We start from the raw sequence: 141,667 nt of genomic DNA, 5'->3' as shown, positions 1-141,667 counted from the left end.
AGTCCATGCCCAGAAATCACAAGGGGATGCTTCATGTGCCATGGTTGTGATGAGAGATGTTGATCAAGGGTGATGCTTCAAAATCACTTTACTAAACATAAATGCAGAAAATACCATAGCAAGTCTTGTCAGTTATTATATCCCAAGACCCCTCAAACCTGAAGAAGGAGGTTTGCTGTTTAATGACAGTAATGAGGAAGGTTACAGGGTTCAATTGTCTCTTTGCAGGACTAGGATGTGCCTCACTAGGAAAAAGTCATTTCCATCAGTGCTGCCCACACACTAATAACTAGTTTAAATATAGTTATTAACCTCATAAAATCTATCAAAATTAGAATTGTTTTGTTTAATGACCAGCCATTTCTCAACAGCTGGAGGCACCCACTGCGTGTTGTATCTTATTTCTTATTAAAAAAAAAAAAAAAAATCAAGGGAATAACATCACTTCAAAATTCAACATCTTGGCCTTATGTTGGTTTTCAATGAACTCCTTCAGTCCCCACGCAGGTGCACAGCAGCAGCAGCAGAGCCTGGCACTGTGGCAATGGGAAATTTCCTTTTTTTTTTTCTCCCAAATCTGTCCTCATCCTCTGCATCTCCAGTACCAGACCCACAGTCACAGTCCTGCGAAGGCCCTAATTAGAGAAGTGCATTAAGCTGAAAACAAGCACAGTGGTGTGTGGCACTGGAGATGGATGATGTGGAAACCCAGACTCAGAGCTCTCACTTGGGTCCCAGCAGGAATCCAGAGTGCTGCCTGCAGGCTCAACTGGGAATGAACCTCCAGTTGCTTTTGTAGGCAACATGTGGCACTTTCAAGCAACATTGCTCCATATAAACATAAGAAATAGGGATTTACAGCTTCTACTTTTCCTTCTGCTTCTCACAGAAGTCCTTTAAATAAGCCTTCCCAGCTTCCCTCTGCTTCAATTTGGGAAGCTGAGAAATATTGGATGTAAAGTATTACAGAAATGTAATGTAGTCCCACTCTACCACCAGCTTCAGAATATTTCAGCATCAAGTGCTATCCTTTCCCTGAAGATTTTTATCCAAAGAGACAACAATCCAGAAGCAGTGTTGAATAGGTGCCTCTCTAGACACAAAAAAACCCAAGTCAATTATGTGCATAAATATGAGCAATTCTAACTTTGAACAGACTTCAAATGAGAAAATATAGTGCTGAATTTACATCAAGTTAACCCCCCCCCCCCACACACACATTTCAAATTCATTTTCTTTTAGTTTTCCTCCTCCACTGCTCCAGATAAGGTTTTGTATTCCTACTGTACCCCCTCCTGTGATGGGAAACCACAGCATAATTACCCCTTTCATCAAACCACAAATCTTAAAAACAGTAAGATTTCTGCTTTCCACAATTCCAAAAGGAAAGTTGTTTCCAAACCTCATCACATCAACTATTACAAATACCCTTCTTCTTTCAAACTGGTCTATAAGCAGTGATGTGGAAATAAATACATTCTTCTTTGCACTATCATTGTTTGGACACCACATTTATTTACTCTTCTGAGAGGATTTTACCACAGGACAGCACCAGCCCATCACAGTCTCAAGATACCCGTGCTTCTCTGCAACCCTGTATGTTCATTTTCCACTCAAGCTCCATTTTCTTGCACAAATTCCCAACATTAATAACATGGATACTGACAGATAATCACTTTTCCCTCACCCTAGCTAGGAACTGGAAGCAAGGCATTGTATATGAACATAAAATGGGTATGGATTATGAAGGAAAAATCTTCAACAGTAATAAATGCACAATGATTCATCAATCAGTTTTTTGAACAGATGACAATTAATTAATTTTAACTGTGAGTAACAAGGAAAAGCGTTAATTGAAAATATTACAATATTGTTCACCAGTTTATTTTTATGGTCTATTTTTCTATTATCCAAAAGCAAATGCATGGACTTGCAGCTTCCAATTTATACATGTGAATGTTCTTAGTATATACAGATTACAGAAAATCTTCAAGTCTTACTTGTCAAATCTTACTTGTTTGGCCACATGGGTTCCCACACTGTGACGTAAGCTCTGAGTCCTGGCTCACAAAATTTGTTGTTGTTGTTGTTTTTGCAATATTCAAGTCTACTGTGTGTGCAAACAACGTGTAAAGAAAAATTAGCTCAGTTTCCAAACGTGTGGAAACACATTTCTAGAACTTTAAGTCAGCTTTCATTTGATAGGGTAACTCAGGCTTAAAGTAGCTTTTATTTGTAAGATTTATCCAAAAGCACAAACCTTTAATGAGATTTTACTAAATGCATTTTCACCTGTTATTTCTATAACATCCTAAAACCCAGATTTGACTTTATGTGTGTCATGCAGAAGATGCTGCTGTGAACATTTTCAGTGGGAGTTCGTAGAAAGAACAAATTACAAACAGCTTTTACTAAAGAAGAAGATATTTCACAACAGAAGCCTCGTGGAGCAGGAAACTGAAAGAAGAGCAGCACTTTGACCAGAGCTGGAAGACACTTATAGTGATAAAATGAACATTATTTAGCTGTTTCACCAACCTGTATTGTATTTACATAAGTTCTGAAAATGCCCAAGTGCATTGCCCTTTTCCACCACTGTTACACCACAGTGGTTTCAAAACCCTAACTTTTTGTTCCTGTCATATCCACTGTTTTATAATCTTTAAAAGAAATGGGAAAGGAACTCTTTACTAACCTGTAAAATATTATTTACTCAATAGGTGGATGGTTTCTTTCAAGCAGTCACTGCCAACTTCCCATAGCTACAAATAGAAATGATGAAGTACAAGAAACCTCCACACAGCTCTGAAAAACACTGCATTTCTGTGAACAATAACTACCACCAATATCACTTCTCTTATTCCATAAAATCTTTTATTACCTTTTCCTTCCCTAAAAAGATGGGTGACCACATGTGCCAGTGGCTGCATTGTGACCAGTACAAGAACATGGTCTGCAGTCTGTACACTCAATTTCTGACTAAACTAACAAATAAAGTCAACAAGTGACATGGGTAGGGGGGAAGACAAAAAGTTGAAAGATGGAAACTCCAAACTTAGAGGAATAACAGGAAAGATTTCCTCTTGCACATAAGAGGAAAGATTTCAAATGAAATTTTTCCCATCCATACAAATACCTATTTGGTGCTTATAGGCAAAAAAAAAAAAAAAAAAAAAAAAAAAGCCACAAACAAAACTAAAACAAAACAAAAATTAAAAAAAAAAAGTGGGGGAAGGAAATGATGTTATCAGGACAGCAGGTTCCTGTGGGTTTTTTTCTGGGGCACAGGGGGTACAGGCAGTATCTGCAGACAATCAATAAGAAGCACAGAAGAGTGACTCCTGTTTTACACCCCATCCCCTCCACCCTCTGCCTTCCCATGCTGGTCCCTCCAGAAGAGCTCAACTCCTTCATTCCTAACTGCAAAACACCAATACCCACAGATGGAAGGTTCTATCAGAGCAGAATTGCTCTATTAGTAATAAATTAGAAGTTAAACACTTATCAGGTTGGGGGATTTAGATGAGGAACATGAAGTTGTTTTATTAAACTAATTTCTTCATTGAGTGCAGATTCCTGTGCATTTGGAATCATGCTCTTACAGTTTTATCTTTGAGAAGTAAAAAAGATTATTTCAATGGGCTAAGGCAGGTTTACTTTCCTGGAGTTCTTTGGAATGGATATCTTGCATGATTGAGCAGAGCTTTGTTCAATTCTCAAAGCAATTTACTAGGATTGAGAACAAAATGTTTGGTAGAGCAAGTTGTTCAGTCCTGGATGATTACTTCTTATTCCAAAACAATTACAATAAAGGGAAAATGGGTTATGTTCCTGTAAAAATATGACTCTTTCCAAGTAGCAGCAAAGAAACACATGGAAACACAATTTACAGCCCACTAAAGAAAACAAAGTCAGTCCATATTTTGCCAAAAAGTGCCAAATTAAAACTCACTGCTTCTGCATTTTTAATAATTTCAGATGAGCTATATAAAGTAGAATACATTCCCCCAGTAATCAGTAATGTGCTTTTTCCTGTTCTGTGGTATTAGTTCCAGTTCCACGCAGGGTGGAAGTGGATGGTGCAATGGTGAACAACAACACAAGCAGAGCAAGGGTATTGCTTGGGACTGAACCTCACATTATTGGATCAAAGAAAATGAGAAGCCATTGCTTTGCTCTGCACTTGCTCCATTGACAAAGGACTTCTCCCAGCTCTGGAAATAGGAATGTTAAATTGAAAAGCTTTGGGCTGTGTTCCTCGTACCACTACATACCACTTACCCTCTGGAACTGCAAGTGGGGGAAGGAAAGCAGCCTCAATTTTCAGAGGTTTCTGCAACTGTGAGTGAAGCCTTATTTAGAAAATTGAGACCTCATCAGCTTCTGTCTGAGGAGGCAAAGCGGGGGATAAATTAATTTCAAGTCTGTGATGGGGTTATTGAATAAAATGAAATACAATAAAAATCATTTAGCAGCCAGAGAAAATGTAAAGAGAGACACAGATATTTGAATTCTCAGGCTCTTCATTCAGGCCCTCCAATAGTCAGCAGTTTTAACCTTTACATAAATAGCTTCCTTTCAAACCTTTACTAAGTCAACAGCACATCATTCAGATGTGCTTTTCATAGCAGAGCTTCAATCATCCCCACCTGCAGCTTCACCCCAAAGTGCCCCGTGCCAAACCACTGACAGGACATGGGCTGCTCTCAAGGCTTCATAAAAACAGTGACGGTTTGCAAAAATCACTTTTGCAAAAGACAAAGGGCCACATTCCTTAATCCTCACAGTGCACAGACCTAACTGACAACAAAGTACGAGAGAAAGTACAACAAATGACCAAAAAATACAGAAAATGAGCAAAATCTGAGGATAAATGGATATTTTAACATCAATGTTCCCCTCTCATTTACATCTCTGGGCAAAGACAGCACTGTGTCACAGTAAAGACAGGCAAGACACCTTTTTCATGCAGCAGTAGCCCACCTTTATTCTTCACAGCTCCTATTTATATGTTTTTCTGAAAGCTTCATGTTTAATTCTAATTGGTTAGTAACTTGTTGCTAACCAGTTCATTGGTTAGTAGTTGCTAGAGTACATGCTGGCCAAAACCTTTCCTCCCTAAAGATGTTCACATTCTTTTTCCATGGGTACAAGAATGGCTCTCACGGTTACAAATTCCTTTCTCATGGTCACTTCTCAGGCCAGCTGTTGTCCATACTTAGCAAGCCTGAACCATGATTTTACAGGAGTAGCAAGGCTCTTATTTTACAAGGCTTTACCTATATGCAACAGCACTGCAGCTAATTACTGCTAAATCTGGTAGGCAGTTTTTGGATGATGAGCATACCTGTCTATAAAGAACAAAATGAGACCACCAGCTTTGTTTGCAGACTAGAACCAGCAGCCATCAGGTGATTATTTTCTGTCCATGAACTAGAAACTGTCTCAGAGAACTAAAAATATTTGGAGTCCACCATGCCTTGCCTTACCTCCTGAGCCAGTTTTGAATTACCTGCCCTATCTTGGTTTGTCCAGCAATAAACTCATACATTGAAAATCAGAAAAACTGCAGATCAGTGCTTTGAGCAACATTCCAGCTTTACAGTGGTTTTCGTGCTCTCTCTCCAACAGATAGATCCTTTATATAAATTAATTAGGTAGAGTAGAAGTTCTGCTGGTTGAATATTAACACGTCTGCTTTGGCTGCCCGTTTGTACCAAGGAGCATGCTGAAATGCCAGGTTGCTGCAGATTTTATGCCAGCCATGTACAAAAACAATTACTTGCAAATGAAGCTGACATCATCTGCCCTCCAGTACTGGAGCCGTTCATCAGATGTCTTATCTCTGCCATGTATCACCTGATTCTCTCTGAATTATTCTGCTGGGTCACAAAACTGCTTATTTTCAGTTTTTAGAAGATTGTTACAGTTTTTTAACCCCCTTTCATACTCTTCAAATTGCTCTAGCATCTAACTCATGGCTAAATAGCAGAATATATTAATTTACTAGCTCACAATGAAAAACAAAGTTGAGGAAAATAGATTTACTTTTACAAAAATATAACTTTGCTAATCTCTTTGGGGCAGACAACATGTTTTTGCTTTGTGCTTGCCTACAGAAAAGGAGTTCTGGTCTGGGGCTGGATTTGCAGATGCCTCCTTAAATACACAGTAAAATTATACAGGGGAGATAAATTCAGGGGAGAAGCTGAAAAAGGATTTTTGTCTGTGCATACAAACAAGATAAGCCCCAAGAAAAACAGAAGAGGATGAAATCCAGCCATGGAACTGGTCCTTGAAGGGTTCTTCAGGGTCCTTCCCCCAGCTTCCCCAGCTGAGGTCCCCCACCCCTCCCTAGAATGATCCATGGCTCTTGCCCTCCCTCCTGTGTCACCATGAAAAAACGAAATTTTTCTTGAACACTGGGGAAATCTGGAGGCAGCCCTTGTTCATATATGCATGCCTTGCACTGATTTAGGGTTTTTTTTTTAAACTCTAAGTTTTGTGCCATCACCAAAACTGGTGTCAAGGGACATCACAGTGGTGTGTTTAGGGGAACAGGCTGTTCAGTCTTTTCCCCCTTTTCCAGCAGCAGCACATGAGGTTATTAAATATTTACTATTTCTAGCTCTAGTCCCAGGTTACAATTAACATCCTAAGACATAGGAGCTTTTCAAAAGCTATAAATTTTACCTGGAGTGTAGAAACCTACTCCTTGTTTTATCCCACTTGGCTTAGTTATATTAAAAAGGAAAAAGTGAGGTTGGAAAGTAATTATGGGGGGGGTGGGAATAGAATTTATCATGGTGAAAAGGCTTTAGCCCTGCAAATGAGTTCTTTGTAGCAGTTGTCAGAATCAGGAATGGCAGAGGCAGTACCCTGGGTGAGGCTGCTGGACCAGGGAACCTCAACAGCCCAATCCCACAGGAGCTGCAGATAAGAACAAAATTCTGTGACAAGGTCTAATAACTACTTCCCTCCCCACTTCCAGAAAAAAAAAAAAAAAAATATATATATATATAGTGTTTTCATTCAGTTTGCTAAAGATTTACTAGAATCTCTGCCTGAGCAGAGAAGGGGGAAAGAGGGGGGGAATGCCCCATATCAGAGTTGTGTGTTTTTACACAGTATTAGACAAGGAGAACACAATGAAGTATTTAAATTTTGATTTGAACCTCAAAGAACATCTTGTTCTCTGGGGTAGCAGAGTGCAGCACAGAGAACACTTACCCACACCAACTACTCTGCATATGGTTCTTCTGAGCACCAGAAGGCTCTTTTTATTAAAATCTTGACATGGGGGTTTTTTACAGCCGAAATTTTCCCAGCTATTTGCACATAAAATCACAATGCTCCTTTGCAGAGATAAGACAAGCTTTCTTTCTGACAAAGCAGGAGGCCTTTTTTTGTGCTTACAAAAATTCCAGTGCTCTTTTAGCTTTAGGGGAACCACATCAACAAAAATATTGCCAGAAATAATTGCACCCAGGTGCAATTCTAAACATCACAGCTCAAAGCACTCTGTGGGTGCACCAGGGTTAAAAGCAGGCTACAGGACCTCCAGGATAACTGGCTGCATGCAGAGTGACCAAATTCAACAGTTGCAGCAGCATCTCCCATGCATCCATGAAATTGAGTGACACATAAATAAATGTATACATCTGAGTTCTTTAGGGTGATCTCACTTCTACTACATGTGTGCGAGCATATACTCTGCCAATTAATGATGCTTGTAACTGCTGTGATACTACTCTGGGCAGGGACTAAACACTGAAGTCTTAAGTAATTTTGCCTAGTAAAGTTAATGAAGTATATGCTACTAGCTGGAGTATATCAATCTCTTCCCTTTCATCACAATACAAATTCGTTACCATAAAAATTTACTAAACTCAATTTTTGCATGTTTTCTCCTCTGGTCCTCCTTACCAGGCTTATCTCTGGAGGTGGCATGGCCACTTATAAAGCAAATGGTGTAAATGAGGTTGTCACATGCTTCACAGGAACATGTGCTCTTGTGTCCTTGAGAGCAAAGGATCATTTGGTATCAAAGTGCAGGAAAACTATGAAGGAGGTAAAGTACTGAAGCAATGACAAGCCCACCAGGAACATAATCTAAATGGAGAGTAGCCCCATTAAAGCCACTGGTTAACTTTGCACAGGTTTAAGGCTGTTACAAGTGCTAACAGGAATTAGGTGCCTCATATTTTTAGATTAAGGGCGTTGGTTGAGCTAGAGACTTCTCTGAGTCTGCCTGAAAGCACAGAAGAGGTTCCCAGAGGACAGACTGGGAAGAAAGGCAGAAAAAAACTTGTGAATTTGGGGATTCCTTAAAGCATCAGCCTGGAGCAGCCACAGGCCATTCTGCTTTTACTGAAACAGGAGCAGGACACACCCAGGACCATCCCAAACCTGTGGGACCAGCTGTCTACAATTTTTACAGTTTTATTCTGAATGTATAACTGAAATACTGATGCCCAGAGACACCCTGTGTCTGGAAATCTTGGCATCTATAAGCAGTAGAAGAAAAATTAGGTTTCCCCTGTCCTTGAGCATCTTCCCCACATTGAACTGCAGATTTGAGGTGCATCACTGGTGGAGCATTAACCTTCTCTTTGCCCACAGCCCTTTGCCAGTCCTTCTGCAACCTCCTTGCACAGAAAAGCATCCAAATAACATCTCCTTGCATCTGACCAGGATAAAGAAGCTGTTTTATGGCAGGAGGAACAGGACTGTGTGTCCTTGTGAGGAGTGTCTGGCTTGGCTGTCAGCAACCCTGCCCATGTAGGGCAAGAGGATCTGGGCACGGGTTCCCCTTTCTGCAGGGCCCTCCAGCAGAAACACGTTAATTACTGTGTTTGAAAGTTAGTAAAACCTTCCACAGTTGGGTAAGTGGGATAACAGAAGCCTGATCTCTTCATTAATTTGTCATATGTGCTTCACCTTCATTTGCTCTTGGCGATGTTTTGCATAAGCACACACAGGGTTCCCAGCTGAAAACATGCTGGAAAATGTTGGGGTTACTCTATGCAAATAAAATACCAAATCAGCTACACCAGCTTCAGGGTTTCACATCCTTTCAGAGCTCAAACACCCACTCATTTATTATTCTATTTGGAAAATGTTGCATCTTCCCTCTGGGGGAAATCAGCATATGGCAAAGACAGGATTAGAGCAGTAAACGTATTCAGGTGAAGTCCTGTTCCACTGGTTTAATTGCTCTGAGGTGAAGACATGATTTGATGGAGGATCTGTTTGCTGGAGGATATGTTCAAACAAATCAGTGAGTTGCCATGGCTAATTTTAAGTGCAAGTTCCAGAGGTGTTCGTTCAGCTTCTTTCCACACCGAGGTAGGAGAGTAAGGAGCACACTGCACAGCTCTGTGTGAATTGTAATGAGACATTTGTTTACTGCCACATCCCAAGCTCAGAGAAGCAATATAGCATTAATTAATTATTTTATCAATAGGTCCAAGGCTGGATGCATGCTACTGAACACATTTTTTCGAATTATTGTTTGAGTCTCACAGCCTGCAGACGTCATTGCACATGAAAATTCTTCTGGGCTTTTTTTGCCAGTTGCTGGGTGATCTTTCTACTCTCGTGTATGTCACAGCCTCTAATTATGAGACCTACCACTCAGATCACTGGAATTCACTTTTATTGTAGAGAACAATAACTCACAGTGCCATGTCCAGTCTTTTTTTAAACATGTCCAGGGATGCTGACTCCACCACCTCCCTGGGCAGATGATTCCAGCACCCAATCACTCCTTCAGCGAAGAATTTTTTCCTGACATCTAACCTGAACTTACCCTGGTGCAGCTTAGGAATGTGTCCTGTCGTTGTGTCAGTGGTTGTCTGGGAGAAGAGACCAACCCCACCTGACCACAACCACCTTTCAGGGAGTTGTAGAGAGTGATAAGGTCTTTCCCTGAGTAAACCCCAGACTGGAGTAGATTCTGTCCCTGTGGAGCAGCAAATCCTGTGCCAGGATGTGGGAGTTCTTGGAACAGACTATGGAGATCCACCTATCTAACATCACCCAGAATGTCACCTTGGAGAACCTCAGGTGAGGAGAAGATCAGGGGGGACCCCGGAGGTGCAGGAGGAGAGGTTTGGATGGGATCATCATCCCATGGTGGAAGCATCTCTCAAGGTTTGGGCCATCTCCTACTGGTCTCCCAATGTTCCCACCACCTCCCAGTAGTCCCACCATGATCTCCCATTGGTTCCAGCACCTCCCAGTGGTGAGGAGACTGTGTCCTGCTGGTTCCACCACCTACCACTTGTTCCACCACAACCTCCCAGCAGTCTCACCATCCTCCCCTGATCCAACCCCCCCCCCCCCATTTCTCCTCCCCAGCCCATCCATGCCCCTTCCTCCTCCAACACCTTTCAGTTCTCCTGCCCCCCATTCTGTGGTGGTGTGGGAGTCCTGGTCTATGAGGCCGTGACCTTCACCATGGCCATCTTCTTCTCCAACCCCCTAGAGTACAACCTGTTTCCCGTGGGGCTGGGCCTGGAGCTGATCCTGCTCAAAGCTCACCTGGGCAGGTTGGAGGATGACTTCACCCAAATGTCCCAGAGGGAGATTCCCCCACCACCAACAGGACAACCGTGTGCCACCATGTCACCCTGGACAGCTGCCAGGAGCCCATCCAGGTGAGTGTTGGCCATGTCAAGGTGACAGCCACCATGTCCATTATCAGGGTGGTTCTGCAGGAACAGAAGTGCTCAGGGAAAGAAACTGGAGAGAGACTTCCATCCTATGTGGTACCAAAAGGGTTTAAATTAATTTTTACTGTGCCTGTGAACTTTTAGCAGAGAAACAAGGCATGCAAAAATTGCTTTCCCAGCATGGACAGTTGGAAGATAAGAAGATACCTGGCTCAAGAATATAGTAATAGACAAAACAAGGACTGAATCTGGGAACTTGGAGTGGGTTTTGTGGAAATGGGTACACTGTAATACGCACTCACTTGTAAAATCATGTGTGCACAAATGGTTAGGAGTATCCTTCGTGTGAACACAGGCCTGAATAAATGTTCCCCTCTTTAAACCAAGTTAGTGTTAAGGAGTCTTATTCCGATATTTTGGACATTTCGTGACAGTAAACTGGAGAGCCAGCCAGAAGATCAGCCTAGAGCTTCAATGAACCTGTGGAACCCAGATCTCCAGCCAGCACTGAGGAATTCTCAGGGAGAAGCTCAGCTTCTGACCAGCAAGTAGTTGAGGCAAGATCCCTGGGGTAGGTAAAGGCATCATTTAAATTATTTATCTTGGGATTATTGACAAGGGATACGAATCCCCACACAGAGTTACAGGTAGGGGGGTTGGGCTCTACAAGCAGGGTTTGGGTCCCTGGCTAAGTTTATTATGGGGAGATCTTAGCTGCCAACCTCAGAGAGCCAGAGATTCCCCTGCATGGGGTTCAAGACCCCTGGAAAGTACTAGAGGTTGTCCCAGGGAGGTATCAGGAATAGTTGTATTAAGCTAAGCTCATAGTTTAAAGAAAAATCATTGTTCCACTGTCTTGTAGCACAAGCTGTCACCATCTTGACTTGGACAGAGGAATGAATAAAGAATCAAAACTGTCTCCATTTACAATTGAAGCCAGGTCCCAGCCTCATCTGGAGCAGCTTCTGTGGTGAAGTTTGGTTAATTCCTTTGCATTCTTTGCACTCTTCTTGAATTCTGAGAGTGTGTTCATGTGAGAGTGGCGTGTTGATTTGAGTTTGCTAGCATATCAACATGGGGATGCCCATGGTGTAAAAATTCGTTTGCTGAGAGAGTATTGGAGTGTGATTGAATGTTTGCTGGGGTTTTGGAGTTGCTTTAGTTTTGTGTCTGTGGCTGAGATTGCAGTTGTGGACTGGAAGCACCCCCTTGTGTCAGTTTTAGTGATTGCTGGTGTGGCAGTCTCCTCTCTCCCATTCCCCTCGTTACAAACGTGGAAATACCATTATGACTTTCAGAGGCAATGGCTAGTATATATGTAATTATTGAATATGGGACAGATTTCTTGCAAAACTAAAGTGGGAGATGATATTTCAAATTCTCCATTGAAATGTATATTGAAAAACTGGAAAGAGATAGGAGGAGACCCACCAAATAAACCTAGACTAATCCAATATTGCAATCAGTGGTGGCAAGTATGCCAGCTAAACCACCAGGCTAAGTGGCCAGCTTCTGCTTGGGACTCTATGCTAGAAAGCTTTAGCATGGAATTTAACACTCTGAACTCCTGCCTTTGAGGCTGATGTGTTTCTGCCATAAACAACTTTACAGCAACCAACATCTGCTCTTGTCTCTTTGAAGACCCAGACTCATGAAAAGCTCGACAACTGAATGTTGAGAATTCTATTATTTCATGGTCACTGTACCCCAGACAGCCTCTGAACACCACATCTCCCACCAGTTCTTCTCTGTAAACAGCAGGTCTGGGAGGGTCCCACCCCTAGTAGGCTTGCTCATCAGCCTGCAACAAGAATTTCTCCTCCAGACACTCTAAGAACCTCCTGGACTGCCTCTTCTCTGCTGTTTTGAGGTCCCAGCAGACATCTGGCAAGTTGAAATCTCCCACAAGAACAGGGGTGTGATCTTGAAACATTCTCCAGCTGCTTATAGCATCCACAGGCTCCCACCAGGATGTTGGCCTTTCCCTGAATCTTACCCATAGGCACTTATCAGTGTCTCTGCCAATAATGACTGTCATTATTGACCACGAATTCTGTGATGCCAAGAGACTCCTGATTGTATGGAGCCACCCTGCACCTCTTCATCATCACCTGTCTCTTCTGAAGAGCTTGTAGCCATCCATTGCAGCACTCCAGCCACAACAGCCATCCCACCACGCTTCCATGATGAAGACTATGTCATAGCTTTCCTGCTGTGCAGTGGCTTCCAGCTGTTCTTGTTTGTTATCCATGCTGCATGCATTAGTGTACAGGTACGGCAGCCTGTGGCAGTGATATTGGGCCTGGGCCAGCCAGGAAGTTGTGGCATAAAATAGAGATTGGAATGATGGGCTGTCTGAGAAACAAAAACCTTTAAGGTATAAAATAACAAAAATAGAAAACCAGCACGGTACAACGGGCAACCTCCAAAGACCCAGGGGTGTGGCAAACTCAATAATACATAGAGGTATCAGATAACAAGGGTCTAATTATGAACATGAACGAGGAGTATGTCCTCAAAGGTGACTGGTTTTGAACCAACCCAGAACAAAAGCCAGACATGTGACCTAATATAGAATGACCACATTAGCATGCTACCTCCCATGGCTTTAGGCTGAAGCCTCCTGCATCTGCAGACAAAGCCACTCCCCTGCCCACTCCAATTTCCACATACCTGCACTTCAGCTGGGCTGCTGATTTCACCTGACACTGGCTTACCACCCTTGGGCTTGTTTCTGGAGAGCCTGGTTTCATCCCCTTACCCCTTTAAACCTAGTTTAAAGCCCTCTCTATCAGCCCGGCCATGAACGCAGCCCTCCTCTGGGAACCTAAGTCTAAAAAACTCAACACAACAACAAACACAAAAAAGGCAGAATTTCTCCATCCCTCAAAGCTTCATGTTCAGCCCTGCTAAACAGACACACAGGGACACAGTGCAACTAAGGGCAAGAATCAGTGCTACACCAGAAGGGAAGAAAATGGAGTGAGCTTGACACTGACTCTGCAATACCTGTCAGATCTGCAAAGATCTCTGAACACCGTGGAATTATGAGATTAATTATTTAATGGGTAAACAAAGACAATGCTGTAACCTGAAGTTTGCTGCTTATGAATTGGTAACCTCAATCACTCGAGGTACTAATCGGGAAATTTTAAGCTTATTAACATTTCTCTATGAGCAACTGACCCTTGGGTGCTCGGGGAGTTGTTGTCATCCTGAATTACCATAAAATCAAGGCAGTTTCACACCATTTCAGCTTCCAACAGGAAAGAGTCCCAAGTGGTCATACTTGGAAAGAGCCTCTCACTTACTGAGAAGGAAGTTCCAGCACTATCATTAGTCCTACTCTGCCTTTAAGGTCCTGCCCTAATGGGGTACCCTGGGCCCAACTGTCCTGTCCAGAGGGGAAATTCTCTCCTGCTCTGCCTCCCACTGGACAGCAGCAGAACATTCCTTGGGAGACAAAAACCAGACTCAGAGGGCCAGTCCATATCTCACTTTTTCCCCCAAATTTCCTATAACATTCCCTGTAACTTTTAGCTCCTCTCTGAGCCCTTCTGGGAACAGCTGTGCTGCTGATGCCAATTCTTGCCCTCTGCACCTTTGGATGCTCCTTGCCCTTCCAACAGCCACTGGGTGGATCATCCCTCAACCCAAGCAAAATGTCTGGGTGACCCTGGCAAAAACCCTCCAAGAACACAACTTGTGCCTGGCCATGGGTGACCTCAGTTATCCCCTGTCTAGGTGCCTGGTGGGAATTCCACTTGACAGCAAGAGACTGCCCCTTCGTGGGTAAGGAACCCAACCTGGTGGATTCCGGGGATGAGTGGACAAGGATTCTACCACATGCACCAGAGGAACCCCAAGAACTGCATCTGTTGGGGTCCTCCAGGGCCACATTCTGCATTCAATTTTACTACAGGCAACAGTATCAGCCTCTCTCAAAATCCAACCATATTCGATCCCTTCTCAGGAACGAGTGAGTCCAGTTTGGAAAATATTCTACTTGTCCACATTTAATCCTAGGGTATTTCCCTGGGGAGTGTTTCTTAGGTGCAGGGATAGAGCCTGGGCTGGGATCCTTTCCAGCAGGAAAGGAAAAATGCCTCCAGCAGGAGGCAGGAAAGCATAAATCAGGTGGGTTTTTTTCACCTCTTGCTTTAGGGCACCATGAAGCTACAGCTGGGAAGTTGGGCTGTGCTGCAACACCAGCATCAACAGGGTATGAGGGGAAGGGGCTCCTCCAGGTAGCAAAATGCTGGTTCCAACCCAGCCTCAAGTGAACCAGGCTGATGGAAAAGCTACTGCTAAATGCACAGAGCAGAGGTCAGTTTACACAAAATTCCTGTTTCAGCACTAGAGAATGCTTCACATGCTTATTATAATTAAGACATTTAAGCACTTCTGGAAGACACCAGCTTGAGTGCCAAGCAGTAAAATCTTACTTGGGATCCTACATGAAGCATTAGAATAAGTTGAGGCAAGTTGCCTGGAAACTTACCAGGTATATTTATTTAAAACAAACAATTAAAAAACCCAACATATATTCTATTAATATTTTTTTGCTTCCATATATAAAAAAAAAAACAGCTTTGATTTTATCAGCATCCTTGTTTCTGCAGGTTACAACACCTGGGGAAAGACCAGTAGAGATAATTTTGTTAGTATTTTCCAAACACTGAGCCATCACAAAATTCTATGCAAGCTTAACATGCAGCAGTCAGAGCTGCTTCCAGTCTAAACAAGTTCACCCTGCCCTCATTAACAGCTTTTGTCAATCTACTGTATTTCTGTCAAGGCTACAAGTTTTTGTAGTTTCCCAAGAAGACATTTAAGTGCACAATAAAATCATATCTGTACACAAATTCTGCTTTAAACTTCAGTAATTCATGTAATGGGAATTTGAAATGATACAGACTTGTGGGGGCTCACAACACTCCAGAACAGGATCAGGCCCAGTCCCTGCCAGCCTGCAGCTGTTCATCAACATTGCTGAGTTTGATTTAAATATAATCAGCACAGTCTGGCTGACAGCAGTTTTTAGTTGAACTATCAACTTGCTGCATTATCAGAAAAGCTGAGAGTGACAAGGTCAGTCCTACTCCAGCCCATGAGTGACCCAGGCAGGACAGATCACACAGGGCTAAGAAATCCTTCCTGCCATCTGTAAAGAAGTGGAGGCAGCAACATGAAAATTCTGAGGCTCCTCAAGCCAACACTGTGAACAGTACTAGTGCTTTTTTCACCTCAGTTACTGGTTCATCTTCTCCTGTATCTTCTTTCAGAAGGATGAATAATGTTTTAGCCTAAAGAAAAAAAATTGAGATATTTAAAACTTCTCAGTAATCTGTTGAGGGGACAACACCAAGAAACAACAGCTCTTCAGCAGTGTCACTGAGTATCCTCAGCCAACCTGAAGTATCAATGTAGTAAAAGATAGCAAACATCCACCTGCTAGAATTACTTAAGTGCCATTATAATATGCAGTTCAAGTTCAAATAAAGGACAAATCACAAGGTTTATTCATATTTAGGAATATTTCTGTAAATTTTTCCTGTCTGTCTTGGTAAATCATTAAAATCTCATCTTAAAATTCAGCAGTTTTTCAAGCACCATGAAGCTGTGAGTTGAAAAAAAACGAATATTCCTGCTTAGAGTTAGCCCTGCTCCTCACCCTGACCATATGACCAGGGGAAGAAAATAAAAGTCTGGAAACTGAGTGTATTGCATAATCAGACAAACAAGGGTTGTTCTCCAGCAGGGAAAGCCAACTCCACACTCAGGAATCACGTTATCACTGACAGTCATCTGCCCCACCCTACAGAAAACAAACATTTTATCTGGGATTAATGGACCTAACTTAGTACCCACCTAAACAACAAAGCTTTGCCTTTGTTGTTTGCTACAGAGAAATATCCACTTCTGGGAGAGAAGTCCATAGACTGAGCAAGATAAATCTGTTTTCTTCTGAACACAGGGAAGTTTGAGAATACAGTATATGAAGGAAGGTGCACCTATTGAGAAATAGGTCAGAATTTGAAGTTAGGAAAAAAAAAATCACTAAAAATAAACTGCAGAACATTGAACTTCAGTTATAGATAAGTCCAACTATTCAGTTATATTCCTGGAATTCTATTGGAGAAAAGGAGCAGGGAACACACCACGGAACCAATTATTGCAATTCTCAGGCCTACAGATCCTCAGATTAATTTAACAGTTCCACTGTTAGCCAGAATTCTGATAAGGCTGGCAAAAAAACACCACCATAATAAGATGGTTACAGTTACCAGCTGCTGAAAACTCACATTTGTTGCTGAGCTATACTGACAGGACTGAAATAGAATCACAGACTGGTTAGGTTGGAAGGAACCCTAAAGTTTTCACAGAGTTCCAACCCCCTGCCATGGGCTGGGACACCTTCCACTAGACCAGGTTCCTCCAAGCCCTGTCCAACCATAACCTCAAACACTTCCAAACGTTTTACAAGGCTTTTTGAAAAGGTTAACTAAGCTACAAAATGTTATTTTCAGAGCAAATTTACCAAATAAAATTACATACTTGTAAATGCAGTGTCTTGGCCATGTCCTGATCTGCTTGGTCCAGTACCTGTATCTGCTTCATGAGTTTTATTATGGCACCAGCAATATTTTTAGCAAGATATAAAAGAAATATTGCAAAAAAAGAAGCTGAACATACCAATTTGACAGCCTCATCAGTGTCACGGGAAGCCACTGCCAAGATCTCTGTGGTGGGATTAAAGGTCACACAGGTGGCAGAAGTAACAAGGTTCATTATGGCTTTAACTGGCTTAGGATGGTTTTCTTTGAAGCAGGCATCAGTGGTGTATAAATTTACAACTCCAGAAGATGAACTAAAGAACAAAATGAACAAAAATTACACTCAAAAGTAACATTTCAGTACATATTGCCTTGTTACTTATAGACACTACTCCCCTGAAAATATAATTTCCAATTATTTACTGGAGTTTGTAATAATATTTTGTTTGGAGCTTCATTTTCCTTTGGAGTTTGTAACAATATTTAGTGGAGGCGTTTAGGTTTTTGCTGATTTGGATTTTCTTTTTACTTGTATAATAAGAGACTCAACTGTGGAGAGCCTTGATGAGCCCATGTGTTACCAGGATGGACTCAAAGCAAGGAGAGCTGGGTATGAAAACACTCTGAAATAACTTCAGATTTTTTATTGTGGGGCTTATTTTATAACTGTAGCATAAGCTTACTTTAAAATCCTCTTCTACAGGGAGCTAGGAATATATATATATATATATATATATACATATATATTGTATTTATTTGCTATTCTCATGTAAAAGAATCCAGACACTGGCTGAAACTGCATCTCAAATCTGGAGTAACAGTTTCAGCCTGTGCCTTTCAGTTGAGGCCCCTTTTGAAAGGCTAACATGCTGCCTTGCAGGAGCTAAATTCAGAGTACAGGGAAGAGAATTAGAAAAGGGATAAAACCCTGAAACAACATTCCTGTTACAGAATTTGTGATTTTTAGTCAGTGTGATTTCAAAATTAACTGAACCCATATATGGCAATAGTAATACCACTATCACTCCTTTGCTTTACAAGTACTATGGTATTTTATACGTACATAGAAAAAAGTAAATTATTACCATAAAATAGGGAATATTTATCTATACATGTCTTCTCTAAGCTCATTAGAGCCAAACCATGTTCCTACACTCACACCAGCCACCCCTAAGTTCACTGAAGAGCTTCAAAATAAGAGCAGAAGCAGCTGTCAAAGTTCAGTCACTTACCCACATGCCACATACTGGTTATTTTTTGAAACAGCAATGCACTTCCCTTCTAAAGAACCTTCATCTTCAAATTTGTGTAGACACTTTCTGCTTCTCACATCCCAAATGAAAACTTCACCTTCCTCTGGTTGCAGAATGAAGGATTTTAAAGAAAACACACATACATATCACTTTGCTGGTTCATTTTGCTAAAACAAGTTTAATTAGATGACAACTAGAAGCTCATTTGCAACTACCAAATACAGGGTATTTTTAAAAAACCCAACAATTAAAGGCATACTAATATAGTTAATTCCATTCTTTAATGATTGATCACTTGGTTGTATTTTTAAGAGAGATACTAGCAAACAGTGACTTCTAAGAACTCATACAATTTAAATGGAATTATGATTAGAGCTGCTGAAATACTCACTTGAATAGCTGTATATTTTACTGCTGTCTGGGGTGAAAGCAGAGGCAGTGCACCTTCCATTCACCTTCATAGTGCTGATCAGTTCTTTTGTCTGTAGGATGAAGAACAATGCTGACAGAGATTCTACCAAAAATCTACAGATAAGTTGTTTCTTGTCCCACAAAAATCTTACGTTAGCTACCCTGACATTCAGAGAACAGCACCAACATTTTCAGTACCTGCAGAGCAGAGCACAAGCTCTTGATTCCAACTGCAGCTGGATCAACAAACACTTGTTTGCCCCCTCACTGAAGAGCCTGAGTTACACAAAACTGAACTTTCTCCTTTAAAAGTATTTCCCCTGTGAAAGTTTAAAACAAATCCACCTGCCATCATAAGGCATTTTAAAATTCAGCTGAAAGATTGCTCTATGCATTATGAATCAGTGTTTGGCATGATTCATGAACAGGGTACAGCAGCATGCACTAGCATGACTCCCACAAAAGCAGTCCTGTATTTCTTCCACCCCCAGGTGCCTGTTCCCATGCTGCTTCCATTCCTTTTGCCAGCACAGTGCTTATGCAAGCAGCTGAAATACAGCACTGACACACGACTTCTTCCAGCTGAAAATCCCATGGAACTGCCCTGAGCTCCACCAGCCCATGGAGCTGCAGAACAAAGTCTCAGAGAGTCCAAAACAATTCCCTAAAGCTGCAGTGGGTTGATTCAGCAGCACGTTTTTGAGGGCTGTCACAGTACGTGTCATACGTTGGCTTCAGCTCAAAGTTAGATTGCCTTGCAGATGAAATAAAAGCAGATTCAAAAGGGCAAAGGCACCAAGGAAGTGAAGCTACATGAACCATGCAGAGAAAGTACCTTCATGGACAGCAAGTGAAGGTAACCTGAAGTTCCAGTTAGCAACATAAATGATCCATCTGGAGAGAGTTCGAAGTTTCTGAGAAATTTTTCCTCCACACCTTTAAAAAGAGATTTGAAACTTGAAATTGTCATAATTTATACTTTGGCCTCAACATTTAGAGGTAGGATGAATATGGCTAAGACCTGACTCCAGCTTTTCATTTCTGCAATGTGCTACCACAGAGAAACTGAATTCAACCTTGCTCATGTACGATAATTAATATCCCAGACAAATTAACACTAAAGGTACTTTATTTCCTTGAAGGCAAGTTAAAAATACAACCTCCAACAACCCACTGCACTTTCTTTTAAAGCAAATTCATGTGCCATTTCCATTTGGGACAGCTTCAACTGTGCCCAGACACTCAGAGCTGCAACACATACCTCTTACTTTTGGGATGGGGATGATCCTCCCAGCTATCATGTCATACACAAAGAACATGCTGTGGTGAGTACCAGTGGCTATAACTTGTTCTCCATCCACACTGAAACGAGCCTTATAAATTGGAAAGCTTTCTAAATAGATGCTCTGTATTTTTGGGTTCCTTATACCGTCCACCTTCAAAAAAGAAAGTAACAAACCAGGTTGTCATATTGAGGAATGTATCAATTACTTTTACAGAGAAAAATTATCTCAACTTCTCAGCTGAGACTTGAGTAGTAAGAGATACTGTGAAGCCTTAAACCCTTCCTCTCTCCTACAAATGATCTGGTTCTTAGCTTCTCACCTCATGTAACAGGCACTCCCTGCCTTTCTGATAGACCTCACACCTCTTTCCCTTCCTCATCTTGCCCGTGCTTTGTTCAAATAACCACTTCTATTGTGCTTTTTCTAAATGGAAACATCTGCTTGTATTTGAGTTTTCTCGCAGCTCCGTGGGAATATCACGTTCCACTTGTGTCTGAGCATTTCATTATACAGGGCCATACTAAAAGTTCCTAAGTAAAATTAGGATCTTTAGTTTCCAGAGGAGCAGGGGAGTGTCTCAAGATGAACACCTTCTTCCTGCAGCACAGCCTCTCCATCCCCAACATGATTTGACAGCAATTTTACAGTCTCAAAGCAAAGGGGGCTGCTCCCCCCACTACAGGTTCTCCAAATAACTTAGGAACAAAAAACTTTGTTAGTATTCCTCACTGTAAACCTGCAAACCAAAGATTTTGAACACAAATCTTCAGCTAAAATCTCTGAGACAAAACATTTGCCAGTATTTGCCAGCACCAACATGTGCTTGGTGTGAAGTCACAGGTGGAAATTCCTTCCAAGATGCCTTTAACCAAGGAATTTCCATTGTAAACACAGACATTACATCCAGTGTGTAGAGGAAGGGAGAAAAAGTCCACCACTCCAGGCTATTTAATGTACACGCAAAAAAAAGGTTCTATGTTAGTGACCATTAGCAAAGTACAAGTGAAGTTCCTCACCTGGAAGAGGGACACAGAGCGATCGTGCCCAGCTGTCATCACCACTTGAGCTGAAGGATGAAACTGCACTGTCACCAGTTTTCCATTGGCAAAACGTTCCTGGTTTGCAGGAAGGCAGGTGCTCATCTACAACACAGATCAGACAGTTAAAAAAACCCCAACAATCACTTATGCTGGATAAAAAGCCAATTACTCTTTATGCTACAAGACCTCAAGCCCTGTCAGGAAGTTTTGGGCAACACAAGGTGAGCAGAGCACACACAGCCCATTCAGGGAGCTGCCCCAATGAAAACACAGGCTGAACTCACTGGCCTTTTTACTTGCTTTAACAGTGAGTGTAAAACCAGCTGCATTCTGACTCATCTGAGATAGCTGTAGGAGACAGTGTGGGAAATAATAATTTAAAGCTGTCTTCCTAAAGATCCCTCCAGTAGCTTCAAAGCTGTGGGAGAATTCCATCCTCCCTCTGCAGAAATTAAAATCCTACTAGAAGATGCTATTTAGAGTGCAGAAAATTCTTATGTCAAACAATCCACCTCAGTTCATTGTTTCATGCTTTCATGTAAACTGTTCCATTTGCTTATCCTCTAGAGCTTCTAGCTGCAGAAACAAATTCACAGAATCACTAGTTTTATACACAAGAGTCAAAGCGTTCACTTAAGTCTAACTCAAGTGGAAAGATAAGGTTTACCTTTAAAATCCCACTTGGCAGAGACTCTGAGCTCCTTATGAAATTGCCAGTCCTGCGTAGCAGATCATCATCTTCATCACTATCACCTCATTAAACCAAAGCACATGGAAACAGCTAATTGGACAAACACCCACAGCAAAATCAACACATTTCTCACTGAAACAAATTAAAGCACATCTAAGGAACAAAGCTGACATACCCAGTATATTATCACACTACTGAAACTGAGAATGCATCAAATGTAATTATCTTCTAGCAAGCTGAACAGGGAATCACAGAAACACTTAGCAGAATAGTATTGGATATATTTACTGTCACTCGAAGTCCTTTTGGATTTCTTTCTGTTTTCTAGATCAGCCCAAGCAGGAACTCCTCCCATGGCTTGTTGAAACCTTATGAAAACAGAGGAAGAGGAAAAAAACATCACTTTTGTGAGACAGTAATTTCCTTCTATGAGTTAAGTACTTAGAGAAGCACAGTCAGAATTTTGCAGGATTGCACTCATGCAACACAATGCAAGTTTTGAATTTTTTCAAAAAATTTTAAGATCTCACTGTTTCTTGTATACTTCCTAGAAGACAAAGTAGATTGGCCACTTTGATACAAGTATTAAACAAGTTAGTCTAGACAATGCTAATGAATTTTTTTACTATTCTTAGTATTATTTGTGATTTAAAACCACCACAAATACTGCAGGAAGCACTGGCTTTGAAGAGGCCACATGAGCACAGTGAATAAAAAGCAAAGCGACTTTGTGTGTCAAATAAATGTATTTTAGCTCACAAAATTGTTGAGCTGGGAGATCAGCCCTCTAGAAATCATCCAGTCCAACCTCCCTTCACCAAGACAGGGTCACCTGGAGCAGGTGACACTGGAACACATCCAGGTGTATTTGGAATGTCTCCAGAGGAAGACTCCACAGCCTCCCCGGGCAGCTGTTCCAGTGCTCTGTCACCTTCCATGGAAAAAAAATCTTCCTCATATTGAGATGAAACTTTTTGTGGTTTGATTGATGGTTACTGCCCCTCATCCTGTTCTGGGTGTCACTGAAAAGTCTGGCACCCACCTTGGAGATCAATGATCTTATCTCAATATAGTCACCCACAAAAACATTAGGGAAACTCACTGTTCTTCAAGTCTTTTCTTCAGTTTTTTCTTAGTAAGCGTTGTCTCGGCATCACTTTTCATGAAATCTTTCCTGTACTTATGGGTCATATCAACACTAGAGGGGAAAAACACACAGAACACAAAGGTCGTTTAAACCAAGGCCACTTACAAGCACTCCCAAGTTTGATATTTAATTCCCATCACGCAACCTGAACTTACTTTTCCTCGGCTTCATCATCCTCATCCACCCACGCCGGCTTTTTGGGCAGTAAATCACCTTTCACTTCATTCTCCACCTCCGAATCGCTGGGCTCTTCCCGGAGGTCCTTCCCCTCTGCAGCAGTAACCTGAAAACAACCGCACGGGCCGTGTGACCGGGGACACGCTCGGAGCCCGGGGAGCGAGCGGGCGGGGCCGCAGCGAGCACCGAGCACCGAGCACCGACCCCGCCCGGGGCCACCGCTGTCGGGCCAGGCAGGGCCCGGGCCTGGGTGTGCCGTACCCGTGGGGGCCCGGCCAGGCGCCGCAGCAGATCGTCCTCCTCCACGTTGAGGCTGTCACCGAATACCAGCTCCTCCAGCTCCCGCTCGGCGCCAGACGCGCAGCTCAGCGCCTTCAGGTGGCGGGCGCGCCGCGCCGCCTCGGCAGCGGCCGTCTGATCCGCCGCGGCCAGCTTCGCCCTCCGCTTGGGTTTCGCCATTTTAGCCGCTCTGGTCACTTTAGACACTTTCGTCACCCCCTTCATTCCGGCCGCTTTTACCGCTCCGCGTTCCCGCCCCGCGGCCGCCGCCAGACCCCGCATCGCGCACCGGAACCGGAACCGGAACACGTGCACGGCTGCGACGTCACCCGGTCCAGTCCCCGCCCGCGATAGGCTCCTGCCGCCGCCCCGCCCCCGCCCTATGTGACCAAGCCCCGCCCCCGGCGGGGACGCGCGGTCACGTGATTCCTTTCTTCACCTCCCTTTGCCCCCACGCCCCCGCCCATCCCGAGTTCCACGTGACGCGGCCACGGCGAGGCCGCTCCATTGCGAGCGCGGGGGGGAACCCAGAGCTGGGAGGCGACACGCGTCCCTCACCGGCTGCTTATCGGCCCCTCACCGCGACGGCCCCTGCGCGCCGTCACTTTCTGGCGGACACGGCTGCTCTTACCCCCCCGCGGTCCCCGCCTTGGTGCGGAGCGCCCACCCCCGGTAACGAATGACTTCGCCCAGAGTGGGGGGGGATATGGCAGAGGGCCCGCCCCGCGCAGCCCGATCCCGGCGGGGGCGTGTCTGCGCCTGCGCAGCCGCGCGCCCGTGTTGTTGATGTCCCGGCGGCCGCGGTCGGTCCCGGTCGCTCCCCGGCGCTCGGAGCGGCTGAACTGCCCGGGCCGCCCCCGCCCCGCCGGGCTCGGCCCCGACCGCGGGCACCCGCGGCGCCAGAGCCCCCGGGGCGAGCGCGCAGAGGCAGCAGGCGGCTCCTGCCCATGAGGGCCTGATGGAAAACACAAAGGAACTGGTGAGTACCGGAGCCCGCGGGAGGCGCGGTCCCGCGGATGCCCCAGCGCCTGAGGGGTGAGCGGCGTGGGTAGAGCCGTGGGCGGGAGCTGGGCGACCCCCGGTGCCCGTGCGGCGAGAGGCGGCCCCGCGGTGCGTGGGAGGGAGCCGGGGACACCCCTGGGTGCTGCGGGGGCGGCCCCGCGGGGTGCGGGGTTGTGCCCGCCCGGGACGGGGGCTCCGGGGGCCGGGCCGGCGCTGCTGCTCGGGGAGGGCCCTGGGGAGCCGCGGGTGGCTCTGGCCGGGGCACGTGGGGGCGGCACGGCCGGACCCCTTTGTTGCGGCCCGGCTGTGCGGGGTCGGGTTTTGTCCTTCCTCCCTCCGAGAAAAGTTTCAGCTGCCGCGCTCGGATCCGCTTCGCCCCCTGCTCCGCTCTAGTGCGGGGTTTCAGTAACTTCCTCCTGTAGCTCCATCCTTTAAAGTTCACTTTTCCAGCGTTCTCGTGTGAAGTGCTGGAGAGTTTTCTTTAGCACCGGCGCTTCAGAAGTTTTGGATTCTTTGCGGCCACTTCCCCTCTCCCTGTGCGATTTTTATGACTTCTGATGTTGTGACTTTGTTCTCTTTGTAAGGAGTAGTAAACTTGTGAAACCAGTTTCGCTTTCAGGTTGTTGCTGGAAATGTATGAAAGTGTAGCAATTTCTGCCCCGCGTGGCTTTGAAAATTAAAAGTCCTACTACAAAGCATATGCTAATGATGGTAAAAAATCTGTGTGTGAAAAAGCAATTTATTTTAAAATGTAGCTGGCAACTGTTGTGATTTTTCAAATCTAAATCTAGTCAGAGCTGAAAGCTGCAGGGCAATCTCTTGTACTTTAATTGAAAAATTATTTTGCAGGCTTGAGGACCTGCATTTACCTATTTATTATATTCAATAGCTTGATTTTGACTTAAAAGGAATGGAATAAGGCTATGAGAGTCTAATCTGGAGCCTTTAATGAGAACTAAAGCAATGTATTTCCTTAAGAAGGCAGTAAAACTTGGCAGGTCATTTGTCTTTACTCATTTCTTCAGCCTAGGCATCATTTTGAGAAAATGTGCAATGTAGGCTATAGGAAGCTATGCAGAGGGATCTTATCTCCCAGGAATAGCTCAGGTATTGTTCTTGAGAACATGTGGACTTGTGCACGTGCAGAAAGATTGCAGACTGGAAGAATTCTCTGCATTGTTCCCTAAAGAGCGAGGTGCCTTGAGCAGCAGTGGTAACATGCACAAAAGTTCCTTCTCATTTGCTTTCATTTCTCTTACCTTCTAAAATTTGATTTAATTTTGCAAGGCTTTTCATATCTTCCGAAAACCACTACTGCATTCCTTCATTTCTCAGGTAAGTTGGTACACTCTGGGCATGTGGGATCATTTGCTGAACCTGGCTCTGAGCACGTGGAATGAATTCAGGTGTTGAACACTTTGGTTTTGGGTTGGTGGTGGTTTTGGGGATTTTTACATTTAAATTTATTTTATTTGAGTTCTTGGGTTTTTGTTTGTTTTAATGGTAACACAGTATTTAAAGTGAAGTATTTGCCTCTTCCAGATACTCCTGTAAGGGCTTTGTAGAAACATAATGGAGTTTGTAAAAGATTTTTAGTTTTATCAAAACTCAGATATTTCACATATTAATCATCACACCCCCCTCCAAAATTTCCTGCTAATGTGATATATTTTTTTATGAAAGAGTCTCCCCTCTTGTGTGAAACCCCCTGGGGAAGAGGCTATGGACAAAACCATTGGCAAACAGCAGAAACTGGCTTCAGACAAAATGCTGTCATACATAGCAAATGAAGAGACAGGAAAAAACATTTCTGTAATTTTCCAGCAGAGATTTTACTTATAATAAGAGTGGAAGGCACATTTCCAGATAGAGGTGAGTTGCTTATATAAAAAAAGTAAGTTTGGTTGGTTCTGATTTCCAAGAATCCCAAGATGTTTAGCTTTGGGGGTTTTTGTTTGTTTGTTTTTAATGAAAGCTGAAAGTGTGTTTTCTTCAAATTGGTACCATGTTTGAATTTTCTTTTTTGGTCATGTTCTGAGGCACAAGTAAGCTTCAGTTCCACATGGACAAGCTGCTATCCTACTGTAAATTATTTTGGACAACTTGCATTCAGAAGAGTTGTAATAAATTAGTTCTATTGTAGTGTTTCCCTAACTGAAAGAGCTGAAACTAAATTTGTAGCATAAAGCATCAATGAACTTTTGAAAACAAAACCTGTGCATCAAATTTAAGTCTAACTTGGAAATACCCTTGGATCCATTAAGGATATGCAATTAAAGTAAATCTGTTTAATGACAGACCCTTGGCTTGAAGGTTGTGGTGACCTCATTGTTGACTTTGGCCTCAGATCCCATCTGTCCATAGCTCTGTCCCATTTGGGGGATTGGAGCTGGATGTAGGAAACGATGCCTCTGTTCAAGTACTCTGGTGTACCTTTGCTGAGCTACAGCTCTTATACTCCAAGCTCCATATTGCTGCTATTCTGAATTCAAGCCCTAGACTGAATTCAAAAGTAACAACAACCATTTGGAGTGGTTTGAAACCTTTCTGTGGCTGTTTTGGATCATCCTCCTGTGGCCAGCTGCACTTACCTGGGGGCAAGAGGCTTGGTTCCATAATAATGGGGTGTTTTTCTTCCAAGTTTTTACCTTCAAAAGTCTTTTGCATAAATTTGCCAATGCTCGAGCACACAGTCTTCATAAAGACACTAAAGCCATTCCCTGAGTGTTTGGTGTCTAAATAGCATGAAATAGGAGTTTTTTTGCCATGGATTTCTCACCCTTTATGCCTACTTTTTTGTATTAAGAGAGTAATTACTACACTGAAAGAATGTATGTTTCAATATATTGATCAAATTCAATGTGTGTGTGTATATATATATATAAATGTATGTTAAGAATGAGAAACTGGTTATTTTCTTATTTGTTTAGAGTTGCCTTCCTGCTCTCAGGGAAACCAGTTTCCTTAACTATATTCTTTTTCATACCATTCGCCTTATGTAATGCTTAATTAAGAGTATTTCTTAAAAATACTCTGTTGTCAAGTATTCACAGGGTGGAGGGGAAGAACAGGAAAATGGGAAGTTGGGCAGAATAAGAAAGCAGTTCCTAAGAGTTCTTTTCTCCACCCATCCCTTCAAAAAAGAAAAGTATGCACGAATCCCCCCGAGCAAATAGTACAGAGTAATTTGCCAGTGCTGCTCACACTACATTTCACAAGTACTCTGACTGAAAACCTCTGTTGAGGAACCAGTAGTCTTATTAGGAAAATAAGCCTTACCTAGAATGCCTGAAAGTTTGTCTTGCTCTTTTGTTTGTGCATTACTTCTGCTTAATGTACAGATAGACTCTATTAGTGCAGTAGTTACTCAAGCTGCTGCTCTTTTGGCATCCAGCTGCCAGGTTCTGTTTTATAGCAAGCCAGGCTCCTCTCCAAGCAGTTTGTGTGGATAGACAGGAGGCTCCTCCTTGTTTTGTTAGAAGCTGAACACTGATCAGGTTGTCTTTTGAAAAAAAGTCAATCTCCTCAGCATGATTTTTGATGCTAAATCCAGCTTTGAAGAGTAAGAAACTGGTTTGATGTTGATTTGAGGGTTGGTGGGGTTTTTTGCATGCCTTTTTTGAATCTGAGACCCTGCAGCTGCTGTGGGGAGAGGCTGGTTCACAGACACAGACAAGATGTTGTCTGTGGAGCCTAAAAGGACTTGTTAAGAATTGCTTATCCTTCACATGCCTAGGGATGACTTCCAGCATTGCTTGTTCCATCACCTCACCAGGGATGAGATGAGGCTCTTTGACCTGTCATGTCCTGGGTCTTCCTTTTGCCTTTTACAAAGATAGGAAGGGTGACAACAAAGGGACAGTGCATAAGGTAGATGATTCCAGTTTCCTGGTGTCTCTGATAAAGCTCACCATAATGTATTAGAGGCCACCAGCACTTCAGGAACTGTTGATGAGATGGTTGAGAGCTTCTGGAAAAAGATTAAGGCCTTAGAAAATCAGAAAGGGGGAAATTTTGTACTTAATTTTCGGAAGAAAAACATGGAACCAGTTAGCAAGAACTCAGAAGGAACTGCAGGCTGCTGCTGTACCAAAGCTGCTGCTTTGTCTTGTTTATAATTCTGTTTGTCCTTTTTGTAAGGATGTATCTTTGACCTTTGAATTCAGAGCAATGCTCCAACTTTTTTCACTTCCAGATGTTAGAGCTCCTTTTTGTTCATCTGAATTCTGTAGGAAGGGTTATTGAAACTTCCTCATGTTCACTTATGTCTACAAATGCTGTGTTTCAACATGGGTTAAAAAGAACCTTTGTGGTGTTTATTATCAAAATAAAAGTGTTTTGATCTGCTCTAAAAAAATTGCAGCATAGGTGTTTGTATATAATCTTCCCTTGTGTGCAAAGTATTTTGTTGGTTTTTTTCCCCTGCAAACTCTGCCTTTTTGAAATCTCACAAAACATTTTCAGTAGTTTCCCCATTTGCAGTCCAGGTAATAACTGCAAATTAACATTAAGAACTTCCTGCATAAATTATCTGGCAAATATGGTCATCTGGCAAAAGCTGGGATACAAATGTTTTATAAAAGCTACAGTATTATTTTAAAATGGTAAGCAAAGCTGCTGATCTGAATTGCAGATTTGTTGTTCAATAGTTTTGAATTGGAACAATTTGGCTAAATATCAAGTAAATGGAAAGGTGATACATGAGATTTGTTTTGACAGTGTAATTAAACTCAAAAACTTGATGATTGCTACTTCTGAAATTGTATAATGCTCAAGAATGATTTATCCTAATTGAACACCCAACTTTCCATTTACAAAGAGAAACTGTTTTCCTTCCCATTTGTGGCTATTTTAGCAAAGAGAGCTTAGCAGTAATGTTGAGGTTCGAAATGGAAGTGATGCAGAAGAGCAACAAAAAGAGCCAAGTGCTCTGTTGCGGTGGTCACCTGTGCTTCAGCTTCTGGTCCTTCACCTTGCCCCCAGTTTCCCAGTTCTTCTTCCACCATCCCTGGCAGTGGGAGCAGAGCTGCCATGGGGAGTTGGAGGGACTGGGCATGGGCTGTGCTTCAGTTCCTTCTGAGCAGCAACAGCATTTCAGCCCTCTGCCAGCAGCTGAGCCAAGTTACCACCATGTAGGTGCAGGGGTCTCAAGTCTGCAGTGGGAAGGGGATATCCTGAGACTGGCTTCTACTGCAGCCTCCATAAGAGGGCTGAAGACGTAGGATCAGCCTTGGTATGGGATGAGGCCCCAGTCTCCTAGTGAAATCAGAGCAGCTGACTTAGGGGATGAGGTCATGAAGAAGGAGATCTCCCCTGGGCTCTGGAACACCAGGAGTATCTGTCAATAAACCCCTCTAAGATCATAGTGCTCTGGTAGTACTGCTGGCAACGGTTCATGTGGAATCCCACTTTACATCTTAGCAGAGACTGTGGTCAAGGGAACTTAAATACTGTGAGATATTAAGGAGCTCCTGAAATCTTGAGGAAGATGACTAGTTTTCATCTTCTGTTCTGAAAATTCCTGCCGGTGTTGGCAGGACACTGTATCCATGGCAACATTGTGCTCAGCTTCTGCCTGGAGCTGCACACGTGCACACACAAACAAGTCACTGGTCATGGATGTTCCTGGCAGGTGGGACAGGTGACACTGCTGCCAGCACGGGTCAGCTCTGGGCTTTGTCTGCCGTGGCTCAGTGTTTCCTCTAACAGCCCCTGGGCACCCTGATTGCTGGTTTCAGTGCCTTGAGGAAGTTGTCAGGTTATGCCCTATTCTAAATTTGATTTGGTTTAATTTTTATTTTTTTTTTGTTGAGGAGTATATTCATACTTAACATTACACTGACTTTTTTGTTGTTTTGTTTCAGAACTACTCTAAGTGTGTTAAAAGTGTTTGCCTTATTGCATAACCTTTTGTGCTTACTGGGTTTTTTGGAGAATTCTTTTTTTTAATAATTGCATGCTAGAATTGGGTCAGTGTGGAAATCAGTTTTCCTTTGTACCTATTAGGAAATTCTTCCATGATAGGATTTATTTAGATTGCAAAGGAGTATAAAATATAATATAATATAGGGATAGCATGTCAGAAAGGCTTGAATGAGATCTGACAATAAAGATATTCAGGCATATGCTCAAGGAAAGGGATTTGGGGAACTGTGACAAAATCCTGAAGCTATGAATTCAGATGCAATTTAGGAAGGAAAAACCCAATCACATTGCTTTTCTGTCTACGCTGACTTTTAAATAAAATTAGCTCTTGGAAAAGGAAGTTGAGCCAAAGGCTTTCTTAATTTTTCTTCTGTTTTCATGTCTGTATTTCTTTCCCCAACTTGTGCTTTTATTGTCAAATTTCTTAGTTTTCTCTTTGTTATTTCCTCTCAGACTTACTAGGTACTGTTTAAGATTATAGAAATAATAGGGAAAATAAAACACTTTTTTTTAGCTTAATGAGGGCAGCTCACATAGGAGTAGCCTTGTTTCAATAGAGCTGTGTAAGATATTAATAAAGTGAAGATTGTCACTATATCAAAATGCATGTGGTGGATCTGCTTAGAAAAAGTACATCAGTTCATCTCTTGCTTCTTTAATGTCTTTGCTGGAAATTGCTTAACTGTCATGCCTTCTTCAAAATTGTGTGGTTTTATCCTACTTCACACTTTTTGAAACTATTATGTATGTTTTTTGTGTATGACAGTGGCAAATTAGTCACCTTTCTCTCTTTCAGCATTTGTACAGACCCTATTGCCATAGTAACTGAGCTCTTCATAATGGTTAATGTATTAATCCTCAGAACAGCCCTGTGAGCTGGAGAGGTGTTCCTGCTTCACACAGGAGTCATGGATTCATAGGGGAGCTGAGTGATTTATGGATAACCCCACAAGCCAATGAGAGCAGAGCCTCTCATTCCTGTTCCTGTGGTATAAGTGCCCTCTTGATTGAACTGTCTTTTCTCTGCCCAGCTTTCTCAAATGAATGAATTTTAGTGGAATTGGCTGCAGCCATCTGGAATGTGCTCATTTGCATATAAGATTCGTGTGGCTGTCAGTGTTCAGTACATCAGGCTTAATGAACTCTAAAGATATCAAGAAAATTAAATGTATGGATGGCTCCTGTGTATTCTCAGTGGATCATGAGATAGATGTTTTTTCTTCCTGTATACTGCAACACCAAAAATTGGCCAGTTTTGATTATACCAATGCTCATGTAATTGGCAATACATGGCTCATGTCTGTGCTGATACAGCAGTGCCTTAAAATACCTGCTTTTGAAAACTGACCTGTGAAACGTTTTAAGCTTGACTTTGTAGTCTTTACATCCAGAACATTCTGCTATTCTGTGTTTTTTTGTTGTTGTTGTTGTTGTTTGGTTATTTTTAATTTTTAGACAGAACATAGTTCCCGAGTGGAAAGGAAACGCCGAGACTCGTTCGGGATGTTTGACGGTTATGATAGTTGTAGTGAGGACACCAGCAGCAGCTCCAGTTCAGATGAAAGTGAGGAGGAGGTTGCTCCTTTGCCATCCAGTCTCCCAATTATCAAGAACAATGGGCAGGTTTATACTTATCCAGATGGCAAATCTGGCATGGGTAAGTATGTGCTGTGTGAGTGCAAGGAGTTGGATATTGGTGGGTTTTGGCCTGTGCTGGGTTGTGAGGGTCACATCCCAAGTGTTGGTCCCAACTGAAAAGGGACCAAAGCAGCTGAAGGGTTGGGGTTGGTTGGTTTTGGGAGTGGGAATTGTCTGGGTTCTGTTAAACTGAAATAAGAGAAGGTTTGAATCCTGCTGACAGGGAAGAAATAGTATGGGAACATCTGCCCTTCTGTCAGATGTGTTCTCTGCACATGCATGTGTGTGTTCTCATGTGCATTGGCTTTATTCCTGGATCTTTCAGGACAATGTCAGTGTGTGCTATATGCCAGGGCATACCTTCTCTCTGCCCTTTATGTTACATATACAATCTGTTTTAATATATTTCTTCCTATACTAGTAAAACTTCATTACTGCTACTTTGTAAAACCTGTTAGTATGTACCTGTTCACTCCTCCCTAGCTGTGAGCTGGAGAATACTAGGAAAATAAATTTAAAAGGGAAGATTTCTTTTGTTATCAGGGAAAATTATTTTATGTGAAACCCTAGTGATTAGTGTAGAGCTCTCTCTGGGCAGAATTTGGTGAGATTTATGTCTCACTGGCATTAGTTGGTCTCTAAATCTTACTCATCATGGGATGCACTGTGGGTGATGCTGTCCACCTCTGAAATGTGATTATAGCCAGAAAGAAACATTGGTGGGCTGGGGTACTTGGGATATACTCATTTATGAACCAAACAAGAGATCTGGTTTTATTTCAGGTTGGAAGTATTCAATATTTAGAGGAAATCAAGATTGGCAGGCCCAGATTCAAAGCAGATGCTTCCTTAAGAACAGTGAAAAACCAAAAATCATCTTGAGCTGATTTAGCTGGGTCATTCATTTGCACTGGGGTGAAATTAATAGGGAGCAGAAAGAGGCACTGTTACACCAGTGAATTTGAGGTTCTTAGTGTTTCACTGATATCAGTGGTGGTGTTTTATACTTCTTTTTCCTGTGCGATTTTCTTTAGTGTCAAACCCTCAGAATCTATTTGATGGTACCACCTCCAGGACTTCCATTCTGTCCTTTTTGTTCTGAATCTTTTACTGTGGTTTTAACTACACTCTGAACATTTTGGGTTCTTTTTTGTCTCCTCTGCTTAGCTACATGTGAGATGTGTGGCATGGTTGGTGTCCGGGACGCTTTTTACTCTAAAACCAAGCGTTTCTGCAGCGTGTCATGCTCCAGAAGCTACTCCTCCAACTCCAAGAAGGCCAGCATTCTGGCCAGGCTTCAGGTAGCGGTACAGACACCGTTTTCTTTACATCCTTTGTCATCTGTGGTGCTGAAATTGGGTATTTGTACAGATGGCTGCATGGTTTAAGATCGGTTTCTTGGGTTTGAGGGGTTTTTCTTAATAGGGTTGCAGCATAGGTAGATGTCCGTTGACTTAAAATATTAATCAAATAATCAGCCAGGCGTGTTTGTAATAGTCAAGAAAAGACAGATGTCAAGAAATATCTTTATACCCTGTCTCAAATTCAGTGCAACAAATGCCAAGAAATTGCATTGCTGTAAGTTTAGATTAAAAGTTCTTCCTTTTGACCTGCCTTTAAGAGATATCTTCTTTTTTCAGGTAAACAACAGTGAATCTATAATTCTGTTCAAGTTGGGATAGTAGTACAAAAGTCATCTTTTGGACACTCCTTACTACTGTGTTTTAAATTTATTTTATAATATGTGTAGTTGTGTGATACTTAGTCTCTGTGTACTTCTAATTTTAGTTTAAATCTGCCAAAGATAGCTGCAGACCTGTGGAAATTTCCTGATGGGAGTTTGGAAAGATGTTATTTACTTGGGTTGGTTTTGTTGTTTTTTTTTTTTTTTTTTTAGGGTAAGCCTCCAACAAAGAAGTCTAAAGTTCTACAAAAACAGCCCTTAGTGGCTAAATTAGCAGCATATGCCCAGTACCAAGCAACTTTACAAAACCAGGCAAAGACAAAAGCAGGTAACAGCATATAAAAGGAGCTGGGAAAAAAAAAAAAAAAAACACTGAAAGATTTGTGCCTCATTAGCAGCTTCCTAACTAAAATAACTTTCCCTTTAGCAGCTGTTCCTGTGGAAGGTTTCAGCTGGGGTAACTACATCAATAGTAATAGCTTTACAGCAGCTCCTGTTACCTGCTTTAAACACGTGAGTATTTCTCAGTTTGTGCTTTCCTTCTCTGTGTGTGTATGAGTGAGTCCATGGAAGTGTGTGAATTCATTTTTCCAAAATATTCATATCCAAATATTTTTCATGCTCTATGAAATGTAACTGAGTATGACTACGTTTTAGATAATTTATTTGTCCTTTTAAACCATTCTGAACTCCACCAGTTACTTTCATCATATATTCACTCTCATAAATACAAAGGAAAGTTCTTACATACTTGAGAATTGTTTTTCTTATGTTCAAGTCACAAAATCATCCCATATACTGCAGAGTAACAAACCAACCAAGTCAAGCTGTACTGAAAACAGTTACAAAAGGCTTTTTGAGTTAAGTCAGACTTGTTCCATTGTGTTGGACTGATCTTTTGGTTACATATTTAGATTTGGGGTTTCTTTCTTAATTTTTAGGCAGATTCTCCCTGTGAGTGGTGTTGCCAGGTTGCCTAGTATGGGGGAAAATGAAGGCTGTTTGGAAATCAGAAATTTTAGAAGTTCATTGGCTTAGAGTTGAAAAAGTTTCAGACAAAAAGACGTTCTTTAATGACTGAGGAAATTAGGGATTGGGGAAAATATTTAGTGCCATCTGTCTTTATTGTGTTTGTAAGATTCCACTAATAAGACATTAGGCTGACAATTAAAATATTGTCTCTTAAGTAAAAGCTTTGACAGAAGGTGTTTTCTCAGCATATTTTTTAATTTGAGAAGTTGAAGTGTTCTGTATTATAAATTTTTTGTTTTGCTTGACATTATGTGCTGGAAGTTTAATCTAAACAAACATTTTGCTTCATGGAAGTTGTCCATGAGGGAGAAGAGGCATATTTTCTCTCCAGCTCAGGAATTCCTGCTGAGCCCTCTCAGCTCATAAAGCAGTGGGAGTTGAGGGCTCCTGGCAGTTGGCACTTTGTGAATAGTACCCTTTATGCTCAGAGGTCTCAGCTACTGCCCAGAGCAGAGCCTTGCATTAGGAGAACTTGGGGAATTTGTATCAAATTCTGCATGCTCAGGTCAGCGTGTTTGCACTTTGCTTTCACAGCTATGTACTTGTAATAAGTGATTTTGTAAGTCCATATCAAAAAGTATCATTTGATAACGTGGGCTGTACTATTCATCTACAAATGTCTCAGGGTGGCATCCTCTGTTAGAGACAGCTACAGTTGCCAGGTCACTTGTAAATGATGCTCCAACATTACATTTTATTAAAAGGAGTTGTATCTTCCTTTCTCACTGCTTCATTCATTCAGCTGCCTAGTGCCCCAGTGATGTGAACCAAGACCACATTCATGGTCACATTGTACCATGAAAATTTTCACAAGATAATGGAAATAGTGCTGCCAAGTAGCCTGAAAGTTGTTTATTTTCTGTCCTCATTTTACTTTTTCATACAAGTAAAATGTAAATCCTGCAGTTTTCTTTGGAGATTTCTACTTCTTTGGTGGATATGAGTTACTGTTATAAGGGTATGATTTGCATTAAACTTCACTGTAATTATTTCTTTGAAAAATACATTATTTAATCCAGTCAGAATCTGAAAAATACATCAATGCTTTTTGTTAGATCCTTCTCTTTGTTCCACTCTCCACTGATAATTAACCAATATTCTTTTTGTCTTTCTGGGAATTATTGCTGGGTTTTTTTGTGTACTGTATTGCTTTGATTTGTAAAAGTTTGTATTAGTTGATGTTGGTTTACCGTCCATATTATGGATTTCATCCACCTGTATGTGTGTGATGGAATACATAAAGCTTATTCTGCTCAAGAACCCAAATTTTGAATTGAAGTAAAATCATGACATATCTACCCTTAAGTTCATTATTCAATAAAATATATTGAATTTACTGGTTACTCTGGGTGTATCTGTATGGGTATTTGATAGGGAGGGAACATTAGGATCAATATTAAAGAAAATTTAAGGGAATTATGAGATGTGAGATTTGGCTTTTTAATTATTTTTTTCTGATAACCTGGCATACTTCAGTATCTCAGGTCCAAGGTAGATTTTACGCATCAGTTTTTCTGGGTTTGTTTTTTTCCTGGGAAGTTACTTCTTCAATTTAAAACAGTTACATTTTAGAATTAAAGTATCTAATCCTTGGGAAGTTCTCTCTCTTTCTCTTTATGACAGGAATTAATTTCAAAGTATTTTGATGTGCTTTTTGTGCTTCCACCTTACCTTTATTCCAGACTTGAGTGCTGAGTAACACCAGTGAAATTCAGTAGCAATAGAGTGGCCGTGCCCATGACTTCAGCATTCAGTAAACTGAAGTAGGGAGCTGCTTTGGTTGTTGTCCTACAGGAAGCCCATGATAATGCCAGAATTCCCATTTGTGCACCTTGCAGCCTCTTTTTTTTTCTTTTTTTTCTTTTTTTTTTATTTTGTCAAATTGCATTAATCAGGCACACAACAGTAGCTGCTGCAAGGAGAAAAACTCAATGTTTTTAATATTGAATTATGGCTTAGTCACATACTGTGAGCTCATTGCTGACCTGCATTCCACTTTTTCTCCTCCAAACACTTTTACTCTTTTCTATAGTTGTTTTGTTAGTTCAAACCATTGCTACAACTGAAAGCAAATTATAGTGGTTTGAGTTGTTTTTCAGTACTAACTGGACAATTTTATGCACAATTAAGAGCAATCACTTATTTTCTCTCTATTTCTAGCGAGAGGCACATTTCCTGAAGTTCTTTCTTCCAGCTGAATTTTATTCTGAGCCGGAATATTTTCATTTTCTTGATTTCTTGTGTTTTTAAGCTATATCCAGTGATTTAAGGGAGCATTTCCAGGATGCTACACTGGGTGGCAGTGCTCTGCTTTGAAGGTTTTTTTGTGTAAGCCCTTTTGCGTGTTTTCTCCTCTGGCGTTACCCGTTGTTGGGGCACTGCTCACACACGAGGTTTCAGCATTCCATGCAATTCAGGAATTGGTAGCATCACCATCAGGATTTGCCATTAAAATCCTGATTTAATTGAAAGTCTGGAATCGTGGCAGTGTTGATACCATCCAAAACCTTTGGCAACCACTTATTTAAGCTATGTGAGCTCTTTGTTCAGGTGCATATGTGGGAATACTTGGCCTTTAGGTGCTCCTGTCAAACAGGCCCTTCCTGACTGCACCTTACCTTGCAGAGGAGGCCCTTGGTGCTCACAGATAGACCCCTCCCAGGTCATGTCCCGGAGGAGAAAGCCAGGATCCAGCTCTTCCTTGTTTGGCAGTGATGTGAAGTGGATCTCTTCGTCATGAGTCCGAAAGGTAAATTTGTTCTTACCTGTAAATGATGGTTCTGCTAGTTCACACTATGCCAATCCAGACTGCAGTCACCTTCCAGCCAGCAGATAAGTAAGACTTACCACTTCTCTAGTGCATTTTGAGTTTTTAAAAGCACTTTTCAAACATTGATTAATCAGATGAGACAGAGGAGAGATGAAGATGGCTGTTACAGCCCTGCTTCAAGAATATCCCTAATGAGTGAAGGAGACTAAGATGGTGCAGTGTAGCAGGTGTGCTGTAAACCATGCCTCAGGACAGTACCATTGTCTGACATTTCAGCAGTGATGCTGCACAGGATGGCTTTCTTCTTGAAAGGGTGAGCCATATGGATTGGTGTAGGAGAACTAGCAGAACCAATGTTTTCACAGACAAGGACAAATTTAACTTTCTGCTATTTCCGTCTATACCAATCCACACTCTAGATATGAAATTTCCATTATAGGTTGATGTCAGAAGAAGTGTTTGGATATACTGTTCTCTCTGAATCAACTGAATAGATGAGCAGGCAGTAAAATGTACTTCAATTGAGTGCAGCTGGATTATTCAGCACTGTTATTTTTGATTGTTTGGCCTCATCTGTATCTCTATACAGGCAACAAGATTTGCTAAAATATGCAATTGAAAAGTTTATTTCCCAATTCAATTCAAAAATGTATACATGTCAATTTAGAGAGGGTCAATTTAGAGAGGGAAGTGAGTATGGGATGGGACTTAAGTTGTATCTGCATATTTTGTGTGTGTAAATAAGCCATCTTTTCAGTTGGATTTTTCTCTGGCTGCCAGTTGGCAGAAGAGAGCTCTGTGGTCTAGACTGGTGTAGATGGGACATAGCAGAATATGAAGAGACCAGACTTCAAGAATAAGAACTGGCCTACTTGTGTTTCCTTTAAGAGTTAAAACTAGTATTACCCCGAATACTTCAACTAGTGAAGGGATTCCCTTTTTTAAGAAAAATTCAGCTTCTAGTGCTGCTAGTGGCAATTGCTGATTGCCAGCAGAATTCCAGTATTGTCACTTCCAGTCATTCAGGATTAATCCATGTTTCTTTACTTGTAACTCTCAGCAAAAATTCTATGCAGATGCAGGCTATTCCCCCTGAGTAGTTCAGTTCTCTGGGTTTGCCAAGAGCTTTGTAAATGAGCCAGTGCAGAGCTGGAGGATCCCTCCTTCAGATCTCCCAGTGATAGCTGGGTCAACTCTGAACTGATAAGAATTAATTTTTCTCAGAATTTATGTGACTGTTGTTATAAAACAGCCAAAATTTGAATCTCTCTTTCCTGGGTAGTCTCAAGTTTAATGCAGACTGAGAAATTTTCTAGCTTGTTACCAATGTAACTTTGGTTGAGTTATTGTTAAGAATTTAGGTTCTTCAGCACTGTGCATTTCTGGTATCTGCAATACCATCTTTGACTGACATTTCATGATGCTCCATTCAAAAAAATGTTCTTCTGGAGAAAGCAAATTAAATTTAATTTGTATCACCAGCTTCTGCAAACCCTTATGAATTCATCAGGCAGATATTCCTTCTTGCTCCTAACATATTCCTCACATGGGACAGTGTGAGGGATCTTGTTGTGCCTTTCCTTCTCATGTTCATTAAAAAGGTGCCACTCAGAGCTTTCTGTTCTTTTTGCCTGCTCCATGGAGTGATTGCTTGCAGGTGATGTGCAGGCTTGTTCCTCTGAGAGGATGTGAACCAGTGGGCAATAAACCCCACCATAATAAATCATCAGAGTAGATTAAAGAAATAATTTTTAGGCATTCTTCCCGCAGCATGCCTGACTTGCAGAATTTGAAGGTTTTTACGTCTGTGCTGCGGGTACCATGATCTTCTTGCAAGCAGAATTGCACAGCAATTTCCACCATTCTTACTAACAGCAGTAGTTTCTTCCTAACTGAAACATCATAGAATAAAACTGACCTTTGAGAATGCACAATTTGTACTTGTGCTTAACTGCTGTCTAAAGTTGGAACTCTGTAGGGTTTTTTTTCAGTAAATACACAGGAGTAATTGGATACAATTACAGTATTACACATAGTCGTCAGATCAAAACCAGAGTAGGTTCTCATAGAAACAGTGCTTTCTAACCATATGTTTGTTATATGTATATTGAATGTTATGTCTTTTTAAGTTGCTTGTAGAACACTGAGATAACAAAAAAGTAATACTTTCTCATAGTGAACTGCTGACTTTTTAACCCCAACCCTGACAGGCACCCATGGGGACTTGCTGGGGGGATATTGCAGAGGGAGTGCGAGTGGAGGTTCCGAACACTGACTGCAGCCTACCTACCAAAGTCTTCTGGATAGCTGGAATTGTCAAATTAGCAGGTAAATGTTTTAGTTGAAATTAAAATAACCAAAAGAACTATGTGAAGGGATCAAATACTTTAGTCAGTGATCACCTGCTGAGTGTAGTGCTGACCCTGGTCAGGGTGGCAGAGCTGTGTCTGTAGGTTACACATTGTAGAGCTGTCACTGTTCTACACTTGCTTCTGTGATGCTTGAGAATGTCTGTTCTTGGTTTGGTTTTTGTAATACTGCCTCAACTTCAGTAAGAGCAGTGCAGAGCAGATAGGAGACTGTGTAAGAGCTGTCCAGAAGCCTCATTCTATGAATCACCTGTCTTGGTAAAAAGTTAAGAGATTCAAGGTCACAGATCTAAGACATGAAAAAGCAGATACTGTGCGTAATTAATTTTGTTCTCTTATGTATAATTTCTAAAGGATTATAGTTCAAGAATTTTAATTTTGTTTAAATTTACTTACATGATAATGCATGCACATTTATCAAAGTAATCCATTCTGTGCATTAATAGCATCCAGAAATGTGCCATTAAAAAGCTTGCTATTAAAAATTGCATTTAGAAAATGAATGTAATGTACATGTACATGAAATATTTGTACATATTTTATAATCTTGTTTCATTCTTGCATTTCTTTGAATGCTTTCTTTCAGGCTACAATGCTCTCCTGAGATATGAAGGCTTTGAAAATGACTCAAGTCTTGACTTCTGGTGCAACATTTGTGGGTCTGACATCCACCCAGTTGGTTGGTGTGCAACCAGTGGGAAGCCCTTAGTTCCTCCTCGAAGTATGTAAATAGTAACCTTACTGACTGATTTCAAAGTCTCTTTCATAAATTAAATTTGCTCACGGTCCAGATATAAAATTATTCTTTTACCATAAGAACTCTTATCAACAGTTATGAATTAATAATTTTAACTTTTGGAAAAAAGAGAGCTTGACTGATGCTGAAAGTGTTTCTTGGATTAGCCCATCTGATGCAACTCAAGGCTTTTGAGGTCAGGGTGGCAGCAGCTGGCTAATCAGTGCACTGATTTTAGTAATACTTTGTTATTAAATTCTTTACCCTGGCCCATAAATTTAATCTTGGGTAGCATTCATTCTCTAAAGAGGCTTTTTGTCATTATTGTCATCTAGGTCTTTTAATAGTCATCTGGGATTTCTTCTTTACATATTCCAGACTTTAATATTGTCTCTAACAGGCACAATTAAAAATCAGTGGCTTATTTTTTCCCCTTCATTTGCAACAGCCATCCAACACAAATACACAAACTGGAAAGCTTTTCTAGTGAAACGACTTACTGGTGCCAAAACACTTCCTCCTGACTTTTCTCAGAAGGTAAGGCTGATGCAGCATCAATGATGTTTTGTAAAGAAAACTGCAGCACAGTGTGAAGAACTGAATTATTTTACACTGGCACGTTAGCTCCTCTTGCAGTGAAGGAGATACAGTAGTTTCTTCCCTTGGAATCCCTTCTCCACTTATGTCCACACTTGTCAGTATGCATTTGGAAAACTATTTGCTCCAGAAAGAATAGATTTCTATAAAAACTAGTTAGTCCATTTTAATTTTAAATTACCCCGTTGAAAAAAATCTACAGAAAGCCCAGAAATGCTCATGATACATAAGAAAAGTGCTCATGCCCTGTGATATGTAAGAAAAGTGAAAACTGATTTTTCTGATTCAGGAGTTATTTTTATCATGCACTATTTCACAAAACTGAACAGGATATGTTAATACAGCATGGATGTAGAAGGAACAAAGAGCATACTTTCAAGTATTTTTTTCCTACTCTGGACTAGGTTTCTTTCTTAGTCATGTCTTCAGGTGTGGCAGCTGCTGCATAGTGTGCTGTAAGTTTACTTACTGATATTGTGAGATGATGGTGCATACAGTTCTTAGTAGAAGTATGAGACTTAATTTGTTGTTTTACACTGCATGTAATGTTTAAAAAACAACCAAAAAGTCTTTCTGCAGTAGTTAATTTTTATTTTAAAATTGGCTCAGTTAGAAGCCAAATAAAATTGGCAAGATCTCAGCCCTTTGGGGAACTGGTAATGAAAATGGCAAGTGGCAGATACTGGTTTTTAAACAGTCTGTTTTCACAAAGCAGATTAGCATCTGTTTCCTTTCTTTTGTGCATTTTGAAGAAATACTTTGTAAATGGCCATCTTTAATTATGTTGAAGGTTTGCTTTCCATGCCTTAAAATGAAGTATTTTAAGCCTGTTTTTAAAATACTGTATTTTGAGTGGATGACAAAGCAAGAACAAAAATTCATGAGGTTTTTCTTGTTAAAGTTGTTATTCAAGGTAACTTCACCCGTTGTTAACAACTGAACAAATTTTCATTATGTCAGTGGAAAATGTGAGAATTCTATCTCATCTTAAGGACGACCTTGAAACAATTAAAGCATTGTAGGATCTATTCTTAGTTTTCTGAAATACTTCATTACCATGATCTAGAAGAGAAATAATTTGTGTCATTTCTCATCTTGGGTTGGTTAAAAAGTCCTTCAGTTAAATGACAAGTGTATCAATACTGTGCTTTAAGGGACAGCAAATGGAAATGCATATTCTTGCAGAATGTGTGTGTGAGGATATTCTCACACAGTGTGTGTGTGTGTGTGTGTGAGGATATTCTCACACAGTGTGTGTGTGTGTGTGTGTGTGTGAGGATATTCTCACACAGTGTGTGTGTGTGTGTGTGTGTGAGGATATTCTCACACAGTGTGTGTGTGTGTGTGTGTGTGTGAGGATATTCTCACACTGTGTGTGTGTGTGTGTGTGAGGATATTCTCACACTGTGTGTGTGTGTGTGTGTGAGGATATTCTCACACTGTGTGTGTGTGTGGATATTCTCACACTGTGTGTGTGTGTGTGGATATTCTCACACTGTGTGTGTGTGTGTGAGGATATTCTCACACTGTGTGTGTGTGTGAGGATATTCTCACACAGTGTGTGTGTGTGTGTGTGTGTGAGGATATTCTCACACTGTGTGTGTGTGTGAGGATATTCTCACACTGTGTGTGTGTGTGTGTGAGGATATTCTCACACTGTGTGTGTGTGTGAGGATATTCTCACACAGTGTGTGTGTGTGTGTGAGGATATTCTCACACTGTGTGTGTGTGTGTGTGAGGATATTCTCACACTGTGTGTGTGTGTGAGGATATTCTCACACTGTGTGTGTGTGAGGATATTCTCACACTGTGTGTGTGTGAGGATATTCTCACACTGTGTGTGTGTGTGGATATTCTCACACTGTGTGTGTGTGTGAGGATATTCTCACACTGTGTGTGTGTGAGGATATTCTCACACTGTGTGTGTGTGTGAGGATATTCTCACACTGTGTGTGTGTGTGAGGATATTCTCACACTGTGTGTGTGTGAGGATATTCTCACACTGTGTGTGTGTGAGGATATTCTCACACAGCGTGTGTGTGTGTGTGAGGATATTCTCACACAGCGTGTGTGTGTGTGTGAGGATATTCTCACACAGCGTGTGTGTGTGTGTGAGGATATTCTCACACAGCGTGTGTGTGTGTGTGAGGATATTCTCACACAGCGTGTGTGTGTGTGTGAGGATATTCTCACACAGCGTGTGTGTGTGTGTGAGGATATTCTCACACAGCGTGTGTGTGTGTGTGAGGATATTCTCACACAGCGTGTGTGTGTGTGTGAGGATATTCTCACACAGCGTGTGTGTGTGTGTGAGGATATTCTCACACAGCGTGTGTGTGTGTGTGAGGATATTCTCACACAGCGTGTGTGTGTGTGTGAGGATATTCTCACACTGTGTGTGTGTGTGTGTGTGTGAGGATATTCTCACACTGTGTGTGTGTGTGTGTGTGAGGATATTCTCACACTGTGTGTGTGTGTGTGTGTGTGAGGATATTCTCACACTGTGTGTGTGTGTGTGTGTGTGGATATTCTCACACTGTGTGTGTGTGTGTGTGTGGATATTCTCACACTGTGTGTGTTTTCTGTTGCTTCAAGGTGTCTGAGAGTATGCAGTACCCATTCAAAACTTCCATGAGGGTGGAAGTAGTGGACAAGACTCACCTGTGCAGGACAAGGGTGGCAGTGGTGGAAAGTGTCATCGGGGGCCGCCTGAGGTTGGTGTATGAGGAGAGTGAGGACAAGACTGATGACTTCTGGTGCCATATGTACAGCCCACTCATTCATCACATTGGCTGGTCTCGAAGTATAGGACACAGGTTCAAAAGATCTGGTGAGTTTGGTTTGGGTTAGGGGTGTTTTGTGGGCAGTGTTGGCTGGGAGGAGTCTGGCTTAAGCAATTCTCTTGCTTCAAACAGTTAATCAAACTGCTTTGAATTATGATATTTAAAAATGTTATGTCATGTGGCCCAGGGTTTTAATTTTATTACGCTTAGGAATTTCAGTTACAATTATAGCTAACATATACAGCAGTGGAAAAACCACAATAACCTTTAGCTTGATATTTGTAGTGTTTAGAAGCTTCAATGGTTAACAGAGGTCAGCAACCTGTAGGCAGAAAAACCTTTAACTGCACAATTCAAGCATGGTAAACTTCACTTTTCATGCTGGTACCTGGAATCACAGCCCTGGTTTCTTCACATCTAACTCCTTTTTTTTTTTTTTTTTTTTTTGTACAATACAGCACAGACAAGTATCCTAGTAGATACAGAATTGCTTTTACTTGCAAGTTTAAAGTCGGTTTGTTATTTTGTATTGCAGTATTTATGTGATTTAGAGGACATAAGGGAATGAGCTGGGAAAGTGAAGTGACAGTCTGATAGAAGGGGCACAATTAAGGCCTTTGCTACCTGAAATACGAAAGAAATTGTAATTTGAAAAAGTTAAGGCTTTTAAACAAAGAAAAAAAGTCTGGGCTTTTTTATTATTTCTGTGTTCCTTTGAGCTGATATCTCTTGTCAGAGACAGAATTCCTGTAAAGCATTCCACAAGGTTTCCCTCCAGGGGAAGGCCTTCAGTCTTCCTAGTGCTTCAAATTTCACTGAAACCATTTATAAACAGAGAGATATAGTTACACGTATATATATATATGTATTTAAAGTGATTATATGTAATTAAATAAATGTATCTATAAATGTCATTTTCTGTCATAGCATAGTGCGATGTAGTTTACCTGCCAATTTTTTTGCAAAGGCTTCTATGTAATACTTGCCTCAATTTTATGACATAATAAAATGGTCTTGTAAATACGGGATATTGGGGTTTTTTCCATAAATTGTTTCTTTTATAGAGGCAGCTCAGGTTGAAGTCAGCAAGGAAAAATGGATTATGTCATTTTGATTTTTGTGGTAGTGTTCCTATGAACTGTGGGCCTCCCACACCAGTGATTGTGTAGTGTTGGTTAACATTCAGAAAAACATTGTTTGCTCTGTGAACAAAACTTCTGAACATGATGGTTGTTGTTATTATTATTATTATTACTATTATTATTCCTTATAGATATTTCAAAGAAACAGGATGGACATTTTGATGCACCCCCACACTTATTTATGAAGGTGAGTTCAGTAGCTAGAACAATCTTTGCAGAGCTAAGGACCTTTAGTTCCTCTTGTGTGTAAACCAGACCTTGAAACTCTGTTTACATCCTGGCCCAGCACAAGGGTTTCTGCTTTTATTATCCAATCTGGCCTCCTTGATATAAGCAGAGCTGGTAGAACAGATATTTCAGTCTGTTGCTTTGGCAATGTGGGGGTATGTTTTGCTCCAGGCTCATTAAATTCTTTGTTTCTGCTGCTGTTCTGTGATTCTTTCAGGTAAAAGAGGTTGATGCAGCTGGAGAGTGGTTTAAAGAAGGAATGAAATTGGAAGCTATAGACCCCCTGAACCTTTCAGCAATATGTGTGGCAACGATCAGAAAGGTAAGAAAGCAAATGTGTGAATGTGGAGGCAGTGAGGCTTTTTCCCCAACCTTTATTCAGGCTTGAAACAAAAGCTTCAAAACCAAAATTAGTGGAGCTCGTTCACACAGTGATTGGGGCATATCTGTCAATTATTTATATAAAATTGCTATGAAAATGTGTTCATGTAAATTTGACTTTAATCTCTGGAAATTCAGCCTTACCTTTAATTAGAATCTATTTGTGAGATGAATTTGCAGGAAAATATTCTGCTAATTATATCAAGTGTTTTGTAACTGTTCAAAATCAAACCTCATCTTGCTGACTTGCAGAATTTTGTGAAGATATTTTAAGGCTGTCCTTCTTTCTTAGCTTGATTGAAATGGAGCCAATCCATGTGAAATCTACTTTAAAAGAGGAAAATATAAAAAGCAGTTTAGCTGAATTGTTTAACCTTTCTAGTGAGGAGGAGAATGGTTATGATTTTGAGTAATGGTGTACTGAATATCCTTGCAAGCTGAAGAACAGACTGAGTTATAAAGTTTTAGAAGTAGAGCTGTTGTTCACAAGAAAAATAAACTGGAGATCAGAAAAAGGAGATGTTGATCACGTAACTCTGTGCTTATCAAAGGTACATGTAGCAGTTGTAGTCACAGTCCTGGAGACAGCCATGATTTGGAGGGTTTTTGTTACAATTGAATGTCTTTCTAAGCGTGGTTCCATTATTATTGAGTTGCTTTCACTCTTGAAACATGGCATGCTGTCTTTTTAGCTTTCTCACCCAGCTGAAGGTATTTAATGTGGAATTTTTTTTCTCTTTACCAAGGTGTTAGCAGATGGCTATCTTATGATTGGGATTGATGGCTCAGAAGCAGCAGATGGGTCTGATTGGTTTTGTTACCATGCCACTTCCCCTTCTATTTTCCCTGTTGGTTTCTGTGAAATTAACATGATTGAACTAACTCCACCGAGAGGTACAGGTAGCATTCTGACACCTTTTATTGTGAATATTGCTCAGTGATGGTGCATGTGCCATGTGCTTTGTTTCTTAACTCAAAATTCAGGTCACTTCTTAGGACTTTCTCAAGTCTGAAACAAATACAGCAGCTTTACTTTGAAGTAATCTAAACCAGAGGTAGCCAACTCTTCATTTAGAAGAAGTTAGATTGATTATTGGCTGAAATAATTTGCATTTGCTGTCAGAAATGGAGGATTCCACTAAGTCAGTGGGAAGTGTGTGAGTCACTAAAAGGGCTCTTCAGAAAGTGTCACTGGTTGGGAAGTCCTGGCCACCCAAACAGTTAATGAACATTGTAAAGGATCTCAAGCTAATTCACAAATATACCAGTTAGTTTTGGAAGGCTATAGACAAACTTGAGCTTCAGGACTATACACTGAATAAGCCCCTCGGTGAAGAAAAACTGTTTTCACAAGCACATGTGCCTCCAGAAGACTTTACCTCCCTTTTCCCTTTGTTTGCCTTGGTCTTGCACTTTTATTTAAGAGGATAATATTATATAACAGCAGAGGACAATGATTTTCTATGGCTTTTCCCTCCATTTGCATTCTTGTAGGCTTCTACTTTTATTTAATGAATTATTTTTCTAGGTAATAACTATAGTGTAATGCAAAATGGTGTAATTTCATGTCATTTTTGTTGTTGTGCAGTAATAACTGTCACTCTAGAGTGCAAAAAGTGCAGTTACACAGATTGTTTTATTTTTCAGTCAGCTCATTTAGTGAATTTATTGCCTAGAAATTCATGGGCACCAGCATCCCTCAACAATCTGAGGTGCAGAGACTTGCAGTAGAAGTTTTTATGGGAGGAAATGCTTGTATAGCAATCTATATCGATCACTTTAGAAATACACATATGGAACTGATGAGACAGAATAGGAGAAAAATTTGCTTTTGGTGATGAGACTAACTCTTCACTCTTGAAACACTACTTTCAGAATGGGGATTTTGTTGTTTGGACATTTATGATACTTAGTGTTTCTTGTATCATGGCAACCTAATTCTTTACCTCCACGTACATTTTCCCTTTTACTGCAGTTTTTCTTAAGTCCTGTGTCATCAGCGAGATGTGATTATAAATCACACGTGCAATAATCTAAAAGTCATTTGGAAGAGGAATTACTAGCAGTGAAAAACAGATCATAATGTGCATTAGCATTTTTAATAGGATCAAACTGATTGAAGCTCCTTAGCTCTAACAAAGAAGGTATTTTGCTTTCCAAATTATGGAGAATGGACAGTTTCTTAATTCTGCCTGCTCTGACAAGGCCCACGTGCACATTTCCTGCTTGTGATGATCTTGAGTACAGACATATTGGTGTAGCAGAGGAATGTTACATTGAGAAGAAAAGCATTAATGTGCAGAACTGACACACTGTTGCCATTGTTAATTAACTCTCCAGCTGCATCTGTTCATGGAGATGTTCCATAGCCAGTGTGAGCACTCTTATCCAAGTTGCATTTAGTGTTGTGGATAACTTGAGTTGCTGTGAAATCATTGGACTTTGCAAGGCTCATTCCCCCAAGCATCTTTATCCCATGCTGAAATGAGTAGAAGATGAAGATGCTTAGGCATTTTGAGGGATGGGGTTAAATTTTGAGCTGTGGGTATTGGTTATGGCAGCCCTGTGCCTCCACAGAGGTGAGAGCCACATCTCTCCTGTAGCTCCCATGCGCTGCCCACTGCACTGCAGATTTTCAGGATGTCCATCACTCCACACTGCTGCAGAGAAATCCTCCAGGCTGTTGTTGCTCCAGCTAGAATTAGAGAATTATTAGTAAGAGTTGTTGAAGTTGCTCAAAGGAAAAGATATTCCTGTGTTTTATGCATATTCAGTAGCAGCTATTTTGGAGAGATTTTTTTCTTCCTTTAAAATAGCTTTTAAAAAATCCTCTAATTTTCCATATTACATATTACTGCTATTTTTACCCTTATTAAGCTTTTTTAAATATCCATGTTTATTCTTACCATTCTGTTCCTGACAATTTAAGTGTTTCCATAGTGGAGCTATTTCCCCACAGGGAAGAAACTGTATATTCTCAATTCCGTTATCTGTTCTGGGTCATTTGTGTAGGGCATTTGTAGAGATAAGAAACAGTGTTGACAAAAATCTTCCAGTTTAAGTTATTTATCTTAACTTAAATGATACCTTTTATGTTACCCAGTGCTTCTTTCTTCTTGTTTGTTGCAAATGAGCAATGTCCAGGTGGCTGTTTGTCCCTTAGATCAAAGGTCAGAGGATGGAAGGTTCTGATACTAAAGTTTGACTTTTGTTTTCTTTTTAGCTGTAACACACTCCCCATGTTCTATTTTTGGTGTTGTTCTTATGCATGAGGTCTGCAGCTGATGTATGAAAATGTTGTTTAAAATTCACAGGTTATGCAAAACTCCCTTTTAAATGGTTTGACTACCTCAGGGAAACTGACTCAATAGCAGCACCAGTAAAGCTCTTCAATAAGGTAATGAAATTACACATGTCTCTACTGGAGTCAGTATTTTCTTTGCGTTTTGCATAGTGCATGGGATGGACCCATTTGTTGAATACAGTTTTGAAAAACTAAGACTTTTAGAGATAACAACCATTTGAGAAAACAAAGGTTGGTATCTCTGAAATGTTAAACAGATGCAGAGGTACAGGAAACTTCATCAATGATACTTGGGGTTTTTTTTCTATATGAAGTCGATTGAAATCCCTGCTTCAGCACTGCGCTTAAACTATCTTAATGAACATGTCTGTTTACTGCTGTTTGCCTTCTTTGCTTCCCCAGGAAGTTCCAAACCATGGGTTTCATGTTGGCATGAAACTGGAGGCTGTAGATCTGATGGAGCCTCGCCTGGTGTGTGTGGCCACAGTGACGCGCATCATCCACCGGCTCCTGAGGATCCACTTCGATGGCTGGGAGGATGATTATGATCAGTGGGTGGATTGTGAGTCCCCAGACCTGTATCCTGTGGGATGGTGTCAGCTCACTGGATACCAGCTCCAGCCTCCAGCACCACAGTGTGAGTCTTGCTTTGTCAATAATGGAAATGAGTTTCATGGGGGCTCATTTTCCAAACCTCTTCTAGTTGGGTCCCCAGGCAAACAAACAAACATGGAAACTCTTGCTAATGCCTGGAAGTTCTGATTTACAGTTCTAATCTTTCTCATTTTGATTTCTAAAGTACTTCTGAGTGTTTTTTACTATTTTACAATGCCAGAAGATGCTGATTTGATGCAGGGAAAAAGCCTCTTGTCACTTCTGGAGGAGCTTACTGAGAATTTATATTGCTTTAAGACTGCCAATGTATCTGTTTCACCTCCTGAATTTGGTGGAACTCAGCCTGTGCAGAAGCTCTATCTAATTTATCACAGCTTGTCCTGTCAGATCATGTGTTAATACTCATTAAATGCATTTCAAGAACTGTTTGTTTTTGTTTTTTAATGAGAGAGTTCATGTTAAGCAGTTTAATGCAAGGTGGTTTTCCACAGTAAAATTTCTGTCTTTGTTCAGTCACTAAGGAAAAATTCTGTAACTGTGTAGCAGCTGTGACACATTCTAAACTGGGTTTTGTTTTTTTTTTAAATAATAAGCATAGATTTTCAATTCTTCGTTTTTTGCAGCATCAAGAGATAGCCAGTCAAGTTCATCCAAACAGAAGAAAAAAGCTAAATCACAACAGTACAAAGGACATAAGAAAAGTGGGTGACAAAATAGTGTTTGCACTTTACCTGTTGTTTTAAAGTTTGTGGTCTCTACCTAAGTCCCTGTTCTATTTGCAAATGTTTGTGTCTAAACAGGTGTTATGCTTAAAGGTGCAGTATGCCACAAAAGGAACTTTTTCTTTGAGAATAACTATTTTTTATAACTTGTGGTAGGGTAAATGTTGCTAATAATAATAATAATAATCTATGAATTGTAGGTGAACAATGGTAAAAATAGTTTTGTATTCTGACATAACTTCAGTTAAATAATTTATTGGTTGTGTACTGTATTGGTAGTTGCACTGCCTTGTACAAAATACTCAGGTATCAACACAGTTTTCCCTCTGCTCTCTGTAACACAGATGAAGGAATAAGAACCAAGTTACTGGGATCAGAAAGAATGAGGTGTAGAAAATTTAAATTATCATCTAACTGGCTTTGTTTGAAACAAAAAAGCTACTTATTTGCCAGATTTTTTTATTTAGGCATGTATGTAAATTAAGCTTTTTTTATTGTTACTTTCAGAAACAAGCAGCATTGCTGTATGTGGCTGTTCTTGTCACAGTAAAACTCAGTAATGATGTTTTTAAGAATCTGCAGTGTTCAGGTAGTTTCCAGAGTAATTGATTCCCTTGGAATCAAATTGTCAAAATATAAAATTAGCTTGCCTAATTTAGTCATGTTTTCAGAATGCTTTGTTGGTGTCTGGAACTAATGTGAGGAATTAAAACCTTGTCTTCCTGGTGTGTTTGTGAATGGATCTATTAAGGCCAATTGGAACCTTCTTCCTCAGTCATTGAGAATACAAACTTTGCTGTGTTTTTTCTTTGGGCATGCAAAGAAGTTGGCTGGTGTGGGTGCCATAGATAAAACTTTCCAGGTGTCTGGGAAGTTCTTAGAACCTCTTGTTAAGTGCCTCAAACATTTCACTGGTTATCCTTTCTGCTGTTGGAGGAAATAAACAGTAAAATCCAGATCCTTTTCAGAATCTTGCAGCAGTATTTTTAAACAGAATTCAGATACTGGAAAACTCCTGATTTGAGAATATCCAGGGAAAGCTGTGAGTGCTGTTGCTTTAAGCTAGGGAAATATGGTTTTGTGGTTAATTACCTTTGTGTAGGACCTGTTTTTGTATAATTCTGCACTGTCTGAGCACAATTTGTTTACCAAACTGTTCTAGATGATCATATTCCTTACCTTATTCCCTTCCTAATGCCTCTGCTACCTGTCTTACAGTACATGTGACCCAAACCTGGAAAATTAATTCCTCTTTCTTACTGCCGTAAGAAGCTTTAGTGAAGCTTTAGAGAACTTTGTCTAGGGAAATTTGTTCTTGATTTCTCACTAACCTAAGGTAAATGTTGCCTGTAGAAGCAAGGAAAACTTCTGGACTGTTTGCTCAATACTAAGAAACCCTCTTAATCACCAGAAGATGAGAGAACAAGGTCATGAACAGTTAGTGCTGGCTGCCTCCTAGATGGGTTTTTTAAGTAGGTTATGGCTATGGAAGTGCTGAGTCACAGGAAATAACACTAAAAATATCTTCTGAAGCTTTTTCTTGTTCAGCACTTGTAAATAGAACAGACAGTTATTTTGTAAAGGATTTCAGTCACAAAACCATTTAATGCAACCACCATGTTTTTATGGTACCACGTAAAGTCACCACAGATGGTGAACAAGAAACTCTAGGTCTTAAATTAGGTTAGTTTTAGCTGGGCAGGGAAACATTCTACACATTTTTCTCATGTGCTCACAACACAGCCCAGGATGTCATTGAGTCATTCTGCTGTGTGTAATGATACAGATTTCTGCTGCAGTGCCCTCTCTTCCTGGGAGCACTGGAAGTGCACACGTTCACTGGGTAGCAGAACTGATTGCACTGTACACACTTTGGGAATGCTTTTGGGGATACTTGAGAATCTCCCCCAGTTCCTTTTCCATTAGTGTTTGTTTCAGTGAGTAGGGTTTTGTGCTGTGTGCCTGCTGTTCAGAAGTCTGTGCAGGTGACTTCTTGAAAGCTAGCATGCCAGCATGCCTGGACAGTTAATTAATAATGAAGGATGCAATATCTGCTGGTATTGTCTGCTTCCTCTTGGATGTGTATATCAGAATAAGGTTATTGAAATGATAATATGACCCATATTTTCAAGGTTGGGATTCTGTAGACACCATTCTGCCTCATTAATCTCTCTAAAAGGCTCATCCTGAAGTTGTCTTCTAAGAAGAATATGTAAGCAGGGTGGTATCTTTAGCATATGCATAATCAGTTACCTTTTCAGGGCTGGGCTTTTGTTTTTTTTGTTTGACAGTGCTGATAGGACTGAAGCATCAGCAGCCACAGTTTTGATGTAGCTGAAAGCACTGATTTGTGTTCCAGATCTTGTACCCTCAATACCACAGAGAATACAGCTTGAGCACAGAATGGAAGCATCTTAGTGATAAAGGAGAAACATGATAATTTGTATGGGAAATGTTTTAATAACATCTGTTCAAGAATATGGTGCTTAATAATTTGAGGCTATTTTGGAAGTTTTTTTCTGCGTGCTGAAATGGTTATTTGTGTTTGTAAGGCACTATAAAATGGGAACTACCATTCTAAGGGAATTAAGAGCATGTATTTTTAGAGGTGATAAACTTTTGTCTAGAGAGGATTATTTCCCCAGAAGCATCCTTCTGTCTCTTAGGCACACGCTGAAACAACTGCAGCCTGAAACTGAGCCAACATGTCTTAGGTGTCCAGGGAGGAATGTGACTGTGCAGTGTAGCTGCAGCAGGAGTAATTCACAGCATTTGTATTTCATTGATAGAGTATGAAATAAGTGGGTCATGGCATTAAGCAATGCCCTTGAAGTCCTACCCACAGCCTGTAGGATTCAGGGACCACAGTGTGGTTGTTGAGAACAATATTCCCAGTAGTAACTGAATGGTGCCATTGTATAGGCCCTGGTTTTTGAGCATGGGGTGAATCTCAGTCAGAGCCATTTCTCAGTGAACAGTCAGAGTTGCCTGATGCACTTTAACCCAAGCGTTTATTTTAGTTTGACTTGATGTTTAGAGAGGAAGATACCAGTTGGGAAGAAACCTGTCAGTTTGTCCAGCCCACCCTTGGCAGGTGAGGCACGGAGGAGCTTCTCTGGGGATGACGAGTTGGTTCCTCCTCCATACCGAGCCCTTCCAGCACAGACAGCCCCTGAGGCCTTCCAGCCTCCCAGGAATAGCCAGGAATTGAGTCCCAGCCTCCAAACAGGTAACTGCTCACAGCAGTGTGGCGCTGCAGAGTGGAAAGCTGTGCTCCAAGGTGTCATGTGCTGACTCATCCAATCTTTCTTTTTTCCCTTTTTTTTTCTTTTGAATTTTAGTTGGTTTAATTTTTTTTCTGTTAGAGAGCTTTTCATTGTCACTGATGCACCATGTCACTGAATTAATCATAGCAGAGGATTGCAGCTGGTTTAGAACTGAGGAAGAAGGTTGTGGTGTAGATTACTGAGAATCCCAGAGGGGCTCTGCAGAGTGCTAAAATACAAAAATGCACACTGTAAAACTGAGTGGTAATGTGGATCTGGGAATATTGGATGTAAGTAGGTCATTATTGTGTGTTATCCTTTGCTATATGCTGTAAATAAACATTTTTTGTCTTTCTATCACAAAAAGGCAGTTATCTGGGAAATATCTTTGGAAAGTGTTATTTAAAATTTTGTGGATTACTGAGAAAATATATTTAAAGCACTGTAGTTGTGCATCTGCAGAGAAAAACTCTTAAAAATAATCAGTAATATTGAAGTAGATTAAAATTTTGAAATTTTTTAAGTATAGTTTACATTATGTAATCAATCTTCAATTATACAAGTTCACTTCAAGGATCTGGTAGTTCTTCTCTTCTCTTCTCTTCTCTTTTCCTGGTATCTTTGGCAACCTAATACAGCAAATTACTGCTAACAAATACATTGTGGCAGTAGGAGCTGTCAGCCTGGGTGATGCTCTCCCTGCAGGGTGGTTGCCAGCTTGGTGGATTTAGCTTCAGATTTGCTTGCTTACTCCCTTAAGCTTGCCTTAGTCTGCACAGGCTGCCCTGTCAGCTCTCTCTACTGAGTCTGGAATACATCCAGAGCAGTTTCTCTTGTCCTTGTGTTATCCATTAACAGACTGGGGAAAAAGGAACCCACATGGCACCTTTAGGACCTGAGGAAAACCTTTACTCTCTTCTGCTCATCTGCCAGCACTCCTCAAGGATCCCTTTAGTTTCACTTCATGTTCCTACTGGTGTGAAAATGCTGTGTTTAATAGAGGCTTTGATGCCAAAGAGAAGCCTTGCTTAGGGGGAGAGAGTGTTCTGGAGGATTTATTTCTGCACAATTGTTCTTCTCTTATGCCAAATCTACACCTGTGGTGCCTTTCTATAGTGCAAAGACATACACAGTCTGGATTTGTGTCATTAGATCTCACAGTTCTATGAAACACCTTGGTTTCTCATACTCGGGGCTTTCTATGATCAACTGAGGGGAACTTTTCAACACTGAGTTTTGGTAAGGCTGGACAAAATTAATTTTGTTTGTGATGTACCTGGTCATTGTCCAAAGAGGTTTGTGTTTATATTGAAACCACCAAGACCATACCTTTTCAAGGCATCACCTTGATAGCATCCAGTCAGTTTAGAACATTGTTTGAGATTGGCCAGAACTCATTCATTACATGCATATTCCTCAGCATCATTCCTTGCCTTATGTTGCTGTAGCTGTAGGACACATGCAGGCACAATGCAGGGAATGTTTGCGTGGCTTTCAATGGAGTCAGTGGAACATGAGTAACAAAACAGCATCTGTTCTGAAACTTCTTGTCCATGGGAGATCTTAGTAAGGTTCAAACCCAGTTCTTTCCCCTTTTGTATTGTCATGAGCACAGGAGAAAAGGTTCAGCACTTCTTCACCTTGGTTTGTATGAAGTGGTTTTGCTCTCTAGCAAATTCCTGGAGCTGCTTTAGGGTGCAGGAGTACTTTGCATCTTTCAGTCATCTGAAATGATTTCTTAAGCACTGACATTCCCCTGTTGGACTGCTTCATTTTTAAAAAGAATGTACAGCAAGCCTGGCAGAGGAGGAGACTCTTCCCAGAGACTGACCCAACTCTGGAGCATATTGCTCCATTTCTGTTGGTTTTGGGAGGTGTGAATGTCATGGCATCAGACAGTCTGTCTCTGTGTCCTGGCAAATCACTGAGACAATGTAAAAAGGGAGTACCTGGCCCATCTGTATTCCTTTTCCTTCAGTTGAATGACTTCCATTAGTTTTCCTTTTTCTTCTTCCAACTACTTTGGTGTGTAGCTGTAACTAAGCTTTCCTAATGGAGAATTGTAGTTAAAAGCTGTATAGTAGGAACAAACAAAGTACGATATCATTAAATATCTAAATGTCAGGACTTTGGTTCAAATAATCAGAGACAATCCAAATCATGGCAACTGCTGTTATTCCTGTACCTGCAGGAGCTTCCTGCTCAGGGGAGAGAAGGGACACAAGGGGCATGGTGGGTTGGTTTGTGTCCCTGACCTCTGTGTAGCCTTTGCTTAAGGCATTGCAGCATAGCCAAGTAGCCAGTTGTGTGTCTTATCATTTAGACAGCATTTTGTTGCCCCCCAGAGACCAGGGATCTTGGTCAGAGTTGGGCATGATGCAGGGAAAATTATTTGGGATCAAAAAAATAAGGGAGGGATTGTGGGCTGGGTAGGTAGGAGGAGGAATCTATTAAAGAAAGATGAGGAGAGCTTGCATTATGCTGCAGCAACTTTTGACATCATCCAGTATTTTAATTTTCAAACTTTATTTTTATTTAGCTCAAGAGCTTGTTTCAACAGAGAATATTAATAAAAGAATAATTAAATAGCTTGTAAATCACTGCAGGGCTGTCAGTAGCAGTCTCTGGGTTGGGGTATTTTCCTTTCACTGCATATTTCTGCATTTCAAGACACACTGGCAATGTATATAAACTTTATATTCAATAATTATAAACGCTGATACTTTTCTCATTCATTTGGTCATAGAGAAGCATTTATTTTTTTATAATCAACCCTTTAATGTGGGTACTGCACCTTTAATGAACATTTACATGTTTTGTTTTTGGTGTTCTTTTCATGGTGCTCATATTTTGATAATCATCTCCATTAATAAAACTGGAAAAGTAATTGTGATATTGATACTCAAAAGATCTTTGTCTTAATCTCATTTCTATTTAACTTTGACAAAAGGAGAAGATTAAAACTACAAAAATGTTTTGCTTTAATGAAACTTACCTTCTGGGATCATTAAAATTTTAATGATGGATTGAGAAATCTTTGTCAGTATATTTTGTTGTCTCACAAACTGTTTGCAGTAACTGGGCTAAGTAATGTGAATTGTAGGTTATCTGTTGGCCATTTTCAATCTCATTTTCACTTGCATAAAGACTTAAGTGGTTTAAAATACTCAGTTCTTGAGAAAATCTGGTAGAGAATACATTATTGCAAGTAATTTGAAATCTGTTGATATTAGAGCATAACTTAAGGCTCCATCTGCACTCACAAAGTCTGTTCCCCTGTGGATCCTGAGCGTTAAAGCATTGCTAAAATGCAGACTATAAGAAAATGGGGAATCTGGGATGCTCCCAATATCAATAACATTAAGTCAATTTAAGGCAAAGTTGCACTTCAAATGATATAGATGTTTAATATGCATTTTTGATTTGTAGTGACTTCGTTACAGCTGAAGGAGGAGTTGCTGGATGGAGAGGAGTACAGCTTCCTGCAGGGAACATCTGACCATGAAAGCAACGGCTCTGCCAGCTACTACATCAAACAGGAGCCCTGAGGCAGCTCCCAGGAGTGAGGGGCACAGCACTGGTGATAGGAAAAGAACCTTTCTCCAAGACTGACTGATTTTGTTCCCACTTGGATGGTGCAGTTCAGGTGACTGTGCCTGGAGTGCTTTGCTAAATGTAGATGAATTAGACTCAGTTCAGAATTTTTTGGAAGGGCGGGGAAACTATTTTAGTGAAAAAGATTTTTCAATTTATTAAAAAGCAAAAACAAAGGACACTTTTGTGTTGTACTTGAAGCTTTTGAAAGAATTTTGTAATATTTTCAAGTTCAGATTTATTGTGCATTGTTAACAAGAACTGAAATTCTAATTTTTTTGTAAGATTAAAGTTTATTTAGCATGATTGTGGGAAGCAGTTGGAGGAAGATATAGCTGCAAATACAAACGAACTGTCATAACAAATGAACCTTTTTGGTACAAGTTGGGAGACTTTTAGACTCTTGTGAACTGCACTGGTCACGCCTCTGTTTTTTTAATTGTGAAAATAAGGCTTTAAAGCCCTGGTTTAGAGGCATAAATTATATGTGGAAGATAGTCCTGTAAAGCTCTACTCAGTGAGTAGCCCCAAGTGCAACAGAGCCATCGCCTGAGGAAGATTTTAACTTTTCAAGGTGTTTTTATTTAGTTTAAAATGTCCTTTTTTATATAAGGTTTTGTTTTTTAACGTTCCTTAGGGTCTGATTCAGTGCCCATTAAAATCAGTAGCCTTGTCTCCATCGACTGCAGTGGGCATTGGATTGGATCTGCAAAGCTCTTGTCTGTATGTGAATGTCTGTAGTCTTGGGATGCTTCAGCAAATGTTTACAGAGCCCTATGCCAAACTGGAACTTCGGAACATTCTCTCATTGGAAGGTTAGTTGTAGCTCTGAATTTTGACTGAAGAAGCAGCTTAGATGGACAGTCACTAAGGACTCCCTTGGTAGTGGGAAGGAACTTGTGAGTATTCTTGTGATTGTTTTATTTTTTTTTTCCCCCTCCACCCATTCAGAATGTCCTAAATGTTTCCTTACCATCTTAAATATTGATCTGTGACCATTCCAAACTGATGTGCCACATGGTTTCAGGTGAGCTGAAAGGAGCCCGACATTATGGATTAAAAATGAGTTCAGTCCTGCATAGCCTGCAATATTCATGTCTTGCTGCAATGTGTGACAGGCGTTGAGACTTGAGAGCAGTATCAAAATCACATGGTTTTAGTCTATAATTCAAAAACTGGATTTGCCTGTTGCCTGGAATTGTCTCATGTCAAGCATCCCATTAGCCCCACCTAGTCAACTTCCAGATTTTTGCAAGGTAAAAGTCATTTATAAAAGGGTGAAAATGATGGCCCCTTAAACACAAGGTATTTTTGCAGGAGGTCTTAATTTGGATTTTATCTTTCTGTATTTTTAACCTCTGTACATTTTTGTAAATGGTGTTGATGAGTGAGGTGGTTGGTCAGCCCTGCAGAGCTGTGACTGGAAGAATGTGCATCAAGAGCTTTAGCTTTTACAATTAAGGTTCATTAACTAAACTCTCAGGAATTATCTCATAAGTTCTGTAAGTGCTTCTGGGTCTTTACAGGTCCCCTTCAGAGCAGTACAGTGATCATCTGACTCTCGACCATAAATTAGGGCTTTAAAAAAAATTTTGATCAAAAATTATTAACATCTGTATTCCTACAGCATAAGAAATGCTTTAAGGATATCAACCCACAGTGTCCCAGGAGACCATTTTTGTATATTGTTGCTTGAGCTTAAAAAAAAATGCATAGAAAGTTGAAAACCAGCAAATTGATTATTTTCTAAAATATTGCTCCAAGTTAGGGTACACAGTATTGGTGATATGCACAGGTTTACCTCATTCTATGCAAGAGGGGTTAATTATGTCAAGTTTTGTATTTACTACTGGAAGTAAAACATGTCCTGTGTAGTGTAGAATGTCTGGAATTCTTTTCTCCCTTACTGGTAAAATTTCCTTAATAATGACCTGTTTTAAACAACAGTTTCTTCTATTGACAGAATCTGTTAATCTGATTACAAGAATCTATAACTCCAGGTGGTAAAGACATTTTAGCTCTCGAAAATAGCCATTAAAAGGATTTTGTTGGACCTGGTAGACTTCAAATACCTTAGCTCAGATTTTGACCCACCCATGATTTTTATTTTGAACAGCCTGGATTGGAGAACTAGGATTAGAGACCATTGTAGTGACACTTTGAGCCTTGATTGTTTTCTTGTGTTCTCAATTTAATCTGCTGTAAAATCCAGCTCTGCAAGCATTTATTTAATTTGGTAAGTATAGCACTATTGGTTTTTCTTTTTTTTTTTTTTTTTTTAATGCAGCAACTTGTAGGTTGTCCCATCAGCTGGAGCAAGGTTCTCAGAGTCTTGCTTTCTTCTCTCATCAACAGCTTCTGACTTCAGTAGAAAAACTGTTGCATTAATTAGTGTATCATAATGTGGGAGGTCGGGCTAGTTAGTGAGTGAGGTGCATTGCCAGGTCACTAAACTGAGTACTGCCCTGAGTATTGCCCAGGCTCATCCCTGATTTTTGGAGTCGATCTTCAAATGTCAAGAGGGAAAAATGAATCCTTAACACACTTCCTGTGTTGGGAGAAATGTAAGAATCTGTTCTAAAGTCTGTCAGTCTTTATAATGTTGTTATTCATCAAACACTAAAGTCTTTGAGGTGATGTATGTTCTCGGGTACCCGTGTGACTGCAGCAGTTGGTGAAACATCTTTTGTGTCTCTGAGTTCATAATATGCCTCAATTGTGTAATTGTTGAGTACAGTGACATATGTGCTGAGCAAACCATGGAAGGAGCTGCTGGAGGTCACTTGTTGAGGAGAAGCTCAGGGAAAACCTGAGCAAGGTGCTACCAGGGATGTGATCCCCAGAGAGCCTGTGGGGCGTCCCTGTGGCAGCTCCCTGGCTTTACAAAGCATTCCTGTGGCTCTGGGATGTTTCTCTTGGCTTTCAAGTTGTGCTACCTGGCTGAAGGAGCAGCAAATGTTGGACACCTAAAACCTTCAGTGGGGTTGGACTTCGTGGCATTTGGCACAGCAGGTTTTTCTGACCATGAGGCAGCCCAAGCCCTGTCCCTAACTTGGCTGCTGCCCCTCTTTCCTTGTTCCAGATCTCTCTGCTGATCTTTGATTATTACATTATTTTCAGAACTCTCTAACCTGTTCTTGCTGCATCTGAGGAGAGCTACAGCAGTTATTGATTCGTTGTTCTACGGATACTAACACGGGTTTCAGTGTTTGTTTTGGTTTTTTTATTGTTGTTTCCTGTGATGTGAATACCCTCCCTCATCTTTGTACAATGGTGCTAATATATTTGGTAACAATCCTTTACTGGGAAGGGATTTTTAAAAACTGTGATTTCAGCTGAATTTTTTTTTCCTTTTGATTTTTTTCATATTTAAAATAAAAAGCCACAGCCATTTATACAAAAAAGGCATCAGCTTTGGCCCCTGGGAAAATGTTGGGGCAGGAATCAAGATTAAACAAATGGGTTTTTACATCATTTCTGTATGTATTTGATATATAGATCAATATCTGTACAAATTTAATCTTTTATTTTCTTGGTAATTTGTGTGGTCAGTGAGAGAGTATTTAAAGCTTTCTCATGCAATGTACATAACTCAGTGAAAAAATGCTTTTGGAGAAATTAATGTTACTTTCATTTTTACGAGACTGCGGATTTTCAGCATGGATGTGAAAAACATTAAAATTATAACTTTGTGTACAAGATGAAAATAATTCACTAAATTTGCCTTTTTTACACAAAATAAAAATGATTAAAAACATTTTTCTGAATACTGGTTGTTCTGTTTAAAAGACACTCTTAGTCCTATTAAAAACACCCCCAATCTATAAAAACATGAGTAATTTAAGTAATTTCAAGTATGCTGGTGTGACAAGAAATCATGTGAGACCCTAAGCACAAGGTAAGGGGTTTGATACCAGAAGGTGAATTAGGTAAACATTTCAGAGAGCAAGTTTTGCACTTGGTCTCATTTAATTTAATATTTATGTAAGGAGGGAAATTTTGTGGTATCCCTTTTTTCCTCTAGCTGTGTTGGAAGTAGCTCCAGCCTCCCTTCAGCTCTCCCTCTGCAAATTTGCCACTGTTTGAGTCCAGCAGCTGTGCCAAGGTGGATGTGTCAGTGGGAGTCTTTGACTGGGGTCAGTTGTAAGTGAATGCACCACAAGGAATTATTTCACACCCATTTATTTGAGAGTCACTTTCAGCACTAAGATAACTGTGGTTGCTCCCAGGGCAGCAGCTGGAATGAGATGAGGTGTTGGAAGGCACAAATCACTGTGGGAACCCATCACTCATAGATCCAGTCGTGTGCACAGGGCTTGAAGTCAATGAGCTCTGTGGGTTTGAACCACAGGTTGATCTCCTTCTGTGCACTCTCCACAGAGTCACTGCCGTGGATGATGTTCCTGCAGAAGGAAACAAACATTGTTCCCTATAAAAATACACTTACAGCAGCCTTGTTCTCAATTTGCAAAAGCTTGGATGAAGCATCTAAAGGGGGGAGACTATTGCTGTTACTTCAGGTGGAGTGTTCTGCCATCCCCACTCCCCCAGAGCTAATTATGCCTATCAAGGTTACTGCTCTAGAGCTACTATTTTACCCCAGCCGCTGCCTGAGCTTACAGTCTGCTCTGGGGAGGAGCTGGACTGCAAATAAAATCAGCTTTGTGCCACTTTCCTAAGCCGCAGCTATGCACTGTGACCTGCAAATAAATACCAGTTCTGGCTTTCTAGAATAGAAAACTGCCAACAGTTTTTGTGTTGGCAGATAAAGAGTGAATAGGAGCTGTTGAGTTTTTAGTATCAATTAACAGACATACCTTCCCACTTGAATGCAGAAATCACCACGGATGGTGCCAGGCTTGGAGTCTGCAGGGTTGGTTTCCCCCAGCATTACTCTCCCAGTTTTAACCACGTTGAGTCCTTCCCATACCTTAAGGTAAAAAACACAAAAATTTTATTAAGCCATGGTTAGGCAAAATACTGACACTTCATCTTTGCTCTACCATACTTTGCAAAGAAACAAAGGCTCTACCACTAAAGCTATTAACCTTACCTAGATTCTCTCTCAGGCCTGTAAAGGTGACAAGGGATAAAAACGTATGAACTGGCAGTAATTGTAAGAAGGATTATCAACATTGTTACTGCAGTGAAAGAGATACTTTACCAAGCCTCAGAGACAATGTATAAAGCCAACTCCCAACCCTTTGTGTTATGGAATAGGGGCACCATGCTGAGCGTTCTCTCCTAGCTCATCATCACACCAGGAGATGATATTACAGCAAATACCATGTTTTGGGGGGAATGAAAGAATGAATGACACACAAGTTGGGTTTTTGTGTCACAGATACTGACCTTTTCTTGCACAAAACCAGATTTTTGGTGCAGAAGATTTGCTTTCAGGAATTTTGCTTTATACATTTTATACGTGCACTTTTCTCATAGTAATTTCACTGTCTTAATTTTTTTTCTTTAGCCACTATCAGAACTAGGCAGCTTGAAAAAAATCTTTTTGCAACACTGTCTCTGAATATTCTTAATGATTTATACAGCAAGACAAATATATTCAAGAAAGTAATCTTAAACTAAAATTAAGCCACTTACCATGGCCACAATAGGTCCAGAGTTCATGTATTTAACCAAACCAGGAAAGAAGGGGCGGTCTTTCAGGTCAATGTAATGTTGTTTGAGAAGATCTTCAGAGGCCTTTAAAAGGGCGGATGTAATTTTAAATATAATTTTCTGAATATCATTGAACAAAAGGTGTTACAGGTGGCGTTAGTGATTAGATTCACTAATACTTAATGTTCCCAACACTGCTGCAGCGCTATTGCGGGTATCAGCGAGAGCTCCTGCTGTTAACATGGAAGGAGTTCTTTGTGGCAGTGCTGGGAATTGTCAATATGGTTTCTTTGCACCGCAGTGACCCTCAGCGATAAGCAGAGTACAGGATCCCGGGGCGGTGTTACCCAATACAACCTTTCGGCCAAGGCCATTCCAGCTCCCAGTCGGGCTGCGTTAAACCTCTGCAGCAAAAATCGCTTTTATCTGAAAGGGGAGAAGCCGCGTGCCGGGCAGGAAGCCGGGCCCGAGGCGCGCTCCAGCACATCCGCCATCGGCTCCGCGCTGGGGCCGCAGGAGGAGATCGATCCTCGGTGAGGGTGAGGATGAGGATGAGAGTGCGGGTGGGGGGACCCCTCCCAGGCAGGGCACGCGGGGCGAGCTTTGGGGACAAGGCGGGGGCACTCACGTGCACGAACTTCATGGCCACGAGCCGGAACCCTTTCTGCTCGAACCGTTTGATGATCTCCCCGACCAGCCCGCGCTGGACGCCGTCGGGCTTGATGGCGATGAAGGTGCGCTCGCCGTTCCCCGCCATGGCGCTGCGGGCGGGAACGCGCCGTGAGGGGACGCGCGGCCTCAAGGTCGGCGGCGGCCACGGCGGCACCGCCCTGCCACGGGGCACCGCCACGGAGCGTCCTCCCGGCCCCGCCGAGCCCCGCCGGGCCCCGCCGGGCCCCTCCGCCCGCACCCCCCGTGCCCCCGGACCGCGGGGCCCGGCCCGGCCCGGCCCGGCCTCACCTGTCCGGATCCGCCGCTGCCGCCGCAGGAAGAGGCGCGGGCGGGGACGGGCGGGCCTGGGATGCCCCGCCCCGCGCAGGGGAGGAGCCGCCGGGCCGGCGGCGCTTCGGGGGCGGGATCGCCAGCACCGGGCCGGGACCGGGACGGGATGGGACGGGACGGGATGGGACGGGACCGGGACGGGGACGGGACGGGACGGGAGCAGGCGGGAGAGCTGCCGCTGCCAGGCCCGGCGGCCGAGAGCCCCGGCGGCTCTTGGCCAGCCCCGGCGGCACCTGTCCGCTCCGCCGCCTCGAGGGTTATTAATTTACAGACCCAGCAACTGTGGCTTAAGCCTTTAAGACACTGAAAGGACGGCGGATGTTTAACACAAGTAAATAATTTTTTACTGATTTTCTGCTGGGCTGGCTGCTTTCAGGTATGGTCCTGCCAGCCCGGCTGCACCGCACAGCGCGGCTACAGCTCCTCAAAGGCAAATTTATAACAGAAAAGCGATGTGGGATCCGTAAACCAGGAAGATCACTGGTAATTTTATTGGGAGGATGAAGCTGCCAAGCGTCAAAACCTCACAGTCCCTGGATCCGTGTCACAACATGAAGCGGGGAGTTCTTGTTACTTTTTATGATGTTTACAACTTGGCCCTTTCCTAGCTGATGGAGCACCTTTGCCTGAGCAAATTATAATCATTCACCATCACTGCAGGTGGGATATCAATGAAATAATCTCTGAAATCCTTGCGTTGTCTCTTATTGAGGAGCCAGCTAATGGCTTCACTGGGTGGTTCACAATTCGTGGTTTCACACTGGACCTGCTCAGGCACCTCAGCCATGCAGGAATGCTGGCCTCCCCCTCCTCCCAGTCTCATCGCATTAGAAGCACTAACCAGCAGCTTCCTGACAACCCCCACACCTCCAGTTAAACCACATTTCTCTATTTTGTAGAATCAAGAAGTCTCAAGTAACCTTTCAAGCAAAGATTAAACTGGAGACTACTCATTTCCTGCACAGGTTTGTCACATATTCCCTTTCTTCCAACTTCTTTTAACTTAATGATTTATCTTATATAACACTGAATATTTTTAGAAAAGAAGTTCACAGCCTCACCTACAGCTTCGTAGAGAATTTTTTCTCCCTCCTTATACTCATTAATATAAGACAAAATATTTAAAATTCGATTTTATTTCACTTAAGAAACAGCAAATATTGTTTTATTTTGTGCCATCTCTTTTTAGGAGCTCAGTATCATGATAAGGTATCATAAGCCTTCAATTCAACATTCACTGCATAGTTCAGTATTCAGATACAAGAACTCACTGTGGGAAAAAAAAAAAAGATCCTGGAGCTTGAGCGACTGATTGCATGAATCTCTTGCTCTTAGTGAATAAAATGTTGCAGGGAAATAAAGACATAATATCAATCCAAACATCCTCATCCAGTACAATTTGTGCTGTTGAAACCGAAACACCTTCTGCATTATTATGACTGTACTTCTTTACATCATTAAATTAATACTAAACAATAGTGCTAAAGTCACTTCTGAAACAAATTACCCAAGGACCGTTTGCTTTGTAGTTCCAGCTACTAAAGCTGTCTCCATTTGAAGGTGTCTGTTAGGGAAGGCAGGAGCCTCCCTTGGATTGTAGGAGGTAAACCCCCTCCCTCCAAATTATTATAATTTTGAAATTAAGGTTCTCTCAGGCAAAGATATGAGGATAGGAATAAGAGTGTGTATAACAAGGCAAACAAAACAAGGACTATGGAATTAATAACAAACAGAACCAGGGGCCCCGGGACAGCCTTCTCGGCCGGGATGGGAAAGGAGGGAGGAGAGGCTTTGGGACAGTCGGTCCCGGTGCCCCAGCAGGACTCTGAGGAGCACGAAGCTGGAATGGCAGGAATGAGCAGAAATCCCGGGCTGGTGGACGAGGTGTGTCAGACTCCGGTGCAGCAGCAGGACTGAGGGGAGCCCCGGCTGGGCAGGTGGTGCGGGATTACGGCGCAGAGAAACCCAGAGCGGTGCAGGAGGAGCGGCGGGGCTGGGGCAGCGACAGCCCGGCTCCGAGCAGGGCAGGGATGGGGGCTCGGGGTTCCCGGGAACACGAGCAGACCGTGAGAGGTCCCTCTTTTAGTGAGGTGGGTGTTAATAAGGTCCCGGGTCAGTGGCTCCTCTCACGAGCTGAGGCTCACCCCACAAAAGGAGAAGGAGAAGGAGGAGAACGTTAACAAGATTAACAAGAAGAAGGAGAACAAGAAGAAGCTCCGGGTTATGGAGAATTCCTTTTCTCAAACAACAGCAGCTCCTACCTGAAGCCGCAGAGTAAGAGAAGGGTAGCTGCCCCTGCCCTCCTTTTACCTGGGCCGGGTCAACCCTTTGTTTTCTCAAGTACCCATAAGTACCAGCAGTCAGCGTTTTCCTGCAACTCCTGGGGAAAATTCTATAGGCAAGAAGGAACAAAAGAAAAGAAACCTAACCTCTAACAAGGACACTAAAAGAGAACAAAGCTAAATTATTAGCTGTTCACCTGGTAAAGCAAACACCACTTATTGCTCTGTGCAATGTCAGAGAGCTGCTGCACTGAAGTAAGTGGCTGAAGGTAGAATCTCCCTCACCCATACTCACATTAATCTTCTTTTCACATAAAAGGACATTTCATAAAACCTGGCCAGTTTATCTTTCCTTATAATGCTTAATAAATCCCATGCAGAAAGAAAAAAGAGCAATTGGAACAGCGTCAGTGTGGAGCCAGATGTCATTTTAGCCAGAGCTGAGCTCTCTGTGGGCACAGTATATTCTGGGGAGAGAAATGGGCTTTTTTTTCCTGCAGCTGTTTTAAGAATGGAGACACATGTGACTTGGTATTAAATAAATCCTCAACATTTGGGCATATTATCAATGCATTTACACAGCATCAGTTGTCCTCTAATGTTTTAGCAAAGTTAACCTCTGACTCTGAGCCATTTGCATATTTATTTACCAAATACATTTTTACCTAATTTTTAATGCTTACCAAAATACCCTCTATAACTATAAAGTGCTTCAGAAAAATATATCTGTTATCTGCTCTGTGTTTTTCACCTCATATCTCTCAATCCAAGAAGCAGCTTTTAAAACATGCAATTCCAGCTGTAACTTGACAGCTTTTAAATCAGAGGAGCAGCAAGTATTGACTCTATTTAACATCCACAACAGAGCAATCTCACTGTTTTCTGAGGTTTCTACCAGGGAATTCTTTGGAATAGCTAGAGGCTGGCAGCTGCTCATGGACATGGGGACATCAGAAGATCCAGTCTGGCTGTTAATCATAGATCCACTCATGAGCACAACTTCTGTAATCAACCAGTTCTTCAGGAGTGAACCATAAATTGATCTCTGTCTCAGCACTTTCCACAGAATCACTGCCATGAATGATGTTCCTAGGAAAAGGTAAATAAAAGAGTAAGAGAATTCTTAAAGTGAGTTCCTTGTTTTGAAGTGGTTCCCATTATGGACAGAAGCTTTAAGAAACAGTAAAGTAGGAAAGACACAGCCAGCTTTGCTCCTCATTTTTGTCAATGGGGACAGCCATGACTTGATCCCCATCCTTAGATCCTAATATGACTTGGGCACAGGGAATGGCAGATCCATGTGCAAGACAAAGAAGGATGGAGCACAGTTCCTGCAGATATAATGACTTAACACTTGGCATTTACTGCCTTTGGATGATACCAAAAGTTTTTAAATTCACCTTCCAACTTGGACGCAGAAGTCCCCACGAATAGTGCCAGGCTTGGAATCAAATGGATTGGTTTCCCCCAGCATCAGTCTTCCAGTCTTAATCACATTAAGACCTTCCCACACCTTAAAGAAAAAAAAAATCAATTCAGATTTTTACATTATAGCAGGAGATGAATTGTACCATCCACAAGAACACAGGGGTGTCCATCATGGCACAAATCTGTATATTTGTCACAGTGAGACCTATTTTATCTCCAGTTCTTCTGTCAGATCCTTGAAGCATCTGCTCACATGGTCCCCTTCTGTATAATCTCCCTCCTCACCCAGGGTAAAGAGAGAACAATTTTCTGTCTCAGTATGTCACGGTCTCACAGAGCTGTCTGCTCATGGGAGAGCTAGCCCTCAACAACTTCACAAATATATAATCAAGGAGAAAAAGATAAATAGAGTTAAAATATTCCACTGTCCTTTTTCAGGTTCCTTCCTACATGGCATTTCAAAGTGGGGCTTATGTGCAAGTTTACTGTTTCTCAAGGTCCTGGTTTTGATTCCCTTTTGCCCCTCTTCCTCAACAAACCGACTGAAAGGAGAGACAGATTATGAGGAAATATTAAAGAAAAAAGAGTTAACAGCACATCTTCCTAATCCTAAGTATTTTAATCCAGATATTTAAATCCTTTTAAAAATAAACTAGAATCCAGCAGGTGACACAATCTCATTGCAGGGAAGACAATCAAGCAGCGTGGGTCTCCTCGCCAGAACTCACCATGGCTACGACAGGTCCCGAGTGCATGTACTGCACCAGGCCATCGTAGAACGGCCGGTCCTTGAGGTCGATGTAGTGTTCCCTCAGAAGGTCCTCAGAGGCCTGGGTTAAAAACCAGACAGACAGAGAAAAAAACTTACAGTAAGAACTTAAGAGCATAGTGAAATCACAGAGATTAACCACAGAGCACTGGTAATCCTGAAACTTGCACGCACTTCAGAATTCTGTATTTCTAGCACCTTCCTAGGGGCACTTTTGGTCGATATGAATTTGAAATGTTTGCTTTAACAACAACTAAACTTAGAAAAGTTTCTGTTGCCAATACAGGTAGTTTGTGTGACCTGGGATTTATGAAAGATACTCAAAGATATTTATCAGGCATAGGATGCACCTGAAAGAATATTCTCTTCAGACTAAGGGCATCTGGTTACTAAAATTAGTGTGCTTAGTATGTCTAAAGCATTTAGCCAGAGCTGGGAATTGGAACTTTTCCAAAAAACATTCCAAGTATCACTTCTCAAAATTTCAGTTTTAAATGTTACAGAAGCCACATTTGTTGTTATAGCACACTGCTCTATTTGAAGCTGACATAGAAAAGCAGACACAGCAATTGAGGAGAGCTTACATGTATTAATTTCATGGCTACCAGTTTGAATCCTTTCGTCTCAAAGCGTTTGATGATCTCCCCCACCAGCCCCCTCTGGACCCCGTCGGGTTTGATGGCGATGAAGGTGCGCTCGTCGATGGCAGCCATGGTCCTGAGCAGGGAGAGAATAAAATTTGTTATTCCAGGACTGTGATCCCATCCCACCCCAGAACCATCTGCCATCAATGGAATCAGACCGGCTGCATCCGAGGGTCAGTAATCCACGGTCTCCGATGTTTGGACAAACCAGTGACCACACACAGGTTTTCCCAAGTGCTGCAGGAGTGAGTTTGGAGCAGTGGGAGGGTGCCAAGTGTAGGAACAATCAGCGAATACTGAAATCAGAAAAGCTCTGAACGGAGAGGAAGGTACTGATCACCATAGATCCTTCTTCCAGCGCCGTGCAAAAAACCCAATGAATTAATCCACACGCAGAGTTTTCACCTGGAAACCAGCAGGACCTCCGAGGGAAGGTCCGGAGGGGCTCCGAGCCCCGCGCCGCTGCAGGGGCGTGTCCGCGCACACCTGGGCGAGCAGGTGAGGGATGCGGGGTCTGCGGGGAGGCTCCCGGGGGTGCGGTGACACCGCCGGGGGGTGCGGTGACCCTTCCCGCCGCCCCGCGACCCGGCTTACCCTCTGCTGTTCCGGTGGTTCTCGCAAACCTTGAAGCCCTTTCCCCCGCCGGTGGCCCGGTGGCGGTGGCAAACGCTGTCCCCCGCCGGTGGCCTCGGTGGTTCTGGCAGCCCGAATACCCCGGCGCGTCCCCCGGCTGTGTCTCTCAGTCCCGCTGGCTCCAGCTGGCTCTGGCAGCCCGTGTCCCGCGCCGGTGGCTCTGTCGAGCCGTGTCCCCGCGGGTCCCCGCTCGGCTAAGCCGTGTCCCCCCCCCCGGTTGCCGTGGCGACAGCGCGGCCTCCCGGCCGCAGAGAGCGCTCCGCGCACCCGGGGCTGTCCCGCCCGGCTCACCCGGCACCCGGCCAGCGCCTCTTCCTTCCTTACAGCGCCGGGCCGGCCTCAGCCCTGCCAGCGCTTCCAGCGCCTTGCCTGCTGGACCCCGGGGTTTAGTTAACGGAAAGCACGTAACGTTATTTTAAGAAAAATCTCATTATCGCACTCTTCTGCTTGTAATTACTCTTAAAAGGAGGTTATTAATTTTGTTCGTTTTTTTTCTGGTTATACTATATTAGCTCTTTGTGTCAAAAGGCCCTTCAGCCATTTACCACGGAGCTGCTTTGCCTTGAGCATTTTATTTCTTTTGAGAGAATTGCGAATAAAGCATCTGGATGGAAATCCATGCTGGTCCCATTTTTGTTTCCAAACTGAGATGAACTTCCTGGGCTCCACTCCCTCGGTATTCTTGAAAGCAAAACGATGAAGATTTTGCTTCCCTCTGGGGAAGACTTTGCTGCTGGACGAGGAAAAGTTCAGCTTTTTGAAAATACTGATTTCCTTACTTGGGATCCCTTCTCTTCACCCCAATCCATCACACATCCACGTGGTACTTTTAGTTCCGGTGGGAGACTCCAGATATGACCCAAGCATCTAATCTGCCAACCTGCTTTATTGTATTTTGGGTCTTTTTCCATCATACTTTCCAAGATCTCTGACTGAATAAATGATATTTTTGAAATCACAGTTTCATACATTTAGCAAGTCCTCCTTGAGTTTATTTTGGAATTAGAGTTTCTGAATATTCTCCTGACAGTGCCAATCCAAGTTATTATCTTGCTTTGATACACGCTTATTTAAGATGTTTCATACTACTGAAACAAACTCTAATACAGTAATCTTCCCTATGGCAAAATAATACAGAAGAAAGGTCTCTAGAAACAAGATGTTTATAAAAATATTATGTTTAAAGCAGCAATAGGACATCTATTTACAGCCTTGTTAAATCTATGTCATTTAATGATTAAAGTTTAGGACTTACCCTGAGGTGGGCAAGCACAACTTCCAGATTTACCATAGGTCTCTTCTGTGATCTTCGCCAAGTCTTTTAACCTCATTAAATACAGGTCAACTTTGTCACTTCTGAGATTAATCCATGATTAGCAGGGCAAGTTGTTCCTGTATAAATGAGCTTTTGCTGGTATCTTGGTTTGAAAGACAGGTGTCTGCTAGGGAAGGCAGGAGCCTCTCTTGGAATGGAACATGTAAACCCCCCCCCTTTGAATTATTGTGATTTTGAAATTAAGGCAAAGATATGAGAATAGGAGTAACAGTTCTTTACCAGTGTGTATAACACACACACATACACATACACATACACATACACATACACATACACATACACATACACATACACATACACACAAGTGAAGAACTGCTATTCCTTTCCCCATCTCTTTGCCTGAAAGCCCCATCATTTTGAAGTTATAATAATTCAGAGGGAAGGGGTCCACATTTTCCATTCCGAGGGAAGTTCCCTCCTTCGTTGGTGGACATCTGTCTTTCAAACTAGGGCAATGTACAACTGCCAAAGAGAAACAGGGAAAACAAATAATCCCTTCATAGAGATAATTTCCAATAATTTAAGTGAAAATTTAACTTGAGAAGATGTATGAGAGTACACATCGTGTCTTTAAAATTTATTGTTTAGTTGGAATGATGTCATTGTTTGGTAATAATTAAAAGTATTTTCTTTCCTTTTGCTACATTTATAAATTTGATTTCAACTGCCTGTGCTCTTCCTGTACCATGTTAAATATTAGCTTGGGAGGATGATGATGTCTAAACAGGACTCACAATAAATCCAATATACAGGGCTGGAGTCTTTTCTTCTTTGTCATTCCTGCGCAGACTCACTGGCTCAGTACATGAAGAGACAAGGCAGCACATGCATTTAAAGCACAGTTCCTGCCTTAGAAGCAGTCCAAATGAGAGAAAATTAAGTGCAAGGCTCTGCTGCACTCCAGTGGAACTGAATGCGATCACCACAGTTAAAATTCCACCCCTTCTCAAGCTTTCTGCCTTTTTAAAAGCACATTTTCATTTCTTTGTACCTGGACTGCTGCTGGGCCACCAGGTTCCTCAGCTATACATGTGATACTACCTAATGAAAAATACTGATTTCCCCAGTATAACAGGAGTTGCACCAGCTGAGGTTTAGAGTGGATATTAGGAAAAATTTCTTCACTGAAGGTGCTGTCAAGCCCAGTCAGAGGCTGTCCAGGGCAATGATGGAGTTACCATCCCTGGAGACATCTGAAAAATCTGCAGATATGGCACTTGGGGACATGGTTTAGTGGTGGCCTTGGCAATGCTGAGTCAATGGATGGACTTGATGGTCTTAAAGGGTTTTTCCGACTTAAATAACCCAATGATAAAATGAGGGATGTAACACAACTCAGAAAAATATCAATCTCAGTAGGTATTTTTGTAAATGTCTCTAACAGCTCCCATTGTTCCCATGACAGAACACATGGTCACATGATCCAGAATAGAAATCCTTGTTCCAAATCCTAGGAAAATCAATCTCTTTCAGCAAATACAAGATGCCTTCTAAGCTGTAGTATTACTAAGAAAACAGGATTTTTGATATTATCTGGAGACCTTATTAGAAAGGAAAGGCCTTTTTGCTGCTCGACACCAGCCAACACAGAGGCTCAAGAACAGTTTGGGAGCTGCAGAGTCCCAAAATCTGGAAGTTAAGATCCTAACTCCTTCAGTCATCCCCCAGTGAATCACTGGGTCTATTCATACCTCCGTGGATGTGATAAATAAATACCCTGGGAGCTGTCAGAGTGCATTGCCTCACATCTGCCATGCACAGAGGGAGCTGCCTATGGGAAACCCCCATCCCACAGCCCAACAAGAGCTCCCCACCCTGGTCCCACACTAAGGGACTAAAGGGACCCAACCTTCAGCTGTCAGAGGCTCCCAGAGCCTCCACCAACAGCACCAGGGCTTTGATGGTCTCTCTGGTGACCTGGAGTATTTTGGCCTGTATCAGGAACAGCGTGGTCAACAGCACCAGGGAAGTGATTGTCCCTCTGTTCTCAGCACTTCTGTGTTCAGTTTTGGGTCACTGATATTAAAAGGTATATTGAGGGGCTGGAACATGTCCACAGAAGAGGAACAAGGCTTGTAAAGGGACTAGAAAATGTCTTATGAGGCTGGGTTTGTTTAGTGTTGAGGAGGCTTAGGGGTGACCTCACAACTTTCTAGAACTACTGCAGCATGTAGTAAGGTGGGGATGGGGCTCTTCTGTTGGGTTTGCAGAGAGAGGACCAAAGAAAATGACCTTAAGCTAAGGGAGATTCAGATTAAATATTATAAAAAATTATTTTTACTGTTTGTGTGGTCAGGAATTTGAAGGGGTTGCCCAGGGGGGTGGTGGAAGCACCACACTGGAGCTGTTTAAGAGGCATCTGGACCCAGCACTGGGTGATGTGGTTCAGTGGTTTAGTGGCAGTGCCAGGTGAATGGTCAGACTGGGTGACAGAACCACAGAATCACAGAATGAATGAGGTTGGAAAAGACCTTTGAGATCATCCAGCCCAAGCCATGAGCCAACACCACGCTGTCAATGGGACTGTGGCACTGAGTGTCACATCCAGTCTGTCCTTGAATACCTCCAGGGACAGGGACACCTCCCCAGGCAGCCCATTCCAATGCCCAGTCACTCATTCTGTAAAGAATTTCCAACCCGAACCTCTCCTGGCACAGCCTAGGGCTGTGTTCTCATGTCCTGTCACTGTTCCCTGGGAGCAGAGCCCGACCCTCACCTGGCTGCACTCTCCTTACAGGAATTGTAGAGAGGGATAAAATCTCCTTTTCTTCTGGCTGAGCTTCCCCCGGCTCCCTCAGTCGCTCCTCACAGAAAGGGTGCTCCACACCCTTCCCCAGCTCTGTGGGCCTTTTAAAGGCCTCTTCCAATCTTGGGAATTGGGTGACTCTGTGACCCCGGGCGTGTCTCCGACGGCCCGGCCTGGCCTGGCCTGGCCTGGCCTGGCCTGGCCTGGCCTGGCCTGGCCTGGCCTGGCCTGGCCTGGCCTGGCCTGGCCTGGCCTGGCCTTGCCTTGCCTTGCCTTCCCTCCCCTTCCCTTCCCTTCCCAGTGCCACCCCGCTCCCACCGAACGCATTTTCCCCCATGGCGACACCGCCCCCGCCCCGTCACACAGACCCGCCCCCGATGACATCATCCCGCAGCCCGCACTCGCGCATGACGTCACGCCCGAGGCCCCGCCCCACGCCGCCGTCCCGGCAGGCCCCGCCCGGCGCGGCGGGTGAGGTCAAAGACGCGCGCCGCTCCCCCCGGCCCTGCCGAGGCTCCGCCGCCGCCGCCGGGAGCCGCTCCAGCAGGACCCGCCAGGCCCCGCACAGCCCCCCCCCCCCCCGCCGCCGCCATGGAGCTGGCGGACGGCGTGGTGTACCAGGAGGACCCCGGCGGGCCCGGCCCCGCCATGATGTCGGAGCGGGTGTCGGGGCTGGCGGGCTCCATCTACCGCGAGTTCGAGCGGCTCATCGGGCGCTACGACGAGGAGGTGGTGGCCGAGCTGATGCCGCTGGTGGTGGCCGTGTTGGAGAACCTGGACTCGGTGTGCGCGCACAGCCAGGAGACCAGCGTGGAGCTGGAGCTGCTGCGGGACGACAACGAGCAGCTGCTCACGCAGTACGAGCGGGAGAAGGCGCTGCGCAAACAGGCCGAGGAGGTGAGCGCGGCGCTAGGCCGGGACCGGGGCGGCTTCAGGCGGGCGGCGCCGGGAGCGAGAACCGGGGCTGCCCCGTCCGGCCGCGGGGCCGCAGCCGCCGCTGACGAGCTGAGGTCGCGAAGCGGCTCGGCAGGAAGATGAGGAGGGCGGGGAGTCCCTCCCGGTCCGTGCGGCTCCGTGTGCCCGCGGTCCCCGGAGCCTCTCGTCCCGCAGGGATCCCCGGTAACCCCTGCGGAGCAAACATGGAACCGTGAGCTGGCTGCGCTGTCAGGGCCCCGCGGGATGCTCCCCGCAGAGGCAGGCGGCTTGTCCGCTTTTGCAAAAGTAATGACAACGCATTGCAGAAACCGTGGAAATGCACGGTGTCTAGGCTGAAGCCCTTCAGAGCTGGTACATAAAGCTGCAGGCAGCAACAGGTGGTGTGGACTCTCCAATGACATCGACTTTGATTTGGGATGTTAGATGTTTTTATTTTAGTTTTTGTACCAAGAATCACTTCAGCATAAATAAGCTTGCAAGGCATTAGATAATGTGATGTTATAAAGCAATACAATAAGAAGCAGCTGTGCAGGATAGCTTCCTCCAGCTCATTGTCTTGCCAAACTCCAAAAGGAAATTGGATTGGCAGTATTATCTGTAATAGAACAAGCCATCTTACAAGTCTATTTCCAGACCACTTGTTCTATGCTAATCTCTCTGGTTGTGCTTGCATTCTAAGTTTTCCAAAAATCAGAAGAACAACTGCACTGAGGTTGAACACAGTATTGACAGTGAAAGCTTAAATTAAAAAAAAAAATTAGCCCTGTACAAATACTTGTTTGTTTCTAAGTGAGTGCAAAATGTTGTCTGCGGATTATTCCAGGATTCAGTTTGTTATGAAGTGCTGTAGTATGAATGGTGTTCCCCCAGCTCTTGGACTGATAGATCATTCATCCTCCTTGTCAAACTTGTGTTGATTTTATGATGCCTTATGGACTCCAGTCAGGGGACTGGTACTACTGCACTATTTCCAACAAGCTGATGTAAAAGGGTCTTTTAGAAAATATGTTTTTATTGAGAGTAATAGGAAAGGATTGATAAATACTATCAGAGCTAATTTGTGAGAAAATCCATCAGGCTTGAAGCACAGGCAGCATTTGCCAGATTGAAATAAAAAAGGCCTTGGGGAGTAGGACAGAAACCATACCAATGTGGTGAAACAGAATTATGTTGTTATAGCTTTTCAGGAACTGTATGTGCATGTATTGGTAGTGTCCTTCACTGCCATCTCTATTTCTGTGTGTCATGATAAACTAACTTGAGGGGACAGGCTTTATGCAGTTGAAGTACCAGTTCTCATGCTGCAAGACAGCTGGCTGATGCTTTCCAAAGTGCAGTCAGACCAAAGACCATATTTTCATGGTAAGCACAGAGGTCATTTCTGTGACGTGCTGAGGTCATTGTGCTGTACAGGTGTGAAAGTGTTAGGTACAGCCTGGTGTGTTCAGGAGAGGCAGGTGTTAGTCAGGCATGATTGTTGAATTAGTTCTTCAGTGCTGAGATAACCTGATGAGTGCAGTATGGTTGAAATAAAAGGAGAGAACAGAAATTTAACACTATTTTCCTCAGGCAAAAAGTTGCTGGCTTAGCACATTTATTTCACTGTGGAGTTTGCTTGTGTCATCTGGTGGCAAAATGGAGGATTTTGAGCTGCTGAGTTCCATATTTATTATCATCTGTTCATAGAATCACACGATGGTTTGGGTTGGAAGGGACCTTAAAGTTCATATCACTCCAACGCCTACCATGGGCAGGGACACTGTCCACTAGACCTGTTTTTTCCAAGCCCTGTCCAACCTACCCTTGAGCACTCCAGGGATGAGACAGCCACAGCTTCTCTGGACAATTAACACACCTTCTTTTACTTTCTGCTTGTTGTAGGAAATTTATTTGCAGCCGTATCTTAATGAACGTTAAATAGTTTACTGTTTGGGATAGGGGGTCTCCTTACCCCATTTTTGTAGCTTGCCTTCTTAATTTCCTGTGCTGAAAAAGGAAACATCTTAAAAGTTGTTGCCTGTAGATTTCTGATATAATTTTTTTAAAAGTCACCTTAACAGAAGTTCTGGCCCTACTTCTCAGCCCTCTGGGTACAGTCTTGATCTTCGAAGTTACTGTGAAATTACTTGTCTGACTTTTAACATGGGTAGGTTTTTTGATAATGCTGAAGAAATGGAGGAACCAGCTGCTCTGCTGTTCTGTTTTCAGTTCTTACCTTCCCATTTGGTGACTGTGAGGTAGCAATTAATGCCCCAAGGAAGTGGGAGAGGAACCAGCATTTGTGCCTCTGCTATTTTATACCCTGCTAAGAGTTACTTCTGCAGCAAGGTGCTGTTTCAGACCTGCACTTGTAGCTGGCATGGGTTGTGTGCACTTGGAAAGAGGATAAAATCTACTCCTTTTAGCCATGCCAAATTAGGATATCTTTTAGCTTCTCTGCTGTTTTTGAAATCTTTTGCAACCATGAAAAAGGATTTACCACCACTAAAACTGGTTTAAGTCATAGCATGAATTTGATGTCTGCTTTTTCTTACTGTTCCCAGAGGTAACTTTTGTCCTTAGGATTGTATGTTGAGCAAACACTGTGCAGTAAGAGTTTAAGTATTTTTCATTTGAGAGAACAAATCCGAGATGCATTGCACAGAAAACTTTCACTCTATTTTACAGCTATCAGGTTGTTTTCATTTTCATGTGTTTTTGTGAGTCCCAAGTCCAGCTGAACTGGCTTTTTAGGTGATTTTTTTTTTTCTCCCTGCTCCAGGAAGAACTTGCCATTGGCTGAGAATCTGTCATTATTGCAGTACACATTGCTGAAGGACATGTCATTGAGTAATAAAGATTGCCAAGTGGGTGGGACCCTGACATCAGATATGCTCAGCATTGCACCTGGGTCTTGTGGCAGAAAAACAAGTCAAAGTGTAAAGAAGATGACATAAGTATAGGAAGAGATATTTCATTTGGGTAATAATGTGCTACTGAGTGGTTGTGTGCAGGGCAGAGGGTTCCTAATGTGCTGGCATATTGTGTAGTCTGAGTTCTTAATTGTTCCAAAGATTTCTGCCAACTTTCAAGTAGGTTTAAAAATGATTACGTGAAGACTTTTGAGTTTATTTTGTGAGGGACTTTTTAACACTTTTTGTATGAGATCTTTAAGAACAGGTTGGACAAAGGTCTGAAAATGACACACTTGATGCTGCTTGGAGAAAATGGGATGGATTAAATGGGAGTTGCCAAACATGGCTGATGAAAGAATCACAGGTTGGGTTTCAGTAGCAGGCACGTGCAAGAGGAGCTGTGCATCACATCCTGTGTTGCACCTCATCATAGCCTCATCAAACTTAGGATCCAAACATCCAACACTGAGCATTAGAACCTGGAAACAAGATGACTTTTTAAGGATCATTCCAGCTGTATTTTCTGTAGTCTTATATCATCTGGTCTGATTGTTTTAAAGACAGGTTGGTGTCCTTCAGCTTGCTCTTAAAAAGAACAAAAAAAAAAGTACCAGAAATCTTACTTCTCACACTTCTCATCAAAGTTGTAAGATACATCATTGTGGCCTAAACAGGGCATCACTTAAAATGGGGAAAACTAGATTTTTGTCTGCCTCTGTTTTGTATAACCAGCAGGGGTTGAAATGAGAGGATGGCTGTTGAGTGCCAAACATGTTCCTACATATTCTGCTGGATTTACATAAAACAGTGCAGGAGGTATGCAGTATTTGAGTATATTGTCAGTGTAAATGAAAAAACAAGTCTTTTAGTAAGGGTGCTCAGCCTGTCCTTGGCTGCTTTGGTGGTTTATCTGACTAGTTCTTCTGTCATACTTGTGCAGGCTTAGTCAGGCTGTGATGATCCATTTACTGGGGCTTTGTCTGTGATTGTACTATCACCAGAAGGAGAAATGTGACATAAAAAATATTCAGAGTCCGAGGTTCTCAATCCCAAGATCTGATTAGGGAAAAATACTCAGCTGTAACTACAGAAATGGTTTAAAGTATAGTAATGTAGATTTGAACTTAACAAAATAAAGGTAAACTAGTGGAAGGTAACAAAACTGTTTGAGGCAAAGCCAGTTTTACCACTTGCAGTTGAAGAATTTGAGAAGAAATGCAAAATTGTATCTATCTGTAGTTTCGTGAATAGCAATGACATTAATGGCTCTGAATGGCTGTTTGTTATTCATGAGTATAATTGTCCTTGGCCTTTAGCAAGCTATGACACATTTTTTGGGAAAACGTCATAGAAACAACTAAACAAAGATGTTACAGTTTTATAGTTCTTCCTTCATGTTTTCCCATGTTTAGGGTACAAAATTGTGTTAGTCTTTAACCCCAGTGCCAAATTTGTGTCAAACTTTGAAGCCCTTTTTGAAAAGGGGGTCTGCCAAGAATAGGCCAACATGACTTGAATGTTAAAGGGGCAAAAGTCTTGAATCAGTTACTACAAAGAAGACATGAAACAAGCTTAAACACTGAGGTTTTCAATTTACATTGACTAATGAATATTCCAAAACTATGTGTGGAGGGGGTAGAAAGATTTCTGTACATCTGTTTTTGAAGAGGGATTTTCGATGGAGCTACCTGGGCTCTGTCAGCTGTTCCTCAGTTGTGTCGTGGTTTTGCTTCAAGCACAGTCACATGAACACCATGCCCAGTCCTGTGATAGCTGTGCAGAGCTTGTCTGAAAGGAGCTCTTGTTTCACTTCATAGGTTTTGATGCATTTTTACATCTGAAGTACTTTTTAGTCAGAACTCCTTCTGATGACCCTGTTCAACTGAAGCCCTTTTCATAAGGTTATGAATTTCTGTTTTTGTAAAAGCTCTAAAAGAAAATGGCTAAAATGTAGTAATAGTTCATTAATAGTTGATGTATGACCATTTAAAATAGTTTTCCCACTAAATTTTCCTAACAATGCATAGGAAAAAATATTCAAATCAGATTACTGTTTTCAAGTTGATGCCTTCACTGTCTCGTTTCTTCCATGTGATCCTCAGCTGCCTTTGCCTCTTTAAATGTTGTGGGTGTTTGGGATTTTTTCCTGCAGAGGTTTCTGGTCAGCTTCTCCTCCCTGTTCTATGAACCTTCTGTATAATTTGTGATGGGGGCCTCGTCTTCTCCTTGCAATGCAGGGCATAGAGTACTGCATGATCTAAAACTTCTCTGGATATTAGGAGTATTCTTTGTGCCAGCAATACACACTGAATTTCTTGATTTTTTTGGGGGGTAAGATAAATAGCAGAAAAATGTGCTTTTAAAGCTGCTATAATGGTGTGTTGGTAATTTTTATGTTTGGGAATGTAAACACTGATGCATTCATCACTGAACTCGAGAATACAGGGAGTCACAAAGCTGGTGAACCAAGGAAACAGAAGGTGATGGTGATCAGCACAGCGCTTTCTGTGCAGTTGAACAGGTTGTAGATGGTCATTAAGGATTTGATGAAGACTATGAGAATTCATAGCTGAATTGGGTGGTAATGGAAAAGATATCAAGTAATTTTGGTTTGTACTATTGCTGGTTTGGCTCTGTTGCAGTGTCTGTACCTTTGTGGCTTATGGGTGAAAATAACTTCACTGATGATCAGTCAAAGGAAGGATACCAAGTCTCCCTGTGTTCACATGCACTGTTGGCAGTTGTTGTACATTAAGATAGACATTAAGGAAGTAATTCCTATTTCTACTAATCCCAAGCAGGTTCTCTGGAGTAGCTGGCACTTAGTTGAACATTATTACACAGTGTAACCTAGGCTGGGTGCTTGACTGATGGACCTGGACTGAAACAGCTCTTAGTGTTTAAATGTGGCCTGTGGATCTATTCAGCTGTTTTGGCAATCACCTTGCACCTTCCTGGCTGTGAGGGGCTGCTATGTTGCTTCCTACCTGCTGTAAAATCTGTTATTAGTTGTTTAGTCTAACTTAACTATTTTGTTGTTGTTTAGAAATTCATCGAGTTTGAAGATTCTCAAGAACAAGAGAAAAAGGACTTACAGACCAGAGTGGAAGCATTAGAGTCACAAACTCGACAACTTGAACTAAAAGCAAAAAATTATGCTGATCAAAGTAAGTAAAACATGATATACTCCTTTTAAGTGATATTAGTGAATTCTAATTTTTGTTCTGTAAAGTGACAATACATATGATAAATATCTGTGCCCTCTGATTCCTGTACTTGGATAACTAGGTTTAACTCTTGTGCAAATCTGTTTTCTCTAGAATTTAGGCAAACAAATCAGATACAAGAGCTTGTGACTTGTAATCTGATTCTTCTGGTATCCTGCTTGTATTGTTTGCCTTTTAGACAGTGGTGTTTTCACATTTAGCAACTTTTTCAGGAGATGCTTAGATTTCTTCCTTGCTAGTGATGATAAAATAAGCTATTTTCTTCCTATTAAACAGCTCTCTCTGCTAAAATAAAGGTAATCTTCAGGTTTAGAAGCACAGCTGGGATGAGAAGAGCATTGATGGTGATTCTCATTAACTTTTATATCATTTTTGCTGAATTATTTATTTCTGTGAGACATTTAGTTTTTATAGAAAATATTAGGGAGAACGCTTTCCTTTTTAGAGATGTTCTGTATAATTACAAAAAATACTTCTGGGAGCTTTGGAAAAAGATGAGTGATCAGTTGTCTTGAAATGCTTGAAGTTATGATTATTGTAGTTTAGACATTCTGCTGGGCTGCTTCTTATCTAGCCACACAGTCACTGAAATTTCATCCTCAGTTTTTCTGCTTTTCTACTTTGAGCTTCTAAGCCACCTTCTGTTGATGTGAGGCTGGTGTGTTCATCAGTTAATATATAGCTTTTATTGCTGGACTCTGCAGGAGTGTAAAGTGAGACTGTGACAAGGCTGAGATGATCAGTTTCTTAAAGCAGTACCAGTCATCAAAATAGCCCCTTTTCACTATTCTTTCTTCCTTTATTTCTGCTCAGCCACATTTCCTGCCCCTAACACAGCAAGTTACATCTATTTCCTAGATGAAGCTCTAACACTGTTCCTGTGAAGTTTAATTTTCAGTGGCATTACTGAGTTTATAGCAGGGCAGGAGTATTAGTCTGAGAGTGTCTAAGATGACTGTAAGTGGCATCTAGAGCAGAATTTTACTGAAATTTGGGCAGTTCAGAATGATGTTGGCAAATCTTAGAGGCATCACCTGCTTCATATCCACCGTTTAAATACTCCCAGATTGTGTACAGGCAGGGGTGAAGGAACACTTCAAGCAGTCATTCCCAGTGAAGACCAAGGTGATTATTTCCTGGGATTGTCTCTTTGTAGATTAAGTCAGGCTAAAATGAATAATTGTAGAGACTTGTATCAGAACCCCTGTGAATCTTGTGAAATGGACTTGTGAGTGTATTGAAGAGTGTCACCAGAGGGGAAAACGTTGCAGCAGGAGTTAAGTGGTCTGTTTTGGTAACAAAGACACTGTTTCCAGGAGGCCTGTGCACTACCCCACAGCCCAAACAACTTGTTCATGGGAGACCCTGCTCTCTGACATGATGATTATGGATCAAGGTTGCATTGTGTCTATAGGCCATGGCTTTATTCTGTTAATGCAATCCAAAGGACAAAGTGGCTGCACAAAAAAGAAAAATCAGTTGGGTTTCTGGGAATGTATGTGTCAGCATACCTGGAGTTTCTCAAGTAGAAATATCATTTACCAAGTATTGTGAACACTGTTTCATATTGCTCTGTTAGTCTGTTGGCGTGAAATTCTATTTTTGCTTTGAAGCCTTCAAATATATGTATGATTTTGAAGTTTTATTTATGTACTGTGTGTATATGTATGTGAATATATGATAATAATGAAAGTATTTGCCCAAGACACTCAGTTGTTATAGTAGAAGCACTGAGGGTTGCTAGAACTACTTTTTTGTAAGAAGTAATGTTGCTAAAACCAGTTACCATAACTATATAAAGCTCTAGTGATGGAACAGTGACTTTTAGATAGTTCCAAAAGTCCTGTTTATTGGAGAAAGAAAATCTTTTTATTAGAGAAAAACCTTCTGTGATGGCAAAATTGTATATTTGGAGAAACAATGGGACTGGGTTAAACATGGGATTTGCTTCTGCTTGGCTTTGATAAGCTGTCTGGGACAACATGAAAGGCTGCTGGGAAGATTTGACATGCTGCTGATGCAGAGCAAGATCAAAGGGGACATAAGCACATTTGTTGAGCATCTAATTAATATTATGCAAGTGAACTGGTTTTTTTTTTTTTAGTGCTCTAAATTTCTAAGGTATGAAAACCATACGAGTGTCTATATTTCTGAAGCAGCTTAACCTTACTGCATTACCTTGTTTTGTTTTATAGACCAGGCAGCTGGCACGTTGTACAATCCCAGTCACCCATGTGTTGCTTTAATTCAGCTCCAAGTCTTTTAGCTATATTTCTTTTTCTCTTCTACTTCCTATAGTACTGCCTGTGCATCTAAATTAGGCTTTGGTATTGCCAACTGTGTTACCACGTCAACATTCAAAACAGTGGCAGTGTTATCACTGGTAATGGGAGTTGCAAATGTCTGGCACAGAGCAAGTAAACAAATAAAACCTTTGGATTGCAGAATGAGATCACAACTTCATTTTGTGATATGAGTAATAGATTAGAATGAAAAACAGGTAAAACGTGATTCTGTGTCATACTTTACCTGCAAGACTATTTGCTTCTTGTAGGCTGCCTGTGCTCAGTGTGTTTTTCCTCAAATAAAACCTGTGAGAACAAGTTTTGTCTGTTAAAAAATTTTTGACTCATTCTCTTGAAGACTGTCAGTGCTGATCATTTAGTGAAGACTTGTCAGCTGGGGCAGCTCTTAAGTTACGTGGTTGAGTTCAGTTTGATTGTATGTACTTAAACCTGTGTGCCAGTTAAAATTGCTCAAGAAGTTATGGTTGGTATGTCCTGAATTGTAAGTGCTTGTTTGTGCAGACTGAGCAGTTGTTATACTAAATCAAATGAAAAAGAAGTATTTCTTTGCACTTAAATTTATTCTGAGAGATTGCATCCATAGCCCTGTATTCGCCCAGTTAGGCTGGAATGAAGTTGCCGTTTGAAATGACAAAAGTGAAATCAAGAGGTTATTTTGTGTCAAGCAGTTGCTGCCTTTCTGTTGTCCACTGACTTCTTTTCCCCACACCAGATATTGAAACAGTTGCTGCCAGATGAGCGAACTGCCTGGAAGTGCTCTGTCCTTTCTTAGGAGGAGGTGGAAAGAGGGGGAAATGATAGCGAGACACTGCTGGGAGGACTGAGCAGATGAGGAAATCCCGAGTGGTGGGAGCAGATGCACTGGAGTTACCACTCCTGCATGATGTGCAGCATTCAGTCCCGGTAATTGATGAGCTGTGGCAGTTGCCTAAGTCAAGTTTGATGCCAAAAAATGGTGTAATTTTGGCTCCCTGGGATAATTAATTCAATTGTACAACTGCTTAAAGGAGAGCAGAGGTGTAAAGATTTGCAGCTTCTGTTTGAGTGCAGGAATGTGCAGCACTGATGAATCTCCTTGGCTTGTGATCCAGCTTTTCATCTCGTTTTGCACTGCTGCTCTTGGCTGTAACTTTCCCTGGGTTGCCCCTGTCCCTTGTGTGGCCTGGTTCTCAGCAGTACCTGGACAGAGAGGGGGGAAGGCAGTGCCTGTGCTCTTGTGGACTGTGCCATGTGGAAGGTCAAATAAGTGAAATAGCACAAAGTTCCTGGGGTTTATTTAGGAATCATGTTGGTACAGGCAGAGTCTTTAGAAGTTCTTGCTGTGGATCTGTGGTAAACTTTTACTGAGTGTCGGCAAATATCTATTTTTGGGTTTATGACTTATCTAGAATTCATGTCATTTTTTCCTTCTCAGCAGCAGAGGGCACCTGTGAATACAATGATGCTGTGTGTTCAGTAAATAATTTTCTTCTGTTCTGCAGTGTAACTGAGGCAAATGCCAGTCTTTGATATAATCTTAAATATTGCTTACAAGAACTTGAAAATTCCTGACTTTCATGTTATTTCAAATCTTTGCTGCTGTGAGACTCCCTAGTTCTACTTGTAATTTATTTGCAGCATTGAAATGTTTGTAATGTCAACCCTGGACCTGGAAAATAGAGGGCTGTTAAAAACTTTTAATAGCAATATACAGCTCATTTGTCCTGCAGTGCTCTGTGAAGGCACATGATACTGCTGGGATAGTGTTCAGTTTCCAGTTACAGGAGGGGATAAGATCTCAGAGCTCATGGGATGTTCCACTGAGGTGCTACAGAGGTTTATTTTAGTTTCCTTCCTTGCCTCTCTTTCTGGGAATGTCAGTTTTCTTTATTTATTGCAGGCTATAAGTTAATTAAATTTTTGGCAGTAAAAAATGTCTAGTATATTTTGACTTACTACAGGAATAGAACAGCTTTGGCGTTAGCTTTCTGGAGGAATCATTCTTGGAGTAACTTATTTATTAGAGAATCTGAAAAACACAATGTCTGCATGACTAAAGTGCTTTCTGATGGAGGTGGTAGGCTGTGGGAGTTGAAAGCTTTGGCTCATTTTCTGGATCTGCCTAGTGTTAAACTAGATGTCAAATGCAGTTTGTTATCTTGTTAAGACAGCAGATATATCTACATGCCTGACTTTATCAAACCTCAAACCTGAGCTTTGTGCACAACATATATTACACCTGGGGGAAACTACATTTGTAAAAGAAACTTAACAAAACAAAGGAAAAAAAACCCAAACAAGTATAATCCCAAGAAACAGCTCTTGGGTTTTGGAGCTGTGAATGTTGTGACACAACTCTTGGGATGATGGTATTTCCCATGTCAGGTGACACCATGCAGCTATTGCTTGCTGGAGGTTTTATTTGGGTTATGAGACAAACGCTTTGGAAGCTGACCTAAAAACATTTGTTTTCCTCAGAAGTTAACAGAACTATTGCTTCCATTGGCTTCAAGAGAAAATGCAAGACCAGGTTTTGTTGTGAATGTTCTGCCAATGTTACTTGATATTTGATTTTCCTCTGAGCTCTCAGGACACCAGCATTGCTGTAATGTACACCCAGGCAGACAGGCACCCATGGATAATCTGAAGGCATCCTATATCTGAGATGTCTCTGCACATGGAATATCATGCAGCTCATGTTAACAGGGCGAATCTGATGTGAACTTTCAGCTGTGAAGTTTAACAGAAACACGAACTTCCTAGAAAATTGTTTTGAGATTTGATTTGTGTATCTGCACAGATGGTGATGTGAATAACTAAACTGGTCTGAAACAGCTCTGTCAGTAAATGCTGCTTCTAGGGATGGCTCAACTGTTATTTATCTCAAGGAATACAAGAAAGCTTTTCAATAGATCCTGGAAAGAAGTTGTAAAGTTCAGGTTTGTTCAGTAGGGGTCTGGATTGTTCCTGTTTCATTTCCACAGACTGAGAGCAGCAGAACTAATCTGATTTCCAGCAAAGGAGGAACCAGAATGGCTTGAGTTCTTGTATTTCTTGATTAGCAGATGTGAAACTGAACTGTTTGCTAGTGTGTTCAGTGTGGGTGTTCCTTATCTCTAATGATGTCCATCATTATCTCAGGTTTGTTTACCAGGCAGATTCCCCCTGCCCTTTGGTACATTGTGCTTCAGGTTATCAGTCACTACAGCTGAAAAATCCTTCTGTAACAAGTGTGAGTTATCAGGGTGTGCTGGAAAGGGAGGCTTTCCTCCTGGTTGTGCCTTTCCTGGCTGCCCAATGCTGTTCCCAAAGACCTGCTGCTGTCTGTGTGGTTTTGGGAGCTGGCAGCCCACTAGATGGAGCAGAGGGTACAGATGGCTCCAGAGCAGGCACTGAGCCAAGCTACAGGACTCAGGGCTAAAATAAAATGGAGCAGGAAATTAGAGCAGTGGTTGGCCTGCTTTAAGCTTAGCTGTTAATATACAAAAGTGGTAAGAAGAGTTTGAAATCCACTGATGTATAATTAACTGCTTGTGTGTGTTTTTAAATTAAGGGAGTATTGTAGTTTTATGTGCTGGAGTTCGGTTGTTATAGTGATTCTGTTGCTCAAAATATTGCAGTAATTAAGAAAATTACTTTAAATATTTATTAGAATCTTACATTCCTGAGTTTTCATTGGCTTTTAAAACAAATCCAGTCTGCTAAAGCTTCTGTGTCCACACTGGCTTCATGTGGATTTTCTCAGATGGGGTCTTGCTTCAGTAGCCAAGTGTATAAATGGAGCATCCCACTGTTGGCAAAGCAGTCAATCAAAAATTTTCTCAGTAAAACACTTCTTTGTGCAGAGATTGGGCAAGAAGTTGGATTTTTGACTTGATTTTTTTGTAGAAGTCTCTTGTATATATTCTTGATTGTTTGAGTTTCAGTCTATGTGAGGGATGTTCTGGCATGTGGTTGTCTTCATATTAAATGCTACAGCAGAATGTTTAAAAAGTTGGGTTTTTTTATTTAAAATTTTGTGTTGGAATTTTTTGGTAACAGATTGCAGGGATTTTGTGAGCCTGAGCCATAGTGCAAACTTGAACAGTTCAAAAGTGTCAGGGGTAAGACCATTGCTGCTGCCTGTGTTGATATTTGCAATCAACCGAGCATTCTTGACAGCTAAATTATCTCCATAATTTCAGGTGCCCCACTTATTAAACTGAGATCTAGACCTGTAGTTCACAGTGTAAGAGCTACTTGAAGATGCTGGTCTTGTCAAGAGGTTGGTTTTTTGCACTTGTTTTACAAATCAGTTTTCTGTGCTGGTTTGATTTGCAGGTCTTACCACTTCCAGGTTAAACACTTGTTTGATAGCTCCCTCCTCTTTTCAGTCCACGAGTGATGTGTGTGTTCTTTGGCAGCTGCTGAGGAGGTCATAAGGTCCTTCTGGATCTACATCTTAACTTTGGTGTGGGATCTGCATTAAAGAATAGAGCCAGATGAAAGCTGTTCAAGGAGAGTCTTCAGACAGTCCTGGTGCCAGGAAAGGCTCATTAAGGAGCTGAATCTCTGTCCTGGCTTGTGTAGGAAGAACTTGTAATTCCTCTTGAAGGCATCACACTGGTTGGATTTGCCATTCTAGCAGGTCTGTTTCTCTTTCTCCCCCTCAGGCTTATCAGGAGTTTGAGGCAGAGGACAACATACAGATGAAGGGTGTTCCAAACTTGGTAAAAGCCATCAGACTTGGGAGGTAAGCTCTGACTTTCGAACAGGCAGGGTGGGCAGTTTGGCTGCCTAATTCTTCATAATGCTGTCAGGAGACAGAAACTCCAGTTTCTCTAGTTTACTATTATATTTAATCTCCCATTTTTAGGCTTAATTGGTTTTGTGTGAGAGCACTTTGATCAAGATTGGTACCTCAGGTCATTAAAGGTGTTAGAACATTGACAGTGCTGGAGAAGTTTGCAGTAGGCCTTGGATTTCAGTTTGTGGTGATGTTCCAGGGGGATGCCTTCTCATCAGCCTAAAAGCACTAGAATATTTACTTTTTATGCTCATACTTATGATTCTTGAATCTTTATATTTTTCTTCCACTTAAGCTTCTAAGAGTGAGCAACTTTATTGTTGCATGGTATATTTTGCACATGTTTTATCTTAATGTCATCTTGCAATGTAAGATCTTCCTTGATGTAATAAGGCTTTGTAATGGCTTTGTAAAGACACATTACAACAGCGACATTGGATACTTTTGCTTTTAGGATATATATAATCAAACTAAGAATGTGACACCCTAGTGGAAAAAGGTCTGAGACAGAAATGCCAGAGGAATTTTTGCATTGTTACTTAAGTCAAACTGATAGGAACTATGACTAGTTTGCACTTGGCAGGCCCAGCATGTGGCAGGCAGTGCCAGCACACAGCTCCATTCCTCTTGGGGTGTTATCAGGGTCAGACTTCCCCTCCTTTGTATGTTGGTCTATTAAAATGGAACTGGTGGCAATGCAATTTCAAATGTGTTTCTGGGTGCCAGTGAAAGGCATTTTGCCCTCCTGTTTAGTGTCCCGTTACTGCTGACGGGAACGTTCCTTTAAATTCTCTGACTCTGTGTTCAAGTCAGTGATGATCTCTGATCCTCAGGGAATGTCTGGTCTCTTGCACAGTGTTTAATTGGAAAAAGAAAGTGTGTCCTGTGAGTTGTTTTGGCAAGATCTTATCTTGATGGGAGGTATATATTGGGTAGAATAGATTTCTGGTGCTGTGGCTCATCCTGCTGGTATTGGGAAAACCAGTTCTGAGGACTGTTCATGTAGGATCTGTTGAGGATATGTAACTTAGTGTGCATCCTCTTCTGAGTGAAACTTCCAGCTCTAGGAGTGTCATGTATTGTACAGCTGGAAATGGCTGCCAGAAGATGGTGCTTGATGTCAGTTTTGTTATCTTTTGGGCCTTTAATCATTTTAACCTTTGTTGCTAATGAAAACAGTGGTCAGATCTAATGAAGATATCCCCCTTGACTATGCAGCATCACTAGCTATGTACATATGTCTCCAGTGACTTGATTCAATGAACTATTTATTATAGCTGGGCCATTAAAGTTTTAAAACATTTTAAAGCATTTCTTTCTTCACAGATGGAGAAAGTGCTGTGCTTCTTTATGGACCCTCAACCCCTGTGCAAGCGTGTGTTGTATCCATAACAGTGGGAAATGCTTTTGTGGATTTCCTGAAGGCTGGTTTGGGGCAACTGCATAAAAGGGTGTTGGCAACACCTAATGTGGTGTTAATCTTCATTAAATGTACTGTTGAGTACTTTCCCAGAATCCACTTGCAGGATTCATCCCTGGAGTTGGCTGCATTGTCTAGACACAAAGTCACTGAACAATGCTGGGTGCATCACCCAGGTGTGTGTGGGAGCTCTGGGCAAGGCTGAATTGAGCCATGACTTCACCAGCCAGGGATGGGCACCCACAGCTCCTCTGGGAACCTGTGCCAGGGCCTCACTACCCTCACAGGGAAGAATTTTTCCCAATATGTAATCTAAACCTACTTGTCCACTTTGAATCCATTCCTTCCTTGTCCTCTTGTTACATGTCCATGTGAAAAGTCCTCTGGGAGCTGTGGTGTGCTCACGTGGGAGCTGCTGAGTATCCCTGATGGGCAGCTGTTTGACATCTCATAACTCATGACTAGGATGTCAGTCAGGCAAAGATGGTGGATAAAATATGGTCTGTCACATCACAGCTTTTTAATTGTAAGTTCTGACTCTTGTTTCTGTAGTTTCTTACCTAAGGCTTCAATAAAACTGTTCTTCAAGTGTACAAAAAGACCTAAAACACCTTGTGCCTCAAAACAAGGAACTGAACTCTTCCATTCAGTAGTGTTCTGCATCATATAAATATGTATTTTTAGATGCATGCATTGTGCTGTAAAGTACATTTTTCTCGGTTGTGTTATAGATACTTGTGCCTCCCCTGCTGCTATTTGATCCAAAGAGCTTTTGTTCCATTTGATAATAGGGTGGAAATAGAAGCATTTGATCTGGCAATGTTATAAATATTTGATGTAATATTTTGACCAGATATTTGTAGGTGGACTCCAAAAGGTTGTGTCAGGGAACTTAATGTTCTTATAAGAGTAATATTAGATCAGGAGTTCAGAATGTTTATACAGATTTGAGTGAGTAGGCAATTCTGTATTTTGGTTCTAGTGTTTGACTCAAGCAAAGGCTTTTTTCCATTAAAACGTACTTATGATAAAATACTGTGCCAAAATACAGATATATAAATTAAAAATATGGTATATTGAGAATTAATTTTCAGAAGACCCAGTTGGCAACATGAAAATATGCAAATGGAAGAGGAGATTTGGGCATTTGTCTTCAGATAATGTGTGTCTGGCAGTGACTCTCTGGAAACGCGGAACTGTAAATTTGAACTTTCCCAGGGATATTTAAACATGGCAAGTAGAATAAGCTCAGTTACACACTTCGATACACATGCTTATGTCACATAAATATTGTGTTAAAAAATACCTGAACAAAAAGATGGAATTCACATCTAAGCAGCAAAATGTTTTGTGTTTGAATGACACAATAAGTTGTGTGTAGAAGGTTCTGAATTCTGTTAGGTTTTCTGCAAATTAATTGCATTGGGGTATCAGTTTGTTTCAGCTCAGTTTCATCCTGAAACACAGCACAGATGAGCTGAGCTGCTCAGGTTTTCATCTCCCACTAATAAGAATTACTTTCTAAAGTTCTCCTAAATCTGCTCAATGTGTTTTTAATTTCTTGGAATACCTGCAGAAGTATTAAAATGTTTTCTCTTTAATTGTATTGCCTTAATGCTCAATTAAGTGTGAGTGAATACCAGCAGAAACCTTAATTTCTGTATCACATAGGGCTTGAACCTGTTTTAATGAATATCTTGCCTGTGTTTGTCCTGGTTAAACACCTCTGGAAATTGTGTGAATGTGTTTTAGGGATCTGATGTAGGATCTTAGCTGGAGCCCATGGCTTCATCTGGCATTGAGTGACGTGGCCTCTGCCTCTTCCTGCAGTTTGCATGTGAAACAGTCTGGATTGGGGTGAGCAGCAAGCTGGCCTTGAACAGAGAAATCCCCTTTTACTGGCCTAGCAATCGGCAGGAGAAAATAGGACCTGGGCTCTTTAGGGGAATGCAAATTGTCAGATTGTGCTGCTGTTGATGTACTTAGAAAGCTCACTGGTAAGAGCTTAAAAACACAAACACTGCCATATTTTTTATCCTGCTTTGTGCTGTTCACTACTAGGAATACTCTGATCTGCTTGCTTAGTTCCAGGAAAGTCAGTCTCACTTACTAGAACTATGAATTTAGTTTTAATTTTTTTTTTCCTTCTTCCAGTTAGCAGACTTGAGGAGCGGGAGGCAGAACTCAAGAAGGAATATAATGCACTTCATTCAAGACATACAGAGGTAGGCTGTTTCACCAAGATGATTTTGGGGTATCTGTAGAAATGTTGATATGTGGAAAACCTTGTGTTATGAGCAATTGGGAAAATTTTTGAGTATTGTGGTTTGTACACTGAGTTGTAACCAGTGATGTAGTTTTCCTCATGCACGTGTATCTATTCTATTTCTGTTTGATTACACATCTGTCATTTTTGTAGCTTTGTCAGATACTGAGAAATTTTAAAAAGGAATTTGTTTTCCATATTTCAAAGGCAGTTCTTCAAAACAAACTAATAAGCTCCAAAGAAAGAGAAATGAAACTAGGTTTTCATACTCTTATTGGCAGTTTTCTGTGTTGGTTTTATTTGTACCATTGAAGGAACAAATCCTTTCAAAACTTGGCCTACTGGGATTTGTGATTAAAAGAGTTCCCTGACATGCTTCATTGACAGTTAATGAAAATGGGATTTGTTGATGAAGATGGAGCAAGTTTGAATTTGTTAATTTAAATAAATAAGAGCCAGAATGTTTAAGTTGGGTACCAAGCATAAAAACAGGACTTGCAGTGCTTCAGTTTTCAGTAGCAGGTTGTCTTTCCCATAGAGGGATGTTTTACTGCCTAGGTCATATACGTATTTTAGTGAGGAGGTCACTAGGTCCTTTGAATTATTCTGATTAATCTGGAGTCCCACTTGGGCACAGTTCTCCTCAGTTTCTTTGCTTTGCCTTTGGAAGGTCAGAGATCTGGTTTTAGATCCTTGCTACCAAAGAGAGCAATGCCATACCGACTGCTCCCAGTCCAAAAGACCCATGTGGGGAAAGGGGAAGAGGGTACAGATGTCAGATTTGGTTATTTTAAATACTTTCAGCAACCTTAAGTGTTTTATACTGGCAGCAGCTGAAAAGTGAATTGGGACCACGACAGGTCTGTTGCACTTGTGTAACAAGACTTCTGAAGCTCTTAAAATATTCATATATTTACTGAAATCGTAGCATTTTAAAAATCACATTTGTTACTAGATAGTTGCTTTAGAATGGCACATCTGTTAAAAACTGGAAATTGAAGCAAAATGAGAAGTGACAAATCTTGATGCTGCCCACTGAGATCTGGCATCCTTTTAATCTGGAAGTACCTCAGAGTATTGGGTGCTTGCAGAGTTCTGGTTATTGTAATTAGGACCTTTGGGTTCTGTCACAATAGAACTGGCAGATTTTTATTGAATCCTGTTTCATGGAGTTTGAGATGAAATGTATTGGGTGCCATTAATTCAATGAAATGCTAATGCATGTTCTGAATATCTTTTTACATAGGTTTTGCTCCAAAATGGACAACAGCCTCTGCTGGTTTGATTCCAATTTATTAAATGCTTTTATACTTTAAATTCACTTTCTTTGGTGTAGGGAGAGATGTTTCCTTGGGCTTTGCTATTGCTGGGGTGGCTATCCTTTCTTCATAAAGAAATAATTTGTAGTGCACCATGGTATATCCAAACCTCTGTTCTCCTAAAATCAGATGTCCTTTTTTTCTGTACTGCTCCCTTTCAATGTGATTGCTTCCTTGATTCTTTGTTTTCCAGACCTTGGTGAGTCTTGCAAAGATGCACCTCCTTAGAGGATAGAGCATCTCAGCATTTTAATGTTGTATCTGGTGCATGTTTGAGACTCGGGGTGGAAATCCCTGGGAACTGGAAAGGACTGGCTGATAATAATGCCCAGCTTCCCATTCCCTTTGTGATTTTCTGCTTCCCTTTCTCCCAACAAATTCTAACACTTTAGGTCTGTGTAGTAACTTTTTTTAATGCAAGATATTTTGGCAGATATCAAATTTACTTTCAGCATTTAGATATATCAGTTTTTATTGGATCAAATATTTCTGTCAAGTACTTGGTTCTTAAACGTCTTTCTTCCATGTTTTACTAGGAAGGGATACTTCTTTCCTTCTGAGTCCACTTGGATTGCATTAAAAGTGATCCATCTTTGGTACTTACTGACATGGCAGTTGCTTTTCTTTCAGTTGATCAGTTAATGAACAGAGCATTCAGAAAGATTTTATTTTTTTAAAAAAATTTAGCTCTAAGATGCTTACTTTAACAGATGTCATGTTAAAGATGCAAAGTGACTACATTTTGTGCAATCTTAATTTCTAGCAATTCTTCTCTCTTCTGTCTTCCTTATTTGTTTTGTTTCACCTCCCACTCTCCCTTATTCTTTATTTCACTCATGAATGTTTGAGGGTTCAATGTCTTTCTCTTCTGACACCTGACCTGAGGTTCTGTATCCATGTCCTTCACAATACCCACTTTTCAACCCTCCCTAGCTGTGTGTGGCTGCCTTTGCTGGGGTTCAGTGCCCAGCAAAGGTACTGGCTTAGCACCCCAGGGAATGTCACCCATTTTCAGTTCCAATGGACCCAAGACCTACTGAAACTGAGTCACCTTGGGGAGTTCCACCAGGGATGTGAAACGGAGAGCTGAATCAATCCCTCTCTGCAGTGTGTGTGTTGTGGTGAGAGCTGGGCATTCTCCTTGGAGCTCAGCCTGCCAGAGACAGGGTCTGCATTGCAGTTCCAGCACTAGCCTGCCCAGCAATGAGGTGTCTGCAGCTGCAGAGATAGCAGGGCTGCCCTGGCAGGGGAGAGCTCTGCAGACAGCTTTTACCCTCCATCACCCTTCTGTTAAATCAGTCTGTCTTGCTGCTCTGGAGAGGGAGTTGGGCTGGCTGGTGTGGGTGCAGGATATCCCGTTAAGCCTCCTTCCTACTATGACTGTACTTGGGCTAACTGGCTTGATTTTTAAATGGATTAGGGTTTGAGAACCTGAGCAGTTGAGATGGCAGATTGGAAGGTGGGGTGTAGCAGGGAGTGAAGAGGATAGCATGTTTGGTCAGAACAGAATGGATGGAACAGCCTGAACATGTTCTGACTTCTGTGCTCTGGTTCCTTGTCTCTCCTGTGCTTGCTGTGGGTTTTGATCTTGTGCTGTTCATGTGACAAAGCAGCATGCTGGAGTTCCTGAGGTGGAACATCTGGAACCTAACTATGCAAAGCCTTGTTTCTTGTTTCCATCTTTTTCTGAATGTAAAGGACGAGATGCAGGAAGCAATCAATCCGTAGGGCAGTGTACTGGAAAGCAGAATGCTTGACAGTGGTCTAACACAAGTCTTAAAATCTTTGCTCTTTGACTTAGAAAGTAATTCTGTCAGTTACCTCATGTTTCTCAAATGCTGTTCTGTTGAATAGAATCTGGCTTGTTTTTGTGCCTGGATAAAAGCAGGCCTGTCTGCTCTTCATACCTGTGAGGGCTTTTTTGCCTTTGCTGCTGAGATGCTGCACTGCTGCTGGTGCCTCTTTCAGAGCTAACCATTCAGTGTGGTTTTGCCTGCTGAGTAGGAGGTAAAGGATCTTTCTTTTTTCTGCAGAGTTAAAGGGCATCACTTCATAACTATGGTTCTGGCTTTCTAAAGGCTTGGCTAAGGCTTTTATGTTTATTACTCGGTTGGGAAACTGAGGCAAAGCAATACTTGAGATTTAGTTGGAGAATTGACTAATACCTGTTGCCTCTCTCTGCGCAGGTTTCCAAAATAAACCTATTTTTTTCTCTACTTAAGGAAGTTACTCTCCTTCTCCTTTAGGAAACACCAGGCTGAGGTGGTTCAATATCTTTCCCTGACACAGAATATGGGCTTAGTTTAATGAAGCATAATTGGGCCATGGAAGTTTCTCAGTGTTCTGCACTGATACAACGTGACAGGACAGTGAGCCTGGCTCTGGCATTGGGAATGGACTTTGTCAGGTTCATTAGGATCAGCATATCCCCAGCAAGTCCCTGGCCAGGGGACAGGAAGAGAAGGCTAGTGGAGGTGTCTATTTACAATTATAGCTAAGCAGGGGCAGCTGTCACATTGTCTGTGAGATTAGACTTTGGATATCAGTCCAAGCAAATAGTTTTTTTTTTTTTTTAAGGCCTTATGCTGAGCATTAACAGCTTGATCTATAAAACCTGGATTTAGCATCTTTGCATCCTAATGTATCTGCCCAGCAACACCATCTTGTGTGGCTAAAGATGCATCAAGCTCTCCAGTGGGAATGGTGCTTTTACTTGGGTGAGAAAGTCACCACAGGCCCTGAAAGGAAAAAGGGTACTTACATGGAAGTATGTTTAGGACTTTGATACTGAATCAAGGAGATTGTAGCAATATCTATTACCTCAATAAATCTAGATTATGTGGGACAGAGAAAGATCTATATACACACAGTTGGGTGCACATTCCCACAGGGAGGAGCTGCTTGTGCCCAGCCTGATTGGATCTGCAGGACAAGCAGTGAGGGCTGTAGCACAGAGCCTGGTCTGACAGCCAAAGAATTATTAAACCTATCCGGGGGAGCTAAAGCAGTGTCACAAACAAGGAAGGAGGAGTGAAAGAGCAAGGAAGGTATAAAGGAGATACTCTCAACCTGGTTAAGGCAAAGGTGCAGGTAACAATATCCCCAGCATGGCTTATCCACATTTGTTTGTGAAAAGTGCCAGGCATGTATACACTGGGAGTAGTTGTGTTTGTAAAGGTAGAAATGAAATAAGTGCAGGATGTTCATTGTCTTTTACTGAGTGCTGGAGTTTAAGATGTAGAAAAACCTTGTAACACTTCTGCAGTTGTAAAACTTGTCACGTGCCATACAAGGAAACCAATCTGATTATTTTTGAGGTAGAAAGACATTGCATTCAAAGGGAGTGGATTTTATGTCATGCCGTAATGTGTTCAAAAGTGTGTTGTAGTTGGTTTGTACATGTGCCTTAAAATCATTAACACCTAAATTGTGAAATGCTTTTAACTAATGTAATTCCTCCAAGTTCTGAGTTTATCTTTAATCCCCTCAGCTAATGGTAATTGAGCAGTGTGTTTGATTTCAACAATGCTCAAGTGCTCTGTGTGTGTGATACGTGTTCCTTGGAATAACTGGTTGCATTTGAAATACCTGTGGACTTCATGGGCAGCAGAGCAAATTGTCCATAGTGAAAGGTTATGGATGATTAAATGTTGACTGCAGCTTGTATTGAAGAGAAGATGGGTAGACATAGTCAATTATTTATCATCTGTCCTCTAGTATAACTTCAGTAAAAATTGTTCTGAGTGGAGAGCAATTCAATCCATTTAAGTCTATTTTTAAGTCAGTAATATTGAAATGTTTTTATTTCAACAGCTGAATAATCTCAAAACAGCAGAACTTCTAATCAGATTTTGAGCCCTCAGAATTCTAGTGCATTAATTCATTACACATTTTTGGATCAGAATGGCACTCCATGGATATTCCGAGGCTCGAGGGTCATTTAGATTAAAAGGATTTTTGAATGTCATTTGGTTCAAATCCCAGTGGTTTTGGAGTGAGTCTTCAAAGTTTTATTGCAAATGAGGAGTTAGAGTGGGATTTCCTCCCAAGAAGCTGCAAAGAACCCTTCAAATTAAGTTTGTGGAAGTTGTGAATTCCCATACCATTTCTTATGACTCTACAGCACCAGCTGTGGAGCTCCCAATCCCATGGGGAGGGAGGGAAGGTAAGGAACTCTTTTCCTTGTGGACACTATTCCAGTATTGTCAACTTTTATCCTGGGAGCCCTGGGTTGAGGCAGAGAGTGGCCTTTACATGGTGATACCAGTGTTCTGATTTTTTTGGATACCACAGGCACATATAGCCTGGATCTGTGGAGAAATTGCTGTGCTGAACTGCACATGCACATAGAACCTTATGATGCTATTAATCTTGTATTGCCATGCAGCACTGCGCGTTTTGTTTTTAATGTTGTTTTTGGTTTCCTGTAACTTATATGCATTGTGCTGAAGTATGTGATCTACAGATTTGCTTACTTTATTATCAGTTGCAGAACAATATAAACTGGACAGTCCTTTAAATTGACCTGCCCTCTAGCCTCTGTGGGTAATAAATGTGATGAGACATTTCAGTAAACAAAAGAACAGACTGAGAGGAGGGAAGAGAGTAGGTTAACACCATGTCCTTTGCAGCACATGAAAGTTCTGTGGGTTTTACTGACCCTATTCTTTCTTCCCATGTGTTAGCAGTTCCCTGGAGAGGTACTAGACACTCGTTTTCTGTTTACTGGCTGAAAATACAATAGCTGTTCTATTTAAAATTTTGCTTTGAGAGACCAAATGGTGTGCTGCTGCAAATGGGAATGTTTGTAGGCAGGTCAGCAATGTCTTCCTCCCATGATAAGGGAATACATGGACAGGATACAGAATGGTCTAATATGCATTTTAAAGTTATGCACTCTTGGGATACGACCCTGACCACCCTCCCCTCCTCCAGGAATTTCTAAACTATCTGCATTATAATAAATTTGTGTAGAACTATGCAAAGGAGTAATTGGAGTACCTAGTTCTGGCTGCTTGGTTAAAATGGAAAAAAACAAATGGGGGTAGTTGAAGGTGGAGCTTTCAATCCTTTTGTTTGCCTCTGTGTGAGCAAGCATTAAAAATCAGAAAACAAATGGGATGGCCTGGTGAAACACTGCGTTTTGTTAGAGGATAAATGTTGTAAGCTTTTGACAGCAGTCCAAGTATATTATACAGTGTTTCTCTGAAGATAGCATGATATTTTGTTCTGGTCTGAATTATATTTATTTATTAGTTCAGGTGAATGCTGGTAAAATCAACATCTGTGTAACCAGCACTTAACATAAGTTACTGATTTGTAGAATGTCCATCAGTCAGGATGTCTTAAGCCAGTTTGATCAGAAAAATCTGAAACTAAAAATATTTATTCCTATGTAGCTAATGCTGCCAAGCATCATTTGAGGAGAAGCTGGCACTAGCTGAGGTTGGTGGCATCTGAAGGTCAAACTCGGATACGTAAAAGCTGTCTTGAGAGTAACACATAAATGTAGGTTTCCAGGTCCTGCTGAGTTCAGTTGTCATGTATGCAGCTGCCCCTAAAAGAAAAGATTATATAAAGCAGTTGTACAAATGCCTGATAATATCACTATTCTGAAGTGTTTGTATGCTCTGAGTAGAATAGCAAAGAAGCTAAAGTTTTAAAGAATAGCTGGGCTTTTTTTTTTTCCTAGAGGAAGCTGTTAAAATGTGACCTGAATATGTCTCAGGAAAAAAAAATACATTAAATTTCTCTTCAGTACACCTGTGATTTTTCTTCCTTTATTGTTCCTAGAGCCCTATTCATCTGTGAAGGTGAATGTTGGAAGTGCTAAAAATACCAAATTGCACATAGGCTTCTCCTCAGGCTTTCCCAGTTTAAAGTTCAGAGATGTGTGTCCAAATCAAGGCCTTGGAATGATGCAGGGATACCTGGTCCTTCTCCCCATGCATGTCCTGGATCAGTTACACACTGAGAGCAGCATCCTTTGGCCATGGGAGTAGAGGCTCATTAAAGAAGTCCTGACTGCAGGAGTACCATGTTGGTCTGTACTTGTCTCTTGTGAGAAAGAAAGCAAGCAGAGCTCGTCTTGAGTGCTAAAAATTCACAGCCACCCTGTCCTTATCATGAGATGTCAGTCTAGGTAATTTAAAACCACGCTTCCCTTGCAGAAAATATAGAAAGCTTATTTGTATTTTAGAAGAAAGGAGGAGAAGAAATGGGGGCTTCATATTTCTGTCTACAAAAATAATCTCATCATTAGCCTGTGGATTCAGTATTTAATATCTGAGGAGTATAATGTCTGACTTTCACAATAGTTTGCAATTAGGCCTATAGTGCCTATTATGTATCATGTAAAAAATGCTACTTTAGCTGGACATGGAGATCTTAAGACTCCAAAATGGATTTGAACATGGTAAATGTTTTCCAAACTCACGTTTGAAATATTGCATGCCCTTTCTTTACCCTTAGGGTGTTTTCTGTGCATGAATGTACAAGGAAGTTCTCCAATATTTTTAATTTATTATGGACTTCTCTTCTGGTTTGTGGTTTTACACACCGTATAATTTTGCTTCTTTCTTTGTTTCCTTAATGTCTCTAAATGCCTTTACTATTTAGCATTACAGGGGGAGAATATATTGGTCAAGGGCTATGCAGTTGTAGTACACGTAAATGTTACTAAAAATTCCTTGCTGTTTCTGTTCTTTTAAACAGATGATACACAATTATATGGAGCACTTGGAAAGAACCAAACTTCATCAGCTAACAGGGGGTGATCAACTAGAATCCACAACACACAGTAGAATTAGGTAAGCTATTTATTGCTCTCTCACCCTGAAATGAGAAAAAATTCCATTCATTTGTGTTTGCAAGACTTTGTCCTTTAATCCTGCAACAACAGTTCGGCTGAATCAGAAAGATTTGTCGTATGATTAGAATGCAGTAAAAGAACAGCGTAGAAATCCGTAGAAAGAGGCTTTTGCTGTTGTGCTGCTAAGCGTTGAGATGCACTTCATACATTAATTAGCCTTAGAGAATTTCAGCTTTTTGGAGTGTTTGTGTTGGGGCACAGGGAAGATGTCAGTGGCTGTCCGGGTCCGGCCGCGCTCCGGCCGCGTCTTTGTGTGCGGAGCAGCGGAGGTGCGCGCGTGGTAGCCGCTCGTCCTCTGGGCTCGCTGGGAATAGATTATGCAGATTTAGGAGCTTTGGAACCTCTGAACCCTGCGTGGAAGGAGGGAGAAGCACTCTGGGGCTGGCTGAGCCTCTGCGCTACTGCGTGATGCTGTGAGGAGCGGTGAGGGGGAGGAGGGCGGTGATGTCATTGCTTTGGAGCCGCTGCAGAAGAGTGGAACGCGCTGCTGCCGATGGCATTGTTTTTGTGGTGGCGGCTGAATGACAGACTTTGCCTCCAAAGATCCCCCCTTGGCCCCTGCGTAGCCTTCTCGGAGTCGGCGTTCCACCATGCCAGCGCAGCGCCATGAATCCGGGCTGCATGCTGCTGTTTGTGTTTGGCTTCGTTGGCGGGGCGGTGGTCATTAACTCGGCCATCCTGGTGTCGCTCTCTGTTCTGCTGCTCGTGCACTTTTCCATTTCCACTGGGGTGCCAGCTTTGACACAGAACCTCCCGAGGATCCTCAGGTACTCTGAACCACTGAACCCCGTCTTCGTGTGCTCTCGCTGCTCCTCTGCTTTCTGTTCCCCCTGCTTTTTCAAACGGGGACAAATGAGTACCGATGTCAGGTTTTGTTGTAGATGTGTCTGTGATTGTACAGAAATACAATCTGCTTTCTACATTGCCTTTTGTTAAAGGTCATTTATGTATCTCTTCTGTGCAAAGCTCTTAACGTCAGTTTATTGTAACCTGCTGCAAAAGCTGCAATGTTCATGTCAGAGATAAAGCTCAGGTTCAGTGTATTGTCAGGTGCTTGCCTGATCTTGTCTAAGGCAAATGTATGCAGCCCGAGGCTTTGTAGTATTAACCTGCACCTGTTTTAATCAAAAGGCTTATGTAAGATCAGTTAATTGATTTTAAAACCACAGGAATTAGTCGATCATGTTATTTTCCAAAAATATGATTATTGGTTGGTGGGTAAAAAACCATATCTTTCATTATTTAAGCGTTAGAGCTCTTAAAGCCTATTCACTATTGTTCAGCCAAATGTTACCCTCTCCTCTGTTTCTGTATTTGTATGGCAAGTTGCCAGATGTCTGTCCCTCCCCACACCCCCCTGCCCCAGGTTTGTCCTACGTGCCTGGAGCAGTAGCAGGCAGAAATGCATTAGAATATTGTGGCCAGAAGTAGTCTTGACCTGTTTTAATACTATAATTACAGATGGAAAACAGCTGGAAAAGTTTGAAAATGCAGCTTTTTGACCTGAAAGCTTGACATGTTTTACCTGTGGCTATAAATTTAATATTGTGTTTTATTTTAAATTTTGTAAAAATGCTAGGAATTAGTGCTCTCTGAACAGCTGTGGGACGTTTTCCTCCTTAATTTTTGGTGCATATAGACTTGGTGTGGTACTATGCTTTTAACTTGGGTCCATGAGCACAGAGTGCTGTTCTAAAGGTTAAAGGCAATCAATAGATGAAAGAAATACCAATTTATACCAGTAGCTGATAAAAAAAACTTGAATGAATATTTCAATATGAAGAAACAAAATAAATTTCAAGTGAAACTCTGTTGATTCATCTAGTTAGGAAGGTTATGTTTGTTTAAAACCCAGAACAAATATTTCCCAACTCTGAAACCAAACAAAACCAAAACAGAACCTCATATTCAGTAACTTATAAGATATTAAGATATTTTTACATTTTAAGCAGTGAGATAGTTTAAGAAGTAGATTTTTTTTTTTTTTGCAATGTGCTTTTTCTCCCTTGCAGTATTTAATGGAGTTGAGGGGTTTAGGGAAGCTATGCTTTTTAGCATAGAAGTTTAGAGTTCACTTTCTTAGCCTTTATTCATTTAGAAAAGGAGATAAAACTATAGGATGAAGGAATCTAATTGTAGAAGAATTGTTTTTTTTTTTTTTAATGCTAGTCAGATTTTAGAACTGAGTATCTAAAAGTTCCTAAAGGTTCCTGTAAATGCTTCAGTGCATCACTTCAGTATATTAGTTTAGGCTTTTAAAATACATGCTTCCATTCTGCTCAGTGTGGCATTTTCAGATTTTTTTTGAGCACTGGGCATGCAGAAGAGGTTCTTTGCTTTCTGCTCAACAAGCAGTGAAATAAATTGAAATTGCTTTAGTCTAATTGGATAATTTCTTTTAATGCAGACACTCTAGTAATAAGATGAATTTTCAAAATAAGCCTCTTTTGCAAACTTCATTTACTGTACAGCCTTGCAATGCACCTGACCTCTATTCTAACACATCAAAATATATTATTATAAAACTTCTTGCAAACTAATCTGGAAAAATAAGCGCTTCCATGTGTGAACTGTTTTGGTACCCATTTAATAGCCTCTATTTTGAAGACTGCAAAGCAGATCAGCTTTGTGGCATGTCCTGCAATAAGGAAATGTGTTGGACCCTCTGCCTAAGGCAGGCCCTTCATAGTGCAGCTCTGGCAGCCTCTGAAGGGCAGCTTTTTTTCTTCCTCCTTTTTGTTCCTGCACTTCTTATCCAATGAAACGGTCTCAGCCCTCTTTTGACATAATCTCAGTTTTTGTGGCCTGTCTTTTGTTCCCCACATGCCTGAGAGTTGTGGGAAATCTAAAGCAGAGCAGGACCTGTTACAATAGTGGGAATCCTTGGAATCCACTGTGGGGTTTCTCATTCCAGCAGTTGCAGATGCTGGAACGTTATCTGATGTTTTGAATTTTGTGACCCAGACTGATTTTGTTTTTCTGACTTTGCTGCCTGCTTTGTTGTGCTAAAATACTTCACAATTAATTACTTAATCTGGAATGATATTTCTGAAAGGCCAAGATAGCTCCAATGTGAGAATTAGGTGCAAAGGTTTTTGTGACAAGGAGCATCTTTGTATACCTGGACTGGGAAGGTTCTAATTGGTAAATAAAATCCCTTTTTCACTAACTTTTTTTTGGAAGTAAATAAATCAAGTCAAAAAATACATCAAAAAATGATTAGCTTTTCCTTTTCAAATTCCCTGCCATATATTTATTTGCATGTAGTTTGTATGCAGATACTAATTCTGCCTCAGTTATGTTTAACTTAGGTCCTTGTGAAAGAAAGCATGTGTGACTGTGACTTGACTTTTTATAATGCCAAAGTGTGAGAACTATGGCATCACTTCTGCACCCTTTTATTTTCTGCCTCTACTATACTTAAAGCTGTGCTAGTTGATTACAATCACTTTTTTCTACATTACATTGTTCTGTCTGAACAAACACTTTGCTTATCTCAGTTCTAGGCCTGGCTGATATTTTTCCTTTTCAGGGCTGGTCACAGCATCCTATGAATGGCATTGCACACAATGGTTTTGTCTCTTGCTAGCAGAGACAAATGAAGCAGGAAGAATGAATCCTTTTGTTCACTGAGCACACTACTGACCAGGGGATTTTTTGTTTCCTTTGAGGGTTACTGCATAAACCTTTGAAATTTCCAAATGCTGTTTGCCATAGGGAAGTAGAAAGAGTGAAGAAGTGAAAATTTGGGGTGAAATAATTTGCTTTGCTGCCACAAGCTTTTGTGCAGCTTTAGGGTGAGGTAGAGTGTTGAACTGATCTTGGGTAAAACTACACAATTTTTAGCTGAGCCAGTTGTAACATTAGTAATTCCCTGACCCAGTTCTTTTCTCTTACGCAAATCCATGTAATTTCTGTGATCTTCAGGAATAAAATAGCCAATGATTTGAGAAGAGGCTTACTGTTTACAGTTTTGCAAATACTTCGGTTGATTATTTAGCTGTTTGCTGTTGTAGAAATTATGTGCTTATCTCTTGGAGAAAAAAGGTGCAAAATAGTATTTTTAATAGTGGCTGCTGAAAACTATTTTCAGTCTGACATAAGGAAACACTTTTGTCTTACACTTCTGCTAGTGTTTCATTTCTGGAAAACTTTTCTTTGCTACAGATTAGCTGCAGTGTAAATCAATAACTGCTATTTAAAGCCATGGAATTGACTTGGCAATTGTGAAATGAGGCGTTATTGGGTGCTGTAGCACAGTCTGAGTGTGCTGCACTGTGCATTTAATGGAGCAGTGTCTGGATGTTTGAACCTGGAATTTCACCACTTCCCTGCTGGTTTCAGAGGCCTGCAGGAAAATAAACTGTGGGACATGTGAGATGGCTGATGAACCCTGCCTGCCTTTCCAACAGGAAGGAGCGTCCAATATCCCTGGGCATCTTCCCATTACCTGCAGGAGATGCTCTCCTCACACCCGAGGCTCAGAGAGAGGTGGCAGAAACACCTTCAGCAGAGCACTGGAAATTCCACGAGCTGAGCCAGCCACGGTCCCACACCAGCCTCAAGGTGAGCACAGCCTGGCTGCCTTGTGTGCCAGGAAAAACTGCCATAACAGCTGCTAGATCTTGGGGAGGATGGAGAAAAAAAACAAAACAAACTACATTGAAAGAGAGGAGGTAAACCCCTAAAACATTTCTGTATAAGCCAAGTGTGTTGCTTACTTCAGTGAACTTGGAGGGAACTTTCTTAGTACAAGAAACAGTTTTGGGGACATTTTCCAAATGAGTGATAATATAGGTTAGTTCTCCTCTTATTCTCAGCTGTGGGTCTTTACTTTCTGACTGAGGACTCTTTCCAAAGGTCCCAACTTGTTTTTCCAACCTAGATATGTTACTAGGTAGTGGGAACAGTCTAATTAGCTTTATTAATGCTGCTTTAGAAGGAAAGCTTTGGTTGTTACATGGACAGTGCTCTTCATGCAGCCTCTGCCTACTACCAGGTGTATGGTGCAGGTAGACACAGAGCTGAGAATGACCTAACTAAAGACTAAATTAGTCTGTGATCATGACTTCCCTTAGTAGCTTTGGCTATTTTAATTTCTGCAATTGTTCTATGTTCCAGCTGTGAGAGGGTAGAATACAACAATCTGCAGGTGTGGAGGAATGGGGGAGTGGTGTTGGAGTGTGATGAGTCTGGCAGTCTAGGGTGCACTCACAGCACAGAAGGAGGAGGATCTGCAGAGTGAAGAACTCTGGAATGTGTAAATCCTTACAATATGTATTTCTTGATGAGGTTTTTTGGGAGCCTGTGGATGTACTGTTATTTCTGGAAAGGCATACAGTTGAGAAGCGTTTACTCTTAAGTGAACTTAATACCTGTCTGGCAGGGGAATGTTAACTGATCAGAACTAAAAAACTACTTAGAAGTAATAGGAATCCATTTGTTTATCATAGAGGTAATAAGGAGATAGTGGGAAGAGTAAGTAGTGGTTGATTATAGGGATATCAAAGTGACAATGTGGGTTTGCTTCTAAAAATCTGTCACTTATAAAGGATGCTAGTCAGGAGGTTGGCTCTTGAATATGTCCAATTCCCTTTGTCTTATGGTGTTAACATCACTAAAATGGGCAGATTTTAGATAAGTTGACTGAAATATAACTTATGTACAATAAATAAAAATTATGAATAAGAGTAGGTGGAGATGAGGTGGAAAGGTAAGGTACTGATTCCACCTTTCCCCTCAGAAAATTGGCTGATCCATATTGTCAAAATAGGCTTCTTGGTATAGTTCTTATCAAAATAATGCACTGCTAAAAGGAGAACTCACTAAATAGCACAAATTGTAGTTATTCAAATCTGTTTATTGAGAATAAGTTCTTTGAGTCCAAAGCAACATCTTTACTTTGTAGCTGTGAATGTAAAGTATTTCTGAAGTGAACCTGTTGAGTAATATTGAAGTCAGAACTTGTTTGAATATATTGAAGTCAAAACCAGCATTTGAAACTTTTTTTCTCTAATACTTCTGAATATTTTTATCATCCAATGCAAGGCACAAACAAGATTCTGCTGCTTTCTAGCATCTATTTTCCTTTCATGCCTGAACCTTTCTTTAATGATCAGTGTTTCCTCCTAAAGTGTCACGAAGAGGAGGTGGCAGAGATAAAAAACTGGACATTCTGTAGCTTGTGCAATAGTGACATTGCTGGATAGCATTCTAAGGTGACACACGTTTATATTCCAGTCAGTCTTTTCTACTCATTCCTGCACAGCACTGCAGATGAGTTACTCCTTCAGATATAATTATTGAATTTTTAAACTATTTTTTCTTTTATTTCAGGAAAAGTCTTTTGACAGCATAGCCAAAAAAAAGCCAATTTTGCTAAGTCAACACAGCACTGTCTTTCAAATGTTTAGGCTTTGAGATATTCCGATTAATTCAGTGTCACTTAATGAAATTGCTTTTGCTTTCCTTTAGTTCTAGAACAAACATTCGTAATAGTTTAATCTGTGTGGTTTCCAAGAGAAAACTAAAAAAAAGCTATAGATAATAAAGTCAGAAATATGAAATAGATGGAGTGATTTGAAATTCCCTTAGGGAAAGGACCATTCTATTCCCTGTTTTTTCTTGTGCTATCAAACTATTCTCCTTGAGCTTTGCGTGCAAAAGTCAGTGATCAGTTTGTGCTGCATCAGTTAGTGGATGCTCTTGGAATACAAAGCTGTAGAAATGTTTAAACAGAGCCAGCAGCTCTGCTGAGGTTTTATTCCTCATTTGTGTGAGCTCTGGATGCCCTTGGTAAGGGGCACCACTTCCTCCCTTCTGTATCTGCTCGCTCGAGTATGAACCATTAACCAGTGCCTCAACTTCACCCATTCAAAAGGCAATTGGGTAAATTGCAGAGTGGTTTGTTCTTTTATTCCTTTAGAGGAAAAAATTCCTTTATTTCTGAATACTTTTGACAGAAAATCAAATATGAATAATTGGTTAGTCTGCAATTTACTATAAGACAGTGAGAACTGTCAGTAATTGATAGGCAGTTAGTGCTGGTTTTTTGTTTCTAGGGCTTGCAAATTCAGTGTGGAGATGTTCCTATAGGATGCAAGCTTTACATTTATACTGATATACATAAATGTGTGTTTTGCTCCCTGTCCCCGCACAAATAAAAATTTTGCCTTAGTAAGTTCCAAAAGGAGAAATCTGTAAGTTACAATTCATAGTAATCTTATACTCAGTGCAAGTGAGACAGGATATATCTACATGCACGTCTCTTCTGTGGTTTTTTTTTAATAGCTTTAAAATTCAGTTTTATTTCCTCCTCAGAAATCATGCTGTGAACTTGTGCTTTGCAAAATCTAAACCTGCTTTTTTTTCTTGACTAGTTCAGTCACATTATCTTAATGTCACAGACTTGTCCAGGAGCCTTGCTTTCAGCTCTGGTTCCCAAACAAGTCCTGTAAAAACTTTTAATAACAAGTTACCATCCTGCCTTCATTTTGCACACAGCAGCCTCAGCATCTTTATTTTCCCCAGCAGTATTCCTCTACTAGTGTGTGCTAGAAACTATTGGCCTAAACAGGCAGACTTGTTTTCCTCTCTGCAGTGAGCTGTTGTTCACTGTCATGTGCTGCTTAAGTCATAAATCAGACATCTGATGTGGGTCTGGGCATGAATGGGAGGTAAAATGTGCATGAAGGAGATGAGGGAAGAGCCAAAAAAGGGCTGTTAGGATATTCAGGTAGTGGCCTCTGGTTGTGTCACACACAGTCCACTCTGCCCTGCCACCCAGTGCCTGGTGCAGCTCTGAGTGATGGTCCCAGTCTGGAGTCCAGCACCTGAATTAAGGCCATAGTTAATACCATACTTGTGCATCTTGACACAGTGTCACTGTAATTGTTGCGAGGAATCAGCTCTGAGGAGGAGCTGTTTACTGATGTTCCTTGGTTGAGCTGAAATCTGACTGGACAAGAAGTTACTGCAGTTCCATGTCTCATTCCCAGTGTCAACCCATGCTCAGAGTTCATGCTGGAAAGTGCATAAAACCTGAGTGAAGTGTTTGCAAATATGGAAATGTTCAAGGCCAAGTTGGACAGGGCTTGGAGCAACCTGTTTAGTGGAAAATGTCCCTGACCACAGTAAGGGGTTGGAACAAAATGATCTTTAAGGTCCCTCCCAACCCAAACCATTCTGTGACTATGATTCTATGAATTACTACAGTTTTATATCAGTTAAATCCATGTTTGCATCAGTGCTTCAGGGCTGCTTTTTAAGGTACCACGTATATTCCGAACCATTACTTTTATAACAACTTTGGGAAGATTAAGGAGTTCCTTGTGCAGCTAGAAGGACTCTTAGAATAAGAATGCTGCTTGTTTTCTGGAAGACTTAATGGAAAAGTAGTGACTAAAATTGTCAGCTGAGATCAAACATTGCTATTAAAAATAAAGGCATTTTTATGTAGCTATAACTGCCTTAACAAGAGTGAAACAGCCATAGGCTGAAGATGACTGTACTGTCTTAAAATATTATTTTTGTCTGTCTTTGCATTTGCATAATTTTCAGTCAAATAGTGATTTTGTTGTCTGTTCCTTAGTTTATATGCCCAAGTCTTCTAGTAACATTTGTAATGGTGCAATTCTAGGATGAACTCTCTGATGTTAGCCAAACAGGCTCCAAATGTACTACTCCAGCATCCACAGCTGCTTCAGATGTTCCTGTGCTGCCTGCTGAAACCCCTCAAAAGGAAAATGTTGAAGGGCTTGCAAAGGACACAGAGATGTCAAATGAGAAGCTGGATGTAAGCAAGAATATTGAAGTACAGGTAGCTCAAGAGACAAGGAATATTTGCACTGGTGAGCTGCTTTATAACTTCTTAATGTGGGGTTACTATGGAGCTCATATTTGATCACTTAAAATCTTTTGTTGTGCCACAAATGAGAACGGGGTTTTTACTCAGATATTTTAAGGAGTACAGAATATTGGTCAGTGATAAGTCTGTTGTTTATTGGTGACTTTAGTACTTTTTTTTTTTCAGAATCAGAATTATTTATGACATTTATTTAGCAGTAGAAAAGGCACAGGGTCATGAAGTGCTGGACGTCTTGGTTTCAATTACAGAAATAGTACAAAATAACTGCTGTTGGATGACTTGTATTAAATTCAGGAGAGACTTAGAGATTCCAATGTCAGCACTAGAGTATCAGAATCAGTGGGTCTTTTCATTTAATTACCTTGATAAGTCTTTGAACAGAAGTGTCCTAGGTTGGTGATTGCTTAAGAACTACTACATATAGTTAATATGTCGTGATGATTTTGTTTATGGACATGTACCACTTGCTTTGCCCAAGGGGGAAATGAAAATGAAGAAAAATCTGAAGTTCAGGCAATCATTGAGTCAACTCCGGAGTTGGATATGGATAAAGATCTCAGTGGCTATAAGGGTTCCAGGTAAGTTGTGTGGTGTGATTTGAAGATGATGACAAATTTTAGGTGGTTATTTAAAGATGCTGTGTATGGGAATTTTCCTTTCTCTTGTCTTTGTTTCATTCTTGTGATGAGAAGGATAGAATTACCCTGTATGGTGAATCTTGAGGGTGTAAGAGCTTTGTGTGAAAGGAGTCCCTTCTCTGACCAAAGGAATATTTTGACCTCCTACTATTCAGTTCTCTTGCATTCTTGTTATATTAAATGACTTCCAGTTGAGCTGAGCTGTCTATTCTTCAGGCATTTGGGCTGACTAAGTCCTGACACAACTGGATTTCTATAGGCCAAAACTTGATATGCTTTAATTTATTAAAATCCTGTCCAGCTCAGTATCAGCCACTGCTTCAAGTTTGGGATCTTGATAACAAAGCAGTGAATGAAAATAGAATCTTGAACTTGTAAGCCAACTGAAAGCTTGTGGGGTTTGTTTGAGGGAATAAATGAAGTACTGGTAAAAAATAAAGCTTTTCTTTTTGTGGGAGTGTTATCTTCATGTCTTGTTTAATTCTCTGCCTAGCACTCCCACCAAAGGCATCAAGAACAAAGCATTTGACCGTAACACAGAATCACTCTTTGAAGAGCTGTCATCTGCTGGTTCTGGCCTAATTGGAGATGTGGATGAAGGTGCAGATTTACTGGGTAAGAAAGGTTATTTAAAGATGCTGTATACAGCAGTTTTCCTGTTTAGGAAGTGCTTAATTATTATTGCCAGGCTTCATTTGCATTAAAATTGTTTGAGTGGCATCCTAAGGTCGTTATTGGAATGCAAAAGCAGAAAAAGGTGTTTGTTCTTTCTCTCTGTATAATGATCTTAATCTTTTGGGACACTCCCTACACTATTCTCCATTTCTCCCTGTATGTTCTCTTACATAAGGATTTTTATCTCAAGGAGGGATTTTTGTCTTGAACTAGTTTTAAGTAGTTTTATTCAGGTCGTGCCTGATCTGTAGTGGCCTGGCTTTATCAGCTCCTTAGGGATTTTAACTTGAAAGAGAATTGCAGCAAATGAAATGGTGGTAATTTGAGAATCAAACTGTTAATTGATAGGGGAGGAGAAACCCATATTTCTCCTTTCCCTAAGCAGCTTGCTGTTGCTTCTATGCTGACTGAAAAAAAAAAAACAAACTTGTTTTGAGTTGAGCAAGATGAAAAAGGTCATCAGAAGAATAATCTTTCTATAAACAATATAGCAAGATATTTTTTGCCAGATAACTGTTCAGGACTCATTTTGAAATAATGAAAGCTGGTACTGTGGGATGTATAAAATGCAGATGCCATTCTCAGGTGCTTTCAAGATGGGTTGTGTGCAGACAATCAGCAGCTTGTTTGCTTCTGTCCTCTGAACCTGCAAAAATACAGATTGTTAGGACTGTTGAAACTCTTGTGTGTAATCTGGATTTCTGGTTGTTCAGTGTTCCTCCAGAAACTTATTTTACATCAAACAGGTGACATTTCTGCAGGTATTACTCACTAGAAGTAATGGGCCTATCTCCAGTCTGAGGTGGTTTTACTTTGTTGTCACTCTGAGCAGTGAGGCTTTCCACATCCTTCTTGTCATACTCCATCCAAAACTCTTGGATGTCATTCCATTGTCAAAGGGACAACTAATCACACATTCTGCATGCAAAAATACAGATACTGGAGAAGTATTTACATGGAGCAACATCCATCCCTTAGCTGTGATAAATTGATTAAAGAAATCAAACTGTTCGTCAGGATGTCCTGATTCTAATGCTTTGTTTTTCATGAGTAAAAAAAAATACACTTTTTAGTATAATTTATTGAAGGCTTGTCAGTGAGTTTATTACCATTTTCTGAAAATCTACTGCTGGAAACACCAGTGTGTGCAAACTAAACTTAGGGTTATATTTGCATTTGTTATGCAGAATGTGTTGGTCTGAAAATTTTATTTTAGAATTGTGATTTCACTTTGAAGACAGCCATAGTCCAAAACCTGAAAAGCCACACCTGCATCCAGGGTAGTCTGTGTGTTTTTTAAGTATTTGGACATGTTCTAAGTGAGCATTAAACTTCAGTATGGAGCTGTGTAAAAACAGTTAATTGGGATTCTCTAATCTGTTTTCTCTTGGGCTGCATACCCAGGGGAATATTCTGGTGTGTATGCTTCTCTTTTCAAAAAATCTTTGAAATCTGTTGCTTCTCCAGTTAGGCATTCTTGGCTGCTGCTCTCATAAAATACATTCTCTGCATTTTTTCCCTGCTTGTTAACTTTTTTTTTTTTTGCCATTGCACTCTGGCTTTCTAGTTTTTGTTCTTGCATTATAAAAGATCTTGAAACCTGTTGGACATGATCCTATGTACTTCTGTCTGTGAATACTGAAAATGTTTAAAAAGCATTTGCAACTTAAGTAAAATCTCTTGATGGTTGCAGTATAGGTGATTTCTCCAGATATTGATAAATGTGGCTGATCTAAGTTACTTCAGTAAATGTAATTTACTTTTAATCCAAATCCCAGAAAGAGAAATGTCAAAAAAGGGAACTTTGACTTGCATGTCTATATATAGATACCTTTCTTTCCTTTGTTATCTGAATATCTTTCAAGTCTTCTGCTGCCAAAGTTGCTTAGAAGATTGTGTTCCTAAAGTATTTTAAAAGGCCTCCACCATTAAGATACCTTTTTCATTCATTATGTTAATCTTGAATTAACATAATTTTTACTGTTATCTGTGTGGTAATTATTTTGCTGTGCAAGATGCAAAATAATTACTCTCTCCTGAAATTACCTTTTTTAAAATTCTGAAAATTATATTAGATATGCAAAAACTAGGGTGATAAATTAATTTCTAGAAATTTAAGTAACACTGAAGTAGTTACTTGAAAAGTTATGTTCACTTTTTTCCATAATGGCATATTAATTGGAAGCTTTGGAATGGTTTAGAATTTCTTCCAAGGGCTGTGTTTCTAAATAATTTCACAGAAAATGAGAGACTTCTATGAAGTTACTGATTTTTATAAGAGGTTGTGACAAACTTAAATTCTTCAACATCAGTCTTCTGTATAAATCCTGCTTCTAATCACATCACATCCCACTTCAGATTTTTGGTGGTGGCTTTGTTTTAGTTCGCTCTTATTTCCTAAGTCTAAATCTCTGATTGCTCCTCGCTCATACTACACCTCACATGAAATGTTTCTTGTTCTTGTTTTTGCTCTACATGGAATGCATGGGCTTTAAAGACCATAATTTCTTTGGTAAGGTATCATTTGCTCTGGGGAAATCTGCAGGGCTTTCACAATCTGAATTTATTCAGCATGTCTTGTGTCTGTAACTGATACACTTTGGTATCTAACATGGTGTAAAAGACAGTTGAGCATATTAAACTTAACTTTTTGTGGTCTAATACTTCTGCCATATATGCTGTGCTTGGTTTTTGACTTAGTACTGTAGCATCTTCTAAGTATGCAGAGTAGCAGCACTGGCCTGTGATTAGTCAGGGCTTAGTCTTTGGGCTTAATTTGAATTCAGACTGGGAGAAGGTGGGGGGGGAAGCTAACTGTGGAAGGTAGGTTGGACCTGAAACTTCACATAGCTCACAGTTCTTCTGACAAGTTTGTCATTCTTAAAATTCAGTTGACTTTAGACAATAGCAAAACATACATTTTGTGAAAACATCCGTTTTATTTGCTAATTCCATGTGTTTGTTTCCTTTGGAAAGGAATGGGGCGTGAGGTTGAAAACCTTATTTTGGAAAACACTCAGCTGCTGGAGACAAAGTAAGTGAGAATGTTTGTGTAAAAAATACTGACTTCCTGTTATTTCATTATATCTTCAATATCCTGATACAGAATTGAAACTATTCAAATGTTCTTTCAGCTCTAAGAGTAGTGTATGTGTGAGTATTTTGAATTTGTAGGTGTATTTGTCTGAGTTGGTCTTCTAGAAATTAAGGACCTGAGAAGCAAAATCTGCTTTTATCCTTGTGAGGCTCCAAGAAATGCAGTGCTGTATCCTGATGAGATCAACTCCTTGTCAGACTCACAGCTTTAGGTGCAGAAGCAAATCCACCAGAGCAGTGTTGAGGAATTTAATCTAAGCAAACTTGATTTATCAGTGCTTTTTTTCTAATAGGGAGAATGTGAATGTGTTTGAATGTTGGAGATTTGGGGGGAGGTGGTTTGACCTCTAAGAAAGCTGTATCTCTTTACAGCAGTTCTGTGTAAAAAATGTGTAGTTATTCAAAAATAAAACAAGGCTGAAGCTGAACTGCAAGACCATGGTCATCCTTATTATAACCATGTGTTTTCAATGTTTGTGTAGAAATGCATTGAATGTAGTGAAGAATGATTTAATAGCAAAGGTGGATGAATTGACCTGTGAGAAGGATGTACTACAAGGTGAATTAGAGGCTGTAAAACAAGCAAAACAAAAGCTTGAAGAGAAGAATAAAGAACTGGAAGAAGAGCTAAGAAAGTAAGTTTAATTCTGTGGTTGTTGAAAAAGGGAAATGTAGACCTCTACTGTGGTATTTAATGCAGCTGTTTTTTACTTTCTACTTAGAGCTCGTGCAGAAGCAGAGGAAGCAAGACAGAAGGCTAAAGAGGATGATGATGTAGGTGTAAATGTGTGTGTGGTTTTGTGTGTGTAATTCAGTGGGACATTAGAAGTCTGTGTGTTTAGTGGGTGCTGTTAAAACTTACTGCTTAATAAGTAGTGATAAAGGTCCTCCCTGTATAGAAATGACAGAAGATCTAAAGAGCACAAGTAAACTTAAATTGACAGTGATTAGTTTGCTTGCTTTCCTCTCTGCCCACTATTATCACACACTTTTTTTGAAGAGCTATTTTCATTCACATTATATCTCATACAAATGGATGGGAGGAGAGGAAGGTAAAACTCACATTTCCAAAGCCCCAAACTGTTTGAAATCTGGACCCGTGCCCTAGCCTGGCTGTTCCCAGGAGGCAGAAGGGGCTCTGCAGGGCCCCGTGGTGCTCCTTTGTCCCTGCCACGTTTGTTCCTTGTGTGCCCAGAGCGATGTCCCCACGGCGCAGAGGAAACGCTTCACACGTGTGGAAATGGCCCGAGTGCTGATGGAGAGGAACCAGTACAAGGAGAGGCTGATGGAGCTGCAGGAGGCAGTCCGATGGACTGAGATGATAAGGTGAAAAGGCTCTTAAGAGAATCTTTAACACAGCTCCTTGTGCCCCTTAGCTGCAGAGTGATCTGGTCAGCAGATTCGTTGCCTTCTGCTTGTTTGCCTCCTCCTATGAGGAATATTGTTTTTAAGTTATGGGCATTTAATTTGTCAGAATTCTTGGTGAGACCTCAGTGAAGATGTATTACTTCATAAGATGTAAAATACACACGTTTTCAAGGGATGCTTATTTTGGAACAGTTAGAAAAATTGGTAATTGTAAATAATGTTAATCTGGTGGGCAGTAAAAATTACTCTGTGTGTACATATACCTCGTGATGTCAAAACAGGGATAATGTAGTTTTCAGACTGAGCATAATTCCTCTGGAAGAACTTGGGTTGTTCAGGATAAAACAGTTTAAAGTTCTGCAAGATGTGTTAAATATAAGCAATAAAGGTGGTGATTTGGTCTTATCTGCAGCTGTTATATCCAGCTGTTAGAAGGTATGGTTTACAAACCTAAGTCTTCTGCCTCAGACCTCAGCCCAGCTCATCCTTGTCCCTGACCACAGGTTCCAGAGGCTGTGGTGCTGCCTTCTGGCCATGGACAGCAGTGACATGTAATTGTTCCCATTGTCCTCATGCCTGTGACCCTTCGGGAGGAAAAATGCTCATTCCCAACAGCCATGGCTTGTTCTTCTGTAGCTGTTTTCTGCTGTAGAAATCCTTTCCTATGTCTTACCTGTGGCTATGGGAGCACTCACTTTATCAGTTGTTTACTGATGTATTGAAGATTAATAGGCTTAAAAAATAATGTTTAAAATATTAAATAGGGGCAGAATAATTTAAAATGGTTTGCTGCTTTCTTTGAGCTTTTTTCATTACGAAGTGTTATGCAGACTTCTCTCTTCTGTCTGAAAAGTTGCCAGTTTGTTTGGGATGCAAAGAAATGTGGATTAAGTTTTTAATGCAATTGTATTTCCTCTAGTGGTAATTTCAGTATTGTCCTCTGATCAGTAAAGAAGTAGCAGTGTGAAAAAAGTCTTGGTTACTTTCAAGATGTTATCCTTTTTAAAAAAGAAGAGTTGCACACGGTTCCATTCCTTTTCCTGTTTTAGTTGTTGCTTACTCAGTTAACTTTGAATTCATTTCTTTTAGAGCATCCAGAGAAAATCCAGCCATGCAAGAGAAGAAAAGATCAAGCATTTGGCAATTGTAAGTATAGAAACACAACTCACTGGCAGAAATAAATAAAGGCCCTAACCAATTAGCTGGCACATTTGTGTATGTTAGCTAACTATTTTTTGGCAGATAAAGATACCTTAACCTTTCTCCTCTTGTTGCCCAGCATGCCAACTCGGTAAGACTGGTCTGGAAGACAAAATATATTGTAAGGTGCAGCATGTAGTGAGTGGCTGTGCACTTTGTGAAGTTAAATGCCAAAGTGATGGAATTTTTTTCTTGCTGAATGTGCACCAGGATTCTTGTTGTGGATATTTTTTGTGGATTCGTTTTTATGTTGAAAAGTAGAAACCTGAATAGCACGTATGGATTGCATTTATTTCAGCTTCTTTTCCTTCTGTGAAGTACAGCTTACTGATAGTTACATTCTCCTTGCAGGCTTCAAGCTCTTTAAATCTAAACCATTGTTTTCAACAACAAGATATTTGTCCAATAATCCTTTTGATGTTGTGATTTGCTGATAACTGTTTTATCTTGTTGCCTAGAAAATAGTGGGGGTTTTAAATCTCTCTGCATGAACTAATGTCCTTCATAGAATTGTCTTCCAGGTGTGATATTAACATCCTAATGTTGTTGGTTCCCTGTAGGTGTTAATTCAAGATGAAATTTCCATTGAATTTGACAAATGGGATAATAATTTTTAAGAATTTTTCTTACAGACATGAGTTTTTGTGCTTTGAGAATGTTGCTGAGTGTGTGGTGGTTGCTGCTATGTTGGGCTCCAGTTTCTTACTTTAACTGTTTTGAGCAGGCTGACATGTGGTGTTTTTCCTGCATAGTCAAGTTTGGATGTATCTGACAAATCTTGATTCTTGTCTTTTTCTCTTTTAGTTTTAGCAGGCTCTTCAGTTCATCCAGCAATACAGCAAAGAAGCCAGAACCTCCTGTCAATGTTAAATATAATGCTCCAACCTCACACATTACTCCATCAGTCAAGAAAAGAAGTAGCACCTTATCTCAACTACCCAGTGACAAATCTAAAGCCTTTGAATTCCTCAGTGAAGAGTAAGACATTTTGATTTTATATAGTAGCTGTGCTCTATCAGGTTTTTACTCTTTTAGTCCTCTAAGATTACTAGCATGTGGCTAAGTGAAGTATAATGTTCTTCTGAAATGAATGTTGATTCATAAGGACTCAAGATAGTGCAGAGTGAAATGTGCAGCAGTGGCTGAAATATTCTACATGGTAAATACCACTATCTTGCAAAAAAAGTGCATTTAGGCACAGGAGGCAATGCTTGGTACACTTTTATATGCAAATGTTGGAGCTGGGCAATAACTGTACAGATATTTAAGGTTCACTTAAGAGTCAAGCTAACAAGAATCTGCAGGTTTTTTTTTCTCCTGTGCTTTGTTTGGGCAATATATCCTTGTGAGTTACAACTTTTAAAGCTCCTAGTAGAGGTACACAACCCAAGCTACTTTCTTTTAATGATGCTGGCAATAGACTTTCATATTTGCCTGTTTTTCACCAATCCCTTAAAAATAGCCCATAGGAAACCTGTTGTTTTGATAGGTGAAAAAAAAACTAGGGGTGTCCTTGGTTAACCCAGTGCTTCCACAGAGATCCTTGATATTGAGTTGAACAGCAATTCCCATTACACAAGATATTTTGAAGAGCATAAATAAGTAGTTCCTCAATGCTGACTCTTGCCCAGAACTGAAGCCAGTTTAGCCTCACGCCGGGAGCAGAAGAGGGAGCAGTACCGCCAGGTGAAAGCTCATGTCCAGAAAGAGGATGGCAGAGTGCAGGCTTTTGGCTGGAGTCTACCTCAGAAGTACAAACAGGTATGGTGTTTCCAAGTGCAATGGTAACAGCTTCATGTTTTGTAGCATTTGTATAGGGTATGATTTCACAGCTTGTGTTTGAGTGATTCCAGCTTTTTTTTGGTTTGTTTTTTTTTTTATTTTCCTGAACTTAGCAGTAAAGAATCTCTTTAAAGGAAACAACAATGCAAAACATTTAATTGTGCTTCATAAATTCTGAGCAGCTGATTGCAAAGATTGTAAACCTCTTTTAAAAGTGACATTTTTCTTGTTTGTTTGCTTTTTACCTAGGTGGCAAATGGTGCACAGGGTGAAAATAAGATGAAGAACTTGCCTGTACCTGTTTACCTAAGACCTTTGGATGAGAAGGATACCTCTATGAAGGTAGGATATTTCCAGTGATGGTAGAGAGACTTGGGCAAACTACAGCTTGAATATTTTTGGTTTGGACTCAATTGTATTCTTTTTCAAATTAAGTTGTTTCTTTTTAAAACGTAGTGAAGAAGAATTTGTCTCAGTAAAATGTATGTGACTTCAATTGTAATTAATAACTTAAAATGGACTTCAGATATATAATAATGTTGTCATCACTTAGCATATTTAACAATGCTTGTGTCTCTTTTTTTAGTTTGAGATGCAAGTGAAACATTTCTTTTTCTCTTAAGCTGTGGTGTGCTGTAGGGGTGAACCTGTCAGGAGGGAAGACACGAGATGGAGGGTCTGTGGTTGGTGCCAGTGTGTTCTACAATGATGTGACTGGTGTGGATGCAGATGGCAACAAGCAGCAGACAGGATCCCAGAGTAGCTTAGATAAACTAGACCAGGAGCTCAAGGTAAAGTCACTGCAAGGCACATTCAATAAATTATATAGTTATACATCTTTACTGTGTAACTGTAGAGTAATAAAGTATTTTCTAATCAGGTTCATTGGTAACAAATTGATTTTTCTTGGTTAGTCATTAGCCCAGGTTATTTGGGTTATTGAATCCAACTATTAAATACTTTGATTCTTCCCTTACTGGCAAATCTCAGGAGCAAATCAATTTTACATCAAAATGAAGCACTGCTTCTACCAGTGCTGCCTCTTTTAAAAACCATTTGTGACAGAACTGTTTATGTTCTGCCATGAATGGAATTCATATTAAGGGCATAAAAACAAAGTCTTAATTTTGAAGTGCTTTGGAATATCACGTTAACCTGTGGTGATACTGAGTATGGCAGTTGGCGTGTCAATAAGGTTTTTATTTTATACTGGTCTAACTGTATAATTGTGCAGTGTAATTATAATGTTCTATATATTTTTAATAGAAGTATGAAATATGAGGGAGCTTTAATACTTCAGATACATGGAGAACAAGTAACTACAAGTAGTTTTACAGTGGCATTGAAGATACATAATTATGTGGGAATTTAAGTATATTTCTTAGGTGAAAATGTAAGACCATAAAAGATCAAAGGTAATAATTCTATTCTTGTCCCCCTTTCTGTTGTTCATTTCTGCCTTTGTTCTCCTTCAGGATCAGCAGAAGGAACTGAAACATCAGGAAGAATTATCCAGTCTAGTTTGGATCTGTACTAGCACACATTCTGCTACAAAAGTTATCATTATTGATGCAAATCAACCAGGGAATATTCTGGACAGTTTCATAGTTTGCAATTCTCATGTGCTTTGTATTGCCAGTGTGCCAGGTAAACACTTGAGCTGGTTCAGCTCCTGCTTTTTTAACTGTTTCTTATTCAGCTTTTCTTATACCATGAAAACCCACAGATTTGTTACCTAGTGTGATAAAAAGTTACTGTAACACAGCAATAAGAAGGTGTTTAGTTGTACATTAAACTATTGCATTTCTACCCTATTGTTTCACTCTTTAGTTGGCTGTTGACCTAAATTAACCAAAAGTCAGAAAGATGTCAGCAGCCAAGGGGAGCTATTTTGTTTGATGTATTGTGAGCTATGCAATAGTGTCAATATTTCATGGAATTGTGAACATCACAAAAAGAATAATATGTTGGTTGCTTTTTTGGCCTCTTCAGCTTCTTGAAGATAAGCAGCAAGTCTTGGAGCCCCTGCAGAGGGAATCCTGGTTGCATTTGAGTGTATTTTAAGTCTTGAACGTGTAAGAAGATTGAACATGAGAAAAATTATTTTTCTTCCAGAACAAAGGATCTATTGCACCTAAATTCTTCATAAAGCTATGGATAGATGCTGTTGCGTACATGCACTGTTATGAAATCTAATTTTAGAGGAAGATACCATTAGAATAGAAATAAGCTGTTTGGATAACTGCAGGTTGAAATACAGTGAATGACACTGTAGTGCAGCATACGTCAATCTTGCTTTTGTGTTGTGAGCTTTGTGACAGTATTTTCCACATTTGCTGATCAGGTTAAAATAATCTTGTAGATAGGGGCTGTCTGCATGCTTAATCTCAGTTTCTGGAGAACTCATTCATGAAGCTTAGTTATGAGAGAAATGATTCTGCTCTATCCCTATGAAAAACACCCAGTGACGGGGCCCAAGGGAATGGTCTGAAGTTGTCAGGGGAGGTTTAGGGCTAGATGTCAGGAAAAGATTCTTCCCCAGGGAGTGGTGGGGCACTGAAAAGGGCTCCCCAGGGCAGTGGTCATGGCAGCAAGGCTTCCAGAGCTCCAGGAGCGTTTGGACAATGCTCTGAGACAAAAGATGGGATTGTTGGGTGTCTGTGCAGGGCCAGGAGTTGGACTGGATCTTTGTGGGTCCCCTTGGGGCTCAGGATATTATGTTACTCTTAAGTTTAATCTCTTTCAGGAGCAAGGGAAACAGACTACCCTGCAGGAGAAGAGGGGTCCCAGGAGGCAGATTCCAGCCAAGTGGACAAATCCTCCCTGTGTGGCAGTATGACCAGCAACAGCTCTGCTGAGACAGACAGCCTGCTGGGGGGCATCACCGTGGTGGGCTGCACTGCTGAGGGTCTCACGGGGGCTCCTGCTGCCCACGACACCAATGGGGCCTCACCTGTGGCAGAGAAACAGTCAGGTATGTGATAGACACTGCAGGTGTGTCAGGGCTGGCCAAACACCTCGAGATGCAGCTGGAAATTAGTCTTGCAACTACTGAGGTTAACAGTGTGTAAGCTGTGATAACATAAACTCTCTGTACATCTGTAAATTATAGCTGGAAATGTGTGGAGGTGAAATGATGAGATGAAATGGGAATTGGCTGCTGCTTCTTGCAGGTCCTTTTGAAAGAATTCTTGTGCTTGCTCTAGAGAAGTATTTTAATGTAATATTTGAAATGCAGATCTATCCAAGGAGTGACTAAAATAAATGCCTTGGATTTTGTCAAATCTTAGAGATTTAAGTGAAACTGAGTACTTCATAGACGTTCTTACTGTTTTTTGTTATATGCCCTGCAGAGCTGTATGGTGATATGATTGTCAATGGATGTGGTGGTTGGCCTCATTCACTTCTGTCCTAATTAATCATTTAATGGCCAGTCTGAGCTGTCAGTCACTGGGCTGGTACTTAAAGTGCATTTGACATTTGTTTATACAGAGCAACCTGCTAAAATTTGTGAATTTCTGATATGGAAATTTTAACTGTCTGGCTATCAGTTATTCACTTCAGTTTTAAGTATCAAGTTCTGGCTATTTTAAACAATAGCAAATTCTGTTGCAGTTGTTAAAAGTTTTTCAAATTTGTTTGTTTCATAGATATTGCAACTGAAAATAATTCAGCAGATGAGAACATTCCAACAGCAGAGGAGGCAACAGAAGCAACAGAAGTCAATGCAGGGACAGGAGAAGACACAGCTGATATTGCACAAACTGGAGTCTACACAGAGCATGTCTTTACAGATCCCTTGGGAGTGCAGCATACAACAGAGGCATCTCCAGTGTATCAGCCTAAGTACCTAGTCTCAGTCTTCATACCTCTTAAAATGTATTTTAAAAAAGAAATATAATGTTTGTAGGAACATAGCATGGAGATAAAATGACTACTTTTTTATTTTTCCTTTTTAAGTGTGAAGAGGTTTATATAAGTATTCTTGGTAGAAGACTGTGCTTTGTGACTCTCTTCTGCCATTCCCCAGATATAATAATACTGACAGGCTTGGATGGAACCTGGTTTTCAATGTAAATGTTCACTTAACCTCAATAACAATGGATTTCTTTTTCATCTGTATTGTACTTTCGTGTGTGGTTACTGTGTTTTTAAACACCTCATGTACTTCCAAAGCCAGTGTAGGAGCACTCAGTAGTAAAATAAACACCTGGGTTATAGCCTGAGTAATCTGTGCACTCCATTAAATGTATTTTTCCTGTTTTTTTTTCTAGTACTGAGTCAGAGTTATATAAGGATGTTGCAGTTCTGCCAAACGAGCAAGATCTAGTGAGAGAAGAAGCACAGAAAATGAGTAGCCTTTTACCAACTATGTGGCTTGGAGCACAGAATGGATGGTAAGGAAGTGCTAATCTTGTTACAGTTATTTATAGTAATCACTTTAAACTTGCTTCTTGTGCCTACAGGCCTGATAACCATCTCAAGTCAAGATTAAGCATAGAATGATCTTAAGAGAGCCAAAACCTTGGCTACTTTGCTGCATTTTTAGGCATAGTAGAGTTCCAAGCCCTTTTTTTTTTTTTTTTTTTGTTAGATAGTGCTCCATCTGCAGAGTAGTTCTGGGGGTTTTTTGTAGTCAAAGAAATTGTTATGGTCTGTTAATTCCACAACTTTCAATACTTTAGTATGCTAGAAAAATCTATTATAATTTTTACTGCAGGTGGATCTGCAAGGGAGTTTGTAATGCTTTAGGTCTCTGAAAAAGCCATTCTGCAGCTCATGTAGTTCTTCTTTTCAGTGTATGCATAATTTCCAGTGGAAGACGAAAACTTATTTTCCCTTTGATTGTGGATTTCAGTTTATAAGGGTTTTGCTTGTGATTGTTTTTGTCTGGTAGTGCTTTTAATCCCTCCTGATTTGTCTTTGCAGCCTGTATGTTCATTCATCAGTGGCCCAGTGGAGGAAATGTGTTCATGCCATTAAACTTAAAGATTCTATTCTCAGTATTGTGTAAGTCCTGAAAGAATGTCATGTAAATCATAATGAATTTCTGTTAAAATATTTTCCAAAGTAGTTTTACATTTCCTCCTCAGATATTGGGAATGTCAATTGCCATAACTGCCTGCATGCTCTTTGAGGGACAGTGGAAAACTTCTGGGGAGCAAGGAAAATAAAAGGAATCTTGTACATGTTGGAAGTACATAGCCCAAAGGATGAGCTGTAGCTCTGCAAGCAGTTATAGGTTGCTATCTTTGCTGTTTCCTTCAGGCATTGTAGCCAGATATATTTCAAGCTCTCTGAACTGGATTTTGACCCCTTGTTACATCCCTTCTCTTGAGCTATATATAGAAATCAAAACACTGGGGCTAATGTGACTGTACAAAATGTGAAATATCAAATACCTAGCTTTAAACCTGCCTTCTGAGCAGAGCAGTCTAACCGAGTGTGTTGTTGTGCCTCCTTTTTCCCCAGACATGTCAAAGGAATAGTCTTGGTTGCCCTGGCAGATGGGACGCTTGCCATCTTTCACCGGGGGGTTGGTAAGGACTGTGTTGCATCTGGAAACCAGGGAATTTTTAACAGTAGTCAGGAAAGAAATGTGCTATTTATGTGTTATTTATGTTTTGATAATGTATTCCCCAGTGACCTTTTTCTGGGTTGTCATGAGAAGTATTTCTTGTTATTTCAGTTGCAGATTCAGCTTCTGTTTTTGTGCTGTTGTGGTGCATTCATGGAGTATATTCTTACTCTGAAATGGAGAATGGGATGGATCTGAGCTAAATAAGGAAAAGCCATCTGAAAGTCCACTTTGATTATCATCTCTCTTGCTTTTTCATTATGCTCAATAGTCATGTCTTCTGTTTTATTAGTGTTAAAAATTGTCTCTGGGCAAGTCCCTCAATGAGAATTTTGTAACCATCCCTTCAGAATTTCTACCCAAACTGCTCCTGAACCAGCTCCATTCTTCAGCCTCCAGAAATATGACCTAGAGGGGAAGGTCTTACTATGAGCAACTGGGACTTATCTATTAGCTTGGGTTTTTTTAACACCCTTTTCCTTTTTATCTTTCCCTTGTGCTCAGCATTTGAAAGAATTAAAAAGGTTGTACAACAGTAGTGCAAATACTGGAAAAGATGCATCTGGGATGAAGTTGGTTTTAGTGGTTTTGTTTTGTTGTTTATTTTTTTTAAACTCACTGCGGTGGCTTACAATTACATAAACCTCTCTAGTGAATGTCACTGATAATCTGTGGCCTTAGTTCAGCCTACAGAAGAATTTTACTTGGTGTTGAATGACCAAATTTAGTATGCTTTTAGTAGCTTTCAGATCTACTAAAACTTATGTTTTAAGAAATTTTAGATTTTCTTTTTTAAGATCTTGAAGCATAATTTTAAAACATCTGAACACTTCTATGTTTAGGCAAACAGCAGGTGTCTGGTGCTGTGTGGGAAGCTGTTTGTTTTCACAGGTGTGGCAGTTTTGGAGCCAGGCATGAGACTGAACACACAGAGTCCATGTGACAGCAGCCCAAGTCTATTGATGGGCACCCTTTTTTAGAGGTTTCCAAATTCCTGCTTGAACACCTGATTGTTTGGGGCCTTAGCCCCACCCAGCTCACTGATGAATGTCAGCATTCATGATGGAATGGGATTGCCTGGGGTCCCTGTTTGAGTTCCAACCTAACCTGTAATTATCTTACCCTTTTATTTATTTCTATTCCCTAATGAACCAGGCTGGTCCAGGTGAGGTCTGTTATGGCCAATCTCTGTGTGAGCTCACAGAGCAGCTGCAGCTGTCACATACAGGTACTGGTCCTAGTCAAGCAGAGCCTGTAGCCCTGGGTAACCTGCTGATATTTCTGGATCTTTAACCTGAATCATTGCACAACTGTATTTTTCAGAAAAGGTAACATTTGGGATGTTAGTTGCTGTTTTTTTAATGAGGAGCCCAGCCATAAACTTGTACTGACTTACCCAGATCATTACAATGCTTCAAAAAAAAAAAAAATTAGACTTTTAAGATAGTTGCTTGTACTTCAAAAGTTTCCTTAAACTAAACATAGGTTCCTATGAGTTTTGCTTTTTGTTTTACTACTGTTTTTGCAGATGGTCAGTGGGATTTGACAAACTATCACCTCTTAGACCTGGGCCGGCCGCACCACTCGATCCGGTGCATGACAGTGGTACATGACAAGGTCTGGTGTGGCTACAGGAACAAAATCTATGTTGTTCAGCCAAAGGCCATGAAAATAGAGGTAACTTCCAGTAGTGATTAAAATAATTAAATGTTGCGTTTTCATGCTGCAGCTCAGATCCAGAGTAATTTCAGAAACATCTGTTTTCATCAGTATGGAAACAGGCTGCCTAGCAAATTTTTTTACTAAATAGTTTTGTTTTTTTCTGGGAGACTTAAAGCTGTGATGAGTCAGTTCTCTTATTGAAACCAGTTTTTGGGAGATTTAGTTCTCCACTTCTAGCTGGCCAGAACCTGGAAAGTGTCCTTGTGCAGAGCTTGCGAGTCCAGCTCCCACCTTATTCTGTGTGCCTCATTTTGTTCTCTACCCACATGCAGAAGTTTGTAAGTGTTAATTTGGAATCTATTCTCCTTCCAGTTAGAGAATAGTTTATGCAAAGTGTGTGAGCTGATGTTATATCTGCAGTGTTTAGTCTGTCATCTCAAGAGCACAAAGTGGCTGAGGTTTCTGCAAGCCTTGAGCAATATAAGTGCTTCAGCTCCTGCTAATTGGCCTGAGCCATGGGCCAGGCCTTTGATGGTGACTGCTCAGCTCTTCTGAAAATATCAATCACCCAATAATAACCTGATTTTGTGAAGAAGTCTATAGAAAACTATATGGGAAAACTGAAGTTCATATAACAGTGAAATGGATTGTTTTGCTTGTGGATAGTGTGTATTTTGCACAGGTGAGGTTGTTTATGAGAGTCAGTCATGATGGAACAAGGAACAAAGACACTTTTTGGGCACATGTAACTCGTGCTGTGGCAGCAGGATATCAGACCGAAAAGGTTCAAGGGAGACAGAAGCTGGAGCAGGCTGGGATGACATGTGTAAATGAAGACAGAGTAGGAAATTACAGCTTTGAGATCACACTTGGGGAAGGGAATCAGCAATTTTAGAGCATCAATGCTTTTTGTGATAAAGCTAAACACTGTCTGCGATCTTGCAAATCAGAGGCTTGTGCTTGATTTAAAATTGCCAGTTCCGACTGCGTGGGAGTTAACAGAGAAACCTTTCTTACTCCTCCCTTTGTTTTACCTTCTGATTTGAACCCCAATGTTTCCTAGAAGTCCTTTGATGCCCACCCAAGGAGGGAGAGCCAAGTGAGGCAGCTGGCGTGGGTGGGGGACGGGGTGTGGGTGTCCATCCGCCTGGACTCCACGCTGCGCCTGTACCATGCTCACACCTACCAGCACCTGCAGGACGTGGACATTGAGCCCTATGTCAGCAAAATGCTTGGTAAGTTCTCAGGAAAAACTGCTGTGTTCTTGCTGTCTGCAGCTTCTTTTTCCTGCTAGGGGGTCAGGCAGTTCTCACTGCAGGTTTGGGGTAAGGGTGGGTGGAAAGGCTGGTTCAAATCAGTTTGTGCAAACTTGAATCTGGAAGTAGAAGCCCGAGTCAGTCTGTGAAGCATGATGGGGGTGATGGGTCATCTGTTCATCTGTTGACTTTACCTGGTGTGTAAAGTGTCCTTAAAAACTCAGAACTAATGAGGAAAATGGTGGTTGAGTTAGGCAGGTACCAAAAAATGGGAAGAGTATATTACCTGCCTGGGAAAAATTGCCTCTTCTTTCAAAAACACCCCTCAAAGTAGTAAATTTTTATTGCTCTTGAGCCTAGTAAGCTTTCTTTATTTTTTTTTCATTAATGTCTATATAGGAGCAGTTTGACCACCTGCATTACACAGCAAATATGGGTAATTAGGCTCTGGGAAATCCTTCACAAGTCACTGCTGTGCATTGCACATGGCAGATCAACCCTCTGCTCCCCTCATCATGCTAATGAATGAGAAATTAATTTTAATGGATGACAAACCACTATCTTATATCTGTAAACTCACTTATTTTTGTTTTAGAAGCTGGTAAGCCTCAATGGATTTTACTGTGCAGCATTAAAGAGCTGTTATACTTTTTTTGCTTTCTCATAGCTAATGTTATACTCTTGCTGTATAGATTCTCAATTTAATTGCATTGCTGTAGCCTTCTAGGTTATCTTTACAACTTAAATGTGCTCATCTGCTTTGGTTCTGTCAGAAGTGGGAGGGAATTACTTGTCTGTGTGATTTGGGAGCTCTCTGTTGTAGAACTAAAATTATTCCTGCTCATAATTTTTGATGAAAAGCATCTTTTGTTTTTAGGTACTGGTAAACTGGGATTCTCATTTGTGAGAATCACAGCACTTATGGTGTCTTGTAATCGTTTATGGGTAGGAACAGGAAATGGTGTCATCATCTCCATTCCATTAACAGAAAGTAAGTAAAATGTCAACGAATAGCACTGTGCAATATGCTGTAGGCATAAAAAAAAAGTATTGAACACCATTCAGATGCTTGCTAATGGATAGAAAGCTTCACTGCCAGGTCTGACTCTTTGAGGTTTGTAACAGATCAGGACTGTGTGATGTTTGGCACCCAAATCTGTGTATGTGGTTACAATTACTCTGACAAAATAACACATCTCCAGAATCTCCTGTACTGCTGTTTGAGCAGAGTTGGCTTGAATCAAAGGGATGCTTCAAAGCCTTAGAGGTGTTCTGAGCTTTAGCAGCATTGATAGAAGTTTATTGCTTATACGAGACATCATTAGTTTTCTAATTAATGTTATTTTTGATTGCCATATGATCACAAAGTGGATTTTTATTTGATTTGAGCACGTTAGTTTTGTTGTTAATAAATTTGATTTGGCTTTAGTTCTTGAGAATTCACTACAAAGTGGGTATAAAGGACTGGAACAGAAATAGCACAGACTGCATTGAGGAACACGTTCAGAGTTATAGGAGCTGTAAACACATGCTTCAAACAGGGCACTAACATCCAGGTCAAATTCCAATGTAAATTCTGTTTTTTGCTTGATAACAGACCCCAGACTCTTGTCATAGGCTGAAACTAATTGAGGGCAGTTGAATCTCAGGAGAAAAGAACAGCTCACGGACAAACCAAATCTTAAATAGGTAAAGCTTAGGAAGAACTCTGTGTAAATTGATTGCATTTAAACAGTAAAAAAAAAAGCCACAACACTTGTGCCTGAGACTAATGTTATAACAGGTAGACAGAAGTTTCAGAAAATAAAATGCAGACCTTTGATAGTCCTAATTGTACTGTTGTTACCAGAAAATAGTGCAGTCTAACAGGTGAATTTTTAGGATGATTTAAAAGTGAAAATTCTTCATGTTGTATCTGCTTTGTTGAACAGCAAACACATGCATTGTTTCTCATATTGTTCCATTGCATTGTCCATCCATTCAGTAACTTTTTTTTTGCCTTGCATGCATGTATTAAGGGAGGACAGACTTCCTGTCATGGATTTTGAGACACTTTAAATTAAGCTTGATTCAAATTAAGAGCTATAATTTTTGAAAACATGATTTAATGTTTCCAGAGGAGTTTGTTTTAAACCAGGAGTGAACATGAAGAAATCCCTATTATTAAAGCTGTTCAGTTTCATTTCAGTTCTGTTAGTTGGTTGTGGGTCAGAACAGCCTTTTGGGGGTAGCCTGATAGTGGAGCTGAGAACCCTGGTGAGAAATATTAATGGTTTTTAAAAGCAGTCACATCCTTGTGTGAGCAGTGGCATCTCTCAGTCCCCTGGGTCTCAGTATCAGGGCAGCAGATGATGTTCCAAAAGGGTTCTTGAAAACATGAGTTATTCTATATTATTCTGAAACCTCCTGCCAAGGAAAGAGAGAAAGGGGAAACATTGCTAATTGATAATATACCTAAAAATACATGACAGTGTTTTGTGATCTATTTTGTACTGAAACTTCTATAATAAGATGCTGTTCTTTGTGACTTTTGATTGAATCTTCTGTAATTAAATATCTATTGATTTTCTTTTAGGAGCTAAAATTTTAAGCTCTACCTTATCAAAAACCAAAATATGAGTGGTGGGTTCTCATTAATCCTTCTCCTCTACTGTCATACCTATCCATTTCCCCTTTCCTCCTTTCTCACTAGCTGTAATCCTCCACCAGGGACGTTTACTGGGGCTGCGGGGTAAGTGCAGATCCTGAACCAAAACCTATTTTCAGGCTTCTAATAGCCACTTTGAGGCTGTTTCCCACTCTTTATAGATTTACCCTTTGTATGTTCCTAAATGTTTTTCCACTTGCAGTTACTGCATTGCAGCAGTTTTATGTTTGCTAAATGGCCACCAATCTGCTCAGCAGTTTAGCATATCATCCTGTGTTGCAGCTGAACTCTCATATAGACTGTTTTTCTTCCAGCCAGTGTGATACCACATCTTATAACTTTGTCATTAATCCACATCATTTGCTGTCTTGTTACAAATCACTGTTTCTTTCACTACTTTGATAGTCTTTGGAATGGAGATGGCTTGTATGTCTAGCATGAGTACTTCTCTGGTTTAATGTATTTTAAAACTTACCAGTAAAATCTAGATGTAGAATGATAATAGGGTAGTTCTTTCATGCCCACAGGTGGCTGTTTCTAGAGAATTTTTGCTGGCAAGGCCATACATTATGATTAGTTGGGATGAAACTGTGTTTAATTACATGTTTAAGTACATGGAATTTGCTCATACTGAAACACATTAGAGGTACTTATTTTCTATGAAAGATACAGTCCTGTCACAAATTATTTTTTCCCAAAAGTAGGATATTGAAATCTGATGTTTATGCTAGACTAATAAGAATCCTGCTCCATTTTCTGATGAATTTAAAATAACGAAGCATGCAATCTTTTTCTTTCCAGCTCTGTCTTGAACTGGCATTGCTGCCCTCCTGTTTCATTTTTATCTAAGTTGGCTTTAGCTTTTAGATGGTACCATAAGGTTTCTTTAAAAATAACCACTTCAGCAAGTTGTGTTTTGAAGTAGAAAACAACTCCTCTTCTTTTACAGCCAATAAATCAGCAGCAGGCTCTGGAAACCGTCCAGGGAGTGTGATCCGTGTGTATGGAGATGAGCACAGTGACAAAGTAACTCCAGGGACATTCATCCCCTACTGTTCCATGGCACACGCACAGCTCTGCTTCCACGGCCACCGGGATGCTGTGAAATTCTTTGTTGCAGTACCAGGTGAGGTTTTGTTACCATCTTGAAAAGGGTTTTTGTTTTGTTTGGGTTTTTTGTTTTTTTGTTTGTTTTTTTCCTTCATTTGCTAGGTTAAACACAGTGTTTAGGCAAAGATAGCAAGAGTATGAACTCATACGTTCAGAAACAATGTACTGTATTTTAATTGCAAGACTTGTCTAATGCGAAGTGGCCCTGTTTAATGGGAGGAAAAGTGCTTGATGACAAAGAAGGACTTCACTGCCCTATGTGAAAAAGGTGCTGTGCTAAGTGAGCACTTGCCTGTTAAGAAGGCCCTCAACTGCTTTAGGCATTGCCATCCAATGACCAAGCACAGAAGGTTTTACTCTGAAGTAAGGCATAAAAAAGTGTTCTGTTTTTCACCTAGGTCAGGTTGTTTGTCCTCAGAGTAGTGGTGGAACAGATCTAACAGCTGATAAACAAGCCCAAGAGTCCTTCAACCAGAGTCCCTTAAAATCAATATTGGTGATAAGTGGTGGAGAAGGATACATTGACTTCAGAATGGGTAAGAAATGTAAATGAGTCATACTTCATACTGAAAGGGTATTAACCACATAATAACTGCTGCTGTAATTGCCATGAGTGCTTGTGTGTGGTCAGTATACAGTCTTTACCATACACTGCAGGGGTAGAAGTATGTTTATTCTGACACATGCCTTCAGCTTCTCCTCCTCCTCCCAGTAAACTATGACCTTGGCATGACTGTGTAAGAAGGTTTATTTGAAACTCTGCTGTGGAGTCATGTACCACCTTCCTGTTTGTGCTTGCAGTCTTTCTTTGGCAGGTTAATCTTTTGTCTTAAACCACTGGAAAACATGTCCTTAGCTACTTAGATATGCAGCCTGACTGAAAACAAGTTGTGTTAAGTGAAGAATGCTCAGTGAAAAATTTACTCATTTCTGAGTGGGAAGGAATAAAGTAGATCACTGCATGCCCATCGTATTTGATCACTGCTTTTCTTGGATAGCACTTTTGCATGATCTAGCCCATAAAAGAGTTCTCGTGTAAACACGTATCTTCTTTTTAGTTGAACTCTTTGGGGAAATAAAGTGAGAGCTGTTGTGATTCTGTGTTTATAATCTACAGCTGGAGACCTTTGGCATAAAAAGGTGTCACAACTCTTAGACTTGCTTTTGACCTTTTGCCTAAATCTGTCTGTAGTCTTTCAAAACCAACCAAACAGAAAAACAACCCACACAAACCATTACAAAGGAGAACCCAGGAAGGCCATCCCAAATCCTGTCATCCCACTAATGAGTGACAAGCAGGTTCCTGAGGTGACCGTGCTGGATTTCTGTGGGAGGCAGGGCTGGATAAGTTCTGTGCCACAGTGCAGTGAAGGTTCCAGTGCTGCAGTCACTCCAGGGCAGCTGGAACAGCCACATTCCAAATGCTCCTTGTTCTGTCCCTGTGATAGAATAGAAAAGCCACAAATTGAGTGCCACTGCTGCCTTAGCCCAGCCAGTGCCACATGAGCCCAGCAAACTGGTCAAGAGTAATTTGGGGCTACTCTGTGTTTAACTCCCTCAGCCCTCCAAAGGAGTCTAACCAGGACAACAGCCAGAATTCGATCTGGCACCTTCCTGAAGGTGTTGGTCAGTTCCTGTTTTGTCTGATTAAAGTGACCTCCTGGAATGATGGTCCTGGCTATCCATGTGCAATTCAGTGTCACCTTTGGTCCCAGTCAGCTCCTGTCACCCAGAGTTCAGGTGCAGCTTCAAAACAGCTCTTCTTTTTGAAGAGCAATAATGGAGAATATGCTCAAGGCTGTCTTTGTCACTGTGGGCAGGGTTGTGACAAGCTGGAGTAACTGGAACAGGAGGAAAGAGTGAGAAAGGTTGACAGTAGACATGAATGTTGTGTTGTCTCACACGTGCTCAATTACAGCTCTTGTCCCAGGGCATTTATATGTTTGGGTTTGTCCCAGGGCACTTCCTAGTGGCAAAACCATCTCTGTGTCTGACTGGTAGCTTGCAGATTAGGTCTCTCTACATTAAAGTGATGAAACATGTAGAATATGGATACTTGTGAAACTGTCATTGTTTTTTGGGCTGGAAATAAAGAATACGGCCTGCAGCATGCTGGGCTCTGAGATAATTATGGAACACACTCTGTTTACAGTCACAGACTTGAATATGTTTTTATATCAGCATATGGCAACATTGTCTTTTTAGTGTTTTTCTTGTCTTGGTGCATGTGGTGTTGATGTTGTTCTGGTTATTGGCTGCCTCAACCAAAGCTGTTTTTTCCAGGTGATGAAGGAGGAGAATCTGAACTCCTGGGAGAAGCTCTACCACTTGAACCTTCTGTAGCCAAAGCTGAGAGGAGTCACTTGATAGTGTGGCAAGTCATGTGTGGCAGTGAGTGAGCCTGTAGGATGCAGTTGGAGACCTTAAAAATGGGGGGAGGAAAAAAAAAAAAAGCTTCTGCATGTTTGTTTTTTTCTGTTTTTTTTTGTTTTTAATTTGGGAACCTGTTTCACTACATGATGTTGAAGCATTTCTTTGCTGTTTAACTTTATATTGCAGACCTGTCATACCTTTAGCTATACAGGAATTAGCTTGTGCTGTTTTACTGCACCTGTGTTGAATGGAACAGTGTGAGGAAATGAGATGTTTCTCCAGCTGGTATGCACACCACAGTGAGCAGCTGAGACAGTTTTACTGTACCACAGCAATCTCATGTGTTCACTTCTTTGGTAGTCTCACTTGAGTTCAGCTTTGTTCCAGCTGAGCTTCATTTCACTGTATAATGCATTGGGTAAAACAGCAAAGTTATTCCCAGAGTATGAAAAAAAATGGACAAATTAGAAGATGGATTATTAAGACTCATCCAAGTACTCGGTGAGGGCTAAAGCAAACTGTGTATTTCAGCTTTTGTTTTCAAACCTGGGGAATCTTACTCATATAGTGTACATGGTTTAATTTGTTGCATTCTTCAGAATTTGTGGGGGGAAAGAGGAGGCTGTATAGGAATTAAAATGAAAATATTTAAATAAAATTGTATTTTCACTATTGAACTTTAAAGTTTGAGAACTGCTGCCCTTAATAATGAGCAACTTTGAGTATAATGTTTTTCCATATCCCTGATATGGAACAACTCTATTTCCAAAGGGTGTTCTTAGATTGATATAAATTGGAAAATGACTGTAAGATTCTCAGACAGGGGATATGTTTTGTTCTTTTCTTGTCTTAACTCCTTATGTTCTAAGCACTTAGAATGATCTTCTCTGCCTAGCTGGTCAAACTCATAAGGCACTATGTGTGTGAAGGTTGGAGACCTCAATTAGAGCATGAGAAAAGACAGAGTGTACAGGAAAAAAACCACATTCTGGTGAAGTGAGATCATAAAGGATGTGTAGTTCCAGATAATTAGGTACAAAATGTATTTTTTGTAGCTCCATACCCCAATTTAGTTAAAAAAAGAAGAAATAATTTAGCAACACTATTATCAGGTAACACAGAGAAAATTACCAAAAGTCAGGAGACTAATATTAGGCTGATGCTTTGTCTACTCACCATCTATTTTTTTAACCATAAATGTGAGTTTAAGACTGTCTTCCTTTTACACTGAAATTTCTGCATTAGTATCAGACCTAAGTTAAACACATCATGATTTCTGTACTTCAGAAGATTTTAAAAAAACAGATTTGCTCTTTAATTTAGTGTCTAGAAAATAAAAGTTTTGAGGGGTATTAATAAACATCCAGCATTTTTCCCCAAAAGGCTGGAACTGTTCAGATTAGCAGAGAAATTTAGTGACTTGATTGTGTGAGAGAACTGAACAGTTTCAGAGGAGTAAATATAGAAAGACTTTTTTAAAACTGCCTAAACATTTTTATGCAATAGGAGCAGTTCTGGTCTATCAGGCAAACATGTGTTTATATATTTTCATAATTTTTTAAATGAACACATTTAGCTGAGGTCTATTGTGTAAATATATATTTAGGCAGCTTTTTCAAATGCATATCATAGCTGATAAACCAGAAAATCTCCATTCAGGTCTATTGGTTAGATTTATATGTATAAATACTTTTTAAGCAACATATTTTGTACACAGCTTTCCTCTCGTAAATATGTATTTAGGACATGAACTATGTAGTAAAAATCCTTATTAAAGATGTTTAATACCTTGGTAGTATTTTTCTCTTCAGAATGCCAAAAGCAATGAGAGCATGTTGTTCCATAATTTGCTTTCCATATTCATCTTGAATATCACTCTTAAAGTACTTCAGCTTAAATATAAAATCTAGACGCTTATTAAAAATTATATAAATACTAATTATCCAAAAGTAACCTGAGTCACTCTTAGACCTATTTTAAACTTACAGGCATGTATGCTGAACATGAAGCACATCTGAATTGATTAATGGGATTGGATGTCTTAAGAAAAATACTGTCTGAACTTCTACTGTTGTGCAGAATCTTCACTGTGAGCGGTGCAGTTTAATTGCTTTTCCTGCCATTTTCTTGAATTTATTTTTTTTTTCCTCTTTGGAAAACACTGTCTCTGAAGTTTTACTCACTGGTTGACTGTCACATTCTCATGTTCTTAGGGAAAAAAAAGCGCACAATTCTGTTCCTTGGTTCTGTGTAGGATTTAATTTGTTATTAGAGGCGAGCTGTTTTCTCTGAGTGGTGGTACTGCTCCAGCTGGAGCAGTGCAACCTGGCAAGTGTGTACCTGGTCTTTTGCCAAATGGAGCTGGCCCACCGTGCCATTTTAGTCATTTCAGTGGGCCAGCCCTTGCAGATACTTCAGAGAATGATTGATTTCTTCTGTCCAAACGTGGGAGGGTTTTAAAGCAGATAGTAGGTGAACTGTGTAGCACTATGGGTGTAGATAAAGGCATGTGCACTTCTCTGTATTTCTCATTTAAAAACGTTATCCCCTGTCCTAGGGTACAGTAGATTGACGGGGTCCCTGTTGCCATCACAGTGTGCTGGGCTGTATAAACTCCCCTTAAGGTCACTTTGGAAGGTGAATAAATCACACCAACCCCAGGCACTGGGATGGCAATGCACCCTCAACTCTGTCTCAAGAATGTGTTTATGCATTACACTCGTGATTAAAGCATCATATAAATAGGAGCTAATCTCTTGATAGCTGCAGCTTGTTAATAGTTTGGAAACATTTTGAGCACAAAATATGCAGCACATGACTTGCCAGGGTAGGGGTGTTTGCATGGAGAGGGTGAGGCTGAATTGTCCATTCCTTGGGAAGGTCTTCCTGGGCTGGATAGCACCGAGCTGACAGAGCGTAGACACTTTATCATAGGCTGCCTTAGTAACAAACAAATGTTAAATCTGTTTTATTATACTAACTGTTCTAAAGAACGTGTGTCTTTAAAAAATGCTGTGTAACTGAATATTTATTTCCATGTGAGTATTATAAAAATTACCAAAGGATTAAACCTGACTTAGCACTCTGTAAATGGCCCTGTTGAGGTGGGCCTTGTGAAGGCCCCACTCTGTAAAATGAGACACAGTAAACTCAAATACAGTTCTTCTTTAGGGAAAATTAAATGTTCTTTTCTAACAGGGTTATGCCATATTGTAACAATCTATATTGCACCTCAAAGCATTTTTCTATACACTAAATGTCTCTCCCACCCTCTAACAAGGTTAAGTTTCCTTTATTAATTTTGTTGATGCACATTTCTCAATCTTTTAAACATATATTTTAAACATTTTATGGTCTGTAATTTTTGCAAATTTTGTCTGTTGGACACTTTACGCTGAATTTCACTTGCCTCTGTAATCTGAGATGGATTCTACAGCGTTAAACTTGCTGTCTGTTAAAACTTGAGGCTTCTTTTCTGTGAGCAGAAGAGCTCATATAGCAGTGTAGTTATTTCAGTATTTATTTCTATTATTGAATCCATGAGGTTCAGAATGTAACTTTGTACATGACATATATATAAATATGTATATGAAACATGTATTGGGTCAGTGTGTTCTTTGTAATCTCATGTTAATTTTGCAGAGTTTTGGTGCTATCAGAAGAGACAATTTTGGGGATTTTACACTAACACCAGATATTGTCATTATCAGTGATGTGTTTGAGTCAGCCCAGGACTAGTGTTATCCTGCTCTCTCATAACAGGCCCAGACAAAAGCTGTGAAGAAAAGCTGTGATGTCTGTGCCTCTCTTAAGATACAGATCTGGAGCAGCTTAATGCAGCTTGGATTAAATTGATGGTGACACTGAGATTTATTTTTGAAATTGTTTTGGCACAGATGCATCACAGCTGAAATGCTCACTGGTTACTTCCTGCTCAGCAAAAGAAATGTGTTTTTAAGGCAGAAGAATGAGGACAATGGTGACTGCAGAAACAGAGCACTTGGCCAGAGCCAGGGTTTCATGTTTTCCCAGCTCACCTGCCCCTTTCTAAGCACGTTTTTCCCAGGTGTGTGTGCTGATCAGTGTGTGAGGAGTGTCCCTAAGAACCCCTGGTTATTCCCAGGCACTGGGGCAGCCCCTCTTTGTGCAGAAAGAGGGTGAAGAAAGCTGTGCTTGCCCCCTGTCCCCTTGTGGGGGACACAAAGTCCCCCTGCCCTCCCTGTGAGTGTCACTGCAGGTGTTACTGCTGCCCTTGAGCACTGGTGAAGGGCCCACATGAAGTTGATTAAAACTTCCAGAACAAAGATGCTGCAGATTTCTTTGCACAAATGCATGTGCAAACACTGGAATCATCCTTGGATGAGAAACATCAAATGTCCTATTGCCACTGTTGTACCACCTTTAAGCTTTATAAACCTGGTCTTTAACAAACCCACCATAATTTTTGCTTAGTTACTGGAGTTTTCCTGCAAGATTTCTGCCTCTCCAGAGCAGGTGTCCTGATGCATTTCCCTCTCCCTCACAGTGATGGTTCTGGGGCCATGTCCATTCCCAGGCAGGTCACACACTGCACTGTGCTAAAGCAGAGTGTGTCTATTAAAAGCGAAGAAACATCATAAATCTTCACTCTGGAGATGTTTCAGCTCTTGCAGCAGCCCTGGAGCCCCTCAGGTCTTTGTGTAAGTAATTGAATTTTTCAGATCTGCTGTTGAGAGAGATGTGAGAATAGAGTTGTGAACTGAGCTAAGGTGTTACAAGTGTTTGGAGACTGAAGTTTGAAGCCATTGGAAATAACAAACCTGTCTGCACTGGGCATGGGATCATGGGAAAAGCGCTCACTGTTTCTGAGGCAGATTTCTAAAAGTTCTCTCAGTTGCATCCTACACAAAGAGGTGTTCAGAGCAGAATGTACACACTTAAACTTTTTCAATGCAGATGGTTTTATTGAAAAATATTTTTTGCTGGAAATTAAACATTAAACTTACTGAGGGATACTCTTTCCCTTTTTCTACAATGGAATAAATAGTAAACCAAAAATCCAGGATTATTTTTGCCTTCACCCCCATTTTCAGCATCCTGTCTGAGTGATGCAGTCTGGAGCTGGTACTGAATATCCTGATGATCTCTGATGCACAAGTGCCCCTTTATTCTAATGTAGAACAAGTTGTGAGGGGCCTCTGGCCAGGGACCACACCAGCTCCTGGCAGGGAGGCAGGGCTCCTGTGTGGTTATACTTTAAAAAAACTTAAAAAACCCCTTATTTTGAGCTCAGGTAGTTTCCTGGTTTTTAAAACACTTCAGGATGATGGTGGGAAGGGAGCTGATGGGAAGAGATGTGGATCGGTGCTTATTACACTCTGCTTGAGCTTCTGGCCAGGAGCAGGAGAGTCTGAGTTGTGACACAAGATGGTGCTCTAACAATTCAAACACAACGTGGAGCCCAAGAGTAAACTCGTTCTGCTGGAGCATTCTCTTCTCCCGGCCTTCCTGCAGCAGCCAAGCCTCAGGGTCCCTGAAACAGCTCTCCCAGGTGAAGCTGTTGTGTCTAAGGAAGGACAGAGGAACCAAGCACTTGGTCACTCTGGGGTTCAGGAGATGCTCCCCTGTCCTCACCCCTCTCAGTGCTCCAAGTTGGGATTTGCCTCTGTCTGCTCCAGAGCTGGGACCTCCAGTCCACCTCACCTAACACTTGGGAAAAGGGAAAGCTTTTCCTTTATTTTTGTTTCTTCTTGTCTAATAGACTGCTGGGCAGTGGGATGGAGCCAGCCAGGGTGGGGGACGTGAGATTTCTTGGCACTGCAAGGGCTGAGCAGCTGCTCCCCAGCACTCCCTGCTGCTTCTCCAGCCTTCAGGGAAGTTCCAGTTTGCAGGTGGGATGTTAAAGGCTCCCTTCACTCATTCCCTGCCTGAGAATAGCAGTTCTAAACCCATGAGCCAGCAGCAGGTGTGGTGGCAGGGCTGAGGGGGCTGATGCTCCTTACATCTATAATCTATCCTAGACCTTCCCCTGCCCACCTCCAATGCCCAGGCATTTGGAGCATGTTGAGGGGTGCTACCATCTCCTGCTCCTGAATGTTGTTGTGTCCAGGGGCCTTTTAGGCTGTCTAAGATTTGGGACTTAAATGAAGAGGAAAACAGAAGAAAATAAAAAAAAAAAAATCATGTTGGAAACCTTCCCAGACATCACATCTGCTTTACCCTTCCACCTTTCAGCACACGGGGCTGAGATGGGATCAATGTTCTGCTGTCACTGAGGCTGTGCCCTGGCTCAGGGCTGCCAGGGATGGAGCTGCCACCAGCTAGGCCTTTTGTGGTAGCAATAGCAGAGCTTCCTCCCAGTGTCATTCTTAGACACCCCCAAATCCTGGTCTGCAGACAGTGATCTCGGGGTGTCCCTTTAAAATGAAATTTGGCTGACATCTGCTTTGAATTCAAGGAAAGAGGAGAGCTGAAGTTGCTGCCCTGGGTCAGAGCACACGTCTTGCTGTCCTGGCTGGTGGTGGTTGAAGGCACTACGTGGAGAAGGGAGAAGAAATGTGGGGGGGTCTCTCACAGGTCACCCTGGATCCTGCTCTCTCCAGGGTGAATGAATCAGCTTCTACCTTGTGGAAACAACAGGACTGATGGAAAAAGCAACAGCTGTCTGTATCACAGCAGGAATAAAAATCAGGAAATCAGAGAAATCACTGGTTTGCAAAAGCAGCTGGAATACCTCTGAAATACGCTGGATACTCCGGATGAGAATGAAAGAAAATTTTGCACTACCTGTGCTGCACAGACGATCCCAGCAGATGATCTTGTAGGGATGCAGGTAACACATGGCTCTCTCCCTGCTTGGGGTACTTGGATTCTGCTTCTTGGATGCCAGAAACAAAACTCAACAGCGCACTGTGCAGATGTCATTTTGGAGGGCACAATTAGCACTCTGATGGCAGCCAGGTTTGGAGGAGGGGGCAGCTTTGGTCTGGGAGAAATCCTCGACCATCTGGAATTTTTTTAGGCAAAACCCCAGTACAGGCTGCAGGGAACTTGGTTACAAAAGGTGGCACTTTTTCCATAGGAAACAAAACTCAACAGCCTACTTTCCAAAACCTGGTAAATGCACAAGGGAATGTTGTTAATGGCTGATTGCGGAAGGTTAATTCTGGGGAGAAAATTTGCTGAGGACTTTTTTGGTTGCTAATTTATGTGTTCAATGAGAGAACAGCACTATGTGTGTGTGGGTGTAGAAGATTGAATCCTTGTCAAAATTGCCCAAAAGGTAACGAAAATCCCTGAGATAAGAGAGAGGTGAATTTTGCAGCATCCACAAACCTATTAGAGTCCGCTTGACTCACTTGCAAATAAACACTGTGTGGGTGCTGGGGAGCTAAAAAAACTCTCCTGCCTTTGCAGATTTTCTTGAGTCTCATTCCCCCTGAGATGGAAGGATGGATGCTCAGCCAGGCCCAAGCTCAGAGGTTTGGGGGTGCAGGACCAGTCTACCACCTTGGCATTGCAAGCTCAGCACCAGACACAAGGTACCCATCCTTGCCTTGCTCTGGGCTTTGCAAATTTCCACATGTGGGATGAGAAAATGAAGAAGAACATTTCCAGAGGGAAGTAAAGCACCAGGAGCATCCCAGCACCATCTGAGTGGCAGTACCTAGTGTTTGGACAAGAGACACAGGAGCTTTGCTCCACAGCTGCTGCAATTTCCTTTCTTGTTTGTACTGATTCCATTTTTTAGTTATATCTCACACCCTGCTTCTCATCACAAACTAAATAAATCACTGATGCTGCAGAACCTTCCTTCCCCTCCAGAGATGCTCTCAAAGGTATGAAGTTACTTCAGGGCAGTGGTCACAGCCCCAAAGCTGCCAGAGCTCCAGGAGCATTTGGGCAATGGTCTCAGGCACAAGAGTAGGATTGTTGGGGTGTCCTGTACAGGAGCAGGAGTTGGTCTGATGATCCTCATGGGTGCCTTCCACCTCAGCATATTCCATGATTCTACATTGTTCCTTCATGGAAGAACATGAATCTTCAGGCAAGCCTCCAAGGCAGTAATGGCATCAGAGTGGGTTGTGGAGGAGAGATGGTCCAGAGTCACCCCCACAGGCTCTGGCATTGCAGCAGGAACATTGCCAAGCTCTGGGACAGATCCTTTTGCAAGCCAAGGTGTGGCTCTGACCCCTCTGTTTCATTTCTCTCATCAAAGGTTTTGACTTGCTGGCACCTAAAGGGATGGAGAGGGCTGATAAAGGAGCAGTCTCACCAGCAAACACCTTATTTCCAGGGCAAACACCCAGGGCCAAGGGTGGGGTGGGGTTTTCCAGCTTGGCACAGCCACAGTCCTCCTGAGAAACTGAAGGTTGGCACTTCCTGGCTCTCCTGTGCCATGGGGCGAGTGCCCAGCCACCCTCCAAGCTCCCATATCTGCTGTGCTTTAAAAGAGCTCAAATCAAGAAATGCTCCAAAAAAAACTCACTGGGGTGCTGGAATTGGAGGCCAGTAGTAAATTATATAAGACCATGGGTCATAGCTCAAGCTAAACCTTTTATAGGCCATAAATCCACATTTCCTGGATTTTTATAGCTTCTGGTAAAAAATGTAAAAATACTTTGTGATTGGAATAAGCCAGCTGATCATCTCTTGACAGAAATTCTGTGCTGGGGAAAGCTCCTCAGCCCATGAAGATGTATCCTGTGGGAAGCTGGGAGATGTCCCAAGAGGAAATAAAAAATGAAGCATTGTCAGGTGTGTGTGTTTGTATGTGTACTGTAATTGAGGGTCTTGGCCAGTGCCACATCACCACACGGTGACACAATATTGTGCCCTCCCTTTAAATGTGTCAGTATCTGGCATCTTTGTTTCTGCAGGTTTATGGCTATGGTGGGTGCAAGATCCTAGTGGCCTTTAATATCTTGGAGTTTATTTGCTGGCTATCTCCCTGTCTCTCCTCGTAGCCTGTATTTTGGGATCATTCCCCTTCCACTCTGGATTTTGTCTTCTTGGTTCAGCCTGGGCAGGGTGTGTCTGAAGTATGACTGTCCCTGTGAGGTTTCCTAAATCATGTGGCACTGGGGACCCTACTGAGCCTGCAGTACTCCCTTGCTCCCCAGTATTTTCCTGAGGATCTTCTGCCTACCTGACTCTTATTTTTTTCTGAGAGGTTTTTATCTTGCATTTATGCTAAATTTCAGCTCAATCTGCTCTTTGACTCATTTTAATATTGTTACTATCTCAAACCTACTCCTTGTCACATATTTGGAGAGTAGGCAAGAGACATCCAAGAATCCGAAGCCAAAAATAGGGAGAATGAGAGAAAATAAAATGATGACTTTCAAGCTCTTCTGACTCAAACCCAGTCTAGCTGTGCAGGTGCGTGGGGCACCCTTGGGGGAGCCACCCTTAGCCCTGGCCACACAGTGGACATCATCCTCCTCTTCCCCGTCCCAATGCTGTGCTGCTGCTGGTCAAGTCTGTGCCATGAAGTCTCATCCCTGCTGGCTGCTGTGTCCTTCAGCCTGTTCACACACTCGACACACCAAGCAGGAGCAGCACTGGGGCTGTAGCTGCTTTCACTTCTTTGAGGATCGTGTTTGACTAAGCCATGTGTTTGATTTCAAAATCCGTGCCTATTTCATGCTGGTTTTAACTATCACTCGT

General features: G+C 41.2%; 5 protein-coding genes across 18 annotated transcripts; 2 read left to right on the top strand and 3 right to left on the bottom strand.

The window, feature by feature from the left end:
• Positions 1–15,157: 15,157 nt before the first annotated feature.
• On the bottom strand, positions 15,158–23,814 carry UTP18 (UTP18 small subunit processome component). Its single transcript, XM_062506323.1, has 14 exons — positions 23,500–23,814; positions 23,217–23,344; positions 23,017–23,112; positions 22,203–22,282; positions 21,891–21,976; positions 21,200–21,325; positions 20,159–20,333; positions 19,733–19,833; positions 18,878–18,968; positions 18,466–18,589; positions 17,373–17,547; positions 16,548–16,690; positions 15,923–15,982; positions 15,158–15,308 (listed from the first exon to the last, which is right to left on the bottom strand). The coding sequence occupies exons 1-13, from the start codon at positions 23,797–23,799 to the stop codon at positions 15,958–15,960; spliced, it is 1,650 nt and encodes a 549-aa protein (XP_062362307.1). The 5' UTR covers positions 23,800–23,814; the 3' UTR covers positions 15,158–15,308; positions 15,923–15,957.
• Positions 23,815–24,448: 634 nt separating this feature from the next.
• Positions 24,449–61,062, top strand: MBTD1 (mbt domain containing 1). Of its 7 annotated transcripts, none has more exons than XM_062506330.1 (17): positions 24,449–24,496; positions 26,203–26,391; positions 31,900–32,101; positions 33,250–33,389; positions 33,980–34,094; positions 34,194–34,279; positions 39,779–39,896; positions 40,524–40,658; positions 41,122–41,210; positions 43,866–44,100; positions 45,327–45,382; positions 45,641–45,745; positions 46,551–46,704; positions 49,119–49,201; positions 49,511–49,745; positions 50,347–50,424; positions 57,141–61,062. In XM_062506330.1, exons 3-17 carry the CDS (start codon positions 31,948–31,950, stop codon positions 57,257–57,259), a joined length of 1,902 nt encoding a protein of 633 aa, XP_062362314.1. In that variant the 5' UTR covers positions 24,449–24,496; positions 26,203–26,391; positions 31,900–31,947; the 3' UTR covers positions 57,260–61,062. The 7 variants fall into 7 exon arrangements, with proteins under 7 accessions (XP_062362314.1, XP_062362313.1, XP_062362316.1 ...); XM_062506331.1 differs by lacking the exon at positions 24,449–24,496 and adding an exon at positions 25,834–25,854; XM_062506329.1 differs by lacking the exon at positions 24,449–24,496 and having other exon boundaries at positions 24,829–26,391.
• A 409-nt stretch (positions 61,063–61,471) lies between these two features.
• LOC134052220 (nucleoside diphosphate kinase, mitochondrial-like) lies at positions 61,472–64,749 on the bottom strand. The gene is made up of 6 exons (XM_062506562.1): positions 64,553–64,749; positions 63,885–64,175; positions 63,553–63,685; positions 62,907–63,008; positions 62,123–62,235; positions 61,472–61,708 (listed from the first exon to the last, which is right to left on the bottom strand). The coding sequence occupies exons 1-6, from the start codon at positions 64,747–64,749 to the stop codon at positions 61,591–61,593; spliced, it is 954 nt and encodes a 317-aa protein (XP_062362546.1). The 3' UTR covers positions 61,472–61,590.
• A 2,401-nt stretch (positions 64,750–67,150) lies between these two features.
• LOC134051893 (nucleoside diphosphate kinase A) lies at positions 67,151–70,973 on the bottom strand. 3 transcript variants are annotated; one of them, XM_062505957.1, is made up of 5 exons: positions 70,959–70,973; positions 68,990–69,100; positions 68,365–68,466; positions 67,609–67,721; positions 67,151–67,297 (listed from the first exon to the last, which is right to left on the bottom strand). In XM_062505957.1, exons 1-5 carry the CDS (start codon positions 70,971–70,973, stop codon positions 67,180–67,182), a joined length of 459 nt encoding a protein of 152 aa, XP_062361941.1. In that variant the 3' UTR covers positions 67,151–67,179. The 3 variants fall into 3 exon arrangements, with proteins under 3 accessions (XP_062361941.1, XP_062361940.1, XP_062361942.1); XM_062505956.1 differs by lacking the exon at positions 70,959–70,973 and having other exon boundaries at positions 68,990–69,413; XM_062505958.1 differs by lacking the exon at positions 67,609–67,721 and having other exon boundaries at positions 67,277–67,297.
• Positions 70,974–74,355: 3,382 nt separating this feature from the next.
• SPAG9 (sperm associated antigen 9) lies at positions 74,356–135,615 on the top strand. Of its 6 annotated transcripts, XM_062506393.1 has the most exons (31): positions 74,356–74,661; positions 80,641–80,761; positions 91,467–91,537; positions 99,612–99,706; positions 104,181–104,334; positions 108,407–108,617; positions 109,113–109,212; positions 109,766–109,887; positions 112,924–112,981; positions 113,526–113,678; positions 113,766–113,817; positions 114,239–114,369; positions 115,501–115,557; positions 116,416–116,589; positions 117,243–117,372; positions 117,643–117,735; positions 118,017–118,184; positions 118,869–119,040; positions 120,140–120,367; positions 121,044–121,239; positions 121,668–121,790; positions 122,323–122,403; positions 122,866–122,933; positions 124,500–124,648; positions 125,697–125,868; positions 126,767–126,880; positions 128,582–128,620; positions 129,486–129,662; positions 130,045–130,182; positions 131,930–132,037; positions 134,008–135,615. In XM_062506393.1, exons 1-31 carry the CDS (start codon positions 74,356–74,358, stop codon positions 134,040–134,042), a joined length of 3,996 nt encoding a protein of 1,331 aa, XP_062362377.1. In that variant the 3' UTR covers positions 134,043–135,615. The 6 variants fall into 6 exon arrangements, with proteins under 6 accessions (XP_062362377.1, XP_062362378.1, XP_062362380.1 ...); XM_062506394.1 differs by having other exon boundaries at positions 131,930–135,615; XM_062506396.1 differs by lacking the exon at positions 128,582–128,620 and adding an exon at positions 115,691–115,702 and having other exon boundaries at positions 131,930–135,615.
• Positions 135,616–141,667: the final 6,052 nt, after the last annotated feature.

Source organism: Cinclus cinclus, chromosome 20 (assembly GCF_963662255.1).
Source record: "Cinclus cinclus chromosome 20, bCinCin1.1, whole genome shotgun sequence".
NCBI classification, from domain to species: domain Eukaryota; kingdom Metazoa; phylum Chordata; class Aves; order Passeriformes; family Cinclidae; genus Cinclus; species Cinclus cinclus.
Note: the sequence above shows the minus strand (reverse complement) of the source record. Positions and strands in the feature narration are given on the sequence as shown.

What these genes read in the sequence shown, in the direction of transcription:
- UTP18 (XM_062506323.1), bottom strand. Translation starts at nt 23,799, where the DNA reads ATGCGGGGTCTGGCGGCGGCCGCGGGGCGGGAACGCGGAGCGGTAAAA. An exon ending in GCCTGGCCGGGCCCCCACGG is followed by an intron (nt 23,345 to 23,499) that starts GTACGGCACACC and finishes GGTTGTTTTCAG; the next exon opens with GTTACTGCTGCAGAGGGGAA. An exon ending in CCCCATCCCAAAAGTAAGAG is followed by an intron (nt 19,834 to 20,158) that starts GTATGTGTTGCA and finishes CTCTTTTTAAAG; the next exon opens with GTGTGGAGGAAAAATTTCTC.
- MBTD1 (XM_062506330.1), top strand. Translation starts at nt 31,948, where the DNA reads ATGTTTGACGGTTATGATAGTTGTAGTGAGGACACCAGCAGCAGCTCC. An exon ending in ACACAGGTTCAAAAGATCTG is followed by an intron (nt 44,101 to 45,326) that starts GTGAGTTTGGTT and finishes TATTCCTTATAG; the next exon opens with ATATTTCAAAGAAACAGGAT. An exon ending in GTACAAAGGACATAAGAAAA is followed by an intron (nt 50,425 to 57,140) that starts GTGGGTGACAAA and finishes TTTGATTTGTAG; the next exon opens with TGACTTCGTTACAGCTGAAG.
- LOC134052220 (XM_062506562.1), bottom strand. Translation starts at nt 64,749, where the DNA reads ATGAGACTGGGAGGAGGGGGAGGCCAGCATTCCTGCATGGCTGAGGTG. An exon ending in GCAGCGGCGGATCCGGACAG is followed by an intron (nt 63,686 to 63,884) that starts GTGAGGCCGGGC and finishes TCCCGCCCGCAG; the next exon opens with CGCCATGGCGGGGAACGGCG. An exon ending in TGGCCATGAAGTTCGTGCAC is followed by an intron (nt 63,009 to 63,552) that starts GTGAGTGCCCCC and finishes GCCCTTTTAAAG; the next exon opens with GCCTCTGAAGATCTTCTCAA.
- LOC134051893 (XM_062505956.1), bottom strand. Translation starts at nt 69,193, where the DNA reads ATGGCAGATGGTTCTGGGGTGGGATGGGATCACAGTCCTGGAATAACA. An exon ending in TAGCCATGAAATTAATACAT is followed by an intron (nt 68,467 to 68,989) that starts GTAAGCTCTCCT and finishes TTTTTAACCCAG; the next exon opens with GCCTCTGAGGACCTTCTGAG. An exon ending in TTCTGCGTCCAAGTTGGAAG is followed by an intron (nt 67,298 to 67,608) that starts GTGAATTTAAAA and finishes ACCTTTTCCTAG; the next exon opens with GAACATCATTCATGGCAGTG.
- SPAG9 (XM_062506393.1), top strand. Translation starts at nt 74,356, where the DNA reads ATGGAGCTGGCGGACGGCGTGGTGTACCAGGAGGACCCCGGCGGGCCC. An exon ending in AGTGGCTATAAGGGTTCCAG is followed by an intron (nt 109,213 to 109,765) that starts GTAAGTTGTGTG and finishes TTCTCTGCCTAG; the next exon opens with CACTCCCACCAAAGGCATCA. An exon ending in CGATGGACTGAGATGATAAG is followed by an intron (nt 114,370 to 115,500) that starts GTGAAAAGGCTC and finishes CATTTCTTTTAG; the next exon opens with AGCATCCAGAGAAAATCCAG.